The 144,179-nt window shown below is 38.2% G+C and overlaps 3 protein-coding genes across 5 annotated transcripts in view; 2 read left to right on the forward strand and 1 right to left on the reverse strand.

Moving 5' to 3' along the window:
* Positions 1 to 40,174: 40,174 nt before the first annotated feature.
* LOC115411050 (Nance-Horan syndrome protein-like) lies at positions 40,175 to 121,406 on the forward strand. 3 transcript variants are annotated; one of them, XM_030122998.1, is made up of 13 exons: positions 40,175 to 40,763; positions 105,723 to 105,875; positions 105,964 to 106,100; positions 106,314 to 106,361; positions 107,643 to 107,687; positions 107,806 to 107,841; positions 108,151 to 108,213; positions 109,002 to 109,194; positions 111,076 to 111,207; positions 113,076 to 113,228; positions 113,493 to 116,681; positions 116,913 to 117,054; positions 117,228 to 121,406. In XM_030122998.1, exons 1-13 carry the CDS (start codon positions 40,484 to 40,486, stop codon positions 117,859 to 117,861), a joined length of 5,205 nt encoding a protein of 1,734 aa, XP_029978858.1. In that variant the 5' UTR covers positions 40,175 to 40,483; the 3' UTR covers positions 117,862 to 121,406. The 3 variants fall into 3 exon arrangements, with proteins under 3 accessions (XP_029978858.1, XP_029978863.1, XP_029978868.1); XM_030123003.1 differs by having other exon boundaries at positions 116,931 to 117,054; XM_030123008.1 differs by lacking the exon at positions 108,151 to 108,213.
* Positions 121,407 to 125,028: 3,622 nt separating this feature from the next.
* The window catches only part of LOC115411135 (polycomb protein SCMH1-like), a 19,387-nt gene continuing 236 nt past the window's right edge, over positions 125,029 to 144,179 (reverse strand). Inside the window, exons 2-10 of the mRNA XM_030123094.1 lie at positions 138,440 to 138,759; positions 137,987 to 138,116; positions 137,658 to 137,864; positions 134,400 to 134,573; positions 131,346 to 131,564; positions 130,874 to 131,028; positions 126,597 to 128,177; positions 126,378 to 126,383; positions 125,029 to 126,077 (exon numbers count right to left, since the gene is read on the reverse strand). Of these exons, the coding sequence (XP_029978954.1) occupies positions 128,052 to 128,177; positions 130,874 to 131,028; positions 131,346 to 131,564; positions 134,400 to 134,573; positions 137,658 to 137,864; positions 137,987 to 138,116; positions 138,440 to 138,670 (1,242 nt within the window). The 5' untranslated portion in view covers positions 138,671 to 138,759 and the 3' untranslated portion in view covers positions 125,029 to 126,077; positions 126,378 to 126,383; positions 126,597 to 128,051. The remainder of the gene's footprint in view (positions 126,078 to 126,377; positions 126,384 to 126,596; positions 128,178 to 130,873; positions 131,029 to 131,345; positions 131,565 to 134,399; positions 134,574 to 137,657; positions 137,865 to 137,986; positions 138,117 to 138,439; positions 138,760 to 144,179) is intronic.
* The window catches only part of LOC115417202 (uncharacterized), an 18,272-nt gene continuing 12,761 nt past the window's right edge, over positions 138,669 to 144,179 (forward strand). The window contains exon 1 of the mRNA XM_030131210.1: positions 138,669 to 138,755. Coding sequence (XP_029987070.1) covers positions 138,669 to 138,755 — 87 coding nt within the window. The remainder of the gene's footprint in view (positions 138,756 to 144,179) is intronic.

The raw sequence follows: 144,179 nt of genomic DNA on the forward strand, positions 1-144,179 counted from the left end.
AAAACACGGAAACCACCATAGCGGCCAGCGGGAATGTCCGAGAGACATGAAACCAATGCCAAAACGTTCCTTACATCGAGCACTACAAATGTTCCAGTGGGCGCCGAGAGCTAACTCCAACAGGAAGTTGGCAAATTGCCTTTCAAAGTAAAACCCTCAACTTAAAACTAGTATGAGCCAGTTTGTCAAATTGGCTTCTAAATAGCACCAAAAGATAAAGTGAACCCTTCTCAAAAACTGTCTTCGCAAATTTCTAATTAATGGTTTAGTTATTTTTTTTTTATAAGCTCGGAAAAATGCGATGTCTGGGACTAATTTTTAAATTTTGACTTTTCCCCACGTTACATATCTACACGTTCAGAAAATTCACCCCAACTCTCCCGTGCAAAAATTTTTGAGATAGGATGTACAGTTATGTATTTATAAGAAATTGTTTGTTTTTATGCTTTTTTCATTTTAAACTGCCATTTGACCCCCTCAGCATGCTCAAAAACTCACCAAACTTGGCTCATATGTCATGTCTGGTGAATACTTTCATACAATATCAAAATTAACCCCTTAGGTTCTAAAATGGACTCTGTAGCGCCACCTACGCATACAAAATTGCCCCTAGTGGCCAGTAGGAATGTCGTACAGACATGAAACCAACGCCAAAATGTTGGTCTCATCGAGCCCGAAAAATCATACACTCACTCATGAGCTAAATCCAACAGGAAGTTGGCAATCTGCCTCTGACTGTATTCTCACAGCCCAAAATATGAGATGAATGCTCTTTCCATCATCACTGCTTATTCAGTTCAATCTCTTACTACACAATATGATATCTTAATCCACAGAGGAGACTTTCTGTTCTCCTGTAGTCCAAGAATTTTTGAGATACAGATGTACGGTTTAGAAATTAAACGCTGTTTGTTTCAAAGAATAGCTGTCTCCCTCTTTGAGAGTTTACAAGGTAAACGACCCTCCCAATTCTTCGCATTCCAATGCCTGAAAGCTGATTGGCTGAATCTTTTCCTGTGGAATGCTACAATGAAACCACCAGGTGGTGCTGTAGACCATGAACAGACAGTCAGATTCCTAGTGTGACTAAAAACATGACAAGTGTGACAACATGACAACTGTCCAAACTCTCCAATAAGAAAATTTGAACAATGCAGAAAAATATTGAAAATTACATGAGAAATATATGTATGTATGTAAAAAATTATATATGAATAAAACTAGAATAAAAAATGAAGACATGTAAAAATGTGAATGGTACACCACACACACACACACATACATAAACACACACACAACAGACACACACACAAACAGACAGACACACCACACACACACCCAATAAAGTTAGCCAGAAGGCAAGGCCCCTATTTTTTTTGTTTGTTTATTATTATTATTATTATGCTATTATTATTATTATTATTATTATTTTCCCCGACACACTTTGAACGGATTTTGACCTCCTAAACATGCTCCAAAACTCACCAATTTGGCACCTATGTCAGATCCGGCAAAAAATTGCTAAAATGCAAAAATTAACCCCTGTTGGTGCCAAAATGGGCTCTCTAGTGCCACTTTGTCAAAAAACATGGAAACCACCATAGCGGCCAGCAGGAATGTCAAGAGACATGAAACCAATGTCAAAATGTTCCATACATCAAGCACTACAAAAATATAGGAGGACGCAATGAGATATATATATATATACACACACACACATATATACGTGTGTGTGTGTATATATTATATTGTATATATGTGTTATATATATATATGTGTGTGTAACTATTATATATATATTATATATATATATATATATATGTATATATTATATATATTATATATGAAAAAATGAGGACATGATAAAAATGTGAACGGTACACCCACACACACACAATAAAGTTTTACAAAATCAAAGCCTTATTAAAAATGGTAAAGTATGAGTTTTATGCTCACCTGTTTGTACAATTTCAAGTCACTCAAACGGATTCGGTCTGTCACACACACACTTGCATACACACACAGTTGGCTTTTCAAAATAATAGCCTCATGAAAGGTGATGGTTTCAGCAGAGGGGCGCAGGTGTTCTGTAGGGATGAAAGGAGGACGGATGCAAAAGGGAGGGGGCTGGTGTTGGGACGGAGAGGTGTGAGTGGAACGTAGGTGTCGACGGCCACGGGAGGCGAACTCATGGGAGGTGGAACGTTTTGGGAGGCAGAACGTACGGGACGCAGAAGTAATGGGAGGCGAATGTATGGGAAGTGGAACACATGGGAGGTGGAACGTATGGGAGGCAGAACACATGGGCGGCAGAATGTACAGGAGGCAGAACTAACAAGGAGGCGGAAGTATGGGAAGTGGAACGCACGGGAAGTGGAACGCACGGGAAGTGGAACGCACGGGAGGTGGATCGCCCAGTGCAAGGTCCCACCCAGTGCTGCTTGCAGCTTTAATTTTTTTTTTTTTTTTTTTAATCTTATTCTCTTTTTTCAAAAGAGCAAGAGCAGAAGTCCAAGGATTTTTTTTTTCTCCTTTACTTTACTTTTTTTTTTTTTTTTTTTTAACTTTATTTAAATATTAATATACAAACTTTGTCAAACATTTAGCATATAACACCATACATACAATACAAGGGAATACAGATATAAAAACAAAATACAATCATAAAATCAATATATGCATGAAATACATTTTCAATAATTCATATACAAAAAATAAATAATAAATACATACATACATACATACATAATTTCTCATCTAAAATGTCATCAACTGTCAGAGGAAACATTAAATAACTTACCATAACTATCAAGGAATGTCTTTATTATTATTATTACCTCCGCCAAGGAGGTTATGTTTTTGCCAGGGTTTGTTTGTTTGTCTGTTTGTTTGTTTGTTTGTTTGTCTGTCCGTTAGTGTGCAACATAACTCAAAAAGTTATGGACAGATTTGGATGAAATTTTCAGGGTTTGTTGGAAATGGGATAAGGAAGAAATGATTAAATTTGGTGGTGATCGGGGGTGGGGGGCCACAGGGGCGCCACTGATCAGCCTTGGCGGAGGTCTGCGCTCTCCGAGTGCTTCTAGTTATATTAACAAGGGTTAATGATTTGTGAAGTGAATTAAATTCAATTAAAAAATGAGGAAAGGTTGGTTTGGAGGCTGAGAATTTTTGTTTATGAATAAAATATTTACCCAATAAAATAAAAAAAATTAACTAAATATTGGAGACATTTGTCCTTATTTTCATAATAACATATAACATCTTTCAGAGAAAAACAGTATGACATGTTAACTTGGGTGAAGATATGAGAACAAAGGTTAGACCAAAATTGCTTTGTGATATTACATTCCAAAAACAAATGGTTTAAAGTTTCATCAGTATGTCCACAAAAAACACAGGAGTTCTCCACATCCTTGAATTTTGAAATCATCATTTACTTTACGTCTTCATATGCGTGCGCATCCTACTGACGTCATTTGCACAGGTGACACTAATCAACCCCCTTTAAAAGGCGGAACCATTAGCACAGGAGAGCAGGTGAAGTCCACAGCTTGTCAACTTTTGTGCGCTTGTTTGTTGACTTTTACGAAGAGGAGACGCTTCAGAGAAGAGTTCGGTTTGTTTTTAAAAACGATACTCTGCCGGAAAGCACAAGAAGAAGCAGAAAAAGACGGAAACCTTAAAGGTTGGTTTATGCTTGCTACATGAACGTGATGTGCGGAAAATAGACACGGGGAGTCGGCATTAGAGTACGGCTACGACTAGAGTTACTGTGCGTTTAAACAAACAACGAAACAAACAAACAAACAAAATAAAGGTCCGAGTTTGACCGAACAAACCGAACTCCAACCTGCACGAGGAGCCACAGAGGAGGAGGCACGAGCCGCGGATAGAAAGGTAAGGAATTAAACACTTGTATATCGTTTTTTTTTTTACATTAATATGTGGATAAAGTGTCTTAAACGGACTCCATTTTGACAGGGAGACGACGTTGAACTCTTCGCGGTCAAAACGCAGCAGTCGTCGCAGAGTAAGGAGCTGGTTTGGACTGATTGAGGTGGTGGTTGGGGTGGTGGGCTCGCGCTCCGGGCCTCCACACTGGGCCCATGCGCATGCGTCGGCATAATGCTGGTTTTTCTGAGTCAGGAGTGTTTAAGTCGTTGTTGGTGTTGGAGTTTCAGCTCTAGTGATCTGAGGAGAGTTTTAGGATGTCCATGTTTCTTTTTTCCAGGTAAACAACGACGGGTAAGTGAAGCTTTTTTTTTTTTTTTTTCTTCCGCTGGTGTTTTGGCCGCCGTGCCATGACATGTACACATTCATACGTGAAGCTCAGTTTCTTAGATGAGTTGGTCTAGTATATTTACTGGGTTTCCATCATTTAGTCCGTATGACTGTGGTTTAATTCTTGGTTTGTCAGTTTTTGTTGAATCTGGTTGTATTGGTGCAGTTTACTGACTGCATTGGGTCAGATTTGTGGAGTTGCTCCTTGTATTGTTAAACTGAGCTTCATATTTAACTGCACACACACATTTACATGGACGCTTTGACAATTGTATTCGCTTTTATCGATGCTCTTTATTCATGTTCGATGCTTTTTTTTTTTTTTTTTTTTGGCCGCCATGCCATAACATCTACGCCTTCACATGTTCATTCATAAGATGCTTATGATGATCAGCTGTTTGTGCATATGGAGTTGGTCTAGTACACACAAACATTTACATGGCTGATTTTACATGTGCATTCGCTCTTATTCAATGCTCTTTAGTCATGTTTATTATGTCCTATGCTTTTTGGCCACTGCGCTATCACATCTACACATTCACATGTTCACATTCATAAGATGCTCAGATTGTCTGTGCATATGGAGTTAGTCTAGTACACACAAACACATTTACATGGCTGATTTTACATGTGTATTTGCTGTTAATTGATGCCCGTTTATTCTGCTGGTTTTATAATGCAGAGTTTGTTCTTAGATGAGGTGGTCTAGTATATTTACTGGGTTTCCATGTTTAATTCCATTTGATGTAGAAAGTCTAATTCTTGGTTTGTCAGTTTTGTTAGAATCAGATGGTACTGATGGAGTCTGTCTGTGATTGTGACTGGAAATTGGCTCCCAGTGTGATGGTGATATGGATGGTTTTGGTTGTCAATGGCAGGACGATTTGTTGCTGTGTTAAATTCTGTGTGGTGGCATTTCAACTCTTACACTGGTGGTGATTTTTCTATCTTTTGAAATGAGCAACACACACTCACACACAGCTCTTTTTTTCAGGTAAACAACAACAGGTATGTGCTGTTTACATTATTGCTTTTGCTGGTTTATTGGCCGCCATGCCATGACATCCACACATGTTCACATTCATAAGATGTTTATGAAGCTCAGATTGTTCTTGGATGAGTTGGTCTAGTATATTTACTGGGTTTCTATGTTTTAGCCCATTTGGTTGAAGTTTTTGGAGTTGCACCTTATACTTTGTGTTTAAATTGGCTCATATTCAGTCTTGTGTGTTAAAATGAGCTTCATATTCATCTGTGCACATACATTTACATATATACACTTGTTTACTTGCTTTTTTCATTTTCATTCTTTCCTCCTGCTGGTTTACTGGCCGCCGTGCCATGACATCTACACGTTCACATTTTTAACATGTTTATGAAGCTCAGTTTGTTCTTAGATGAGTTGGTCTAGTATATTTACTGGTTTCCATCATTTAGTCTATATGACTGGTTTAATTCTTGGTTTGTCAGTTTTTGTTGAATCTGGTTGTATTGGTGGAGTTTACTGACTGTACTGGTTCAGATTTGTGGAGTTGCACCTTGTATTGTTAAACTGAGCTTCATATTCAACTGCACACAAACACATTTACATGGATGTTTTGACATGTGTATTCGCTATTAATCGATGCCCTTTTATTCATGTTTATCATTTTCAATGCCTTTTTTTTTTTTTTTTTTTTGGCCACCATGCAATAACATCTCCGCCTTCGCATGTTCATCCATAAAATGCTTATGATGCTCTGATTGTTTGTGCATATGGAGTTGGTCAATATACGCAAACACATTTACATGGCTGTTTTTACATGTGTATTCGCTGTTATTCGATGCCCTTTATTCATGTTTATTATTTCCGATGCTGTTTTCTTTGGCCGCTGTGCCATCACATCTACACATTTACATGTGCACATTCATAAAATGGTTATGATGATCAGATTGTCAGTGCATATGGAGTTGGTCTTGTATATTTACTGGTTTTTCCAGCATTTAGTCCATATCACTGGTTTGGATGGGTTTGATTGGAGTTGAATTCTTGGTTTGCCAGTTTGTTGGATCCTAGTGGGACTTGATACTTGGGCTGTATATCATTCCTCAGTGTAACTTAACGAACCAAAATCATCAATCTTGTTGTCTCATGGACGGGAGGAGTTGCGTTAAGTTTTGTGTTGTGGCGTTTCAACTCTTTCATTGGTTGTGATTATAAGGTGATTCTGAGTTTTGAGTTGAGATTTGTACACGTTAAAAACTGTCCATTTCATGACACTAGTACACATTACAAACTGTCCATTTCCTAACAGTAGTACACAATAAAAATAAACAGAGCCCATTTTATCAGTCATACCAAGATATTTCTTTTTTTCAGGTGAACGACAACAGGTGGGTGTTTGTTTGTTTATTTATTTTTAATTTCTTCTGCTGGTTTGTTGGCCGCTGTGCCATGACATCTACACATGTTCACATTCATAAGACCACTAGGATGTTTGGATGGGTTTCACTGGAGTTGAATTCTTGGTTTGTCAGTTGTTTGTTCAATCAAAGTGGTGTGGCTTGAAGTCATTCCTTGGCATATTTGCATTGGTTTCTGTGATTGGGTCTGGATGTAGTTCCCTGTGCGACTCTAGCATTGATGGTTTTGGTCGTCGGTGACAGGACTGTTTGTCCTCCGTTGGGTGTGACTTTGCGAGTTACACCTTTTGTAGTTTAATAAATGACCTACCTTTTGTAGTTTGATAAAATGACCTTTGTATTTATCTACACACTCACACACATGCTTATTCTAGTTTGTAATATATCGACTCTTTGAACTGATAGACTTTCATAAATAACTTCGAACATGTAACTAAATAAATACTGAACTAAAAGTGAACGGGAAATACAAACTGAAACCTCAAACGTGAACAAATCCCAGGGTCACTATCACACTTTGAACATGAATTCATTCTATAAACTTTAAACATAATCTCATGTATCTTCAGATCTTTGTCTTTTTCCTTTTTTTTTTTTTTGTATTAAATTTAAATTGTATTTGTATTAAATCCATTAAACATATTTAAACCCTGACTGGTTTCCTTCTCTAATGTAAATATACTGTGATGTTCTGTACTTTTTTATATTTACTCCTGTTTTTATATAAATGTGCAATATCTCTCTCTCCCTTGTATTTTAGTCTATCATTTTGCTGCTTTTTGTTCTTCTGTATGACACTTCTTTTTTTTTTTTTTAAATTGTACAGCTGTTTTTCTGTCTTATTCTTGTAGTTTTTATAAACTGGTTTGTGCAAAGTAGCAGTGGGATTGAAACCAATCCAAGGTCATGGGAGGAGCCAATGGGCATCCATCTTGTTTTCCACCAGAGTGCCAGGTTACAGCATTAACACTTTGACTACCATGTCAGTTTCATTCTTACCCTTGCAGCTGTTCCTGCCTTTCAATGTTAATTCAAGTTTAGGCCTGAAAATATCAGTGAGGACAGGTCAGGTTAGGGTTAGGTTTAGGGTTAACTCTCAGTGACATTTTCAGGCTTAAACGAGTGAGTGTTGACATGGTGGCCAAAGTGTAACTGTTGTAACCTGGCAATTTTGAGGGAAAACAAGATGGATGCCCATTGGCCCTCCATGACCTTGGATTGGATTTAAATCCACCGCTACTTCATGCAAACCAGTTTTTAACTTGGATTGTGCAATTTGCCCCTGTTCACTCATACATGAAAACCTGGGTCTGTAAATTTGGACAAATATCCACCAGTCCCCTACCTACTGACATCCACAAAAGAAAAATCCAAAAATTATCAAATGTTTATTTCTCCCCCGTCTCTCTCTCTGTCTCTGTGGTTGTGTGTCTCTCTCTGTCGCTCGCTCTTTTTTTTTTTTTTTTTTTTTTTTTTTTTTTTTCCCCTCCTGACAGTTGGCTTGGGCTCTTCCTGCCCTACCTGGATTGAAACCCAGGAGCATGTTAGTTTTATTTTAATTTTTTTTATTTAATTTTGGTGTCGTTTTTTTATTTATTTAATTTTATTATTTTGTTCACTTATTTTAGTGTATTGATTTATATTATTGACTTAGTTTTTTTTTTTAAGTTTTTTATTTTTTATTTTTTTTTTTTTTTAATGAAACGTGTGTGTGTGCACTTTGGGTGTTTTGGGTCTGTCGCCACAGTGGTGGTGATGGCCGTGGTGATTTTGGTTGGGTGCTGTGGCGTGGCATTTTCATGTCATCACATCTCGCAGTGGTGCGTAGGTGGGTGTGTTTATGCGGGTGGGTGTGTGGATGGGTTATGGGTGTGGGTGATGGAGGTGGAGGGGTGTGGGGTTTGAGGGTGGGAGTTGAAACATCCATCACTTTCACTCCTCCATGCACACACTACACTACTGATAATACAAAGTACATACAGGATTTACTTCATTATTTGGTATTAACCTGATTCAAGCCCTATTAACTAATAGTCAATTTTTTTTTTTTTTTTTTTTTTTTTTTTTATGACATCCTTTATACCGAGGAGCGTGTTTGTTTTGTTTTTTGTTTTTTTTTAATTTACTTTTATTTAATTTGGTGTGTCTTTGATTTATTTAATTTTATTATTTTTGTGAACTTATTTTAGTGTATCCATTTATTTTTTTTGACTTTTTTTTTGTATGGAACTTGGTTGGAGTGGTGTGTGTGCACTTTGGGTGTTTTGGGTCTGTCTCCACAGATGCCACAGTGGTGGTGATGGCCATGGTGATTTTGGTTGTGGGTGCTGTAGCATGGAATTTCATGTCATCACATCTCGCAGGGGTGCATAGGTGGGTGTGTTTATGTGGGGGTGTGTGGATGGCTTATGGGTGTGGGTGATGGGAGGTGGAGGGGGTGTGGGGTTTGAGGGTGGAGTTGAAAACATCCATCACTTTCACTCATCCATGCACACACTACACAACTGATAATATTAAACTACATATAGTATTTACTTAATTATTTGGTATTAACCTGATTCAAGCACTATTAACTAATACATTTAATTTTTTTACAACATCCTCCCGTTTGTTTTTGTCAAGCTCTATGGGCCGATCTTGACAAAATGGGGGCTCTGTCCCAAGTGATTTATTTAGTTTGAATCGTGTTTTGTTTGTCACCATCGGAAGGTCAGTGAAATACTGTTCAGACTCACATTGTCTGAGTGTTCTCCAGTCAGGTTTAGAGACCTACCCCTTTGGGTTTGTCACCTTTTTTTTGTTTTGTGGTGTCGTGGGGAGCGGCTAGTGTTGGTTGCCGTGGTAACCATCTCGGGGGCAGTCCGTGGGGTCTGTGGAGTAGTTTGCTTTGCAAGGTGCTTCACGTCCCGCTGGTTTCCTGCTTAATCGACCCACCGCAGAACCACGTGAAGACTAGGGTTCAGTTCAGTTAGATTTTGGGTTGGGTAGTTGAGGGGGGACACTCAGGGGCTCTGTCTGCCTTAATGTGGGTCTGACAGCACTGTCTGACTGGTTCTGGGGGGGTTTGGTAAATATGGACAGTTTTGTTGAGTTTTTATGAAGTGCTCAGCACTTTATTTCTTTATTAGTCATCTTGCTTTTTTAAGTGTCTTTACGACACTTTGTTTGTACAGTTCGTCTTTTTAATCTATTGTATTAGTCTATCAGTGCTTTTTTTTTTTTTATTTCATTTTGTATGTCACTGTTTTTAATTATACAACTGTGTCTTTTTTAATCTACTCATGTATTTTAGTCTATCATTTTGCTTTTTTATTCTGTATGACGCTGTTTTTAATTGTACAGCTGTTTTTTAATTGTACAGCTATTTGTCTTTTTCTAATCTTTTTGTATTTTAGCTTATCATTTGCTTTTTTTTCTCGTACGACACCGTTCTTAAATTGTACAGCTGTTTTTCGGTCTTTAATTTCTTGTATTTTATTCTTTCATATTGTTTTTTCCCTTTTTAAGTCGCTTTGGAAAAATCGTCTGCCAAATGGATAAAATATAATGTAATTATATTAGCACCAGCTGTTAGTTTTTGAACAGTTCTACAGGGTGTATAAAAAACTATACATTTTGAAAAAATTACCCCCAGTTACACATTTGATGATTTTTGGAATTTCATTTCGTGGCCATCAGTAGGTAAGGGATTGGTGGATATTTGTCCAAATTTGCAGACCCAGGTTTTCATGCATAAGTGAACAGGGGCAAATTGTGCAATCAGAGTAGAAACTGGTTTGTGCAAAGTAGTGGTGGGATTTAAATCCAATCCAAGGTCATGGGAGGGGCCAATGGGCATCCATCTTGTTTTCCACCAGAGTGCCAGGTTACAGCATTAACACTTTGGCCACCATGTCAGTTTCATTTCTTTCCCCTTGGCAGCTGTTCCTGCCTTTGCAATGTTAATTCGAGTTGTTTAGGCCTGAAAATATCAGTGAGGACAGGACAGGTTAGGATTAGGGTTAGGTTTAGGGTTAACTCTCAGTGACATTTTCAGGCCTAAATGAGTTGAATTTTGACATGGTGGCCAAAGTGTTAATGTTGTAACCTGGCAATTTTGAGGAAAACAAGATGGATGCCCATTGGCCCCTCCCAAGACCTTAGATTGGGTTTAAATCTCACCGCTACTTCACGCAAACCAGTTTTAACTTGGATTGTGCTGTTTGCCCCTGTTCACTCATACATGAAAACCTGGGTCTGTAAATTTGGACAAATATCCACCAGTCCCCTACCTACTGGTTGTCCAGACAAGAAAATTCCAAAAATTATCAAATGTGGAACTGGGGGTAATTTTTCAAATGTATTTCTTTTTTTTTTTTTTTTTTTTTTTTTTTTCTGTCGCTCGTTCTCTCTTTTTGTCCTCCTGACAGGTGGCTTGGCTCTTCCCGCCCTACCTGGATTTAAACCGAGGAGCGTGTTTGGTTTGTTTTTGTTTTTTAATTTACTTTTATTTAATTTTGGTGTGTCTTTTTATTTATTTAATTTTATTATTTTGTGAACTTATTTTAGTGTATTCATTTATTTTTTTGACTTTTTTTTTTTTTTTTTTTTTTTTTTTTTTTTTTGTATGGAACTTGGTTGGAGGTGTGTGTGTATGTGTGTGTGCACTTTGGGTGTTTTGGGTCTGTCTCCACAGATGCCACAGTGGTGGTGATGGCCATGGTGATTTTGGTTGTGGGTGCTGTAGCATGGAATTTTCATGTCATCACATCTCGCAGGGGTGCATAGGTGGGTGTGTTTATGTGGGGGTGTGTGGATGGCTTTATGGGTGTGGGTGATGGGAGGTGGAGGGGGTGTGGGGTTTGAGGGTGGGAGTTGAAACATCCATCACTTTCACTCATCCATGCACACACTACACTACTGATACTACAAACTAATATAGTATTTACTTAATATTTGGTATTAACCTGATTCAAGCACTATTAACTAATACATTTAATTTTTTTTTATGACATCTTCCTGTTTGTTTTTGTCAAGGCTCTATGGGCCGGTCTTGATAAAATGGGGGCTCTGTCCCAAGTTGATTTATTTAGTTTGAATCGTGTTTTGTTTGTCACCATCGGAAGGTCAGCGAAATACTGTTCAGACTCACATTGTCTGAGTGTTCTCCAGTCAGGTTTAGAGACCTACCCCTTTGGGTTTGTCACCTTTTTTGTTTTGTGGTGTCGTGGGGAGCGGCTAGTGTTGGTTGCCGTGGTAACCATCTCGGGGGCAGTCCGTGGGGTCTGTGGAGTAGTTGCTTTGCAAGGTGCTTCACGTCCCGCTGGTTTCCTGCTTAATCGACCCACCGCAGAACCACGTGAAGACTAGGGTTCAGTTCAGTTAGATTTTGGGTTGGGTAGTTGAGGGGGGGACACTCAGGGGCTCTGTCTGCCTTAATGTGGGTCTGACAGCACTGTCTGACCTGGTTCTGGGGCGGGTTTGGTAAATATGGACAGTTTGTTGAGTTTTTATGAAGTGCTCAGCACTTTATTTCTTTATTAGTCATCTTGCTTTTTTTACATCATCCTTATGACACTGTTTTTGATTGTACAGTTCGTCTTTTTAATCTATTGTATTTAGTGTATCTCTGTGCTTTTTTTGTTTATTTTATTTTGTATGTTAGTGTTTTTAATTATACAACTGTTAGTCTATTTTAATCTATTCATGTATTTTAGCCTATCATTTTGCTTTTTTTCTCTCTTGTACGACACCGTTTATAAATTGTACAGCTGTTTTTCTGTCTTTTAATTCATTCTTGTATTTTATTCTTTCATATTGTTTTTTTTTTCTCTTGTAAGTCGCTTTGGAAAAATCGTCTGCCAGATGCATAAAATGTAAATGTAATTATATTAGCACCAGCAGTTAGTTTTGAACAGTTTTTACAGGGTGTATAAAAAAAACCCAAAAAACTATACATTTGAAAAATTACCCCCAGTTACACACTTGATAATTTTTGGAATTTTATTTCATGGACATCAGTAGGTAGGGGATTGGTGGATATTTGTCCAAATTTGCAGACCCAGGTTTTCATGCATGAGTGGACGGGGGCAAATTGCGCAATCCGAGTTGAGACTGGTTTGTGCGTAGTAGTGGTGGGATTTAAATCCAATCCAAGGACATGGGAGGGGCCAGTGGGCATCCATCTTGTTTTCCACCAAAGTGCCAGGTTACAGCATTAACACTTTGACCATCATGTCAGTTTCATTTCTTTCCCCTTGGCAGCTGTTCCTGCCTTTCAATGTTAATTCAACTTGTTTAGGCCTGAAAATATCAGTGAGGACAAGCCAGGTTAGGGCTAGGGTTAGGTTTAGGGTTAACTCTCAGTGACATTGTCAGGCCCTAAATGAGTGAAAGTTGACATGGTGGCCAAAGTGTTAATGTTGTAACCTGGCAATTTTGAGGAAAACAAGATGGATGCCATGGCCCCTCCCATGACCTTGGATTGGATTTAAATCCCACCGCTACTTCATGCAAACCAGTTTTAACTTGGATTGCGCAGTTTGCCCTGTTCACTCATACATGAAAACCTGGGTCTGTAAATTTGGACAAATATCCACCAGTCCCCTACCTACTGGTGTCCAGAAAAGAAAATTCCAAAATTATCAAATGTGGAACTGGGGGTAATTTTTCAAAATGTATAGGTTTTTTGTTTTTTATACTACACCCTGTAGTTCAGTTTGCTGCACATTGATGTCTCCCGTTATTTCTCCTCACTCCCCCAATGTCTTTTTTTTTTTTTTTTTTTTTTTTTTTCCCTGTGTCTCTCACTCGCTCTTTTGTCCTCCTGACAGGTGGCTTGGGCTCTTCTCGCCCTACCTTGATTTAAACCAGGAGCATGTTTGTTTTATTATTTAAATTCTGAAGTTTCTTTTTTTATTTATTTAATTTTATTATTTTAACTTATTTTAGTGTATTCATTTACTTTATTGACTTTTTTTTTTTTTTTTATGGAACTTGGTTGGAGTGGTGTGTGTGTGTGCGTGTGCATGTGCACTTTGGGTGTTTTGGGTCTGTCTTGGCGATGCCACAGTGGTGGTGATTTTTGTTGTGGGGGCTGTGGTGTGGAATTTTCATGTCATCACATCTCGCAGGTGTGCGTAGGTGGGTGTGTTTATGCGGGTGGGTGTGGGTGATTGGAGGTGGAGGGGTGTGGGGTTTGAGGGTGGGAGTTGAAACATCCATCACTTTCACTCATCCATGCACACACTGCGCTACTGATAATACTAACTACATATAAGATTTACTTCATTAGTTGGTATTAACCCGATTCAAGCACTATTAACTAATTCAATTTTTTTTTACGACACCCACCCCCCCATTTGTTTTTGTCAAGGCTCTATGGGCCGGTCTTGACAAATGGGGGCTCTGTCCCAAGTTGGTTTATTTAGTTTGAATCGTGTTTTGTTTGTCACCATTGGAAGGTCAGTGAATTACTGTTCAGACTCGCATTGTCTGGGTGTTCTCCAGTCAGGTTTAGAGACCTACCCCTTTGGGTTTGTCACCTTTTTTTTTTGTTTTGTGGTGTCGTGGGGAGCGGCTAGTGTTGGTTGCAGTGGTAACCATCTCGGGGGCAGTCCGTGGGGCCTGTGGAGCAGTTTGTTTTGCAAGGTGCTTCACGTCCCGCTGGTTTCCTGCTTAATCGACCCACCGCAGAACCACGTGAAGACTAGGGTTCAGTTCAGTTAGATTTTGGGTTGGGTAGTTGAGGGGGGACACTCAGGGGCTCGGTCTGCCTTAATGTGGGTCTAACAGCACTGTCTGACCTGGTTCTGGGGCGGGTTTGGTAAATATGGACAGTTTGTCGAGTTTTTTTGAAGCGCTCAGAACTTTATTTCTTTGTTAGTCAGCTTGCTTTTTTTGTTCTTCTGTACGACACTGTTTTTGACCGTACAGTTGTTTTTGTCTTTTTAATCTATTGTATTAGTCAATCATTGGCTTTTCTTTTATTTTGTATGACACTTTTTAATTGTACAACTGTTTTTATGTCTTTTTAATCTATCATTTTGTTTTGTTTTTTTTTATTCTTCTGTACGAACACTGTTTTTAATTGTACGGCTGTTTTTATGTATTAATATATTCATGTATTTTAGTCTATCATTTTGATTTTTTTTTTTTTATTCTGTATGACACTGTTTTTAATTGTACAGCTGTTATCTTTTTAATCAATTGTATTTTAGTCATTTTGCTTTTTTATTCTTCTGTATGACACTGTACAGCTGTTTTTAATGTCTTTAATCTATTGTATTTTAGTCTATTATTTTGCTTTTTTATTCTGTATGACACTGTTTTTTAAATTGTACAGCTGTTTTTCTGTCTAATTTATTCTTGTATTGTATTCTTTTATATTGTTTTTTCCCTTGTAAGTTGCTTTGGAAAAAAGCGTCTGCCAAATGCATAAAAAGTAATTATATTAGCACCAGCTGTTAGTTTTGAACAGTTCTACAGGGTGTATAAAAACTATACATTTTGAAAAATTACCCCAGTTAGTTTTTTTTTTTATTTATTTTTTAATTTATTTATTTTTTAATACACCCTGTTGTTCAGTTTGCTGCGCATCGATTTCTCCCCCCTCCCCCAATGTCTCTCTCGCGCTTTTTTCCCTCCTCCTGACAGGTGGCTTGGGCTCTTCCCACCCTACCTGGGTTTAAACCCAGGATCGTGTTTATTTTTTTAATTTAATTTTTTTTTTTTTTTTTTTTTTAATTTGGTTATTTTATTAACTTATTTTAGTGTCAATTTATTTCACCAACCTTTTTTTTTTTTGTATGGAACTTGGTTGTAGTGGTGTGTGCATGCACTTTGGGTGTTTTGGGTCTGTTTCGGTGCTGCCACAGTGGTGATGATGGCTGTGGTGATTTTGGATCTGTCTTGGCGGAGGTCTGCACTCGCTGTGCTTTCCTTGTTGCGATTCTTTTTGTTTACTTGGTATTTTTATTTCACTGTTTTTGGTTGTACAGCTGTTTTTGTCATTTTAATCTATTGTATTAGTCATTTTGCCTTATTATTCTGTATGACACTGTTTTTAATTGTACAGCTGTTTTTATGTCTTTTTAATCCATTGTTTTAGTCAATTTACTTTTTTGTTCTTCTGTACAACACTGTTTTTAATTGTACAGCTGTTTTTATGTCTTTTTAATCTATTGTATTTGTCATTTTGCTTTTTTATTCTTCTATATGACGCTGTTTTTAATTGTACAGCTGTTTTATGTCTTTTTAATCCATTGTGTTTTAGTCAATTTACTTTTTTATTCTTCTGTACAACACTGTTTTTAATTGTACAGCTGTTTTGATGTCTTTTTAATCTATTGTATTTGGCATTTTGCTTTTTTATTCTTCTATATGATGCTGTTCTTAATTGTACAGCTGTTTTTGTCTCGTTAATCTGTTGGTCTGTAAATTTGGACAAATATCCACCAATCCCCTACCTACCGACATCCATAAAAGAAAATTCCAAAAACTACCAAATGTGAAACTGGGGGTAATTTTTCAAAATGTATATTGTCTTTTTTTTTTTAATACACTCTGTAGTTCATTTTGCAGTGCATCAATGTCTCTCTCTCTCTCTGGCTATGTTCAGACTGCAGGTCTTACATCAATTCAGCTTCTTTGGTGAAATCTTTTTTTTTTTTTTTAATTGTCGTGTGCTCATTCATATTGCACATTAAATGTGACTTCTATCAGTTTTCAGTATGAACTGAATGCGACCCTGAAGTGACCCCCATATGCAAAAGAGGTCCTGACGTAATACGTGACCACGCAGGCACACACTATGTACAGAAAGAAATGTTTTTCCCATTTCTCCTCCTGGGATGTATCTCATCCCACTTTTCCCCAGTTATTTTCCTTTAAAGCATAAAGCTAGCATGTTCGTTTTTATATTAAACACTTAATCCACTACCACTACCACAGGATGTGCGTATCAGGTTTTGCGCTGCTGCTTCCTGGAATGAGTCATGTTGGCTGCTCCTTAGCTCTTCTTGGTTAGCCTTTGCTTTTTGTTTGACCAGGTGGGTCCGGATGTCATGTTTTCGGCTTTTTTCTTTGTTAGGATTTAGTTGCTTGTTGTGTTCTGTAGGGGTAGCGGTATGTGGTCAGCTCCTACGACCCTGTACAGGGTTGGCCTGGCCCACATACTGTCCTTTTGTTAAGTTGGCCGGCTCACCTTGGTCCTTTTCTTTGAATCTTTAGTTGTTTCTTTGTTTTTGGGGATGGGAGGGATTTAATTAAAGTAAAACCAACAACTAAAAATGAAGAAATCGAAATCCTTTTAGTGTCCTCTGGCAAATGTTAGAATCTTGGGCCATAACAACCATCACCACCTCTACCACCACGACCTATACCACTATGTCTACCGTGGTGTCCACTACCTGTAACCAGTGTATCCATTACATGTACCACTATGTCTACCACTACATGTACTACTTTGTCTGCCACTATGTGTATCACTGTTTACCACTACATGTACCACTTTGTCTAGCACTGTCTACCACTACATGTACCACTACGTGTACCACTTTGTCTACCACTACCTGTACCACTACGTGTACCACTTTGTCTACCACATACGTGTATCACTGTCTACCACATACGTGTATCACTGTCTACCACATACGTGTATCACTGTCTACCACATACGTGTATCACTGTCTACCACTACGTGTACCACTGTCTACCACTACGTGTACCACTGTCTACCACTACGTGTACCACTTTGTCTACCACTACCTGTACCACTTTGTCTACCACTACGTGTACCACTTTGTCTACCACTACCTGTACCACATACATGTACCACTGTCTACCACTACGTGTACCACTGTGTACCACTGTCTACCACTACGTGTACCACTTTGTCTACCACTACGTGTACCACTTTGTCTACCACTACGTGTACCACTTTGTGTACCACTTTGTCTACCACTACGTGTACCACTTTGTCTACCACTACGTGTACCACTTTGTCTACCACTACGTGTACCACTTTGTCTACCACTACGTGTACCACTTTGTCTACCACTACGTGTACCACTGTGTACCACTGTCTACCACTACGTGTACCACTTTGTCTACCACTACGTCTACCACTACGTGTATCACTGTCTACCACTAGGTCTACCACTTTGTCTAGCACTGTCTACCACATATCTGTATCCCTGTCTACCACTACGTGTACCACTTTGTCTACCACTACGTGTATCACTGTCTACCACTACGTGTACCACTTTGTCTAGCACTGTCTACCACATATCTGTATCCCTGTCTACCACTACGTGTACCACTTTGTCTACCACTACGTGTACCACTATGTCTATCACTACGTGTACCACTATGTCTATCACTACGTGTACCACTATGTCTATCACTACGTGTACCACTATGTCTATCACTACATGTACCACTGTCTACCACTATGTCTACCACGACGTGTACCACTACGTCTACCACTTTGTCTACCACTACATGTACTACTTTGTCTGCCACTGTGTATCACTGTTTACCACTACATGTACCACTTTGTCTAGCACTGTCTACCACTACGTGTACCACTTTGTCTAGCACTGTCTACCACTACGTGTACCACTTTGTCTAGCACTGTCTACCACATACCTGTATCCCTGTCTACCACTACGTCTACCACTACGTCTACCACTACGTCTACCACTACGTCTACCACTACGTGTATCCCTGTCTACCACTACGTGTATCCCTGTCTACCACTACGTGTATCCCTGTCTACCACTACATGTACCACTACGTGTACCACTTTGTCTACCACTACCTGTACCACATACGTGTACCACTTTGTCTACCACTACATGTACCACTGTCTACCACTACGTGTACCACTTTGTCTAGCACTGTCTACCACATACCTGTATCACTGTCTACCACATACCTGTATCACTGTCTACCACATACCTGTATCACTGTCTACCACGACGTGTACCACTCTGTCTACCACGACGTGTACCACTCTGTCTACCACGACGTGTACCACTCTGTCTACCACGACGTGTACCACTCTGTCTACCACGACGTGTACCACTCTGTCTACCACTTTGTCTACCACTACGTGTACCACTTTGTCTACCACTACGTGTACCACTTTGTCTACCACATACCTGTATCACTGTCTACCACATACCTGTATCACTGTCTACCACATACCTGTATCACTGTCTACCACATACCTGTATCACTGTCTACCACATACGTGTACCACTCTGTCTACCACATACGTGTATCACTGTCTATACTACGTGTATCACTTTGTCTACCACTATGTCTTCCACTGTCTACCACTATGTCTACCACTACATGTACCACTGTCTACCACTATGTCTACCACGACGTGTACCACTTTGTCTACCACGACGTGTACCACTTTGTCTACCACGACGTGTACCACTTTGTCTACCACGACGTGTATCACTTTGTCTACTACTATGTCTACCACTATGTCTACCACTACATGTACCAGTCTACCACTACGTGTACCACTGTGTACCACTGTGTACCACTGTCTACCACGACGTGTATCACTTTGTCTACCACTGTCTACCACTACGTGTACCAGTCTACCACTACGTGTACCAGTCTACCACTACGTGTACCAGTCTACCACTACGTGTACCACTGTGTACCACTGTCTACCACGACGTGTATCACTTTGTCTACCACTGTCTACCACTACATGTACCACTGTCTACCACTATGTCTACCACTACATGTACCACTGTCTAGCACTTTGTCTAGTACTACATGTACCACTTTGTCTACCACTACATGTACCACTGTCTACCACTACATGTACCACTGTCTACCACTACATGTACCACTATGTCTACCACTACACGTACCACTTTGTCTAGGACTTTGTCTACCACTTTGTCTAGCACTGTCTACCACTACATGTACCATTTTGTCTAGCACTGTCTGCCACTACATGTACCACTTTGTCTAGCACTACATGTACCACTTTGTCTAGCACTGTCTACATGTACCACTTTGTCTAGCACTGTCTACATGTACCACTTTGTCTAGCACTGTCTACATGTACCACTTTGTCTAGCACCGTCTACATGTACCACTTTGTCTAGCACTTTGTCTAGCACTACATGTACCACTTTGTCTACCACTACATGTACCACTTTGTCTACCACTTTGTCTAGCACTACATGTACCACTTTGTCTAGCACTGTCTACCACTACGTGTACCACTTTGTCTACCACTACGTGTACCACTCTACCACATAAGTGTATCACTGTCTACCACATACCTGTATCACTGTCTACCACATACCTGTATCACTGTCTACCACATACCTGTATCACTGTCTACCACATACCTGTATCACTGTCTACCACATACCTGTATCACTGTCTACCACTACGTGTACCACTCTGTCTACCACTACGTGTACCACTCTGTCTACCACATACGTGTACCACTCTGTCTACCACATACGTGTATCACTCTGTCTACCACATACGTGTATCACTGTCTATACTACGTGTATCACTTTGTCTACCACTATGTCTTCCACTACATGTACCACTGTCTACCACTATGTCTACCACTACATGTACCACTGTCTACCACTATGTCTACCACGACGTGTACCACTGTCTACCACTATGTCTACCACGACGTGTACCACTTTGTCTACCACGACGTGTACCACTTTGTCTACCACGACGTGTACCACTTTGTCTACCACGACGTCTACCACTATGTCTACTACTATGTCTACCACTATGTCTACCACTACATGTACCAGTCTACCACTACGTGTACCACTGTCTACCACGACGTGTATCACTTTGTCTACCACTGTCTACCACTACATGTACCAGTCTACCACTACATGTACCAGTCTACCACTACGTGTACCAGTCTACCACTACGTGTACCACTGTGTACCACTGTCTACCACGACGTGTATCACTTTGTCTACCACTGTCTACCACTACATGTACCACTGTCTACCACTATGTCTACCACTACATGTACCACTGTCTAGCACTTTGTCTAGTACTACATGTACCACTTTGTCTACCACTACATGTACCACTGTCTACCACTATGTCTACCACTATGTCTACCACTGTCTAGCACTTTGTCTAGTACTACATGTACCACTTTGTCTACCACTACACGTACCACTTTGTCTAGGACTTTGTCTACCACTTTGTCTAGCACTGTCTACCACTACATGTACCATTTTGTCTAGCACTGTCTGCCACTACATGTACCACTTTGTCTAGCACTGTCTACATGTACCACTTTGTCTAGCACTGTCTACATGTACCACTTTGTCTAGCACTTTGTCTAGCTCTACATGTACCACTTTGTCTAGCACTTTGTCTAGCACTACATGTACCACTTTGTCTACCACTACATGTACCACTTTGTCTACCACTTTGTCTAGCACTACATGTACCACTTTGTCTAGCACTGTCTACCACTACATGTACCACTTTGTCTACCACTATGTCTACCACTACATGTACCACTGTCTACCACTTTGTCTACCACTGTCTACCACTACATGTACCACTGTCTACCACTTTGTCTACCACTGTCTACCACTACATGTACCACTGTCTACCACTTTGTACCACTACATGTACCACTTTGTCTAGCACTATGTCTACCACTACATGTATCACTGTCTACCACTACATGCATCACTGTCTACCACTACATGTACCACTTTGTCTACCACTATGTCTAGCACTACATGTACCACTGTCTACCACTGTCTAGCACTACATGTACCACTGTCTACCACTTTGTACCACTATATGTACCACTTTGTCTAGCACTATGTCTACCACTACATGTACCACTGTCTACCACTGTCTACCACTACATGTATCACTGTCTACCACTACATGTATCACTGTCTACCACTACATGTATCACTGTCTACCACTACATGTACCACTTTGTCTACCACGACGTGTACCACTTTGTCTACCACGACGTGTACCACTTTGTCTACCACGACGTGTACCACTTTGTCTACCACTTTGTCTACCACTACATGTACCACTTTGTCTACCACTACATGTACCACTTTGTCTACCACTACATGTACCACTTTGTCTAGCACTGTCTACAACTACGTGTATCACTTTGTCTACCACGACGTGTATCACTTTGTCTACCACGACGTGTATCACTTTGTCTACCACGACGTGTACCACTTTGTCTACCACTTTGTCTACCACTACATGTACCACTTTGTCTACCACTACATGTACCACTTTGTCTACCACTTTGTCTAGCACTGTCTACCACTACGTGTATCACTGTCTACCACTATGTCTACCACTACATGTACCACTTTGTCTAGCACAGGGGTCGGCAACCCTGGTCCTAGAGAGCCACTATCCTGCATGTTTTAGATGCGTCCCTCTTCCAGCACACCTGGTCATTATCAGGCTTCTGCAGAGCTTGATGATAGGCTTATCATTTGTTTCAGGTGTGTTGGAAGAGGGATACATCTAAAACATGCAGGATAGTGGCTCTCAAGGACCAGGGTTGCCGACCCCTGGTCTAGCACTACATGTACCACTTTGTCTACCACTATGTCTATCACTACATGTACCACTTTGTCTACCACGACATGTATCACTGTCTACCACTACATGTACCACTGTCTACCACTTTGTCTAGCACTACATGTACCACTTTGTGTACCACTTTGTCTACCACTATGTCTAGCACTACATGTACCACTGTCTACCACTTTGTCTACCACTGTCTACCACTATATGTACCACTACGTGTACTACTTTGTCTACCACTACGTGTACCACTTTGTCTACCACTACGTCTATCACTACATGTACCACTGTCTACCACTACATGTACCACTTTGTCTAGCACTGTCTACCACTACATGTGCCACTGTGTCTACCACTAAATGTACCACTGTGTCTACCACTAAATGTACCACTTTGTCTAGCACTGTGTCTACCACTACATGTACCACCGTCTAGCACTACATGTACCACCGTCTAGCACTACATGTACCACTTTGTCTACCACTTTGTCTAGCACTACATGTACCACTTTGTCTAGCACTACATGTACCACTATGTCCACTACCTGTATGTCGGTTTTATACCACCATAAATTTCCTTCAGATCGGCATTCTATGTTTTTCTCTTTCGCTCCATCTGTCTTCCACCTCTAATGCTCTTTCCCAGTCTCTGTTTAGCCAGTTTCCTCCAAACTTCCACTGCTTCTCCTTTTATTGTCCCAAAATACAGTTTATGTGAATCTATATTCTCTTGTTTCCAGTTCTTCATATTACTTGTATCGGCTCTTGGCGGCCTTATTGGACCCACCAGTTGTGTACCTCTACTCCCTAACTGTTTGTTTCATCCCCAGTATGTTTTCTGGGTTTTGGTGTAACCTCCAGAAATTATGTGCAGCCTTGATATACCTGTTCAAGGCATGAAAGTTTTTGTTTTTTCAAAGTCCATTATTTCAGACATTTCCAATGCTCCTATTCAAACAGCAGCGTAGCTTCTACTCAATGGGTTGGGTGTTTTTTTTGCTTTTTTGTTATTTTTGCTTCTTTCAACAAGTTGAGTTGTGTAACCCTATGATGTTAAGGTCAGTAAAATGCAACCTGGCCATTCAGACTAAAGTCACACAGCAAAATATCTGATATTTATCAGATTTAGGACCACATATGAAAGTGGCCTGGGTCAGATTTTAAAAAATTGGATTAGTGCTGTTCAAACTGTCTTTAATGGATCGGATACAGGTCACATATGAACAAAATAAATCGGTCCACATTTGCCTGCATCTGAACATAGCCTCTTTCTCTTCCTTTAACCTTTTCTCTTTAACCCAAACTGGTCAAGGCAGACGACCATCCTCCAGGAGTCAGTCTATCGCCAAGTGTTTGCTCTTTTTTTTTTTTTTTCCCATCTCCTCTTCTGTCTCAATAGTGCTGTTGTTGCTGTCCCCCTCCTTCCTGCTGTTCTCCAGTTCCCTTAAATATGCTTCCCTTGGCACCAGGTTACGGAGGACTAGGAAATAGTTTGGGTAAGTGTCAGCGCATTTCACTGTACATAATGTGACAGATGTAATGTTGTTGTAGATTGTTTAGACTGGGGTTGGTGTACTTACTCGTATGGCAAACCCATCCGGTCTACCATCTTAAGAAGGTGGGTGTGACAACCCCAGTGTTGGGTTTACTCCTGGTTTTCTCTTACCTGTTCTCTCTCTCCACTTCCTCCTCCTTACAGGTGACCAATCAGGTGGCTTGGGCTCTTCCTGCCCTTCCTGGTTGTGGGTGTGGCCAAAGCATTTAAAACCCAGCAGTGGCAGAAGTCAGCGCTCTCGCTCACAGCCTCACTGTGCCAGCACCACCTGTTAGTTTGTTCACCTATTTCTTTAATTGCACATCCATCACTTTAACTCATCCATGCACAGACTACACTACTGACAATACTGACTACATATAAGATTTAACTTTTTTTGCATAAATTAAATAAATTGCAAAAAAAAAAAATGTAGGCAGAAGTCAACAAATTGTGTTTCTTCTTGAATTGGTGGGCCAGGCCATGGTCAGTCCAGACCCCTCACTGCTGACGGTGTTATCAGATGAGGATGTGGACGCAGCTATTGGTTTTGAGACATTCTGCTGATGAAGAGACCATCCGTTAGAAGATGAAAGCTACCTTCATTAATCATCATTCAATGGTCAAGGATGAAACGAATGCAGCAGATATCTTCTCAGTGTTCCCATGGTTTCTGGACACACAAGGACTGGTAAGACATCTTCATTTGTTAAATCACTGAAATCCTCCATGTGGCATGCAGTGTCACTCATCACTCCTTTCTATGTACTGTTTTTGAATTACAGATAGAACAAGACTTCAGACTTCTGTTTGGTGTGGTCACTGCCAACAAATTCTTGGAGAGGTAGCCCGCCAGTTTTTAAAACAAAAGTTGTGAAGGAAATCCACCACAGAGCTCTTGGAGTTAATGTACGATGCTGAGTCTGCAGCTGAAGTTGAGAATGGTATGACAGTTTTAATCCTCATTGTTGGTTATATTGGTAATGGTGCCAATTCAGTGTATTTATGGCATAATGTTAATCAGATGTGTTTGTCTGTAGGCTGGGACAGTGACATGTCTGCTATTTTGCTGCCACTACATTTGCTACCCCCCATCTGCACAAGGACGGAAGAGACCAGGAAAGATGTCTACATCTCAAGCTATCAATAACCTCATAAAATTCCTAAAGGTATGTTGGAGAGTTGTTTAAAATTTTCTTTCAATCACCTGCGTTTCAATGCACAGTGAAGTGATCTGATCTGTCGTCATAAGATGGTCACTAAATCCTGCTGTTGAATGTGTTCTTGTAGGCTGGAGCCAGTGTGCAGCAGCATCTAGACAACATCACCCGAAGCAGGCAGCCTTACTTTCTGGATCAGGGACCGACAAGAAGCATCATTCAAACCTTCTTCATTGTGACTGACAAGCATGCACTTCCATGTAAGGTGACAGGTTTGGTGGGAGCTATTTGACGAACTCTTTAAGGCCCATTATGTCTTTGGTACATCGTACAGTTCCTCCCTGACCAAGTTTTTCACTTTTCTGCAAACAACCATTTACAACATTTGGTTCAGCAGAAGGTGACTTTTCACCTTGTCAGTGTTCTTGGCAACAAGTAATGGTGCTGATGTTGATGTGGTGCCTGAAAATTAAGAGGCTGATTTGGTATTATCTTCAGCAGACTGTGTAAATAGTTGTGCAGATGTAATTTCTGACCTAATGGCAACAGGTGTAGGCCAAAGTGTAGTGAATTCAGCGGAGGAGATTGTTGAAGATATTCAGCAGCATGCTAAAGAAACTGTCATTAAGCATGTATTTAGTAATGAAAGAGAAACTGAAATGTGCAAGAAAGTTGAAGCATGATTTGTTGAGTTTGAGAATCCTTTTACAGTTCTTAATTCAGAATACAAATGATCAAAATTTAGGCTTACATAGCTTGTTTGGTCTGGAATCTTTCAGTGCAAGGTACTGCTGCAGGTTTTGTTTAGTTGAAAAAGATGACTTTCAAACAGAATTCTCCAAAGATTCTCCCAAAATAGTGTTGCACACTAAAGACACCCACAGTGCTCGCTGTCAAGAAATGGCTTGTAATCTATCTTATGTTTTTTTTTTTTGTGTGTGTGAAGAGTTCATGCTTATTAATTCACTGATATACAGGGTGTCCCAAAAAATTTTGAATTTCTTTCATCACCTTACAATTTTTTTTTTTTTACAATTTGTTTGCTCTTTTTGCTCAAAGTGTAATCATTTTTATTCTGCTTTCAGGAATAGACATGCCGTTTACTGCAACAGAAAAGGCGATCTGTGCACTGAAGTATGCCCAAACTCAGTCAAAAGTGAATCCGCAGCGTGAATCCCACCACTTCCCCCATGTGTCGAGGAGAATCACTGAGGCTCTGGAGAATGTTACACAGGACATGCTGCAGCGAGTGTGGCAGGAACTCCACTACAGACTTGACGTGTTCTGCGTCACAAGTGGCGCACACACACTGAACATTTGTAATAACTTTGGAACATTAGAAAATTACCATCCCCCAGAATTTTTTGTTTGAGATATGTAAAATAAAACATTTTGTCCAAAATATATCCTATTTAGTATCATTTCTCCTGACCATGTTGTCAGTCTAGTATGGACATCTCAAATGTCTTTTTTTTTTTTTTTTTTTTTTTTTTTTTTTTTGGGACATCCTATATTTTCACACAACTGTTAACTTCTCAGTTGTGAGGCATGATGTTTCGGAATGGGTGGCCCAGTACGAATTGAAGCTATTGTTTGCGTACTTTAAGGAACATGTTACATTGAAGGAGCTGAATTTAAGAACTCAGTTTTGATTATGGATTCATGGAGAGAAACGATGGGCCAGAGGCTGTGAATTTGGGTGGAGAGTCTAATGATCTGGGACTGAATGCAATTCACTCATGGTGTTTATTGAGGAACGTTCCCATCATGTTTGGAGTCTCATTCACTGTGCTGTATTCCCCCCCCCCCCCCCCCCCCCCCCATTCTACAGGCGGTGGGGGGTGAAGTGAGCATGCTCAGATGTCTATGGAAAGAACAAGGTCTACTCTATCAGCTCGTTTGGAAATTTTTAACTATTGAGCAAACGGTTGAATTATGAATATTTAAAATGAATCATACATTCAGGACAATCACCACAGACATGTCACAAGTTACAGCATTAAATAAAATGATTAAAAAGTGACCAAAGGCCAAATGAATAAGCTCAATATTTCACTGTGAAAATTTGGCAAAACAAATCCATGAAATATTTATAATTTTACTAAATGAATTTATGTATGTTAATTATAGAAGCAGGTAAATGACATGTTACTCATGTAACAGTTATCTGCAGTGATATAAACATGTTGGTGTTTGATGCATTTTTTTTTTTTAAAGAATGTGATGGTAATGGAAGGTTTTATTTACAGTTTGAACATGGTTTTGCTTTAGAATCCAACTGTACTGGCATTCTGCCATAGTAACGTCCAAAAATAAAGTGGAAAACTGTGATTGTGTGTTTTTGTTTTTTTTGTTGTATTGTTATATTTATAATGCATGAACATGATACTGGATGTTACCGCTGCAGCTTTAGAACAATATCAATCAGCCTTCAGTCACTGAGCATTTAAAGCAAAATTATCAATATGGAAACTGGTTGGAATTCAGGATCTGAATTTAGTTTGACAGTGGATTCATGGGTCGACGGGTGAAGTTGATCTACTTATATTTATATATGTATTTATCTCTCATTATATTACTGATATTTGTGCTTGAATCCATGCTTGAATGTGCCGCAGCCTCCTCTCTGATGGGAGAAATGTGAAAAGTCCATGTGCAGGATGGGTGGTATCGTCCATGATGCTTTGGGCTTTTTTCCTGCACATGATGATATAAAGGTCCTCGATGCAGGAAAGACAGCAGCCACAGACGTGCTCCACAGTGCTTTTTTTTTTCTCTGCCACTGTGTAGCTGTTGTACCACAAAGTCTACCTGTCTTTTTTTATCTGCAATTGTTTGTTGCTGCTGTTAACTGTGAAATTTCCCCACGGAGGGATAAATATGGTCTTATCTTATTTTGTCTTAAGTTTGGTGCTGATTGGATGAAAAAATGTTGAGTTGTAACAGTTTGTTTTTTCTTGCCGCCACACCCTGAACTACAGTGGCCCTGAAGGGCAAACCACAACAAGAATCACAAAGCAAACAAAAATAAGAAAGGCCAAAAGAGAGAAGGGGGAAAAAAAAAAACACAAGAAAAAGAAAATCACATAAACAAGAAAAAGGTCCTACTGGAAAAGTTGGGTACCTGCCATGACCAGGATCTGGATGCTGATTGGATTGTCTGACAGGTGGGAAAACCTTAAGTTTATATTTAAATATGGCTATCACTGGAGAAATAATCAGGAATTAATTTGATGCAGGTCATACTAATGCAGTAGGACCTTTTTCTTGTTTGTAATTTGTGGTTTGCCCTTCAGGGCCACTGTACTGAACTCATCAAGTGACAACCTCTCACCATGTCTATTTTTTTTTTTTTTTAATTCTATTTGTTGGACATTTTTTCATTTTGACGACATAGATACAATAATACAGCAGAACAGATTGACTAAAACATGGGTCCGTCTTGACAGTTCACCAGATTGAAATTATACAGCAAACAGCTGGAAAAAGGAATGTAAACATGCATTTACTATCAACTCTGATTCAGGAACCATTTCTAGTTTTTTCCAGTATTTCTCAAATTTTTTTTAAAAAGTCTCAAAGAAAGTGATATTCTCCATAATGTAGACTTCACGTATCACATCTGTCCATTTTGAAAGTGTCAGTGGTTCAGCAGGTTTAACCTTCTACCACCTACTGATCTGAAAGAACTCTTAGTTCCATCCAATCCATCTAGAGCAGTGGTCCCCAACTTATTTTGTACTACAGACCGGTTTCATGCATGAAAATTTTCCGCGGACCGGGTAGAGGTGCGGGGGTTCCAATAACAAAAACCATTGTCAGTTCGGAGCATGTGATCTGAAACACTTTCACTGTATATCAGGCAATTCCAATGATTCTACAGTAGAATATCAACTCACCCTATTGCAGAATCAGTCAGAACCCTGGACTTGTTTCCCTGCAACTAGACGGTCCTATGTGGAGCTGATGGAGACACACAGTCCAAGTATATTCAGTCTTCTCTGGATTCTTGTTTTGGTAACTGTCATCTCAGAAAACCCAGCCCCACAAAGATATGAGGTTGGAAACGGGAGAGGGACTTTCATAGCTTTTGTGGCGACATCTGCATATTCTGCTTTGACTTGAATCCAGAATGCACAGAGGTTTGAAGTTGTCTCAAACATGGATTGAGGTGCTTTTGTCACCTTTTGCAATGAACCTGTAACTTAGGCAGGAATCCTGATATTACCTTCTGAATGCAGCTTTCTGTTTGCAGGCAGTCACCCTTCTGCAACCCCATCGTTTCCTTGTTTCTTCCCGAAAAAGTTCTCCAGTGAATTTTGTTTTTGGCTCATTTCTTTAGCTTGTGTTACAACTGCTTCATGAAATGGCGCACCAGAGTCAAGAGCGGTTGTGAGGTGAGGGTGGAAACTGTCGTTTTCAAAATAAAATCTCCGCAAGACTAATGGAAAAAATTGCTTTATTATTAGCCCCTTTTTTTTTTTTTTTCCTTTGCGGCCTGATACCAAATGGGACTGGGGGTTGGGGACCCCTAATCTAGAGCACTACACTGTCAACATGCAGGTACACTGGGGGTTCCTAGGATCTCCAGAAGTAGGACAGGAGCTAGAGCCTTCAGCTATCAAGCTCCACTATTGTGGAACCACCTCCCTGCCTTGGTCTGGGAAGCAGACACCATCTCTATGCTTAAGAGTAGGTTAAAAATATTCCTTTTTGATGAATCCTATAGTTAGGGCAGCTCAGACTGCTCTTCGCTCTGCTGCTATAGGCTTAGACTGCTGGGAGACTCATCAGGATACACTGAGCTCTTCTCTGCTCCTCCTTTTCTCTCCTATTCTTTCTCTTGTATTTACGCCCCACAGTGTAAAAAAAGATACCCCCTATCTACTCAATAAAATTAAGGCAACACATTACAAGCAATATTATTAATGAAATTTCACTCTGTTTGGTATTGAATAAATGTTAATTAAATGAAGCCCTTAATAGTTATCCACTTAATGAGTAGATCCGAATGCTAAACAAAATGGAATTAATTAAAAACTAAACAAAAATATTGATTTGATACAAAAAAGATGAACTTCTTAATGTGTGAATAGTTCTAATAAAAATTTCTTTATTTTACATTTCAATGATGTATAATTGAGCAATAATCGTATACATTGATCAATGCATTAATTTGAATTCAAAGCAAGTAATTAGGTCTAAACATTCTTTTATCTTAGGATACCCACAGTGCAATGCAGCAAACATGCCATAATATGCCAATGGCTCACATCATGATGTTCTATGTAATGAAACTTACTCCCTTTTTTAAGTTGTTGTTGGAGATGAAGACTATTGAGTTAGAATGAGTAATAAAGTTCTTAAAACTGATGGGTATAAGTGGATATCTTAAATATAATTTGTTACTCAAATACTTATCTTTTTGTGAAATGAACGTAAATAATAGATGTAAATATAAGACAAAATTAACTGTTGGATTTTTAAGCATTTATTTTGGTGCGTCCAACTCAAATAAGAACTTAAGTGATTTTCACAGATTTTATTAAGATAGTATTGTGATATTTACTAAGGCCCTGAGTTATTTTTTAGAGTGTACTAGCCCAGTAAAAACAAAATGTTTCCTTTCTTTAGCCAACCACAAACTGCAAGATGAGCAATGGGGAAGAAGGTGGGCATTCTGGACTCTTTTCAAATGTCATGTGATGATAGCCTGCTTCATTAAAAAAAAGCAGTTTGGCAGGAAGGACTTTTGAGTTAAAAACTCCCTGATTACATTGATTTGATTTCACTGAGTATTCTGTTTGAAATTAAATAAACAGAATGCTGATGTTTTATTTAACTACAATGAGTAGATTTTATTTCAAACATTTTTATTCGAAATTTAATTAATTGCCACAAAACCAAAGACACAATTGTATTGAATATATTTTACCAGATACATTAATTAAAATCTAAATAACCACAGAATTATTTATTACAGTGCAGCAAATATGTTACTAACTTGACTTCTTCCCCGGAGTCTCTGTGCTTTATCGCCTCTCAGATTTTCCAAGAATCATCGCAGGTTTACCATGGACAAACTCTAGACCTGCTGCTGTGGTCCTGCCCCTCTCCTGCCTTCATCGTCATCACTCACTGATCCATATAGTTGTGATAGGGTTTATTATATAGTCCCATAGGTGACAGAGGCTGCTACTATTTACACTAACTGTTGTAGTAGTCATATATCCACTGTTAATACTTGTCCTAGCAGTAGTAGTATTATCAGTCATGGACATTTACTCTGGTTACTGGTAATTATACTAACACCAGCTTACCTACTTTTTGACAGTTTAAGTTCAGTTATCTGCGCATCAGTGGCATCCATGTGTCCCTCCCCTTTCTCTCCCTTTCTGTCTCTTTGTGCCTCCTTTACCCTCTATCTTTAACCCCAACTGGTCCTGACAGACGTCCATCCTCCAGGAGTCTGGGTCTGCTCCAGGTTTCTGCTGTTAAAGGAAGTTTTTCCTTCCACTGTCACCAGTCACAAAGGTTTGTTCCTGGAGGATTCTGTTGGTTTCTGTGAATTGGCTTAGAGTCTGGTTTCGACTGGCTCTATATGTAAAATGCCATGAGATAAATTTTGTTTACGATTTGGCGCTACCTAAATAAATTTGATATCTGAAAAGGACACTGAATCGCCAAAGCTGGAATACAAACACATTAAATATGGAGTTATAATGCAAAACAAATGACTGGAAATGATGTATCACACCTTACTTATTATTGTCAAACAGTATCTACAGATGCAGGTTCATGAAGAGCCACCCACTGTTCTTTGTTTATATGAATGAGATAAGGAACTGTCAAAACCAAACAAGCCTTGATTGTTTATGACAATCGGAATGTACTGATCTCTGATTAGACCTGACTTTTTTTTAGTTATTTTATTTTTTAATATATATAATGTTCTATACAAATATGCTGTAAATGCTCAGTATGGAAAACAGTATTTCTCTATGGAAATCTTGTGAATGTAATGCCAGAATTTGATTAATAAAGTTGGGAAAAAACAAAACAAAACCCTAGCAGTGAGTGCTAACAGCTCCGGCCATAGTGCTAACCTGCTGCCTCTGTTTCACTTCACCATTGCCAGTTTTGCACTCACTCACCCTCCCTCCCTCAACAGTTTTCCCCGTGCTGTTCTATCCAGTTGGACTGTGGAACACTTACTTCACTCTGCTGTTCGTCTCTCATCCTCCTGGTTGTTGGACTGCTGGCTGGGGCTATCTCCGGACTAATTGATGTTCAACTACTCCATCTCACAACTGCTCAAACTCAACACTCGTTCCATTCCATCATGTAAATCCACCAGAAAACAATACGGGCTCCTACGCAGACCTCCCTATATCCATAGAGGGTCAGGAAGAAACTTTGTTCACACAACCTGCAGGCTTCGACTCCATTACATCCCTATTATTTGGGACCGAGCCGAAAGGTAAGGCCCTCTCACACAGTGAGAGGCCTTGCCTGCAAGCAAGGCCCTATTGTTATTTGTTCGTTTTTATATTTTTATTATTATTATTATTATTATTATACTTCCGTGTCTTTGAACTGGATTTTGACCCCCTGAACATGCTCAAAAACTCACCAAATTTGGCACACGTCAGGCCTGGTGAAAAATTTGATAAAATGTAAAAATTAACCCCATAGGTGCCAAAATGGGCTCTCTAACGCCACCTATTTGGAAAAAAACGGAACAAGCGCTAGTGGCCAGTAGGAATGTCGTAGAGACATGGAACCAGTGCCAAGATGTTTGTTGGAAGATGTTCTACAAATCATCCACTGACACTTCTGACCTATCTGCAACAGGAAGTTCGCAATATGCCTTTCAAAATAAAATTTCTAAAACTAATTCCGATGACACCGTTTGTCGTATTGACTTGTAAATGGCACCAAAAGATAGAGGGAACCCTCCTCAACAAAGTGGTCTTGCACTTTTTCTATAACTGTCTTAGTTTTTTTTTTTTTTTACGGGCCCGCAAAGTTGCGATGTTTGGAACTCCTTTTTCACTTTGGAGTTTTTCCCCACATGTGACATATCTACACGTTCACGGGACTGAGCTCAACACTCACATCCAAAAATTTTTCAGATACGATGTACAGTTATTGATTTATGACAATTTGTTTTGTTACATACTTTTTCCAATTTAGACTGCCATTTGACCCCCTTAACATGCTCCAAAACTCACCAAATTTGCCATGTATGTCATGGCTGGTGAACACTTTGATTCAATATCAAAATTAACCCCTTGGGTGCCACAATGCACTCTGTAGCGCCACCTTTGTACTAAAAAACACACAAAATCTCCCCTAGCGGCCAGTAGGAATGTCACAGAAACATGAAACAAATGCCAAAATGTTGGTCTGATTGAGCCGACAAATCATACACTGACACTCATGAGCTAACTCCAACAGGAAGTTGGCAATCTGCCTTTGAAAGTTATTCTACGTTTCTGCAATTACTGCTTATTCATTTCAGACTTATGACACAAAACTTGTACCTCATTAAATTCCCACAAGTCTGCAGAATCCAAAAGTGAAAGAATTTTTCAGATACGACCTACGGTTATGGAATTATGGCGATTTTTTTGAAGACTGTTTAGTTTCACTTTTCATTATGACAACGTCCCTATAAAACTCTTCCTGGTGCACACTTGCAAGTGTCTGTCTATAGTGCAGTGGTTAATGTAGCTGCCTATTGAACAAGAGGACCCTGGTTCAAGTCCCAGGCAATCCAAATATGTATGTATGTATATATATATATATATATATATATATATTTATTTATTTATTTATTTATTTATTTATTTATTTATTTATTTATTTATTTATTTTTTAAAACAGGTTTTACTGCATTGTATTGTGGATATTGGAAATTTCGCACACATTCAAAAGTACACGGAGTACATTTTTTCAAAATAAAACCCCAATTAAGAATAATACAAAATGTCTATTACATAACTTCTTTTCATTTTTATGACCAAACGCTCAACTGTTTGTACAATGTTTCTTCATTCAAAAGTACTCTTTCTCACAGACACACATGCTCGCACAATAGGGTTTTTCCAAAATAATAGCCTTAAATGTGGTAAATCATCACTTTAATGCTCAATTATTCACACAATTTCAATTCATTTTTCAAACTGATTGTTTCTCTCATATACAAAACAAATGCACATACACAGTAGGGTTTCCAAAATAAAAGTCTCATTTAAAGGTGATGGTGTTTCAGCAGAGGGTCGCTGGTGTTCTGTAGAGTTGTAAGGAGGACAGACACTAAAGGGTGGGAACTGGTATGGGGACAGAGAGGTTTGAGTGGAGCTGAGGTGTCGACGGTCATGGGAGGCGGATCGCGGGGGAGGTGGAACACCCGGTGTGAGGTCCCGCCCAATGCTGCTTGCAGCTTTAATTTAATTTTATTTTATTTTATTTATTTTTGCAGTTTTTCCACAAATGTTTTGAAAATATACTAAATGTACATAGTTAAAGACATCTTGTACCTTAAGACAAGAGTTGATGACCTTCTTGAACTTACTGTCTTTTTCTGGACCACTTATTTTTTACAATCACACTCTCATTTTCAAAGTCTAAATATCTGAAAAACTAATGAATATATATAGCTACAATTTTGTATGGTGTTTACTGGGACAATGAACGTTTTTTTCTGCAAGTATGAAGCAAAGTAGAGATTGTCGGTCGGCTGGCCTCCTGGGAATTCACATGGACTGACCCTTCTGCAAGTTCATGCATGTACAGATGGTGTAACAGTGTCTATGGTGACAGCATATTGTATATAGTATACGTCTCTATACTGCTCACTTGTGATCAAATTATAATAAACTTATCTAAGACTCACAATGATGTTATGAGATTATTATTGAATAGATGTAGATGGTGTGGTCTAAGTGAAATGACTTCAAGAGTCAATACTTTTTATGCTGTTTAAATAAATGTATGTGGTTCATTCGTTCATTCATTCATTTTCTGAACCTGCTTTATCCTCATTAGGGTCACAGGGGTCGCAGTTACTTTATGGGCAAAGGCAGGGTACATTGTAGACATGTCTCCAGTTCATTGCAGGGCTGAACATATAGAGACAAATAATCACTCTCACATTCACACCTATGGGCAATTTAGATTAACCAATTAACCTATCAGTGCATGTGTTTGGATGGTGGGAGGAGCCAGAGTACCCAGAAAGAACCCACGCAGACACGGGGAGAACATGCAAACTCCACACAGAAAGGTCCCACCCCCATTGACTGGGGTTGGAATTGAACCCAGGACTTTCTTGCTGTGAGGCACGAGTGCTCTCCACTGCACTTATGTGGTTTAACCCTTTCATGCATAAGTCACTCCAGTGGACAGTTTTTCTCCAGCTGTTCTCTTGTATATTAATGGGTTTACTTGTTTTAGTTCCAGATCAGCCAACACAGTGGACACTTACGCATCATCTCATATCCTAACATTCATACCATCACTGTAACTTTGCTGTTCTTGATAAACCTGATCTGCACTAACATGTTTAAGTGTAAATCAATTGTCATTTGTTAGACAAGAAGGGTTTTTTTTGCACATTATGTCGATGAAGTGAGGAATTAATAGCATTAGAATATGTTAAAATGTGAGAAGACATCAGATTAGCAGCATTAAACGTGTTTTTATTTCATTGTTTTCATATCCCTCTCTGATATTGGGTTTTAAACACGTTTCTTTACATCAAAAATTAAATGCATGGATATTTTTGTAACTCCACAGGAAAAAAAAAACCTTGATCACATTGTTTTTTTCATGCGTAAGGAGGAATAAAAACACTGAAGAAAAAAATCTTGACTAAGGTTCTCACAATTAATGCATGAAAGGGTTAATGACTCTAAAAAGGAAAATACCATTTGTTCAACAAACATGGTCTGGTGCTACATGGTACTAGTCCCAGCTGTGGAAACGATACAGTTGTTTTCAATGTATTTTTTTTTAAATTATTGTGCCTCTGTATTTCTTATAGTGAATATCTATAGTAAATAGTGAATAGACTTTAAAACAACTCTGCTGGTCTAGAAGTCTGTCCATGGTCTAGCACCAAAGTACATCTGTGACATGTTGGTCTCATATGAACCATCTCGGACCCTGAGAACCTCAGGGACTGGTCTTCTCTGGTGCCCAGAGTCAGGACTAAACAGGGTGAAGCTGTGTTTCAGTTCTATGCAGCTAAACTCTGGAACAGTCTTCAGACAGACCTCTACTGTGACAGTGTTTCAGTCCAGGCTGAAAACGCCTCTGTTCAACTGTGCATAGAACAACTGAAAGGGTTCTATCTGCACTCTGACCTTTTATTTTGTTTTAATTGATTATTATTTATGTTTTATTGATTGCACTGGTCAACAACAAATTTATTGTTTAAGTTTTTTGAGCTGATTTAGGATAATTTGGTGTGCTGAATCCAAAAATGACATTAATTTTGCTCAATCAGGTCAACTTTCTGAACTATGCTACATATTGGCTTTTCAACATTTTTGCTTACATTTATGGGCATTTTCACATCATATGATACAAAATTCTTTCATATTTCTTGCAATAAATGAGTTCTGAAGATTTTACTTTTGCCAATTTATGATTAATGGTTTTTTTAATATTACAGGTGAATGAAATGGCTTTGACTAGAAGATCTTGCAAAAATAAGCCTGACGTATTCTGCTACATCTGCGGTGAATACACCATTGTACCTAACAGGAATCAAGTCACAAGTTTCATAAAGTGTGCTTACCAATCTTATTTTGGTATTAATTATAATATTTTGTGAGAAGATCAATTTTTTCCAAATCAAATTAGCAAAAAAACCTGACCTGATTGAGAAAAACAGATGTCATTTTTGGATTTAGCGGTGCAAAATGGTCCTAATTCAGTTGACAAAACCTAGACAACTTGCAAAAAACATTTTTTGTAACCCAGTGTTATGTTTTAATTGTAATTGTGTGTTTTTAACTTGTCTCTTTTCCATTTTTGTAAAGTACTATGAATTGCCCTGTTTATGAATTGTACTGTACAAATAAATCTGCCTTGCCTTGCCTATCTTGTCTTTCACAGGGACCCTGAGTCTGTAATAAAACTCTGTTTAACCATAACCCCAGTCTGAACCCCTGAAGCCAATGTCCAACCACCTATACAAAAAACTGCAAGAAACACACAATTAGTTTAATTCCATTGTCACCAATTATTCATAAACCACTACAGCACAGAGTCCACATGGACACACATGCATATAGATGGTGTACTGTACACGGTGGGTGCGTACTGTACGTTTGACAGTTTTCTTGGCAGCTCTGAGTGAGGCCCCTGATAGGTTACTGTCAATCTGTGGTGCCTCAGATTCGCTGTAACAGCAGGTTTACTGCAGACATGTCTATATACAGACTGAGCCTAGAGGCTATAGGCTAATCACCATGAATGAAACAGACAACAGCCAGGCTTAGCATCCAGAAACCTCACATTCAGCAAAAAAAATTGGTCCCCTGGATATTGTTCCGCTACAGTACAGACTCCTGCTGCAGGTGAACTTTACTGAGTATCTTAAAGTTTAGAGCAGTAACTCAGCCCAGGTTTGTGTTGTGTGGACGGTATGTGAAGCAAGGAGGAAACATCCAGTGCACTCAGGTCTCACATTATATTTTAGTTTAGTTGCACTTGTTTTGGATTCTTAGAGTCTCAAAAAATGGAGAGATGTGATTGAAACAGATAAATCAGCTGTAAGAAATATTGTACTAACTGTATTTTTTAAAATTGTGTTTCTGATGAACGCTTATTTCTTTAAAACACTTGTTCAGATGTTGACTTTTTAAGGAACACTGATATAATATTGCTCTTTCTCTTAGTTTGTATTTGATACTTTCTTTTAGGATATCTTAAGTGGAATAAAATTATAGACTTGGATGAAATATGGTTGTCAAAAAATAAACCTATTGTGTAGTTTAACTGCAAAATACTTGTTCAGCATTCAATTCTAAACCCAACCACTGTTTGAATTGTTGATTATGAATCCCAGGAGTGAGAAAGACCTGGGAAAGTGAGACATTTTGGTAGAGTAGCCGTACCATACCTCATACTTTACACCTATCAGTTTTACAGAACAGATGCTAATATTTGACTCATAGGACACATTTTCTCAAATCATGCAGCTAAATGAAGATGGAAAAGGATACTGTCTGGTTTATGTTTAGATTGAGTAGAACTGAACCTGCCTACAACAAAACTCAACTCACTCACTCACTCAGGGGTGTCACACATACGGCCCGTGAGCCAAAACCAGACCACCAAAGGGTCCAATACTACACTACAAACAAGAAGATAAGGATATATATATATATATATATATATATATATATATATATAGTTGTTTGTTTTTTTGTCTTTTTTAATTGTCATTTTTGCCATTTGTAAATAAAACTATGTCTGGTCATTAAAAAATGTGTTTCAATTCACACACAAAAAAGTAAATAGCGCTGTGCAAGAATCCCAAGTGAAAAAAACTGCCCAAACATTAAAAATGTCCTTAACTTTTTCTTTGTAGTGTATATTTTTCTGTATCAGATTTCTGTTACTACATGTTTTGTGTTTTTGTAGATCCACTCCAATCTGTAAGTTGTATTATTTAACAATTCACAAGTGTAAACAATAAGATGAGGCATAATATTGTTAAAATTATAGGTTGTTCAGGATATTAACATTGTTTGCGAAAGGACAGTTTGTAAATGTAAACTATTTTTTGCACTAAAATAAAGAGAAAAATAGAAGTTGTCATTATTTATAATAGAATAGAATGCTATTTAACTGTACCATTATAATTATTATTATTATTATTACTGTATGCAGCCCCTGATCTGAAATGTTTTGACAGCCCTGCATTAATGCATACCTCTCTACTGGCTCAATGAGCAGTTTTGTTGAAGTGGAAGGGTCGTGCTCCTCCTTCCCACTCCCAGTGGATTAGAGACATCATGTCCTGTGTGAATCTGGAGGAATGTGGAGCAGAAAGAACAGTTTTTAGGAAGTGTGATGCTCCATTCTGACTTTCTTTAAGAAGCTGTCATCAGTAATGAGCAGCTATGACTGATTACCTCCGCCAAGGAGGTCACGTTTTTGCCAGGGTTTGTTTGTCTGTTTGTTTGTCTGTCCGTTAGTGTGCAACATAACTCAAAAAGTTGTGGACAGATTTGGATGAAATTTTCGGGGTTTGTTGGAAATGGGATAAGGAAGAAATGATTACATTTTGGTGGTGATCGGGGGTGGGGGGGCCCACAGGGGGCGCCACTGATCAGCCTTGGCGGAGGTCTGCGCTCTCCGAGTGCTTCTAGTTTACTTATTCCTTTTTTTAATGTTATTTATTTCCCCATTTCTTTTATTTCATTGGAGTTTATTATTTCTTAATTAATTTGTCAACTCTGTTTTGTGGTATACTGCAGACATTTGTTCTGAATTATTGTTTAGAATTTCAATTTACCTGTATTATTTTCTGTCATCTGTGGATGTCTGAGTGAATGTGAATAATAATGATACGAAGAAGAAGAAGAGGAGGAAGAAGAAGAAGAAGAAGTTCCTTTATAACACATCGTGTACTTTGTTTCCTCCTGTGGAACACTCTCATATACTAACCCTTTTGGTCCAGACTCATGTTGGAATGTGTGAAATTCAGACCATCTCCTGTTAAACCGTCTGTTTCATCAGTAACTGTATTCTTCTTGTCATGATCATTTCCTGTCACAACACGGATCCACATCTCCGGGTTTTCCCTCAGTCTGCTGTCTTCTCCTGTCTGTCTGCACACTGTTCAGGCCAAGGAGCCACAATGCGTCAATTCAGCCCAGAAAGAACCGCAACAGGACCGGAAACTAGCACCATCTTCAACAAAATAAAAGCTTAAATATCTGCACTTGGGCTATTATTTCTGTTATTACATTTGACTTTAAAAACTAACATATACATTTTTCATGTGTTTTCTTTCATCTATAAGTATCGTGGTATGAGTTTTCTCCAGTTTGCAGACTCCTCCTGCTCATATGTGATGTATATGGACAACTGGGGCTCTTATTGTGAAAAATGTGCGCGGTGCTTCCTTTTGGTTCTGGCTGATTTAACCCTGCACGGAGGCAACCCATGATCGCAGACTCAACACGCATCCTCACACCACTGACCTGGGCTTAGCTGTGTCCTGCATGTGTGTGCATGTGTGTGCGAGTGTGAGAGGGAGTGTGTGTGACCCCCCAGAAACCAGCAGCAGGATGGAGGAGCTCAAGGAGACCCTGGGAACTTTGGATTGACGCCCGGGGGTATAACGCGCGGTCGGCCTGAACATCATCGGGTTTTCTCGTGGATTTATATATTTGGATGTTGTCTGTTTCCCCCTTTTCCCTTTTTCTAGGCAGTGGGAATTTACTCTTGGCTTACAACTATTATTTGTGGCGTGAAAAATGCCATTCGCCAAAAGGATTGTGGAGCCGCAGCTTCTGTGCAGGCACCAGATCCCCAACGATGAAGGTCTGCTTTTTGAGGACCTGTGTGCCATCAGTAACGTGGTTCTGTCCCGGACCTTGCGACAGCTGTCCGACCTGGCCCGGCACGCCTGCTCCTTATTTCAGGAGCTGGAAAACGACATCATTAACACCAACCAGCGGGTCTGGGTCCTCCAGAACAAAATAGGCCAGATACAGCAGACTGCCAGTGCCCTAGACCCCAAAAAAGAAGCAGTGCGTAAGTAGACCACAAGTGTATACACCCCACCACCCCTGTATACCCCTCTGAAAATACCACCTAATGATTTACCTGTGATCAATGTGATTTTAGTCATTCATATTCTCCATGTGTGGCGTTCATGCTTCGAAGGGCGCCCACCTCAAAATTATTTTTACCCTGCACGCACGCACGCACGGCGGAGACGCGGACGCGCTATCATCCCCCATTGAAATGTGTCACACGGTTGCATCTGCACATTGGACCAGTCAGTACCACGGTGTTGCTTATATGAAAATTAAAAAATAAATAAATAAATAAAAAAGCGCAGGATGTGCTGACTGACGGTCCAGACTCGGATGCGGAGGGGTACCGGGTCCGTGTCAGTGCGCTCATCGGCGGCCAGGCAGCGGAGCGGAGGGGCGTGTGTTGCCGCTGCATTGGCTCAGCATCGCAGTCTGGTTACTGCGGGTAGCGCACACCTGAAGCATGTGATGTCGGCGACTGCGAAAGGCCGCCTCGGTTATTCGTGGTGTGAATGCACGGGCTTCAGGGGCCAGGGTGTGTTCAGATGGGCTTTTTTTCACATGTGTGCGCACTGGTTTTCACAGGCGACTCCTCGTGCGCCAAACCCACCCTTTCCACATGCAGCGGCACCAACACAGCATCAATAATGAATCCAGATGTCCATGTTGCAGGAGAAATAGCAAATGATCATGCCTAGATGTTCCCGTCCATGCACAGGCTGTTGTTGGATGTTCAAACCACAGCCTGTAGACGGATCACATGAAAAATAAGCCTGTTTGGCATCAGTGGGAGACTATGCAATGAAATGTAACAGCGCCTTCTGTACAGCAGCTACATATTATTTATGTCCTCTGCAGTACCCTCAGTAAGGCTTTAGATTTTAGACTGCACTAGACTGATTTTACACCAGCTGTGTGCGCTGATATTCAGCACTTCTGATGGATTCATCAACTGGGACAATCAAAGAGCATTTTGGGGCCTAAAGCTACTGTAAGCACCAACTCCTCTAGATTTACCTCCCACCCCCAACTACACACACACACATACACACACACATACATATACTTGCAGAGCATATGTGTCAGTGAGGCGGGCCATGTCTTTATTACATAAAGAAGCCCCTGCCTCTCTTTGCTCATGTTAGCTGCAAATCTGGAAGAATGAAACTACAAGGAGCTGCTGCCTGAAGCTTCTGAAGACATACAGTACATGTAGGTAGGGATGTAACCATATGAAAATTTCATATCACGGTTATTGTGACCAAAATTATCACGGTTATCATTATTACCGCGATATTATTGAAATTGTGCTCAAAATGTTCAAAAAGTACTGATACACACACTGAAATAATTTAACCAAGTTGTATTTATAAAAAAAAAAACAGCAACAACAAAAAAACAAATAAGATAATTGGCACAATGCACTTTCTCTTGGCAGAATCATTAAAATATTAACCCTTAGTGGTCTGAGCCTATTTTGGCCATTTTTCAGTCCTTTAGATTTTGCCTTTATATACTATATAAACAAATGTTTACTATACCCATGTTTGGTATCTTTTTTTTCAGCGCAACTTCATCTATATTAACTGCCTATTATTTTTTCACTTTAACCTTCTATCAACATATAAGGCCAGAAAACACACACACACACAAAAATAAATAAATAAATGAATGAATATATACATTCATATATATATATGTGTATATATATATATATATATATATATATATATATATATATATATATATATATAAAATCCAATTTGAAAAATGTATATCATTAAAGATGCTTAACGAACCCTTTCAAAGACTTTAAAAGTGAATATTGGTTCCAAATATTAGGTATATAAAATCAAATTTGTGATAAATAAAAACTACACTCAAATATTTGACATAAAAGCAGATCTTTACGTAGGGTTTTTTTCCCCTAAAAGTGCAGTAATCAAACACAGTTATCATGATAATTACAATTTAAATGGTAATACTAACAGTCTGCAATTTTACCGCCGTTTATTATTATACCGGTAATCGTTACATCCCTGCATGTAGGATTAGTTTTTCAACAGTGCTGCTATTAGATATGATAGAGGTTTGTGAATTTCAAGTGCAGAAACGCTGTGGTGAATTATGGGTAATTAGGACTCCTTGGTGTCTGCTTTTTTAAGAGTTATTTAATCTTGACCAGTGGTTCCTGTCTTAAAGGTTGGGGCTCCCAGTGGGTCACCGACGTGTGGCCGAGTAGTAAATAAGACTAACTGCATTACACACAAAATGATGTTCTTTTTCTTTTTTTCTTTTTTTAATGTCTGCAAAATCCAAGCAGAATCGTTTAAGTTCAACTGTTTACTATGACACTATAATGTATGACAAAGTTTTGCAGGTAGATTTATACTAGAATATCAATTTCTGTGTATGTTGTTGTTGTTGTCAACGACGATCCTCTGTGAATCATACAGTGAGTAATGTCAGACAGTGGAACTATTGAAAGTGTAATACGCTGCTGGTGTGAAAATGATTTTATTTATGGAATATGTAATGCAGTAATATATGGTGCACTGAAAACCTTCATTTAAGAGGTGATGGGCACTCTGCATCAGGGTCAGTAAACTTAATTTTCAGAATGGTGCAAACAGAGGGACAACTGTCAGGCTGTTTGGTACTTGAACAGGGACTTGTCTGTAGTCCAGTGCTTCCACTTGGATGGCCACCAGAATTTTGCTATTTTTATTCAGTCTTCAAAAGAGCTGTTACTATCTTCCCTCTTGCCCTCAGACAGCAAGAAGCACTAACCCAGAGGAACTGAATATCTCTGTGTTTACACACAGAGAGATTCAGTGTCGGTGACAACAGAGTTTCCTCACTTCACCGTAGAGTGTATCAAGATTCAAGGCAGTCAATATGCTGCTTAGTTGGATTGCTCCTTATCGTGGTGGTGGGCAGCACTCAGATGGTATTCAGACTGTTTGTAGTTGTCACATTTGGGGAAAACAAAGTGTTGTGTTGGCATTTCTGGAAACTTGTTGAAGCAGTCTGTGGTCACGGCCATTTGTTAGAACTGTGGCAGAAAAAAGTGAGTATTCGCTGTCATATAACTTCAAAATTCTATGAATATGTTTGGCTTGTTTTATCCATGAGCGGAATGCCTTGGTGCTAAACAGACATTGTGTAACAAAATACTTTACATTTCATCACACTGTATTTGGTGCAGTCTTGAACATAAAGTGCGTATAATGATGGTGACGAGAAGGTTGGAAAATGAAAATTTAAGTTCACTTCAACTTTAATATTTCTTTCAAATGTCTATAGCAAAAAAAACAAACACACAAAACATCCCCGTACAGTATATATATGACAACACATTGGAGGATTAACCCTTTCATGCATGAATTATGAGAACCTTAATCAACATTTATTTCCTGAGTGTTTTTATTCCTCTTTAGGCATGAAAAAAAAACAATGCGACTAAAGATTGTCTTTTGAATCTCTTTTTCATGGAGTTCCAAAAATGTCCGCTTGACACCATGCGTTTAATTTTTGAAGCAAAAAAACATGGATTTACTGATATATCGTGTGAGAACTATGCAATAAAAACATTTTTAATGCTGCTAATCTGCTGTTTTCTCACATTTTAACAAACACAAATACTAGTCATTACTCACTTCATGGAAATAATATGCAAAAAAACTCCAACTTTTTTGTTAAAAAAACAAAACAAAACAGTTAATTGCAATTTAGTAACAATAACAAGCAAATGATTTTTTTTTTTTTTCTTAGTTTATTTCGAATATGCTACAAGACAAAGTAATCTTACTTAGTCTTTAGAAATAAAACAGGTAGTAAGAGGTCATGGACGAAAACAAAAAAACAAAAACAAAACATATACATGACTTCATTTGCACATTCGAAAAGGAGTGGGAGGAAGTCTAATTTATTCAATCCCACCCCTTCAATACTCAAACATGTTACTGCAGATCCGGTTTATCTAGAACAGCAAAGTTACATTAATGGTATGAATTACAGTGGATGGGATGATGCATAAGTGTCCACTGTGTCGGCTGATGTGGAACTAAAACAACAAAATCCATAAATATACAAGAGAAGAGCTTTGAATAGCTGTCCACTGTAGTGACCACTATGCATGAAAGGGTTAACAGCATTATCTAGTGAATGAATGAAGTGAATGAATGTTGATAAATCATTATTATATCATTATGTATTTTGCTTTAATTGAGTGAAATCCAGGCAACACTCACAGTGGGAGTGAACACACGACACAAAGCTGAAGTGGATTTATTGTCAAAATATATATTTGTGAAATACATTGTGCCACTCTGGTGAGGCTGGTTTCCTGGTTTACCAGCAAATTTGACTCTGAATGTGAATTTGAGAGAGTATGGCCTGTGGCGGCGGGGGGCTGCTTTATCTCACTAGTCTGCATAGTAACAGCAGAAAGAGGGATGCCTGCTTTAACCTTTTCAGCTGAGTCAATCTCTCTCTCCCTCTCTTTGTCTGGTGTTTCATTTGGAATCACTATTTCCTGTGGTGTGACATCAGTTTCAGACTCTGTGCAAATATGATGATGGTTTGATCAATGTTATTTTAGAAAAAATAAGAATCTTTAAGTAAATGTTTTTGTTTTTTTTTTTTAAATGCATCAACACAAAACCTTTACCAGAAGAAATAGAGATATTTACCAACGTGATATTCTGCTACTGGCCAAGACCTAATGTGTTTAGTGTGTGTGGTTTATGGATCTGATTTCAACCACAGGATGTGGGTTAGGGTACGCTCTGTCCAGACACATCTCAACTGTCTCACACCCAACCACATACACACCTCATAGAACAAGTCATAGGCTTTAATGTCGAAAACGTGTCATTATGAACTGTTGTGTCTTTGTCATGAGTGGTTTAATGTCCCTCTGACTCTGTCTCCGTCTGTGTTTCCCCTTCATCTTTACATTTTTTCTGTGTCCATCGTCCTCCTCTGCATCTATACCTCTTCCCTCACTGCCCTACTTTCCCCATCATCAGCAGCATGGAGAGACTTCTGCCTCTTGACAGCTTATTTAATGTTTAATGCACTTTGATTTCCACCCAGACACTTACAAGCAGGAGAGGAGAGGAGAGGAGAGGAGAGGAGAGGAGAGGAGAGGAGAGGAGAGGAGGAAACAAGAGGAGAGGAGAGGAGGAAACAAGAGGAGAGGAGAGGAGGAAATAAGAGGAGAGGAGAGGAGAGGAGAGGAGGAAACAAGAGGAGAGGAGAGGAGAGGAGGAAACAAGAGGAGAGGAGAGGGGAGGAGAGGAGGAAACGAGAGGAGAGGAGAGGAGAGGAGAGGAGGAAACAAGAGGAGAGGAGGAAACAAGAGGAGAGGAAAGGAGAGGAGAGGAGGAAATAAGAGGAGAGGAGAGGAGAGGAGAGGAGGAAACAAGAGGAGAGGAGAGGGGAGGAGAGGAGGAAACGAGAGGAGAGGAGAGGGGAGGAGAGGAGGAAACGAGAGGAGAGGAGAGGAGAGGAGGAAATAAGAGGAGAGGAGAGGAGGAAACAAGAGGAGAGGAGGAAATAAGAGGAGAGGAGAGGAGAGGGGGAAACAAGAGGAGAGGAGAGGAGGAAACAAGAGGAGAGGAGGAAACAAGAGGAGAGGAGAGGAGAGGAGGGGAGGAGAGGGAGAGAAGAGGAGGGGAGGAAACAAGAGGAGAGGAGAGGAAACAAGAGGAGAGGAGAGGAAACGAGAGGAGGGGAGAGGAGGAAACAAAAGAAGAGAGGAGGAGAGGAAGAGAAGAGGAGAGGAGGGGAGGAGAGGAGAGGAGAGGAGAGGAGGAAACAAAAGGAGAGGAGAGGAGAGGAGAGGAAACAAGAGGAGAGGAGAGGAGGAAACAAAAGAAGAGGAGAGGGTTTAATAACAGAGCCAAAGGTTGAGCTCTGTTTCTCCTTAAAATACAAAGTTTAAACCAAAACTAAAAACCATTGTCAAATCCAAAATACTTCCATGTTCTCTATTATCCTTTTACTTTCATTTTCACACTGGAAACTTTTAATAACTCAGCTGGTTTTTCTCAGCAGTCCATGAAATGTACATTTGATTCTTGCTTTTTGTCATCCCTAAAGGTGACAATCACAGAGTATTACGCTGTAAAGATGATAACAACTGTGCACAGTAATCTGTACTAAAATATTCCTAAAAGTTTTTAGATAAAATTGTGTGAAATCAGAGACTCAAAAACTAAAGGAACCAACATCTTTTCTGTGTGGAGCCATTACAATGAAATTGATTTTTTTTTTTTTTTTTTTGTTAATTCCACAAAAAAAGAAAAACTATGTATAAGAGAGAAAAACATACTGACTAGAAACATTATATTCAACTGTATTTGATCGTTGGTCAGAGCTGACGTTATGCATTAACAAAATCAAATTAGGACCAACTCAATACTCCTGGCCTCACCTTCTACTAGAGTGGCAGCTAGAATGTATGTTAGTTTGTTTTGTCCATTCTGGGCTTTTTATTTAAAGGAATATTAACTCTGGTCCACATTCAAACATAAGTGATGATTATGCTTCTAAACTCTTAAATAAAACATACATCATAGTAGGGATGTAACGATTACCGGTATAATGATAAACCGCGGTAAAATTCCAGACGGTTAGTATTACCGTTTAAATTCTAATTATCATGATAACCGTGTTTGATTACCGCAGAAAACGCCTCTGGAAAGATCTGCTTTTATGTCAAATATTTGAGAATAGTTTTAATTTATTACAATTTTAATTTTATATGCCTGATATTTGGAACCAATATGCACTTTTAAAGTCTTTGAAAAGGTTCGTTAAGCATCTGTGTGTTATTTATGCAATAAATTATATACATTTTTCAAATTGGATTTTATATATTTTGTGTGTTTTTTGTCCTTATGTGTTGATATAGTAGGTTAAAGTGAAAAAATAATAGGCAGTTGATGTAAATGAAGATCCCAAACATGGGTACAGTAAACATTTGTTTATATAGTACATAAAGGCAAAATCAAAAGGACTGAAAAACAGCCAAAATAGGCTCAGACCACTAAGGGTTAATATTTGAATGTTTCTGCCAAGAAAAAGTGCATTGTGCCAATTATTTTATTTATTTACTTTTTTAAAAATACAACGTGGTTAAATTATTTCAGAGTGTGTATCAGTACTTTTTGAACATTTTGAGCACAATTTCAACAATACCGCGATAATAATGATAACTGTGATAATTTTGGTCACAATAACCGTGATATGAAATTTTCATATCATTACATCCCTACATCACAGTATCTTTGTAGATATAAACAGCTCATCAATTATTGTTATTTTCAGGTCATTACACACTAATAAAACCAAAGTTATGACTATTATATTCTGTTTGTTATCCCAAATATTGAAGCCAAAAGTGCTGAATTAAGACGCATTCTGTGTTCTGTCTTCCTCGTCCATTGTTGTCTATCTGTGTTTCAGTCTGTGTGTGGCAGAGTAACCCACATGCACATGAACTGCACATCTAAATCAAAGCATATGGTCAGCAAATGTCCACTTATGTTACCACAGAAACATGTGGCTATGACATGTGGTCAGGTCACAGGAGAGGGATGTGAAGGCATCGCGTGAGGGAAGTAAATGTACACTGTGACACACTTTGTTATATGAACACAAGAATCACCCAGATGCAGCTGACTTACAAACCGAGTTTATTTTACTCAGCTCTCTTATGTCATAGAGAGCAAAAATCATCACTGCACATTTTCTCTTCTCATGGCCCAATTATCTCTATGCTTATTTTGGCTACTCTGATTCCTCATATACAGTAACACACACTCACACGTACACACACTTGACATGCTTTCAGATCAGCTTTCCCATATCAGCAGGTAAACACTCACACAAGGATAAACACACACACACACACACACTCCAACACACAACCGACAACCCGCTGAACTCTGCAAGCCTCTTCTTTTTGACTCTCGTGTTATCATCTGAAATTCCGCTTTAAGTGCCCCCATCGCTGTTGCAGTTGCAGCGTGCAATTAAACATGTATGTCGAACTTCTTGGTTTGTACATGGCAGCGCTGGGCTGGCGGGATGGCTGGAACGCCTGCTTTTTTTCTGGAGATGATTTCTCATCTGTGCAAGCCGGCCTCTGGCTTTTTTCTGTCGTTGTACTTCTGCTAAAGCTGTATAGTCAGGCCAAAAATAAATAAAACAACCCCAAATTGGTGCTTTTGTTCATCAGTGAGAGTATAAAGCAGAAACCTAATCATACTACTGTCAGGATTGTTTTGAGAAAATGGTTGCTCGCAGCTGTGTGTGGTCAAGTATATGGTTACAAAAAAACAAAAGCAAGAAAATCAGAAGCATGTGACAAACATTATGAGATGATGTTAAGATGAAGAGCTGTACATGTTTATGATTTTGACATTAGAGACCGGACTGCAAACATTTATACCCGACCCACGATGCATATTAGCTAAAGTAAAGTTTACGGAGAGAGTTCTTCCAAATGTGCACATTCTTCAAAACAGTTATGCTCAAAAGAGTTTGAGGTAAATTTGTGTATTCTGTAATATATGACATATTATACTTAAGGTTTTCTGCAGCTTTGTTTTTGTTCAGATATGATCCCTTGTAGGAGCGCATCTTGGATAAACTGAACTCTCTTTCTTTGATATATAACTACAGCTTCAATAGGACTGTGTTTTATGATTAAAGTATCAGATGAATCAAATAACAAACAGAAAACTCCCATTTAGTGGAGCATGAGGTAATCATTTTTATATACAACAGACTCATAGAATGAAAGCAGTAAATAACCTTACTGCATTAAGATGTTGGTTTTCTAGTGGATCTTGCTCTGGTGACTCAGAATGCTTTTCTCTGTTTTGTGTGTCTATCCAATATGTCTATCCATGCAGAAATGCCTTTGTGCTGTTTGTGTGTGCACATTTGTGTGTCAGCCTCCTGTGACATGCTAAACTAAACTGTCCTGAACTGCTGTCATCTCTGTCTGGAGACCCCATCATCATCACCATTCCCCCCAAACATTTGACAGACGGCTGGGGACCAAAAAAATACATAAAGTCAGCGATCTGTTTGGGTCACTGTCTATATGTGTGTGTTTGTGTGTGTGGACTTCCAGTTACTGTACAATTCAGCTTTATGAACAGGAGCATAAGCTTCGAGCAGGCTTAGGAAAAGTCCTACACAGAATTACCTGTGGTGTGCAGAAAGTCATGTGGAAAGAAAACACATATAGTTAACTCATATTTAGTTCACTCAAATAGTAAATTTGCCCCATTTTGGATAAAATGTCTTCACATGAGGATGACAATATGCCATTTGGAAACTTAGGTCAAAAGGATTTTTTAATATTTATCAAAATTCAAATAAATTTAAGGGCAGGTAACGATGTGTCAGAATGAGATAAAAGCAAATCAGCTCAAATGACACTAAATGCAGCTAAAGCAAACTGAATTATAATTATGAAAAACTGTTGCATTATGGGTGATGTAGGTAATATCGAAAATGGCATCGAAAAGCACAAATGACATCTGTTGTCATGGTGCATCAGTTTTGCTCCTTTTTATTTTTTATTTTTTTTAAAAATATATTTATTAACACTTTTTTTATATATATATATGTATATATATATATATATATATATATATATATATATATATACACACATACACTTGTAGATATAAACACATGTAGACCTGTACCTTACAAACAAAGGCACCTGCAACATTACAAGTGTTACAAGTAAACACACACATACACACACACAAAAAAAAAGCACAAATAAACAGTACACATACACATCACAAACTTCTCAGTCATAAACATTTGTACATAATTTAATGCCCTGTTACAATTACAGGTATTTGAACTCATTAACCCTGTTGTAAGGTTTACACAACTGAATATTTATTCCTCCTCATTGTCATTTGCTAAATCAACATTTTTAACAAATATCTTAAAAGGTTCCCATATTTTTTCAAACATATCCTGCCTTCCTTTTTGCATGTACGTCAGTCTGTCCAAAGGAAAAGTTGTCAACATTTGCTTCACCCAGTACACAATACTTGGCCTGCTGGTCTTTTTCCCAAACATTGCAATGGATCTTTTGGCATGTAAAAGACACATATCTATTAATATTTGTTCACTTTTGTTGTATTTATGACCTTTTGGGTTTTAGTCCTAAAACAAAAAGTGTCGGATCCATTGGAACGATTTTCGAAATCATTTTTTCTATTGCCATTTTAACCTCCTCCCAAAAAGATTTGATCTTACTGCATTGCCACACGCAATGGAATAATGTTCCCTTCACCTCCATGCATTTTGTACATATATCCGGGATGTTCCGATTATATTTATTTAATTTAACTGGCGTGATATAAGTTCTCATTAGCCATTTATACTGCAATAATCTAAAATTGGTATTGATTGATTGGGTGTGGACCTTAGTACAGTTTTGCTACTTGTATAAAGTTATGTGTTTATTATATTAAGTCCTACAATATTATGAATTCAATGATAAATTTCTTCTGTTCTCTTTAAATACGTTAGTTTACGGCTTATTGTTGATTTAGTCATTTGGTATAAAATATTACAAATATAACACTGAACAACAAAACAAACATGTATTTTAATCAACTTAATTTCACATTCACTTGCAAATAAAAATGTTATTTCATTCATTCCAGTTCAATCCACTCAATGTGAGTGAGAAAAGTTCCACAAAACATCCTTTGCCTCTGCAGAGGGACAAATGTATACTTCATACTTCATATATAACATTTGGCCAAAAAAAGTCACATAATTATTTTTTAGACCACATTTAGGGATTTATGGGATGCATTTTTCGTGGTATAAATAATGCAAAGAAAATAATGCAAGATCTTGTATTAATGATGTCAGAGTCAGACCACTGTGTAAAGTCTTCTCCCTCACATCCCAAAAGTACTCAATGGGGTTCAGGTCTGGACTCTGTGGTGGCCGGTCTATGTCTGAAAATGATGTCTCATGTTCCCTGAACCACTTTTTCAACAATCATGATCTGATGAATCCTGGTATTATCATCGTGGAATATGTCAGTGTCATCAGGGAATAAGAACATCCACAGATGTTCAGACCTGGTCGTTATATTCAGGGTCATTTGACCTTATGGACATATAACGTTAATGAAGCTAGACCTGACCAGCTGAACCAACCCCACATCATAACACTGCCCCCACAGGCTTGTACTGTAGGCACAAGGCATGATGGGTAATGACTACATCTGGCTCTCTTCTCCCCCTTAAGTACCCATCACTCTGGACCAGGGTCAGTCTGGACTCATCAGACCATGTGACCTTCTCCTTTGAAACACAGTCCAATCTTCATGCTCTGTATCAAACTGATAGGGAACTGAAATGAGATTCTATTCACTGCATCAGTTAAAGAATTGGAGCTCAGACATATTTATCAGTGCAGTAATTATCCAATGGAAGGATCTAAACTATTTGCAGAGTTAAATCCAGCTGGGCAGTGAATTATGTGCAGCAGAGGAATATTGACTACAGTTTTTAAATTATTATTTTGAAACATTTCTAAAACATTATTGCTCATATGGCTTTTATTATGGAAACCTGTTTTTGTCGTCGTTCGGTAGATTTATTTATTGAGATTTGACAACACATTTTCAGGCTTTGCTTAATAATGATAAATCCTAAACACTCACTTCTGCAGTGCACCGCAACAGTAACTTCTGTGTGACTGTCATTAAACCAAGCTGCATAAAGCAGAGAAGATGCTATAAATTTGCCCAATTTACTTAAATAATTAACATAGAGCTCACACTGCATTATTCTGCAGTTATTTGTAATTTTCTTTTTTTTTTTTGACATTATTAAGGACAGAAACATATTTTGTTTATAAATAGATCCAGGCACTTTGTTCTGTATTCCTTTTCCCTCGCTCACACAGTGATTTCCTCTCAGCATCACAAGAAAGTCCCACGCAGAGACTCTCACAAACGGGTGTTTTTGTAGTTCGCAGGGGTGCTATCGGCAAAGAGTACTCATGTTACAACAGACAGATAAAAAAAAAAAAAAGAGATGCAGACAGGAGAGAGAAGAAGACGTGGAATAATGGAACTAATGATGAGTGAGAGGAAGCCTGAAAGACAGATTTGTTTAGTTCATGTATCGTAAGCCAACAATTTCACAATTTGAAGTGAGTCTGTGTTAAACATGCAGGTTTCAGAGGTGTGTGTTTTTCTTTCGGCTCAGCTGGGAGGTTAATTCCCAAGCCAGAACGACTAGACCCGTCAGATGTTGCAGCGCCGGTATTAGCCGATGAGGAAAATAGGATAGGAAGCCAATTATATCAATAATGTTGCGACCATGTGCTTGAGCGGGGTTCAGAATATGGACAGCAGAGATTATGAGTATCAGCTGGGGATTTAGGGGCAGAGCATGAGCAGCTGAGATGATTTTCAGCACAAGAGCCACAGGATGGACTTAGCAAACCTATGGGCGGAAGATGGAAACAGATGGAGTCAGATAACGCTCTGGAGAGGTTTTCTGCTGCTTGTTTTAAGGACTGAGCTGTTCTTAAGGAATCCCTCAGTAACAGATTGTCTTTGTAAGAACCTTAGCATGTCGCAAAGAAGAGTCACCCTAATTGGACTACTAGTAACCCCTGCTTTGATGACACGTCGATACGCTCACCATGCCAGATGCACGTTTGAGGGAACAAAAAGCCATGTTAGCGCACACATTACAGATCTAACACGTTTTCAACATGCTTATTTCCAAAGTAGCAACAAATCTGTGCTCATTAAATACTCTTGCTGATGGTTGAATTTTGTAGCCGGTGTAGTGTATTACAGCGAGCTAAATTAATCCAATTTCATAGCAGCCTGGTGAGAGGTGAGGACAGCCCAGCCAAGGCTGCACTAATTAGCCATATATCTGTCACTATTGATTGTATCAGAAAGCCTACCAAAGCCTACTACTTACATCTGCATCAAACAAACACATGCAAATATGTACATGCAGACAAACGCACGTATGCTCAAAAGAATAGCTGATCTTCGTTTTGGGGAACGTCTGATACATAAATATAGGGTTTAAGGAGATATAATTGTGCAAGTGTTGTCCTGCTTGATGTACTAATGGGTGACAGCGAGAGATGCGTTAGCTAAATACTACAAGAGATGAGGATTATGTAAAATGGGAATGTATCTAAAAAAAAAAAATAAAAAAAAAATGAATAGAATAAATGAACTGTACTGTAAAAAATATTGTTTATATCATATTTTACAGTGTGATGGTAATACACTAGATAAAATATCCATAAAAATAATTACAGTACCCTGACAGATTCTGCTCCCATTCTATGATCTAGTAATTATCACCACACAGTTGAATAATTACAGTAGCAAGAAATTACAATTAACCGATTGTGTAACTTAGTGGGGACTTCCCAGGCCCACGCTGTGTGTGTGTGTGTGTATGTGTGTGTGTGTTAGAGCCTTACCCAGCAGATTACTCCTCTGAGGCCAAGTCCCTGCAGATGACATGTGATAGCAGATTAATAGCTGAACATATTGAAGTCACAATCCCTATTATTTCCCCTTGTATCAGTGTCTAATCAGTTAATATCTAACAGCTGAGGATTTCATCTTTACCACTTCGGCTGCGGTACCACCTTCAGTGCGATCTAAAATTAATCACAGGAAATTGGCTTATGGTTTAGTTGTTTTCCATTTTTCAGCCACAATTACCAGTTGTGTTACAATTTGCTGAAATGAGAGGGAAGGTTATTGTTACCATACCATACCATACCAACTTTATTTGTAAAGCACTTTAAGAACTTTACAGCAGGCCAAAGTGCCGTACACCAAACATAAAACAAGGGATTAAATAAGTAAATAAAACTAGTGATAACACAGGGTGCTAAGTGGGCTAAGAACAACAAAATACAACCATCATAAAAACAAACACAAATTAAAATCTGTTAAGAACAGCATTAAAAAAAAAAAAAAAAAAATATATATATATATATATATATATATATATATATATATAAAAATAAAAAAAATAAAAAAAAACAAAACAGACATGTTAATTAAAGCTAATGAGAAAAAGTGTGTTTTTAGTTGTGATTTAAAGACAGGTACAGACTGAGCCTGTCTAACAACTAAGGGCAACTGGTTCCACAACTTTGGGGTGACAACAGAAAAGGTGCCACCTTTAAAAAAAAAAAAAAAAAATGTCCTTCAAACTCAAGTTTTTCAAGATTTTTACAGAGCTTAATTTACTGAAAATACATGATCTTGTTGACCTTAAAACAGTGGTAGTGATGTACCAGGCACACAATAATCTTCTCCCTCCTTCCATCCAGGAGAGGTTTGAATGAAGGAAAAGTCAGTATAGCCTCAGAGGAACCGGCATTTAAAAAAAAAAAAAAAGAAAAGCTAAGGCGAGAACAAATAAAAAAAGCAGATGTATTTCTGTTAGAGGGTTAATCTTTGGAATGGCCTGGAAAATCAACGAAAACAGTCTAAAACAATCACAACTTCTAAAAAGATGTACAAATTAACTATTATTCAGAAATGCAGAGCTCAGGATTGACTAAAGAAAATACTTGTTAAATAGACTAGGGTCAATATTGGTAGATGAGATAAGGACATGATTTACCTGAATTAAATTAAATATTCTGTATTGTCTTCTGTTGTATATTTAGCAATGATTACACTGAAATTTTTTGGTTTGTTTGTTTGTTTGTTTTCATGTGGAAACATTGTGTTAATTGTAAATAGGGTTAGGCAAAATAAGTCTGAACTTCAGCTAAAACCCTTTCAGTTGCATTGTATATGGAACAATGGATATGTTGTTTTTGTTTGTTGTTTAAAGTAATTAATGACCAAATAAACTACTACTACTACTACTACTACTACTACTACTACTACTACTACTACTACTACTACAAGTGAGGCATCAGTCGTGTCAGCCAAGGTTATAATAGTTTTGGATTTTCATTATAGTTTAGTTTTAGTTAGTTTAGACTTATTTTCTCTAATTCCGTTAGTTTTAATTCATTTTTAGAGCAGGATTGCTAGTTTTTATTAGTTTTCGTTTTCTTCTAAATGCTTAGTTTTAGTTTAGTTTTAGTATTAGTTTAGTTTCGTCATATCTTTTCTCTTCCTCACCGTCGTATTTAAATAAATCTCAGACAGGACTCTGCTCCTTTCTCCCAACTTTAGTCTCCATGTTTCCAGGTAGAGTGGGGACGAGTAGACGACCCTAAACGACATGTGACGAGAAGTGACAGACCGTGAAGTGTCATATGGTGCTGCTAGCTAAAATTGCTCAAGTGAAATAAATCGATTTCATATCAATCCAACACTGACAAAGATGAAAACAAAGGGAATTTTAGCCATAATTTTTATCCGTTTTAGTTAGTTTTGTAAGCACACAATACAGTTTCAGTTAGTTATCGTTTTTTCTTTTAATCATAGTTTTTATTTATTTCAGTTTACGAAAATGTTTTTTCAGTTCTAGTTTTCATCATTTCGTTAGTTTTCGTTAACGATAATAACCTTGGTGTCAGCAAATACTAAAGTGAACAAAAGGATTAAAGCCTCAAAGGTAACAACAGGAGGGAAAAGAATGACAGTCGTAACAGTTGTATACCTCTGTGATATCCGCCCTTTTTGTGATGGAGAGACATTCACTGTCCTCTACTCAACTAAACTATAAAACTAAATAATCTACACTTTACTTAAAACAACAAGAACTGAAATTGGGGGGAAACCACCACCCTCCCACCTGCTCACAGTCCAGACCAAAAGACTAAATATAAATAAAAGGGACCTTTTATGGAAAAGTGAAGATACCCTTCCATATTTCTGTAGAGCAGTCATGTCACGCTGCAAAAATCAAAATCTTACGAAGTGCATTTTTCTCATTTCTAGTCAAAATATCTCATCACACTTAAAATACGACATAATCACCCAAAGAGTAACTTTTCAGTGAGATATAATAACTTACTTTTAGACAATAGATCTTGAAAATCTTACTTCAAAAAATCATATCAAGATAGTTTTCACTTGTTCCATTGGCAGATTTTTTGCTTAAATTAAGCAAAAAAAAAAAAAAAAATCTGCCAAAAGAACAAGTGAAAATTATGTTGGTAAGATTTCTTGAAATAAGATTTTCAAGATCTATTGTCTAAAAATAAGTTCTTATATCTCACTGAAAAGTTACTCTTTGGGCGATTATCTTTTATTGTAGGCGATTATGTCTTATTTTAAGTGTGATGCGATATTTTGACTAGAAATGAGAAAAATACACTTGGTAAGATTTAGATTTTTTCCAGTGCATGGTTGGGTCTGGCAGAATCTGATCAGTGATTGGTTATTACAGCTCAATCACATATGTAACCCCTGACCTGAAAATGTCTGAAAATGTAAAATCAGGGCATCTTGTGGTAGATTTTCTCCAGCTCAAAAACATGCAGGCCAGGGGTGTATACACAGAAGCCCCATGTCATCTAAGACCACCTGAATACAATGTGTATTATCAGATCAAACAGATGTTCCCTTCTGAAAGGCAGTTATAAATGTATATAGAATAGAATAGAATAGAATAGAATAGAATAGAATAGAATAGAATAGAATAGAATGCCCTTTAGTGCCATTGTACTAAATCTACAACAAGATTGGAGAGCTTCTCCTTTTTCAGTACAAACAGATCATTCCAGATAAAATATAAGGTGCAAAATACAAGATAAAGTCCTACAAGACAGTGCAGTTAGCTCTATATACAAATATGAACTTACATGAATAAAAATTGAGAATATACAAAATGTAAAAATGTATTGCACAGGATGGTACGAATACACATACGTACAGTTGCGGAAAAAAATTATTAGACCATCAAAAGTAATCTAAAAACAGTGGTTATGCAATCAAGTACTAACTCCTGTGTGTGTCATGTGACTAAAACAGAAGAAAAGAAAACATGGAATGTCTAAAATCACTGTTTTTGTCAGTACAATGCCATAGATATTGATGTAAGAACTGAAGTGATTTTGGTTATTGTCAAGAAAAACATGGAAATGGATAAATATCAGCTCTGAAATTAAACTCTTATGAGCTATTGTTGTTGTTATCATTATATTTGTCCAAACGAATGTACCTTTATTTGTACCAGGCATTAAAATGAACAAGAAATTGAAGAAAACAAGGGGTGGTCTAATTACACTGGTCAACAACAAATTTATTGTTTGTTTTTTGAGCTGATTTAGGATAATTTTGGTGTGCTGAATCCAAAAATCACATTCATTTTGCTCCATCAGGTCAGCTTTCTGAACTATGCTACGTATTGGCTTTTTAACATTTTTGCTTACATTTATGGGCATTTTCACATCATATGATACAAAATTCTTTCATATTTCTTACAATAAATGAGTTCTGAAGATTTTACTTTTGCCAATTTATGATTAATGGTTTTTTTAATATTACAGGTGAATGAAATGGCTTCGACTAGAAGATCTTGCAAAAATAAGCCTGACGTATTCTGCTACATCTGCAGTGAATACACCATTGTACCTAACAGGAATCAAGTCACAAGTTTCATGAAGTGTGCTTACCAATCTTATTTTGGTATTAATTATTATATTTTGTGAGAAGATCAAATTTTTCCAAATCAAATTAGCAAAAAAACCTGACCTGATTGAGAAAAACAGATGTCATTTTTGGATTTAGCGGTGAAAAATGGTCCGAATTCAGTTGAAAAAACCTAGACAACTTGCAAAAAACATTTTTTTGTAACCCAGTGTTATTTTTTCTGACTGTATGTTTATATGTGTGGCCTATGTATGTAAATGTTTGTATTTGGCTGGACTTACTAGTTTGCAGAGTCAGGGCAAAAATACTGTGTTGATGTTTGCCGAGTATAATACGGTGTCATGGTGGTCTGCATTTTAGCATTCGGTAATTTTATCAGTACAGCTCAACAGCGTTGCAGGGAGTACTTTTCTCAAAAAGATGATTTTCTGTTAAAAAATTCATGGCCGTTGGTCTCGTAGCAGTAGGAGAAGTTGCCCATCCACAGAGTCATGACTGAAAAAAAAAAATTGTCTCGCCTCAGAGAGAAATGAATATATTCTAAACGGAAGGTCAGTTGTCATATTAATAAAAACAGAGCTGCATGTTCAGCAGCACTGACAGATTTAAGCAGAGTCTGTGTCTATCTGCAGCCAGGCAGACTAGACCTTTAATCCATGCGTGTTAAAGTGAAGCAGAGCCATATGGTTTGCAGTGGATGAGAAGCAGTGATCCTGAGGATGATACGGCCCCAGCTGAACCTTTGTACAGCACATTTACACCATCTGATGTTTATCGCAGCACTTCGGTCACAGTCCTGATAGCACTGATCTCACACAATCACATCTCTCATTATCGCATATGGTAAATGGCTTATGTGTGTTAACGCAGCTTTGGAAGTTTTGCTTCTTGTCTTACGCGTTTATGATCGCATCTTGATCTACATCTGCTAGTTTATTTACCTTTTTCATGTATGAAATCTCATGTTTCACCAGTTACATCTCAAAAACACACATAAACGCTTTGTCATCAATACTAAGATGCACAACGCCTTTTTTGCAAACAGTCGAGCACAAATATGTGTGAGGACACATGAACGGCACACAGCTGTACATGACCAACACTTGGATGTCCCAAAGAAACTGGCCCTCTTCTTATCTTCATGATAAAAGGCGAGATAATGCATTATACATTTCCTCTCCTCTTTGGCAGCTCATTATAGTACAGTTAGAGACTGTCTGAAAACAGGTCATTTCTAATGAGGCAATGCCTGCTTTATAACCCCACCTTTTTCATTCTTGTATGATCCTGCAGCTTTATTTTATCCTGCAAAGGTTCAAATAAAGCCAGGTATGATTCACAGTAGTTTTTTTTCTGGATTCTGAAATTTAAAGCAAATATTTATGATTGCAATGAACAGTGCACTCATTATTCATACCCTGACAGAGTTGTTTCGAGGACGTCAGGATCAGTTACTCTTTCCATGAAATGCACGACAAGGTGATCTGAGGTAAGAGTCAGTAACATTCACTGATGTATTACAGCAAATCTATAACCACCACTACTGCAGATAAGAAGTTGATGAAATTAGGCACGGATTTATGAACTCTAATGATTTATAAAAATTACTTTACACAACAACTGTGATAGTATGTATATAAGGATTTGCTTAGTGAGTTTTGTCTTTGCCATGTATCTCTAATGTGATATGTCTTGGCCTCATGTTACTCCCTGGACGTCACATAATCTTGTACCACTTCCTGAATGTCGCATGATAACATGAAAATGTGACCTGAGCCTACCTGGGCAGCTGGACCCTCTCCTCTGTCCTGGTGTATGGTTAACTCCACCAACCAGGTTACTGTCATCACTGAGACTAGGCTTGGGCCCCAACCTGTTTTTGGTGATAAGTGACACAGAATCTGTCATATCAGTCTCATTTGTCGACATAACCATCATACATATTAGCATCTTCCTCCTGCATGGTGCCACGGTGAAGTCCCTTTTCTTCTCATGTGCCGATGGGACCTTGTTTTGCAAAAAGTATGAATGGTGGACAAAGGCTGTTTGACAAACATATGCTTGTCTACTTAAACTATAACAAGACAAGAAAGTCACAGTTAGTGTTAAGATAACAGTAATATCTAGTTTTTATGGAAAATATATTTAGTGGACTTCATTTTCTGTCTCATTTTGATTTACATCAAAATGTCCAGTGCTTTGATATATTTCACCTCATTCTCCAGTACTGAAGTAAAACAAAAAAGAACTAAACATCAGCCTGGTTATGAAGCTGCAGAGATGTCTTCAGTGACTCTGAACAAGTCAATCGATTTTTTTTTATAGCACAGCTTTGTTATTTATTGTACATAGTAGGTTTATATATATATATATAAAACAACCAATCAGTCTTACATTCACATCTATGATCATTCCTTTTACTCTATTTTCTTATATTTCTTTATATAAATGTGTCATGTAATCATGCTGCTCAAACACACCTTTAACCCCCCCCTCAGCGGACAAATAAAGGTTTTTGAATTGAATTAAATTGTCTCTTGCCACTCCCTTTAACACAACTTATTTGTTCTAAAATATGGTCCCATGAGACACAAACAGAATGGGTGGGACTTCACCTCGACTTCCTGAATGCTGAATTAACCACACCTACTGTCCACCTTTAACAAGCCCATTACATAACAAAACATGACATATAGTTATAGTGGCCCATCTGCATCTTACACCACATTCTCAAAAGTTTCCTTAGTTGACATTAAAACTACACTGCTTGATAGATTTTTGGCATCACTGAGCAGAAATTCCAGAGTAAATGTTCTGATTTGACTGGTCAGACCCAGAAACAATAAAACAGTCAACCCCATAGACATGTGCATTTTTAAACCAACTATCAACATTTGTAAATATGTGTATACAGATGGAATTGTAGACTTTTTAACAATGTTTCCCAGAAATGACACTCCCGTGTAAGCATTTATCAGTTTTTTATGGTTAGCTAAGATACCAAGGCTTGGTTTAATATATATTTAAAAATCACCCTAATTGTGTTTCGTAATATTTAAACCACAGTCTTAAGGCTGTTTTATGGGAATAGATGATGAGAACCGGTTTCTGATGGAAGTCCTGGATTTTTCTCTCCATTTTCCATCTCCACCATCTCCTACTAGTGGATCCTTGATGACATGGAACAGTGAGATTACAGTGATCTGTGGTCTGCCATTGAACAGATTTAGACAGTAAATACCTTGCTTAGCTCTATCGTAAACGGATCAGATCGGATAGGACTGACACTGATCTTGTTATGTTGTGTCCTCTTAGAGGAGAAGCAGGATTGAGTTTAGAGCTTGTTAGTTGAGTTACTTGATATTCTCTTGTCCCAGTTAGAGCCAAATTCTTCCATTTTCTTAACTTTCCTTTACTTCTGAAGTTGCTGTTTAATATTTGGCATTCTTAATAGTTTGAAAAACATGTGGTTAATTTCTTTCTTTCTTTGTTTGTTGTTTTTATCACTGAGATCTCATTTTTACAGTGCAGACCTTTAGAATATTATTTGTATGCCAGGACGTTTTTGTTGGCTGTTATTTAGTGATTATTGCATGTTTTCTGTCATACTTAAGGCTATGTCTGCACTAATCTAAACCACATACTTCTGCTCAGTTTACACCTACACTACTATCCACCAATGACCTGAGGTGAGGTTCATGGGGTGAGGCACTGATTCTTTCAGAGTCAGATCTACAAGTGTATGAACCCAAAAGAGTATCGTATTTACCATTTGATCGGCAACAGTAAACAGGTGATGTTTCACATCATATCAGCATTCTTTACACATACATATGTGATATACATTTCATTTAAGATCAAAATTTTATATACACTTAAATTATGTTGGTTATGTAATCTTCCATCAAGAATAGAATAGAATAGTCTTTATTGTCATTGTAACATGAAACATGTACAACAAAATTAAAAAGTGTTCAGTGAAGGCAGCGCGAGAAGAAAAAATAAGAGAATTGGAGCACTTGACTTGTAGCTTGTGCAGTAGCAAGAAGAACCTGTGTGCTCATGAGTGCCTCACCCAGTGCCTTTTTATGTGGTTTTATGACTGATCTGTTAGACTGAACAAGTAACACACATACATTTTATACATTACCCAAACTATGGAAAGTCAGGGCATATAATCAAAGTGTTTGAAACCATTTTATAGGCGATATATAGACATCAACATACTTTAATTGCATGGAATGAGGCACAGTTTGTGAGGGATTACTCATCCAAGGTGAGGCTCAGCTCACTGCTGCTGCATTGAGTCTCTTCTCTGTATTTGAACAGGAAACGCGAAAATTCTGCAATTTTGAATTGAAAAATAATCTAAATTATTGGAACCATATAAAAAATAAGTTTATAGTACAGATCAGTGGACAAATATCAACATTATTTTATTTGATGATTATTAGTTTTTTTTCTTTTCATGATGACAGGTGAGGCTCTCCCTCCTCTGACCACACATCACTACTATCCACACAACTCCAGCATCTTAGAATCCATAAAACCAAATCCTTTGGAAATGCTGTTTAGCCTGTTTAGTTTAGGTGAGTGGACAAAAACAGAGACTTTTGGAAACAATGACACAAACATCCACACTGACAACTGACTATATTCACAATAGGGTGGCTGTTATTAAAACAATGTGTGACATTTTCTGTATCCAGCTGACTTTTTTCAGCCTTCTGCTCATGTGATATGGTCATTTTAGAGTGTATTGAATATTACCTCCCATATCTGGATGAAAATGTTATTAGTCTGTTTGTGGCCTAAGATATTATACTTTCAGTTGAGAGGATCTGAATGAATCAAGGCTCAAATCAGAATGACGTACATTACAAAGTACAAGTAAATTATTCATAAAAGATAGTCTGTGTTTGAAACCAAAGAAGGTGATAACTTTTCTAGTCCTATTTTTATACTTTCTTTTTATACTTAATTTCATTAACTTTAGACTGATATAATTAATAACAGCATATCGTTACATTATCATCACATTTATTTTACATGGCAGGTATTTTTCCATTTGACACTAACAAAAAAGATCTTCATAACTTTCGTCCACAGTCTGCCATCTTGTCCCAGAGTTAGATTGTTCTCTTTAATCCCATCAGTCAGTCTCTGTAAACCACCAAACAGGACCTTCATCTTCTTCATTGTCTCATAGTTTTATTTGGACAAGTTTGAGATCTTTTACCTGTCTCAGTCCGCAGAGCAACAGTAATGTTTCATTTTTACCCTCCATAGCATTACAAACATATTTACCAAAAGAATATGGACATTCTAGTTAAAAATCTACAAAACACAATGTTTGATTTGAAACTTCTTTTCTGAGTGTATGAACCCCGGCAACTGTAAGATATTTTTCTTGGATTATCATGTTCCTGACGCTCTGGGTTTTAGTATTATTCACTTACACTCTACTGAGGTGACAGAGTTCTCATAGTGTCTGAAAAACTGGCCTGTATTTACCACCAAAGGGAAGAAAATAAGACAAGTTACTCGCCTGATGTTTTGCTCATGTTGGGATTCTCTGGGATTTCATTCCAAAGTGTTTACATTTTGTTTACAAGTCTCTTAGAGTTGACCTAAGTGATCAGCAACATTGAACAACCCCACCTCAACCTCCAGTTTGAAGAACCTTTGTTGCATGTTGTTCCACCTCTCTCTCTTTTAGTTTCTCGTTATCTTTCCATTTCCTTTGTAATAAATGAAAGAGCATCTGTATGATGCTGTGTGTTGATACTTCTTAGACCTGTAGGGAAACTCCTATACTCCCTCATATTCACTCAGAGTTCAGTACAGTCTACCTACCACTTTCATTCACTCATTCATCTTTTGAACTGCTTTGTCCTCGAGAGGGTTGTGGGGGAGCTGTATTCTATCCCAGCTACTTATGGGTGAAGGTGGGGTTCACCCTGGATGTATCTCCAGTTCAGGGCTGACGTATAGAGAAGAACAACCGATCAGTCTTACATTCGCACCTGTGGGCAATTTAGGTTAACCAGTTAAACTATGTTACCACTTTCATTTAGAGCTGAAATCCAGGTAAAAATGCCAGAAAACTAAAGTATACACGTTTCCTCTGCAGTTCTCTCCTCTCAGTCCAAATCCAAATTCTACATAAAAGTAAATAAATATAAATGACCTGACATAATTTCTCACCACTTTTCCAAGTTTTGATGTTAAACTGTGAAGCAGAGCAGTTGGCTGATGCCATGACCACACTAATGTACAGTTAGATATTACACATACTTCTGTTAAAATGTCCATACAACCTTTATTTTATCATTTTACCTGCTCTTCATAAGTTTGGTCCAATGGGGATTCAGCTCTCTATAGTCCCTTTTACACAGCACTTCTGTTACGGGAATATTTAAACTTTATTACAGAATGACGTCTGTGTAAACAAAATGGTGGGATCATTTGGTCCCACCTCTGGAGGTAATAACAGAGGCGTGCTAAAGGTGGACTCATGATTCTGGAACGCTATGTAAAAGGAACACCTCTCGTTCCATAACCAAGGTGTCGTTTTGATGACGTATTGTGTGTGTGGCTCCAGCGACGGGGGGATTTAAAAATAGGACCAATGGTCCTGTAGCTTACCGGCCAAATTAAAGCTTTGGGAAATGTATCCAGATGCCATTTATTCTCACCCAGTTCTGTGTATTTATTCTATTACAGAAATAGCCCATGTTTTGCTCATATTCCAATCAGATCTGTAAAAAAATTCAAATTCCAACTGATATCATTGATACTGATTTATTGGATCAATCCACTTCCTATCTGTTATAATGGGAAAATTTGTCAAAGTCGCACCAAATCCAGAATCAGATCTGGATCGAAATAATTTCAATACCTTGTGTTGACATCATCATACAGAAGCTGTATACCAAGTTTGAAGTCAATCACAACTGGAGTTTGGGAGAAAAAGACGATTGAAATTTTTTCCCCATAAGAGCCCATGTTAAATTTTGCGTCAGTTCCAGATCCAGAAGAAGATCCTGATCAGCATGTGGACATTATGTTTTGGTCATCTCCCCATCAGGGCTGGACTGTAGAAATTTACACTGGATATCATTTATATTTACTGAGTTATTGCATCCATCCACTTCCTATCTCTTATAATGGGGACATTTTTCAAAGTGGCACCAAATCCAGAATCAGATCCAGATCCAAATAATTTCACTAACTTTTGTTGACATCATCATAAAGAAGCTGTATACCAACTTTGAAGCCAATCGGAATTGTAGTTTCGGAGAAGAAGACGATTGAAATTTTTGTAACAGACGACAACAACACTGATGGACGCTGCATGACGACAATAGCTTACAGCCTGTCGACCGGTAAGCTAAAAATGAGCGTGGGCCATGTACAGTAAACAAACATATCAATACAAACAGAAAGAGGTCGAACCAGGGAGATGCCGAGGTGTTGTCACTTTGGGCGGAGGACTCTATCCACGCTAACATTTGTGGAACAGTGAAAGACAGGCCGACTCAGGAGAGGTTAGCAACACCGCTTTGCTCAGGGTATTTCCGATGCACAAGTTATACGTCACACTATACGCTGCGCTGGTTCTCCACCCCTTTCATTCAGGACAGCAGGTCCACTGTGTAAAAGTCCAGCCGGTCTCACCTCTGGTACTCCTTTGGCTTGGCTGTGGAAATTGGTCAATGGTGGAAAAAAGGTGGGATCACCATCTCACCTTTCTTCTGGGATCTCTGTGTAAAAGTGGCTCATGACAAGTTAAGTCACAATCTTACTAGTAAGATAATTTATGTGTTGGTTTGGGTTTTTGGGGTGTGTTGTTCATATTAGAAAGATTAACTGTAATGACTGTGATCTTCTGCCACTAATTCCCTGACTTAAACACCTGTATGACTAATATTGGCTATTTCAGGTGTCATCAAACAAATTAGGCATCCACAAAAAAGGATTTGATGCCATCGTTTTCTCATTTCCTCTTTTTCCACATCCACACTGATGAACACATTTAAACATATTTACATTGTGTACATATGAACAGTTGGTCCAAGCAAATTATGTGCGTTAGCGTGGATAGAAAATCTGATCATTCATTCATTTTCTGAACCCCCTTTATCCTCACTAGGGTCTAGGGCTGAAAGATATATCGTTATCGTATCAATATCTAGATATGAACATTCAAGATATTACGATCGAAAAAGCAACGATATAAATGATATAGATTTCTGCAGTAAAAAAAAACATTTTCTGCAGTGAAATGTTTGATTTGTAATTTATTTATTCGTACTTTATGTTAATGTTGATGACTGGCAGTGAGCTCTTATAAATAAAACTGCACTTTCCACATTCTTTTGTATTATGATGTTTGTATTTTTCTGATAAATGCTTGGTTTTCACCGAACCTGTAGTCATATCGTTTCGTATTGATATATCTGGCATGAATATAGAGATATGAAATTTTGTCCATATCGTTCAGCCCTACTAGGGTCGCAGGGGTACTAGAGCTTATTCCAGCGACCTATTAGCGAAGGCGGGGTACAGATGAGTCACCAGTTCATTGCAGGGCTAACATATAGAGACCAATAACCAATCACTCTTACATTCACACCTACGGGCAATTTTAGGTCGACCAATAAACCTATCAGCGGAGTAACTTGAGAGAACCCAAGCAAACACGGGGAGAACATGCAAACTGAACACAGAAAGGTCCCTGGTTGGACTCAAACCCAGGACCTTCTTGCTGTGAGGTGACAGTGCTAACCACCGCACCACCGTGTCGCCCAGAATCTGATCAATGCTCAGTAAGTATAACTGTAAGTCACTGGATTTAACTCACCTACCTGCCTGACAACCAAGGTTATTATCGTTAACAAAAACTAACGAACTGACGAAAACTAGAATTGAAAAAACATTTTTGTTAACTGAAATAAACAAAAACTATAATTAAAAGAAAAATCGATAACTAACTGAAACTGTATTGGGTGCTTACAAAACTAACTAAAACGTATAAAAATTAAGGATAAAATTCCCTTTGTTTTTGTCTTTGTCAGTGTCAGGTTGATGCGAAATCAATTTATTTCACTTGAGCAATTTTAGCTAACGGCACCATACGACACTTCATGGTCCGTCACTTCTCGTCACATGTCATTTAGAGTCATCTTCTCGTCCCCACTCTACCTGGAAACATGGAGACTAAAGTTGGGAGAAAGCAGCAGAGTCCTGTCTGAGATTTATTTGAATATGATGGTGAGGAAGAGAAAAGATATTACTAAACTAAAACTAATATTAAAACAGAACTAAAACTAAGCATTTAGAAGAAAACGAAAACTAGTAAAAACTAGCAAACCTGCTCTAAAAACGAAATAAAACCAACTGAATTAGAGAAAAAAGAAGTCAAAACTAAACTATAATGAAAAATCCCAAACTATTATAACCTTGTTGACAACAGCTGTGATTCACCAGTATCTGCATTATGGGGTACATTTTCCGGAGGCCACAGATATGGGTTGAATTCTTGTTTCCTCTCCCAACTTTAACCCTTTCATGCATAGTGGTCACTACAGTGGACAGCTATTCCAAGCTCTTCTCTTGTATATTTATGGATTTTGTTGTTTTAATTCCACATCAGCCGACACAGTGGACACTTATGCATCATCCCATCCACTGTAATTCAGACCATTAGTGTAACTTTGCTGTTCTAGATAAACCGGATCTGCAGTAACATGTTTGAGTGTTGAAGGGGTGGGATTAAATAAATTAGACTTCCTCCCACTCCTTTTCGGATGTGCAAATGAAGTCATGTATATGTATAAGTTTTGTTTTTGTTTTTTTGTTTTCTTCCATGACCTCTTACTACCTGTTTTATTTCTAAAGACTAACTAAGATTACTTTGTCTTGCTGCATATTCAAAATAAACTGAACAAAAAAAATAATAAAATAAAATCAATTGCTTGTTATTGTTAATAAACTGCAATTAACTGTTTTTTTAACAAAAAAGTTGGAGTTTTTTTTGCATATTTCCATGAAGCGAGTAATGACTAGTATTTGAGTTTGTTAAAATGTGAGAAAACAGCAGATTAGCAGCATTAGAAATGTTTTTATTTCATAGTTTTCACATGATATATCAGTAAATCCATCTTTTTTTGTTTCAAAAATTAAACGTATGGTGTCAAGCGGACATTTTTGGAACTCCATGAAAAAAAGGTTCAAAAGAAAATTTTCAGTTGCATTGTTTCTTTCATGCCTAAAGGGGAATAAAAACACACAGGAAATAAATGTTGATTAAGGTTCTCATAATTCATGCATGAAAGGGTTAATTACAGTACACTGAAAAGTAATAATTAATTTTTTTTTTCAAATAATAGCAAATAACTGTCAAACATTGGAGCTTAAAGTAACTCATTAGCCTTTACGTGACAGAAAACTTAGTGGAGACACAGAATTGACTCCACACCAACTGTATATCACATGACTAAAGCTGTGTTACATGATAACACCTGAGTTGATGGAAAAAGCTGTGAGATACAGATGAATTTAGAGTGATTCATCACATGAGCATTGTCAACACTCCCCTCAGGCTGTTTCCGTATGAAACAGATTTTGACATTTTAGATGCTGATTGGCTAATAAACATAGGTGCATCTGGTCAGCCGAGGACACGGAGCGGAGACAATGTGATCATTACAGTCGGTTTGGCCTCTGGGCCGGGTAATGAAGTGTAGAGAAAGGAAGAAGAGGGGGAGAATGAATGAAAAAACGAGTGGTGAAGGGAGCAAGAGATAAAAGGACGATGCGGGTAAGATGATGACAGGAGGCGATAGAAAGGAAGGAGACTGTAACCGTTGTACAGTGCAGACAGAGATGTTATGTGTGTGTGTGTGTGGGGGGGGGGTGTTTGGGGGGGCGGTGATGGGGGGAGGCAGTGTGTAAAAGAAGAGCAATAAGGCCAGGGTTTTTCAAGGAGACTCACTTTCACTGTCACATTGATCAGACTACTGCATCACACACCCAACACCCCTGCTCTTCCTGCACTCTCATTAAAGCCGCTGTGGAAAAAGATAACACTGAAGTGTAGCCATGAGGTTATTTTTAATTTCAAGGGTTGTTTCTGCTTTGATTGACACAGACTGTTTAACATCGTATGAAATATGTTTATGTGTTGTCTTGCTGAGAGTTAATGGTGCACTGTGTAGGACTGAGGGGGATCCATTTGTAGGAAAGGAATGTAATATTCATAATTACGTTTTCATTAGTGTATAATCACCTAAAATAATAATCACTGTGTTTTTGTTTCATTGGAATAGGTTGTATTATATGTACAGAATGAATGGGTTTTCTGTACAGTGTAGTGTTGCACTATCATGTTTCAGAACAGAGAAACCAAACACTGACTCTAGTAACAGTTTCAGTGGCCTTACTTTCCTCTTTGAAATTGGAAAACCACAGTATTTTTCACTGAACTTTACTTATACAGCCTAGTATCACAAATGAAGAGATTCACCTCAAACACCCTCTGACCTTTGACCCTCAGTTCAAGTGAAGAAAAACTCCCTGGAAAACTTTAACAGGAAAAAGAATGTGGTAGAAACATTAGGAGGAGCCACAGAGGAGGGATTCCCCCTCTAGGACGCATAAACAGGACAGTGTTTGTACAGAAATTTGGATGCAAATGTAAACATTTATGTTCTGCAAGATTAATAAGGAGGTATTCAGTCAGTTGTAATCAACAACATATCAGCCTTTAAAACAGACTATTAAACTGTGTTCAGTGATGAGGTTAAAAATTTTGTCAAAGTAAAAAAAATAATAATCATACTGGTCAATAATGATAATATTTGTTTGAGTGTAAAAGCAGATTTTTGGTCCTGAGTAAAAGTTGAAGAATGCAAACGCTTATTTGTAGTTTTCAGTCATTTTTAAAAGACTTAAAAAGGTGTAACAAGACAAAATCACACCTGAAGTTGCAGATTTTAAGAGTTATTTCTTATTTTGTTCATTTTGTTTACTTAAATTTAATGTTGGGAAAGCCAGTATACACATTAGTCAGTAAAATATAATAAGTGAAACCTGAATGCTCATTCAATGAACTGAAAACAACACAAAAATTTGTTTATTTGAGCATATTAAAATCAACAGTGTTGGGAGTAGTGCATTACAAAAGTAACGCATTACAGTAACAGATTACTTTATGCTGTAATGCAGGAGCATAAGGCATTACTAATCAATTTTCAGAAATATTTTACTCGGTACATCTTCAATAGCACTTGCGTTACAACACACTTTTCGCCCATAATTTAATTACTCAAATGAAAAAAAAAAAAAGACAACAAAAGACAGCAAAAGAAAGACTGTGAGACCTTAAGGAATAAAAAATGTGGAAAGTTCTAATTCCTGTTGTTGTTGTTCATCCAATGGGTGAAGATGACAGAAGACAGTCCATTGTCCACATGGACGTATGTTCATTACTAACCCTAACCCTGCTTTACAGAAGCTAGTTAGTATGATACCTGTGATCAGCAATGACAAGGTCAGCTAACGTTTCTATGACTAGTAAGAATTCATTATCAATTGTGTCCTCGGCGCCGCGTATGGAAGTAAATCTGTCTCATCAGATTTTGAATTATAAAAGCCATTGAATTTCTAGCGCTGAATTTTTTCAGTGGCCTTTTTTGAACATGTAAATTGTCCAAAAAAAATCCAAGCGTTCCTGCTGGGATTTGAACACTGTAGACAGTAGTGTTACTTACTGAGCTATCCGTCCACATGTACTTTGGGCGCAAATTTATGCGTCCCAAGGCTCTACTATGTCTAGTATGATGAGAGTCATACAGGTCAGACAGGTGTCATGTAACGCATTACAATTCCGAGACAGTAATATTGTAAAGTAAGGAATTACTTGTAAATAACAGTAACAAGTAATCTGTAATGTATTACAATTCGGAAGCAACTTGCACAACACTGTTTATCAAAGTGCTGTACATGGAAATAAATCGGCGTAATCTATATCTGCTTCACATATACAAAGACCGTACAACCATAAAAACCAAAAACCATAAAAAGAATTTTAAAACACACTTTATAAACAATTATAATGATGAAATATGTTTTCAATGTCAAAATATAACCGAGTAACTGAGAGTATAAACTAAATGAATGCTATAGACTTCAAATATACATCAAAATAATGAGAATTCTTACAACACAAAATTATGAGATGACAAGCAGTGGTCTCTGTGATGTAATGTAAAATTAGATTTCAATCTGATGGAAAATTATGTAATATTTGCACCCAGTCCTAAAATCAAGACAGTTCTCTTACTTATATGAAAAATCTGAGGCAAGCACAAGCTTGAATTTAGTATAGAAGATGAAACAGGTAGCCTCTGCCCCAAGGTAACAAGACCTCACTAAATATTGTATCATTTTACTGTTTATTTGTAAATTAAATAAGGATGGGATTTTTGGGGGTTTATATGCTAGACTAGTTCTTGCCATCCAGGATGTGTGAATTTCTGCATCTCCGTTAGTTTCCCTTGGATGTTTACTGCAAGAAGTCACAACATCTGGAAAAATACAACCCTCCTAAAACCACAAGTTGACTCTTTTTATTGATGAATGTTTCTGTAATGAATGTCCGTTTCTGAACTGACTCCTCCTGATTCCAGTTCATATGCCAGACTAAGGAAACCAGCAGACACACAAAAAACACGACAGCAGCACTGATCTGTGTGCTTTTCTGTTAACACTAGTTTGTTTGTTAACCTTATTTCTCTGACTAATAATCCAAAAATTGTCGACCGAGGCTTGTAACTCTTAAAAATAGCCCAAATGCAATAATCACAGCATCTAATTTAAAGACTCACACAGGTACAGAGGCTTGTGCATAAGCTGAGGTGTTATTTATAATGCAGTGACAATATGGGTACAGAATATATTAGAGTTGTTGTCTTTGTTCTGCATCGGCTCCTGGGAGGGGATTTAAAAAGGGGGCAGGGCAGATGTAAAATAAAGGAGCTTGGAAATTTTAGTTAAAAGGAAATATCGTCATGCGCACGAAATATATAAATAACCACAAACAGAACACACATTGGCATTAGCGCACGCACACACACACACACACACACACACACACACACACACACACACACATAGGGCTACAGGGTGTGCCCAGCATCAGCCAGACTGTGCCTGCTCCTCTTCCTCCCGGTGCCCTTATTGGTTCCTGCCCAATCTGGCCGTCCAATCGCATCGAGCAGAGCGAGTCTGTGCATAGACTTGCAAATAATCTGTGGTTTTACAATAGCACCCTAAAACCACCACTATGTCTGCTCCTCGCTCTGTTCGTTTCTAGATTCTCCAAAAAAGTAATGAGTGTCATGGGGTGAAAATAAATGTCCTGTCAACTTACTCATCCATCTACTATCGCTGCACGTTCCCTCTTTGTTTACTGTAAGAAATGCCGCCTTACATAGAGCACATTAGGATTTACATCCACGCATTGTTGTGTTTATCTGTTTCTATGTTTTTGTGAAATACATCTGTAAAATACGTTGCGGTTTTCCCAAGTCTTGTCGTTTAGTGGAGTAGAGGTCTATAAAGCTGTAGTGAATTATTAAGCAGGGTGAATTATGGGGCTGGAGTGAGAGAGAGAGAGAGAGAGAGAGACAGAGGGAGAGAGAGAGAGAGAGAGAGAGAGAGAGAGAGAGAGAGAGAGAGAGAGAGAGAGAGAGAGAGGTCTGGACAAAAATAGGTCAACCTAACACTGGCAACCCAGGGAAGTAGAAATGATTCTCTCTCTGAGGAGGAGCTTTGTGTGTGTGTGTGTGTGTGTGTGTGTGTGTGTGTGTGTGTGTGTAGGTGTGTGTGTGTGTTTGATTGTGTAATTGTCAACAACTCATCGTGCTAATTTATATCCTAAAACAATTTAAGAGCAAAGATTCCCCCCTGAAGCCATGAAAGGCAGCTAAATGTCAATACACAGGTTCATCTAATTTGCCTCAAAATGTGGAAACACCAGCAGCCACAAATAATTTAGGTCTAGACAAAAAAACAAACAAAAAAAAACCCATGCACGTATACAGGTTTTTGATTTACTTCTAAGTTCAGTAATGATAATGAAGCTTAAATCAGGGGTGTCAAACTCATTTAAGTTCAGGGGCCAAATACAGCCCAATATGATCTGAAGTGGGCTGGACCAGTAAAATAATAACATAATAAACAATACAGGGTGTCCCATAAGTCTCCATACATAGGAAAAATAAACGTTTCTTGACATAAACCATTTTTATTTATATAATATTCTCTATATGACTGCCATTTTGTCGGGAACACATTTCAATGTGTGTCCTCCACTGCTGAAGAACTATAAAGAAGAAATATGAAGAAATACATGTTAGAACCATGGACTGTATTATGTCTCCTATGTATGGAGACTTATGGGACACCCTGTATATACTATACACATATATACAACATATAAATAATATCAACTGCAAACTTTTGTCATTGTTTAGAGTGAAAAAAAAGTAAAATTACTTAAAGATAATGTTTACATCTACAGTCTGTCCTTTGGTTGTAACAGTGTGATTATGCTTCAGTTTATCATTTACACATGTGCATTACAACTAACAGATCCCAGTGGATCTACAAATACACAGAACATTTAGTAACAGGCAGAATATTGGTAAAATTACATTTCATTCTCATAAGACATTTAAAGTTGTTCATATTTGGTCAAGTTATTCACATTTTTTGTGAAAGGATAGATTGTAAATATAGACATTTTCATGTAATTTTACTTTTTTACACTAAACAAAGACAAAAATTTGGAGGTGTCACTATTTATATGTTATTATGAGAGTATTTTACTGGTCTGATCCACTTCAGATTGAATTGGTCTGTATGTGGCCGCTGATTTAAAATAATTTTGACACCTTTGTTTTTTATATTTGACAATATTCATCCCACAGGCCGGATTGGACCATTTGGGGGGCCGGTTTTGGCCCGTGAACCATGTGTTTGACACCCCTGTCTTAAATACTGAGGATGACTCATTTTTTCACCAAATAACCTTGGTTTTCTTTCTGTGAACCAAAGCCTTCCTGGTGTTCAGATCTTCTCCTTTTAAAGTACAGGACTCAAATAGAGATGCTAAGCCTTTCATACTTTTATTCTTCATTATCTTCTGAACCGCCTTAACCTTTACAGCAGATTTAGAGCTTGTATTAACGTCAGTCCTGAGATATCTGATCTCAGGTGGTCAGCTCAGTCCACACCTGACGTTAAATGTGCCCCCAAACATTTCTCGAGACCAAGGTTATTATGGTTAAACGAAAACTAACGAAAAGACGAAAACTAGAATTGTAAAAACATTTTTAACTGAAATAAATAAAAAACTAGAACTAAAAGAAAAAAAGTGATAACTGAAACTGTATTGTGTGCTTACAAAACTAACTAAAACGTATAAAAATTATAGATAAAATTCCCCTCGTTTTCGTCTTTGTCAACGTCGGATTGCTATGAAATCAATTTATTTCCCTCAAACAATTTTAGCTGCCGGCACCATATGATATTTAACAGTCCGTCACTTCTCGTCACTGGTCGTTTAGAGTCAGCTTTCGTCCCCACTCTACCTGGAAACATGGAGACTAAAGTAGGGAGAAAGCAGCAGAGTCCTGTCTGGGATTTATTTGAATTCGATGGCGAAGAGGATAGAAGATATAAAAAAACTAAAATAAACTAAAACTAAGCATTTAGAAAATAACGAAAACTAATAAAAACCAGCAAACTTGCTCTAAAAACTAATTAAAACTAACTGAATTAGAGAAAAAAAGTCAAAACTAAATAAAACTAAACTATAATGAAAAATCCAAAACTATTAGAACCTCTCTCGAGACACTGTTTTCTGCACAATATGAAAATAAATAAGCTCATCCTCAGCCTAGAATGTAGGAGAAGAATTCATTTCAGGTTGAAGCTGGTTTTCCTGTTCTCTCAGGAACCACTGGTAATATTTTCTGGCGGGCTTCTTGAAATGTTCAGACGTCTTTAAACGCTTTAATATGACAGCGTCGGGGTCTTGAGTTTCATTTACACATGCAATATAAGCTGAGTAGAGTCTGTCTAGCACTCCCAGGATGTACTCTAGTTCTAGATTACCAGAGCATCCTGAAAGCATCTCCAGTGCATCCCTAAGTGGTGTTTACATCTGCCCTTAGAACTGTCTGCATGTTTCAGGTCCTCTCAGGTCTAAGGCTCCTTAAACACAACGTGGTGCTGAAATCATTCGTCACATGCTCTCATATGCTGGACTCACACTGTTGGGACGGATCTGTGGACCTTCATGATGTGAATCTCCAGTTCCAACACATTGCAACTGAGTGAGATCTGGTGATTGTGAGATTCCGAGATCATGACCGTTGTGTTGTAGCATGTTATAACTAGTGAAAGTAGCCAGAAGAAGATGGATATACTGTGGCATGGATAAATATTGTTTATATTAGATCAGGGGTGTCAAACATACGGCCCACGAGCCAGAACCAACCTGCCACAGGGTCCAATCTGGCCTGTGGGATGAATTTATGAAATGCAAAAATTACACTGAAGATATTCACAGTCAAGAGTGTGAAAAATCATTTTAGTTCAAATAATGACAACAAACTTTTCTCTTTGATACAGTGTTAAAATGTAAAATGACATGAGACTGTTAACATGTATAAAGTATCCTTTCACAAAAAAATGGGAATAACTTAAACAAATAGGAACAACTTGAAACATCTTAAGAGATCTAAATGTAATTTTACCAATATTCTGCCTGTTATTAACTGGTTTCTGTTTTTGTAGATCCACTGTGGTCTGCAAGTTATAATGCACATATGATAAGCTGAGACAAAATATTGTTAAAATTGCACCTTATTTTCTCATGAAATTTCAGGTTGTTTATGTAATTCCACATTTTTTAAAGGGTATTTTGAAGATGTAAACGTTTTCATAATGCAGTTTTACTTTTTTTCACTCTAAAACATAGAGAAAAGTTTGGAGCTGACATGATTTATAGGTTATTTTGTTATTATTTTATTGGTCTGATCCACTTGAGATCATATTGGGCTGAATGTGGCCCCTGAACTCAAATGAGTTTGATGCCCCTGTATTAGATAAACATATTAATAAATAATAAATATAATAAATAAACATTGCTTGGTTTGTAGTAAGGAGCCCAAAGTGTGTTAAGAAACTGATGTAAGTCGTGTGAAAGCTGCAGCAGAAACCAACACTCAACAGAACAGGTAGGCTAATATTATTCAGTCTTATACAGTTCACTTTTTCTGCGTCCACTCTACTTTCTGTTTCTAAGCTAACAGTTGCTGCTGTACCCATCAACCTCAAGGTTTGATGTGGTGTACATTTAGAGAAGCTCCTCTGCACGCCTTGACTGTAATGTGGTCATACCCCCCCCCCCCAAAAAAAAAAAAAAAAAGGGGAGGCAAGGGGTAATGGTTTTGGTTTGTTTGTTTGTTTGTTAACACTTTAGCAGTAAACTATTGGTTGAATTCCTACCAAACTGGGTTTATAGATTGCCAGTGACCCAGAATAGATGTGATTACATTTTGGGAAAAGTAGGTCCAAGTAAAAAATTTTATGAATTTTTCAAATCTTTTTTTTTTCCATTTATTTATAATAGCTTAAATTTGTCTATGCTGTCTATATCTATGATGACGTCAGCACACGCACAGACATGACGACATCAGCTGGATCAGTGTCAAAATAAGCTACAATATGTATGAGGGGCGGGGTTTGTTGTGTCTGGCACCACTTATGTCGATGGTTTCTATACATTCCTATCAGCTCTGGGCATTCTCAGACCTCTGCCTCAAAGTATTTTGGTTAAAGAAACTCAACCCCCCAGACTTTTTTTTTTTTTTCATATAAATCTCAGATTTCTGAAACTAAAACCAACACATTCAAAGTAACACTTCGTTGGTTGGTTAGAATTTCAGCAGATTTCGACCACATCTATATGTTGAAAAAACACACTGCTGCTGCCACATGATTGGTTACAGAGATATTTGCAGCCAATAGATGCACCTCATGAAGTCGCCTGGAGTTTCCTCTATTGTAACTCATAAGACAGGGTATTAAAATATAGACTTCACAGCCAATACATGTTGACAACAGGATTATTACCTCCGCCAAGGAGGTTATGTTTTTGCCAGGGTTTGTTTGTTTGTTTGTCTGTCTGTTTGTTTGTTTATTTGTTTGTTTGTCTGTCTGTTTGTTTGTTTGTCTGTCCGTTAGTGTGCAACATAACTCAAAAGTTATGGACAGATTTGGATGAAATTTTCAGGGTTGTTAGAAATGGGATAAGGAAGAAATGATTACATTTTGGTGGTGATCGGGGGGTGGGGGGGCCCACGGGGGGGTGGGGCCACTGATCAGCCTTGGCGGAGGTCTGCGCTCTCCGAGTGCTTCTAGTTGGACCAGTGTGACACTAAGGATGAAGCCCTGTTCATCTATACACATTCGCCTCTGATGTTGTGTGAATAATGACCCCATGGTACTTAGAGCCTTTTAGTTTAGATCTTCCCCTTTGTTATGAAGCACAAATAATAGTATAATAATAATAATAATAAGAAACACCAAGAAATTTCTAAAAGTCAAAGGCAACGGAGTTTAAACACTTTAAAATTCCCATAAATGAATTCGAAGCATCACTGAAGTCAGCCATAAATACAAAATGTAACCTCAAAACAAAAACACACAAATGTGGACACATCTCTTATCATGTTAAGACAATTTGAGGTTAAGTAAACTATCTGTTAAAACATCTGAAACTCTTTAGTCTATTAAAATGCTCAGCCTGATTCAACATGTCAGTTTACTACTACATAAAAAAAAAAAAAAAAAGTCTGTAATATCACATATTAAGTGCATTATTTCGTAAATCCTGTCAGACTGCTCAGGGCGGGTTTCTGCCATTTTACCTTCTATATATAATCTGCTGGTTTCTTATGGCTGCTGTTCACATCCTAATCCTGCTCGTGCTGTACTGCAGCACAGACAGGAGCAGTTCAGCAAGAGTTCAGGAGAACGCAGGAACTAGTTTTCCTTTTGGACTTTTTTTTGTTTTTGTTTTTATTGTGGAATTTTAGTCAGAACATAATATTTTTTTTCATCAGTGATGCAGTGAGGAATGTAAACTCTTATGAGCTGTCCCACGGGGGGGGGTGGGGAGGTGGGGGGGTGGGTGTGCGTTCACTGTTTTTCTACCAAAAGCATCATACAACGCAGTGTTCACCTATCCTAAGAGGGACTGAGTGTGTTGTGGGTTAAAATGCGTATTTGTGAACTTTTTAGGCGTGTACAGATGTGATGAAAGGTATATAGCCCCTTATCTGTTTTTCTGGTATGCGTGCAACTGTGGAGGGGTAAGGAGGTTTATGTGTGTTGTCTGTAAAACGTGAGACGACAGAGAAAGAGAGAGAGGGAGAGGGAGAGAGAGAGAGAGAGGAGAAGCAGACCCTACATTTGGCAAAGCTCATCGTTATGAGCATGACACTTGCCTAACATCACCCAGAGCTCTCAGCACAGAGCCACGCGATTGGCAGCTTTCAGCTCCAGCCTGACAACAGCACCTGGCATCACCCAGGGGGAGGGGGGAGGGGGAGGGGAGAGCCGAAGAGGAGAAAGAGAGGGAGAGAGAGGAAGACATGAGGAAGGAGGCACATACATTAAAACCAAATTACATCCAAAAGAGGAGAAGATGCAAAGAGATGATTGGATGGAGAAGGAAAAGACACAGTGAGAGTGTGAGGAGAAGGTTCCAATAATTACAGACACACGTGTGTGTGTGCGGTCGTGGATTTAGTTAATTTTCAGGGATAAAAATCTGTCACATTTTGCAACCAAAGTTACTCCTGAAAAGAAACAGCAGTAGTAAGGCTTATTATTTGGTGTAGAGGCTGGAGTAAAAGCTGAGCAGCCAGTGGCGTGGATAGGACAGGTCTGGAAAGTAGAAATGTGAAGTCAACGCCGTGTCCTTCTAAATGACAAAAACGAGTTGTAAGTGTGTGCAGGGATGCTGAGTTTGGTGTCCTCGGTCATGTGAGTTGTCACAATAGAGCGAGGATTTGTAGCATGGCACCTCTAGAGCTGACAAGCGCACACTCTGGTATACTCACACACACACACACACACACACACACACACACACACACACTTCCACTACTGCCTCTGTGTCCCACTATGTCTGTCTCTCCCTTTCTGTTTCTCTTTCTTTCCCTGAGATCCCCAGGCACAAGGCATTATGGGAATCACTCTGGCACGGCTCACGCTTTTCACAGCTTTAATCTTTAAGTTGTTTCCATAGAAACGACTACATTCATGTCAGTTGATAACTGTCAGATGGCTCTTAAAGCGAGACGTAAAGAAGAATGCGGTCCACTCCTTCCCCGACTCATCAGCGGAGGAACATCTGAGTCACTGCAGACTTATTGATCCATTGATTCTAAATAATGAACAGTCACTATAATGAAGCCAGTCTGAAGGAAACTGGGATGTCTTTTATTTATTTTTATTTTTTTTCCTGTCCTTAACTACAGGTGCTCCAAACTGCTGCTTGGAGTTGTTAAGTGATGTATTCTTAGCTCAGGTGTGATATTTGAGGGTTTATCTGAGCTCATGTGAGGGACGCAGCAGGTGATATTGGTACGTGATGCGAGGTTACTTAAGGTTGAGAGAACAGTAGTAGAACCCCCCCACCACCACGCTTTTCATGAGGTATGGCACGTTGGGTTGGTGTTTCCTAGTTTTCTTGAAAAGCCCTTTCATCCCTTTCTTCCCCTCCTTTCTGTCTTTACTATTTTGTTGCACTCTCACACCGTGTCACATGACAAAGTTAAGAAAATGAAAACATCTACTCCATTGGTTGAAAAAATAAAAAAGGGTGGGGGTGGGGGGGCATCAACAGCAACATCCCCTCAGTGACTCCCAGTTTGGGTGATCTTTGTTGCATACGATTCCCCTTCATCCCCCTCTGTCCTTGTTTCCTCTCTCCTCCCCTACTGTCCGCTATCCAATTAAGGCAACATGCAAACGTCCCGCTCTTTTGTAAAGTAAACATGATATTTAAGGCGGAAGTCTGGATTAACAAATTTAGCACCCGACAAAAAATTACCAAGAGACTAAAACGTGCCGGCATGTTTGCACCTGTAACACACACAACCAGTCACAAACGCACACACCCATTCACACTATGACCAGCGGTAGGAGTCTTCCTCAACACACGCACAGCAGGAGATCACCCCCTCCCTGCATATGTGCTGGTTTCCATGGAGACACGCAGTTAAAAATAACATGGGCGATGGCTTGTCTTGTGCCATTCCACCAACATGGCTGAAGCATCCACAAATGCATACCACACACACACACACACACACAAGAGAGGCACAGTAATGCTGGCTAAAGTCTCGTTGACAATCTCACACAGAGAAAATCTGAAAACACACACAGACACACACACACAGACACCGTCATTACTTGGCATTACTGACAGTGGCAGTTATTCCCACCCTCCTACTGGTCCTGAGCAGAGGTGGAATCAGATGTTATGTTCAGAAGGAAACAAAGCTATTGTAGCGCCATTAAAAATAATTATAACACAACACAGTACTTATTTATTTAGTTACTTCTTTGAAAATGTATTAGCTAAATTCATATGTTTACACATGATTTAGAGAAAACTGTTTAACCCTTTCATGCATACGTTGGTCACGACAGTGGACAGCTATTCTACAGCTGTTCTATTGTTTATTTCATGGGTTTTGTTGTTTTAGTTCCATATCAGCCAACACAGGTGACGCTTATGCACTCAATCCCAAACACTGCAATTCATAAACTTATTGTAATTTGCTGCTCTTGATAAATTTGATCTGGGCAGTAAACATGTTTAGTGTAAATCAATTGCTAATTGTTAATAGACTTAAACAGTTTTCTGGAGCAAAAAGGTTTTTTTTTTTTTGCATATCCTCCTGAAACCCAGCAATGCATTTTGACCTCTATAGGGGACAAAAGTTTGACAATTTAACTTAAATGCTGTCCATTGCAAAGGACATTCCATTAAAAAATCAATCAATAAATAAAAATTATTTAAAAAACATATCTGAAAAAACTGTTGCATTATGCAGTTTCCAAACAAGACTATTTTTTAGTGTAAAAAAGCTAAAATTGTCAATTTCCTGCGTCTCAGGAGGATATTATCTTCATGAAATAAGTAATAACTGGTATTAGAGTATCATAAAATGTGAGAAAACATCAGATTAGCGGCATTAAAAATGTTTTTATTTCATTGTTTTCACACAGTATATCACTTTCTGATGATGAGTTTTAAATACATGTTTCTTTGCTTCAAAAATCATACTTATGGTGTCCAGCTGAGTGGACATTTTTGTGACTCCACAAAAATAGGGTAAAAAAAAAATTCAATTGCATTGTTTTTTTTAACGCCTAAAGAGGAATAAAAACACTCAAGAAAAAAAAATATTGACTAAGGTTCTCATAATTCATGCATGAAAGGGTTAATTTCCATATAGGAATATAATACACGACATCCTGTTCCTAAATTATGTTGATGATGTTGCACTATATCCCACAGAGGATAAAATAGTTTTCCTTTTCACCTGAAATGATTGTGACTGTGATTTATTCTTGGTAGATAAAGCGTAAATGGGACTCCGTATGTAATCATTGCACCTGCTCAAAGGTGATTACTGATGTGTAGAAATAGGAATAAAAAGAGGAATGTGACTGAAAACAAAATAATTCCAACTTTATGGACAACAGTGTATTTGAAGATATAACTATATGTATGTATATATAGTTAAAATGGAGAATGGTTTGCACTGCTCAGACAGACTTATCAGAGGTTGTAGAGCCCATGTCATGGACAACATGTGTTATAAGATATGTATAAAAACAGAAATTAAATAAATTTGAAAAAAAAATTAAATGGCTTTTATGAGTCTGAGGAGCAAAACCAGAGTATAAAACTATCCAACAAAAACCTGCAATATAATCCAAGCAGACAAATGGAGAATCCCTCAGGTCTAACAGTAATACTATTTAATCCAAGCCAAAAACCCCCATGACTTGTTTTGTACCTTAGTTACTGAGTTTGTTATTTCATTCAGATGTTGCTGCAGTAGTGATGCTGACTGGGAAACAGCTGAGGTGAGGAGACCTGATACAATATGACACAAACCTTTAAGATAACAGTTGTGTGTGAGCTTTATTTTCCCACAGCCAGAGACTGGTTATTTTCACTTTTAAATTGTATTCTGCCTGTCCTATTTTTTTTTTTTTTTACTTTAGGCTTTGATTCATCTCTGTCTGTTTAAAAAATCTGAAATTGATCTACATTACTTTTTTTTTTTTTTTGTCTTTTTAAATTATTTTTGTTGTTAAAGATTTTTTGGGACATCTTCCAGATTCAGAGTTTAAGGATTAAAAGCTTCAAATTATAAAGTTAAGACAATTGTAATAATAGGATAGAAAAAACATTTACTTAACTTAAAGGAATATAATAATGCATGATGCACGTTCATTTTCCTTCACTGAGATACTGAACAGGCAGAATAAACACGGAGGCGTGTTGGACTAATCAAGCTTTTAATATGTTTGTGCATGACGTGTATGTGAATTATTATTTTGTGTTCTTTTTTTTTCCCCAGAACGTCAAAGTTTAGCTTGAACGTGTTGTTTTGCTCCACAATGCAGTGATTACTTGCCTCCATTAAGCTGTTTACAACCGTGCCAATGCTTCTGCTGATTTGTTTTTGACTTGGATCATCCCTTTAGTAATTCTCAACATACAAAGACCATATAATAATCATATAACCACACTCACAAATCTACTCTTCACTCAGATGTGGCTTTTACTACGCATGTCCAGGCACTATTGCTCTGTGTAGTGTTCATGTTCCACCACTAAGGGGCAGTGCAGGAGCATTTTCATTGGAGTAATAGTGGGTAAACAGTGAGTGCAGAGTGACAAAATAATCCCCTGAACCTTTAATCTGCTGTTATGTTGTTGATTTTCTGGCTCGTCCGGCTCACAGTGACGTGTGATGCTATAAATAAAACTTTTGGCTACATTTTTGGTCGCTGTGACTAACCTCTGCTCGCCACCACAGAGACGCCTTAAACCATCAAAACACTAGTACGCAGAAAACTACACACAGTCACAGACACACTTGTTCTAACATGAATGCAGTGTAGGTCAGAGGGGCAGAACCGAGAGGCGGGTGAACAATAGTGCAGGTGTGCAGCTGCAGGATGAGGGATGGGGCAAAGGAATGGGGGTAGCATGATTTATCATTGGGAGGAAGGAGCAGAGAGACAGAATATATAGAGACAAAGCAGACACGAAGGAAGCAGGCAGCACACAGGACAGGACAGGCAACCGCACATGATACTGTCAACTAGGGATGCAGCGATTACCGGTAACGATAACCGCTGTAAAATTGCAGACGGTTGTATTATCGTTTAAATTCTAATTATCAGGATAACCGTGTTGATTACTGCACTTTTCTGGAAAAAAACGCCCATGTAAAGATCTGCTTTTATGTCAAATATTTGAGCATATTTTAATTTATTACAATTTTGATTTTATATACCTAATATTTGGAACCAATGTTCACTTTTAAAGTCTTTGAAAGGTTTGTTAAGCATCTGTGTGTTATTTATGCAAAAATTATATACATTTTTCAAATTGGATTTTTTTTTTGTGTGTGTTTCTGGCCTTTATGTTTTTATAGTAGGTTAAAGTGAAAAAAATAATAGACAAATGATATAGATGAAGTTGTGCTGAAAAAACAGATCCCAAACCTGGGTATAGTAAACATGTGTTATATAGTATATAAAGGCAAAATCAAAAGGACTGAAAAATGGACAAAACAGGCTCAGACCCTAAGGGTTAATATTTGAAAGTTTCTGCAACAGAAGGTACACTGTACCAATTATTTTATCTGGTTTTGTTGGTTAAATTATTTCAGTGTGTGTATCAGTACTTTCTGAACATTTTGAGCACAATTTCAACAATACCGCGATAATAATGATAACCCCGATATTTTGGTCACAATAACCGTGATATGAAATTTTCATGTGGTTGCATCCCTACTGTCAACACATTATTTTAAAATGTAACAGGCGTAACTACATAATTCGCCAAATCCATCCCTTATATTTGATTCCTTTTGTAACTGGGCAAAGAAGCTGAAAAATGTTAAAATATAAACTGAATCCAAGCTGTGCAAACCTTGGATTATCAGATGGCATTTTACAATTTCAGTGTAAAATAGGCTACTCTTTCACACTGAAATTGTAAAATGTCATCTGAAAAGATGATCGGAGACTCGCTGTACTATGTGTTGGTTATCCAATTCCATTGATTCCTGATGTTCTCTATATTTGTAACTTTCAGACCCCATTCTTAATTTTGGTGACAATACTCTTATAGCTCAAAAAAAAAAAACTATAGAAGGAACTGAGGGAAGGCACCCATTCAAGACCAGTGATTATCCACAACTGAAGAAATATTTCTAATGGAAAAATTAACACACAGACTGAGACTGCAAGAACCACAACTGGATAAAAATTGGATAAATGGACTATTACGTACACCAATCTATAGACTGACTGTTGCTACCCGGGCACAATGTTTTTCTTTTGTATTTTGTGCACTCGTTTGTTCTTTTTTAATTGTTCTTTTTTTTTTTCTCTCATTTGTTGGATTTCTTTTGTTTGTCTTTGTTCTTTCTTTTGGGATACTGTTACAATTCTATATAAAACTCAATAAGGATTTAAGTTACAAAAAAAAAAAAAGGATTGAAAGAAATAGGCTACTGTTGAACATGCAGCACTGGAAGGCACAGTAGTCTGAGGACATGACCACCAGCCTTAGGTACAACAGACTCAGTTGTCTGGAGTATTAAAGCGTTGATTCGCCTACGAGTTAAAAACAACACACATTACCTGCTACTTGAATACAGTGTGTCTAAACAGAGACAGAGCTTGTAAGAGATCAGTGTGCACTCAACCTTTTATTTTTAGTTCTTTTACCTTTATTTAACCAGGTGAGTTAATTGAAAACTGATTCTCATTTTCAATAATCTGTACTATAGAGACAAACAACAAATCACTGACATTCACCCCATGGGCAATTTAGATTAACCAGTTAACCTATCAGTGCATGTCTTTGGATGGTAGAGGAAGCTGTAGTACCTGGAGAACCCACAAACTCCACACAGAAAGTTCCTGGTGTCAGAATCGAACTCAGGACCTTCTTGCTGTGAGGTGACGGTGCTAACCACTGCACCAACTTTGACCTGTGGTTTTGAAAATCCACCAAAAGAAAGTAAAAAACAAAGTACCGCAATGAACATCTAATTTTTTTTTACCCTTAAAGGATATATACAGATGTAATCGTTTGTAATTATTCTAATAAATCACAGGAACATTTGTTTTATATTAACTGCTTAAGTTGAAACACATTATCTGCTCCACAGTCCTGTCACACTGCACCAGTTTTTGCTTATGAAGCTTAAAAAAACACAAGTAGATAGACAGACAGACAGACAGACAGACAGACAGACAGACAGACAGAGAGAGAGAGAAGAGAGAGAGAGAGAGAGAGAGAGAGAGAGAGAGAGAGAGAGGAGAGAGAGAAGAGAGAGAGAGAGAGCAGATAGTAGATAGATAGATAGATAGATAGATAGATAGATAGATAGATAGATAGATAGATAGATAGATAGATAGATAGATAGATAGATAGATAGATAGATAGATAGATAGATAGATAGATAAACTTTTATTTAATCCTGGAAGGCTTCATTTGCAATATAACTGAGAGAACAGGAAAATAGTGTAACGGCAAACATGTAGCTTAGAATTAAAAAGTTATTTAGTTTAGTTTATTTTTAGTTTAGTTTATTTTGAATACACAACAAAACAAAATAATCCTACTTGGTCCTTATAAATGAAACAGATTATAAGAAAACAAAACAAACAAAAACCTATACATGTAAACAAAGACTTAATTTGCATATTCGAAAAGGAGTAGGGGGAAACATAATTTATTCAGCTCAGAACATGAGTGATCTAGTGATCTAGCTCAACCACAAAAAAATGGATTACTATTTTACTTTTTTTTTCTAAAACTACGGTACAATTAAAAATGGGAATTGCTCTACGGATACAAATGATGCAATCCGAAGCTTTTTCTGCCATTGTCCCATGATGTAGCTGAACAATAAGCCAAATAGCTTTTCCAACATCAATGAAAACAAGTGGTACTTATTAAAATCATTTGAACAGGTTTAGATTTGAATGATCTGTACGTAAAAACAAGTTGGAGTGGTGTGTTTTAAGTGGCTTAAAAGATGATAGTGATTAAGAGATTCAGTTTGATCTGCCTCAAGCAGCAAAAGCCATTAAGAGCCTGTCCAAGACGCTCAGGTTACCATCGAGTTCACGCACAGCTGAAAGGTATGTGATCCAGCTCTGATGGATCATAGATCGCTCAATAGCACCACTGACAAATAACCTCAGGGACAAGCTATTAAATATCTCCCAGCAGTCCTTTTTAGGTAAACTGCTGTAAATAAATGAGACGAGCCAAGAGGATGTCTGCGGTTTCATAATCGGGTCTGTGTTTTGGTCTGTTGTGCGGATGTTGACCACTGTGGGGACGGCTGTGCGCAGACACGTGGGGGTTCACATGTGGGCAGATATTTTCGGTGCGTGTTTGTGTCGTTCCTGACCACGGAGGGAGGCGAAAGCTCCTTGAGCAGAGTGCCAGCACCAGCGGCTCTACTCCAAAGTCAGTGAACTGCCAGAGCTGCAGATTACAGCAGATTACCAGGCAGGGTGCTCATACACTCTCTCTATGGCTCTGTGTCTGTTTGCATGTGCTTCGTGCTGTTTATTTTACAACCTCAGGGGATGGAAAGTCCTGTAATCAGTGCAGACAAAGCAAAAGCTTCTTTGACAAAATTTGTTGGGGGGAAATTTAATAATATATGATAATTAAACTGGAAAATCATTAAGCATTGACCATCTTGACATCAAGTAACAGTGACATAGAAGACAAGTAAAAATATGTTGTTTATATTTATATTTTATTCTATTTTATTCAGTTTTTTTTAGGGCTGGTCGATTATAGAAAAAAAAAAAATCACGATTATTTTAGCAATAATTGAAATCACGATTATTAAAAACGATTATTTGTTAACCTTAAAGTTGTTTATTTTTTCTTGCAAAACAATGTAAAATATACTCTTTAAACATAAATAAGCTTTTAACCACTAAAGCAAAGTATGTTCACTTTGTACGCAACAAAAAAATCTTTGAATGCAAATAAGTGTACTGTAAATTCAAGTATGTTTCCTTTTGTAAACAAATAGTGCACTGCAATTAAACTGCTATAGACTTGCCATAGAACTGTAGCAATAAAAAAAAAAACAACTCACGTAAAGTGCAAATTATAAATTCAAGTATGTTCAATGTAGTATGAAACATAGTAAATTCAGTGGCGTGCCGTAAGGTTTCAGTTCAGGCCTTCTGTATACATCAGCCATCTAGAATACGTACGTTAGGGTTATACGGGTTAGATTAATACGGGAGTTGCAGTGTAAAGAGATTCGGAAACTGAAGACTGCATTGCGGACGAAGTTGTTTTAATGTGTTTTAGTTTTTCATAAGATTACGATAAAAGGGGGCGGTGGTTTAAACTTTAGATGGTTAAAAAGGTTTGTTGTGTTAGCGGTCGGTGCGGACACAACTACGAAACAGTTTTGTACGTGATGTGTTTTTGCTCTTCGTCTTCTTCATCAAACCCAAAGTGATTCCATACAATTGAATTTGACTTGCCTTTTTGTTTACCAAGCACTTCTGCTGTGATTCTCCTGCCGTTTTTTCCAGACCGCTAGGTACAACTTTCCTCTTGGGGTGGACCTGCCGGCTAGCAGGCAGCTGTAGCTTAGAGGGGGGCGGGGCAGAGCAGCTCATGGTAGCTTGCGTGCGCGTGAATTAAAACAACTCAAAATTAATAATCGTTTTTTCTCGATTACATAATTTTTGTAATCGTTGCGTCTAATAATCGAAATCGTAACTGAATTTCGATTAATTGCACAGCCCTAGTTTTTTTCTCATTTTTTTCCCCTACTATGTTCATTTTGTACCATGGGGCCTTGGAGTTTTATCATTTCAGACTTCTGCATACATTGTACATATGGAAAAACTGACAATAAAGCTGACTTTGACTTGACTTTGACTAAAAGATACAGAGTAAAAATACATTACAATTAAATTAACAAACATCCACCTGCAACCAAAACCATCTGCTGATCAAAAATGTTTGATACCTGTTGATCCACTAATCCTATCAGTTCATGTAAATAATTCATGTAAAATGCAGTTTGTCATCTTTTCATGGTCGTCAGATATGACACATCTGGACGTTCAGAGGCTCTGTAGTGAACGTGGAAACACTGTCATCTTCTACAACATTGATTCACCGTGGAGTTGGATCAATGACAGTGGATGGAGACACTTGTTTTACATTGAGTTATTGATATCTTTCTTGAAAAAGTCCCTTTTTTCTTCAGTTTTCTCCATTTTGATATAAATTTAATGAACATTTAAATTTAATATAGGAAACTGAATATAGGAAAATACAGAGGAAAATATTGTAAGAAATAGTGATAAAATGCTTAAGAAAGGTTAAATATAGAGAATAATTGATTTGGTAACTGCCACAAAAGTAAAACTTGGTCTTTATGGGTTAATGCAGGTACAGAAAAAAACAGTTAAAACAGATAAAGGAGAAAACAGCAGTCATGTAAAGCACACGCAGACAGTGGAAGAGCGAATGGGACCAGAGAGTTCAGGTGTAGGCTGTTCTGTAAAAACGTTCCATAAAAACTAAAAGCAGATTTTCAAAGGTGGGTAAAAACATGTACTTGTTGTGAAGACATGAAGAGAGGTGATCGACACGCACATCCAGAAAATGAAAGGTGTGCAGGATCCCAAAAAACTGGATGAAAAAATGAAGTAAGGTCCACACAACCTGTGAGCTCCCACAGAATTATTTCCACAGGTGACGTTTCGGGCTGACACCCTTCATCAGACTTGTTTGTGAAACCAGTCATCGGACTGAGTTTCCTGAAGGCCTCTGTAACAGGAATGTGATATTAGACTGTAGTTTCCCGGGACGAGCTTTATTAATGAGGTGTAAAGTACACTCAAGGGATTAAAAAATTTTTCCAGAACCAGTTTAAGATGTAATAAAAAAACAAGACACAGGTGGTGACGCATGGTGATGAACATTCAGAGTCCGGGTGACCTGTCTGGTGGTTCGTCCTGCCTGAGCTCGGTCGTGTTGTGTCATTTTAACCCTTTCATGCACGAATTATGAGAACCTTAATCAAGATTTTTTTTTCCTGAATGTTTTTATTCCTCTTTAGGCATGAAAAAAACAATGCGATTGAAAATTTTCTTATGAAAAATAGATACATTTTTAAAAAGTTAAAAAAAAAAAAAAAAACATTTAAAAAAATAGTAATAATAATTAAAAAAAATTCTTAGGAACCTATTTTTCATGAAGTTGCAAAAATGTCCACTCAGCTGGACACCATGCATTTAATTTTTGAAGCGAAGAAAAATGCATTTACTGATAATTGCGTGAAAACTATAACTATTACATTCAGGGGAGATTTACACAATGTTACCAATCCATGTCAGAAACGATATGTAATGTCTTAAAACTTTAATAAAGATATGTGTAAAAAAATAAATAAATAAATAAAACAACAAAATCCATGAATATACAAGAGAACAGCTGTAGAATAAGTGTCCACTGTAGTGACCAGTATACATGAAAGGGTTAACCAAGTTTTCATGTCTTTTTGTAGAGGTGGGTCAGTTTGGTACAGCAGTAGTCACTTGAACTCACTTGGATTACAGTAATCTGATTACTTGTCCACAGTGTTTGTTTTTATACTCAAGACTCAAAAACCAGTGAAGTGTGGCCGAACTTCTGGTGTTGAAAATCTGCACTCTTTACTAAAGTGGTAGTACTGAAAAGTTGGTTACAAAAAAATTCTTATCTTGTTTGAAGTTCAAAAGGGACCACTGTCCCACTGACACAGATAAATTTAACACAGCCCAATTTAATTTTTTTCAGGAAACAGTATTCATAAACTCAGAAAATCAGAGCAATTTTTTTTTTTTTTTTTCCAGAAAACAGTATCTCATAAACTCAGAAAAGCCGAGCAAAAAATTCTTTTTCAGGAAACAGTATCTCGTAAATTCAGAAAAACAGTGCCGATTTTTTTTAAACTTATTTTTTCTCGTAATTACGAGATAATTATCTCATTAATTCAGAAAAACAGAGCCGAATTTAATTTTTTGTGTGAATGCAATACGCTTCCGTACAAAATTGAGTGGTGTGTTTTTAAATCCCTTGAGTGTACACATGCGTACTAGACAGACCAGTAGAGGTTTTCATGTAAAGTGAAAGGATAGGTACTATACACATCATCAGTGAAAAGCTGCATAAAACAGCTCCAAAGTTTTCTGAATGTTAAGTTTTGGCCTGAAATGATGTAATCCTGTCGCCTTGTTTTAACATTCCAGGATTGTTTTACTGGAAAAGCTTTTCCGGCGACACAAAGTCAGGTGTTCATTCTCACACACACTTAGGTCATCACTCTATGGTGGCAGCAATAGAGGGACTGAGCACGTGATACATATTCCCAGCATGCGGTGGATTAATACATTAATACTCTGTGGCCAAACCCCCCTCCCTTCACATATTACTGCATCATAAAGAGATTACGGTCAGGGACAGGCCATGCCCAGACGGGATCCTACCATCTAACGGCGGCTGAAGGGGGTGATTCAGAGGGACGTGGGATATGACACAGACACACGCTTGAGTATGTGATGAAATGTAGGTGTATCATTTCTTGCAGTTGTGATTTGGCTCTGAGCAAAACTACACATAAAGTGCCAAATAAGTTCTTGGGTACTGAGGAAACGTTCCTTTTTGGTGATGCACTGGGCCGGCTGAGGGGAGGAGAGAGCGGGGACAGCAGGTGGGTGGGTGAGGAGGTGGAGGGGGAGGGTCTGGGTCTGCAGATGTTGCTAGCCTGGATGATGGACTTGCACAGGAATGTTTTAGAAAGGGGTCTGCACATGTAAATAAGGTGAAGAACAAGCACCCTGAAGGATAAAGGAAGGAGCAATAGGGAAGCAGAAAAAGAGGAGGAGAAGATAGTGGACGACTGCAGACCATGGCTTGGCTTGTCTGGGTCTGGGCTGTACTCCTGTGAGAGCCAAGGTACCATCTTTGATATAAGAGTGTCGCAAAAAGCCTTTGATTCTGTGTGTAGTGTTTTAGAATTCATTCATACTGATTAAATTAGACAGTTATGTGATCGTGGTGTCAGTGTGAGAGTATGACGGGGTTGTAAAATCACATGATATTCATCTAACTATGGAGAAAAACATATAATTTGTGTGTATTACATCATGCCATGTATTTTCAGTATAATGCAGATATGGCAGGTTGATTTGGTTAGAGGTGATTCATCAATGTGAAGTAGCATCAGAAGCTTCATAAACAACCTGTGGTAAAAAAGTAGAGTGCAAAAGCATGAAAAAAAAAAAAAAAATGCAATTAACAATGAAACATGAATTAAAAAGAAAAAAAAAAAGAAAGGTAAATTAAGGTCTATTTTTGTTCTCCCCCCAGTGAGTATGTGGTACAAGAATAAAAGGATTTTGCACAATAACTGACCTTTTCTTAACAACTCGTTTTGTAAATGATATTTTACCACTTGTGTTCTTCCATCATGCCTTTTCTTTAACCCTTAAATACTTTGAACTAATTCTGTGGCACTTGTAAATATTTTTTCCTCCACATTAACATTAATCACCATTATTTTTCAGTGAAAATCAGGTATTTTCCTATATTTAAATTACTGGCTTTGCACAAGATCATAAAAGCTCAGAATAATTATTGTAGGCTTGTTGTATCAGAACATAGAAAACTGAAGAAAAGTGACTATTTCGATAAATTCATTAACTGAACATGAAAACAAAAACTAGCGTACACAATGGCTATCAGATGTCAAACTACATGAGTTTTACTGGTGAAGCAGTGTTGCAGGAGATGACTGTGTTTTCCATGTTCACTCTGGAGCCTCTAAAAAACTATCATATCTGATGCCACTGAAAGGCTGAGGACCTGCATTTTTCCTAAATTATTCAAATACATGAATAGGATTAGTGGTTCAAAGATATAAAACGTTTTAGATCAGCCGGTGGTTTGTTCACAAGTGGGTGTTTAGGTGTTTAAGGGTTAAATCAGGGCTTTCCTCATAATAATGTGAAATCAGTAAAGTGGCAAAAACTACTACATTCCAAGAAATAGCACTTGTGAAATGACCTAAACCTAAACTGAAATCACAAACTAAACTGAAAGACTAACTAAAAAGTGCAGACAAAAAGTGCACAGTTTCTCTTCTCCGACACTAGCTACTGTTTCTTCTAACAGCTGTCTACTATGACAAGATTGTGCAGCTAGTGCCATAGGGAGTGTGCTGCATGACCCAGATACACCCTAATACATTCTCCACTAATGACTTACATTCACTCACATCTGGACCAGAAAGAGAGGAAGGCGGGAGAGAGATGGGAAACCATATAGCTACAGCAAAAGAGAAAGAGAGAGAGAGAGAGAGAGAGAGAGAGAGAGAGAGCTTGAAGACAATGGCACGTGGAGACTCAGTTTTGTAAATGTCATGGATGATCACGCCGAGTTGTGATGTCTTAATGTAGTACTGCAGCGCTCCTTTGAGCTGTAAACAAGTGTGGGTTTGTACAAGAGTTGGCGTTTCCGCTGCTAACTGTGGTTTTGGATGTCGATAACAAACAGTTCATCAGCTGTCTTTGAGATGTAAACATAAAATGATTCTTATTCCATTGTTCTGGAGCACAGGTGTCAAACATGCGGCCTGGGGGCCAAATCCAGCCCGCCAAAGGGTTCAATCCGGCCCCTGGGATGAATTTGTGGAATATAAAAATTACACTGAAAATATTAACAATCAAGGATGTTAAAATAATTTTAGGTCAATTAATTCTAAGTGGATCAGAACAGGAAATACTATCATAATAACTATAAATAATGAAACTGGAAATTTGTCTCTTTGTTTAGTGTAAAAAATGTAAAATTACTCAAAAATGTTCACATTTACAGACTAGTCGTTTACAAAATAAATGTGAATATCTGAAATGTCTTAAGAGAAGTATGTGGAAAATTTATTAATATTCTCCCTGTTATTTAATATTTTGTGTATTTGTAGATTCAGTGTGATCTCTAAGTTGTGATTCACGTGTATAAATGACAAACTAAGGTGTAATATTGTTAACATTGCACTTATTTTACTAAAGAATTTTCAGGTTGTTCATATTTGTTCATGTTATGTTCAAGTACAATTCGTAGATGTAAACTTTTTAATTACGGAATTTAAGTGTATTTTTGCGTGTATTGTAGGATATTTAAGCATATTTAAGTGTATTTTTTATTTTACGGAATTTACTTTTTTCACTCAAAAGTTCTTATCCTATTGTTTATATTACTTTACTGGCCCGGCCCACTTTACATCATATTAGGCTGGATGTGGCCCCTGAGCTAAAATGAGTTTGACACCCCTGCTCTGGAGGTTTAAAATGTGTTTACCTTAAATCTTTAGCTCCAGTTCTTTGTTGTCTTACAGTCAAACTCACCATTAAAATACTGTCCTAGTTTTCCTCTACATAGGGGACAGACGCTAAGTCTGCATCTTGAGTACTTAGAAAAGCGCTAGATAAAACCGATGTATTATTATTATTATTATTATTATTAAGTGCACATACATTACTTACATTACTCTAAAGCAGGGTGTCAAACATGCAGCCCACGGGCCAAAACCGGCCCACCAAAGGTTCAAATCCAGCCAATCTGGGATGAATCTGCAAAGTGCAACAATTACACTGAAGATATTAAGAGTCAAGGGATGAACTTGTTTTAGTTCAGGTTCCACATACAGACTAATGTGATCTACAGTAAAATAATAGTATAATAACTTATAAAAAAATTATTCTAAATGTTCCTCTTGGTTTAATGTTTAAAAAAATATTACATTGTGTCTGTAAATATTGAAAACTCCAAATTTTTCTCTTTCTTTGAGCGCAAAAAAACCCCCCATTAAGTTATGAAAATATTTACATTAACAAACTATCCTTTAACAATGAAATGTGAATACCTGAAATGTCTTAAGTGCAATTTTAACAATATTCCCTTGTTATTAAATGTTTTGGGTCTTTTTTTTTTTTTTTTTTTTAATCTGATCCATCATGCACATGTATAAATAATAAGTTTAGGGATAACATTGTTAAAATTGTACTTTAAAAAAAAAAAAAGAAATACCATAATTATATTTTGGGGTCATTTTTGTTTGGGTAGTTTGCAAATGTAAATATTTTCAGATTTGATGGGGGTTTTTTGCACTAAAATAAAGAGACAAATTTGGAGTTGTCATTATTTATAGGTTATTATGCTGTTACTTTACTTGAGATCAAATTGGACTGAATGTGACCCTGAAAGAAAATGAGTTTGACATTCCTGCACTAAAGTAACATACATTAGGTAGTACCTTGTTAAACCGTATAATAAATACAGTCTGCATCATATGACCTTAATGTAGTCTATTTTATGTAGTGGTATTGTAAACAGGTCTGTGTGCCCCTGTAACTCCTAAATGCAGGTCTGTATCGTCCTCTGGTCCTCTTAGATGGATTCTAGGTTACTTTTCATGATACTGGGAGATTTTTGTGATTTTCTGAGAAGCGACACCATTGTTGTAAAAACAAATACACATTCTACATGAGAATATCTGTCAACATGATCCATATCTTGCTGATGTGGAAACAGAACCAAAACTGAGGGCGTCGCCCATATTTGATGGGTGTTTCTGTCCTCAGTTTTGAACATATGATGTAATGTGGGACTGAGTCTCATTGTTCATTCCTTTTTCATATAAGACCTGTTCATCCTCAGTCTGATAGTGATACTGATGGTGCTGACAGTGAAATTGAATCCACTCCACCCCACGTTACAACATAACAGACGGCGGAAACTCCTGGGACTATGTTTTAGATTTATATTATGTTTTTTCTAAATTTACAAGATAGTGGACTTAATCTATATGACAGAAAAGCAAAGCAAGGGTCTTTAATCTCTGACTGTCTTGTCAATATCAGTCTGTATTTTAGTTCCTTTTTGACTAAATGTTAAAATGTTTTTGGTTTTAAAGGATAGTGACAAGTGTACAGTCCAGTGTAGCCGCTTTTTAAGGATCATCTGCATCAGCATTATGACCACTCTGTAGACCAGGGGGGTCAAACTTAGTTTAGTTCAGGGGTCACATACACAATATGATCTGAAGTGAGCCGGACCAATACAATAATTACTATGAAAAGTCTATTTACATTGTGAAATATTTACATCTACAAAGCTTCCTTAAAAATGTGAACCTGAAATGTCTTAATTTAAAAAATTACCTTTTTTTTTTTTCTTTTACACTATTTTGCCTCAGCTTCTCATTTAGACATGTAGGCTATATTACAACTTACAGATCACAGTGGATCTACAAATACACAAAACATTTAACACCAGGCTGATTATTGTTTATAATTGCCACTTACTTTTTAAAAAACATTTCAGGTTGGTTGTTTTTGTTTAGGTATTCACATTTTTTGGGAGAGGATAGTTTTAGTCCTGTAATTTTACTTTTTTTTACAATAAAACAAGAGAAAAGTTTGAAGTTTTTATTATTTATAGGTTATTATGATAGTATTTTACTGGCCCGACCCACTTTAGATCATATTGGTCTGAACTAAAATGATTGTTAAAATCTCCTGTGTAATTTTACATTTCACAAATTCATCCCATAGGCCGGATTGGACCCTTTGGTGGGCTGGTTTTGGCCCACAGGCCGTATGTTTGCCACCCGTGCTCTAGACCACATACTGTTTCCATATGAACCTAACTTTGATGAAAATATGAATGGTGGTCAATGGAGAAAGACAATTGCGTCACTATTCACAAATATGTTGTTAATCAGTTTAAAAAAAGATAATTTTCCAGGTCATGAATGTTGTGGTTTGTGACAAAGATAGTAAAGATAGTTTTCACACAAAACCAGATGTTAATTTTGTGTGAAATGGCCCAAATGTGGACAGAATCCAACACTAAAAGAGCAGCTACCATGGTCAATTTTACCTCATTCTCTGAGAGTGAGCTGAACTACACTACAGTCTGATTATAATGAAGCTACAGAAACATTTTCAACAATTCTGAGCAGATCATAGGAGACTGAAGAAAACATTTATGATTATGTAACTTCTGTAACTTTCAGGTATAGGCTTAGATGTTTTCATAGTTTGATATTTCAACAGTTTTACAACAAACTGACTTTTTCAACATGTAAAATTAGCTTTTAAATTGTTAATTATGTGTAAATGAACATCTGGGTCCAGTCAAGCGGTAACACATGGATACATTTTGTGTTCAAGTTTGTTTAGGTGAAAAATGTGAAATTACTGCTCAGTAACATGTGGACTTGAAACAGACAGTTATTTAAGCTTTATGCAAAAATTCAAAACATATGGTTCTAGACAGAAATTGATATCAAGTAGGACAAAACCTTTTAGATATTATGTTCAACTATGCTGAAATTAAATTTTGGAGTAAAATATTGAAAAGTCTCATACGTAGACAGGCTGCCATAGTAACACGTAGATGAGTCTTTACCATTGTATGCATCGCCCAAAATGATAAAAGATCATTACTTTCTGAAAGTTTAAATATCTATCTTATAACATGAAAATTTAAATTTGGTATTTTTGTGGCAACACGTCGACAGAGCCTTTTAAGCAGCTCACAAATGTTCAAACTCATAAATATCAATAACATTCACAAAATAATGAAAATCTAATACTTGAAACTTAACAGTCATCTGTATAACTGACAGATTTAATCAATTTTCAAATTTTTTAGATATAATTTTTAGCGTCAAATTGCAGCTATGGCCATGGTGTAAAAAGTACAATCAATTAAATTGGTTCTAACTTTTTTTCTACAAGTGGTACTTTTAAAAGGATAACAGTTTCATAAAATAGAGATCTTTAGCTAAAAAAAATGAGCCCACTTGATAAATGATGTGTACAAATTTAGTTCATCATGTTGATGTTCACTTTCGCTAGAGCGAACCCATATGTCAAACAGGGAAAAAAAATTTGTCCCTCATCATTGACTGTAATAGAATTTTTCCCAAATAAGGTTCCACGGTGACAATTAAATGGGGCAGGACTTTGGCTAATTACACTATATTTCTAATAACTTTGTTGCACTCCTTTGTACCCCCTCTCCTCTCCTCAGCATGTAAGTCAAGCTGCATCTGCAGATTTTAAGATGAAAAAAAAAACAGTATATAGTCAGAAGGACAACAATACAGACACACTCTATACGTCTATGCTGTTACATGATAGTAATGGGTGGCTGCCAGACGAGGTTTCATTAGTCAGTTACACAAAAGGAAGAAGAGGTGCAAGGCGGCGAGGACAAAGCACCAAGTGGTCAAATGAAAAAGACCAGATTACCTCTGTGGGTGATTTTATTTGTGTGTATTTTGTAGAAGTATATCTGCGGTCTGACAGTGGATGGTAGACTTATCACATGGGGCCTGGTTTACATCTAGTTTGTTTGGGTGATGTTAACCTCCTCAGACCCAGCTATGGGTTTTCTGTCCACATTTGTGGACAAGAGTTTCACAACTTTATACAAAAAAAAAAAAAAAAAAAAGAAAAAAGAAAACTGTCCACCACAAAGGACATTCCATAAAAATTTTAAAAACTGCATCTGAAAAAACTATTGCTGTAATGGTGCTAGTACAAACACAGAATCCAAATGCAGAACTCAAACGCCAAAAATATAATTCAAAAGGTTTATTTATCACACACAGGTGAAAAATAATGAACAGTGACAGAATCTTGAGGATAATGGTTGGTGATATCCTTCTCTGATTCGTTCTCTGGATCGGGGGCGACAGCCCGTCTCCCCGTACGGTTTTTGGGGTGTTTCTCCCGACTAGGGAGAAGCAAAGGGAGGTCAGGGACGGAAACAGGTCATACACAGGTAGGCAAATACTCGGGCGACAGGACATAAGGACAAGACAAAACTCACGTACCGGTAGTCAGGGCGAGAAGGTCAAAACCAGGAATCAGGAGAGGCAGACAAAACCAGACAGGGAGCAGGCAGAAGACGAAAAACCGAGGGATCCAAAAACAGGCAGGCAAACAAACAAACGAGGTCAAGAACGCTGGTCTGAACTGCTAGAGTTACAAACTGGCGACTGACAAAAGGAAGAGACAGGGTTTAAATACACAAAAGGGAGGGAAGACAACTAGACACAGGTGGAGCAAATCAGGGCGGAGACAGGTAATCAGGTCAGAGGTCAGGATGAACGGGGAACAGGAAGTAAAGACGACAGACAAGACACATGAGGGAAGACTTAACAAAATAAAACAGGAAGTGACAAACAAAAACACAAAGAACAGACAAAACCACACTAGCGTTTGGCAGCAGGTGTGACAATTGCATCATGATGTGTCCAATATAGGCACTTATTTAATAAAAAAACAAAAAAAAAGCTTGCTGATATTTCCTGGGTCTCAGGAGGTTAAAGGGTAGGAGATGTTTTCCTGGAGTATTTTTTACTTTATTGCTTAAAATCTCCTTCACACCCCGATTGCAACCAATTAATTAAAGGCTCTAACACAAAAATTAAAAAAAATGTAGTCACCTGTGGAACAGACAGGGCTGAAAAAACACCGTCCAATCATTTTAACCGGCCCATCGAAACGATTGAATGGTGATATGTCTATCAAAGTCAACTGCCATTTGTCCCTCCCCCCTCTGCGAGTGCAATCAATACAATGGAGGTGTGGCTTCAGGGGGGGTCTGAAGAAAGGGGTTTGGACTTTTGAATTGTGTATTTTCAAAATGTAGCTGCTCAACCCATTTTTTCCTGGATCTCCTACCCTACCTTTAAGAAACAAAAGAACCACAATGTGTTTTACATTCAGTTCACGTCTAACCTCCATTTAAGCCAGTGTGGTTTCCCTCAGTTGCAATGATGTCGACAAAGACATTTCTCACCAAATTAAGCAAAGTTCAAATCCAAATATTTAGTGGAATCAGGTGCACACTGAGGTGAAATCAATGTCTTGAAATGTTCAATGTGAAACCTGAGATTTTGTCAAAGATTAATGGAAGAAAAAGAACAAAGCGTTACAAAACATGCCCTGGATACTTCAATAGTAATTGGACACTTGACTTTACATGATTATGATGTGAAAGCATGTTTGTAGCAGGAAGAGGAAGAGAAGAGAATGGAAAAGGAAGAGAATGAAGGAACGACAAGAAGAAAGAGGAGATGAGAGAAACAAGTGTGCTGACAGGAAGTGGAGCCACAGAAACAAATCTACTAATTTAACTGTCACAACAAGTAGGTCAGCACCATAGAAAGACTGTTTTCAAAGAAACTCCCCTGATCCTGGTTTCACTGTTTTACTACTACTACGCTCTTTTCTCTGTTTTAATTCAGACGATAAGGAAATATGCATCAAAAAGGGTAAATTAAAGTGTCAGGTTTTTGTTGTTTTGTTAATTTAATGAGCAAAAAAACCTACTTGAGAATATCCAACAATTCTCCTCAGAAATCCCATAGTTTGGATTCCTTTAAAGTAAAATAAAAAATGTCATTACTTTTTATCTCAAAAAACTGTGCAAAAGTTATTTCATGAAATCATTTGACTACAACGCAAATGATCTCTATACTTTTTGTGTGCTGTACTGTACTGTTATAAAACTGCATTTCCTACTTAGTGATTTCATGAATGTCAAGGGTTAGGATGTGATATGATATGCAAAATGAGAAAAAAACATTGCAGTGATTCACTATGTAACACTCTTGAAAACACTGTGTAATTGTTTATTTAGCATGAATAAAATAGTCGTCTGTGCTTCCTTAACCTGGGACTTTACCTCAGCCTAATGCTGTCGGTGCTGATTTGATTGCAGGCAAATACGAGCCTTGATGAGCAATGAAAGGTTGCCTGGCTACTGATGTACAGTGTAGCATTCAAGGACACAAGTGTGTTTTGAATTATGACTTAAAAGAGAGAAACAGGATTTGTCATAAAAGCTAAAGGGGCTCCGAGAGCGGATAAAAGAGATGGATAATCACAGGGCTTCTTTCCCCCTCCTCATCTGTAAATCAACTACTCTGATCTCTGGATATAAAAGTTAGACCATCTCAGATGTGTATACATCATTCATGATGGAGGAGATTTGTGATTTGTGTCGACTCTATTAAGAGCAGAAATGAACGTGGTTTGCAGTTGTGTGAGGTTGCAGAGGTGAGGTGGCTTTAAGTGCCACCTGCTGGTTTGTCATGGCCAAATGCTTTCATGTGCAACACAGACGCTGTAATATTCTGCACATGCATCTGTCGACTGGACTTTTACTCTTTTTCATGAGTTTTGTTTCATTTTTTAGACTGTGTTGACATAATGTGGTGCATTTTCCTGTTGGTTGATTATTGTAAAAGCTGGTCTGGGTCTGTGAAGATCTTCCATTACTGTCTCCTCTCTGGTTCATTACATTGGGTTACAAAAAAAATGTTTTTTGCAAGTTGTCTAGGTTTTTTCAACTGAATTAGGACCATTTTGCACCGCTAAATCCAAAAATGACATCTGTGTTTCTCAATCAGGTCAGGTTTTTTTGCTAATTTGATTTGGAAAAATTTGATCTTCTCACAAAATTGATTACATTTTTGTGACTTTATCAGTTGATTTTTTTATATAGTTCTCACCCAAAATAGGTTTTAAGAGAAAAAAAATCATTTGATCACTTGATTCCTGTTAGGTACAATGGTGTATTCACTGCAGATGTAGCAGAATACGTCAGGCTTATTTTTGCAAGATCTTCTAGTCAAAGCCATTTCATTCACCTGTAATATTAAAAAAAACAATCATAAATTGGCAAAAGTAAAATCTTCAGAACTTGTTTATTGCAAGAAATATGAAAGAATTTTGTATCATATGATGTGAAAATGCCCATAAATGTAAGCAAAAATGTTCAAAAGCCAATATGTAGCATAGTTCAGAAAGTTGACCTGATTGAGCAAAATGAATGTGATTTTTGGATTCAGCACCAAAATTATCCTAAATCAGCTCAAAAAACTTAAACAATAAATTTGTTGTTGACCAGTGTTATGGATCAGGTCGTGTGAGCCATGGCTTTTAGATGACAAAGCGATTCTCTGCTTAATGAACCAAGTCTCAAAACCATGTTTTGGCACTTTCTGTTTAGAACAGAATAATGCAGTGCAGTATACTCTGTTATATATCTGTTATTTAATAATGTACGGTGAACTGAGATTGTTTTCAGAAGCTTTGAAATTTCTGCTTTTGCTGTTTTATAGAAGTTCCTTTTTAAACTCCAGTTTAATAGTTTCTATCCGGAAAAAGCTGATAGTTGAGTAATTAACCACAAGAAACCTATGTGATTATTAAAGTATCTTTGTCAGTATATTTTACATCCAAAACACACTGATGTTGACTCTGCACAAACCCATCACTAGCTGAACATGCAGAATCACACCACATACTTCAGACTGGAAGCAGTGGGCTGCCAGAGGAGCAAGATGTGCCTTGCTCAAGGGCATATTAGCCAACAATTTTCCTGCTAGTCCTTTGAATGAAACTGGCAGCCCTTCCAGGGAATCAAACTGGCAACCCTTTGGGCATAAGCTTCTTCCCCAACCTTCTAGGCCAAGGCTGCCCCCTGTGTTATAGATATAGGAGAAGTGAGACTTAAATGTTTTAAGCACTTATCTGGCACCAAGGTCAGCCATTCCAGGTGACGCTTAGTATAATGTATTAGTCCAGGGCTGTCAAACTCATTTCAGTTCAGTTCCACATTCAGCCCAGTTTGATCTGCAGTGGGCTGGACCAGTAAAATAATAACTGAAAAAAGTAAAATTATACTATGATCAGGTTTACATCTACAAAGTTTCCTTAAAAATGTGAATAACAAGAACAACTTGAATTCTCTTAAGAAAAACAAGTGCAATTTTAACAATATTAGGCCTCAGTTTATTAGACACATGTGCATTACAATCACACAAAACATTTAGTAACAGGCAGAATATTGGTAAAATTGCATTTACTTTTCTTAAGACATTTCCATTTGTTCGTATTTGTTCATGTATTACTGATTTTTGTAAAATTATAGTTTGGTAATGTAAACATTTTCATGTAATTTTACATTTTTACACCAAAAAAACAAAGAGAACATTTGGGGTTGTCATTATTTATAGGTTATTATAATAATATTTTACTGGACTGACCCACTTGAAATCTAATTGGTCTGTATGTGTCTGTATGTGGAACCTGAATTAAAATGATTTTGACACCACTGATAGTTAATATCTTCTGTGTAATTTTTGCATTTCACAAATTCATCTTGCGGGCCATATGTTTAACACCTGTGTGTTAGTCCAATTATCCTTCATACTCAGTGAATCAATGGATGGACTGAAATATCCATTCATTATCGATATATTTAGAGCAGGGGTGTCAAACTCATTTTAGTTCAGGGGTCACATTCAGCCTAATATGATATAAAGTGGGCCAGACCAGTAAAATAATACAAATATTAGGATAGGAACTTATAAATAATGTCAACTCCAAAGTTTTCTCTATGTTTTTGAGTGAAAAAAGTAAAATTCCATTATGACAATGTTTACATCTACGAACTGTACTCGAGCATAACATTAACAACTAGAAGCACTCGGAGAGCGCAGACCTCCGCCAAGGCTGATCAGTGCCCCCCCCCCGTGGGCCCCCCCACCCCCGATCACACCAAAATTTAATCATTTCTTCCTTATCCCATTTCCAACAAACCCAGAAAATTTCATCAAAATCTGTCCATAACTTTTGGAGTTATGTTGCACACTAACGGACAGACAAACAAACAAACAAACCCTGGCAAAAACATAACCTCCTTGGCGGAGGTAAATATGAACAACCTGAAAATTCTAACAAAAAAATAAGTGCAATGTTAACAATATTATGCCTTAATTTATCATTTATACACGTGCATCACAACTTACAGATCACAGTGGATCTACAAATACACAAAACATTTAGTAACAGGCAGAATATTGTTAAAATTCCACATTTCAGACATTTTTTGTAAAAGCCCAGTCTTTAAATGTAACCATTTTTGTGTAATTTTCCTTTTTTTACACTAAAACAAAGAGGAATATTTGCAGTTTTTATTATTTATAGGTTATTATGATAGTATTTCACTGGTCTGATCCACTTTAGATTGAACTGACCTAAAATGATTTTAACACCATTGATTGCTTATATCTTCAGTGTAAATTTTGCATTTTACAAATTCATCCCATGGGCCGGATTTGGCCCCCGGGCCGCATGTTTGACACCTGTGATTTAGAGCCTTCACTTGGTTATTTTCCTTTCGGCTGTAGTGGCAGTGCTGGTCGTCTTGGGAATGATCCTACACACCCTTATTTTCAAAGTTTCGAATGTTCTTCTTGGCAGAATAATTCAAGCTCAACAAGGTCCAATGGGAAGTGTTGGTGCCTGTGCTTTATTGGGTTCAGGTTTGGTAACTTCCCCAGTGGTATACTTGGGCTTAAAGTTTTGTTGCTATGCAAACCTTTGCACCAACAGTCTGAAAGGTTTTCACTGAGGATTGCTCTATTTCTTTCTGCACCCATCTTCCCTTCAGTCCTGGTTACCCTCTCAGTTCCTGTTGCAGGAAAACATCTCCACAGTATAATGTTGCCACCACATGACTGTAGGGATGATATTAATGAGGTGCTGCTCAGTGCCTGGTTTCTTCCACATACTACTGGGAATTGTGGTCAGATCAATCCTCACTTCATCAGACTACACAATCTTTTAGCTGCAAGACTGGATAGTCTACGGACAATCTTCCCTCAAACTGATAGGTTGGAATTCACTCTGACATAAAACATCAATTGCAGGACCTTCTGAGTAAGATGCACCAGATCTTTATTCTGAATGCTGTGACAAAGGCTTTGAATACACATACATGGGATATTTTACCACCAAAGGAGCTTTAATCAGTGTTTCTGAGTATGTACCTAAATTGTACAGAATAATTCAGTTTCATTTTTCATAAAGTAACAAAACATGTATCTGCTTTTTACAGAGTATCTAGTCATAGATTCATAGCTGAAAGTAATCATAGGATGATTCTCAAACCTATGAAAAAAAAAAAAGCTCTGAGAACCTCCCAAATGTTCTGTATGTTATAAAGCCTTAAACATCAAGATAACCAACTGCAAAACAGGCATCTAGCCAAGATGCAGTGGCCCTCAGATCATCAGGTTAAGGATTTTCTATCACTGCCTAAACCTGAAACCTTGTCTTAAAAGACCTGTACGAAGAGGAAAAGAACAGGGGTTCACCCACAGCATCTACAAGGTTGAAAAATGAGTGTTGTAGTAGTCGACACTGATTCGTGAGTACTGGTGAGACCAGTCTTGAAAACACTTTTATGGTGTTGGTCTTGTCTCAGTCTCAGCCACATTTTTACTTGGCCTTTGCTCAGTCTCTGGATTTTATATCAAGGCCAGTAAACACCTCATCTACAGAGAATTGCCTGTGCAGTGTTTTACTTGTTAATATCATTTTTTGCTGACTCTTGATTATACACTGGAAACCTAAAAGAAAAAATGCACATCAACCTTCAGTCTCCATCATGACTTGGCCTTGGTTTACCTGGTAGTGACTACAACACTACAAAAAACACAGCATGTTCTTATGTTTTTTTTTAACAAATTACACAAAGATGGTTAACTGGTATCAAGTCTGGACCAAACAGAACCATACTTTTTTTTTTTTTTTTTTTTTTTTACCAGCAGTGTTTCTCAGACAAGAAGAAAACCAGAATTTGTAGAGACACGGACAAAATTCTGTATTAGATTAGAAAAACACTGCTTTTAAAATATATGATGCCTTCAACTGTGTAAAACCACTTTCATTAACTAATGTTTCATGTCTTTCTGTTAGCGGTGTCAAACCTGGACATAGAGAGCAAGTTGTCGGTCCACTATCAGGCTCCATGGCACCAGCAACACAACGTATTTCATCCCTGTACCCGGCCACCATGTTTGGAGGAGCTGCACAGAAATGCTCAGCTCAGTCTCAGAGCCTTGCACCGAGGTGAGAGACGTCAGTGCTCAATACACAGTTGAACAGTTATGATCATATGCATGTGGTCATGCTTGGTTTGTTTTGTTTGTTTAAATAGACGAACAACAGCATCAGAGGTCGACAAGTCGGGAGAGGAACAGGGTGACCATCTCCATCTCGGTGGCACCCCCCATGCCGACCTTCCCTTCACCTCACACCATCCGCAGGCAGCAGAGAAGTCGCCTCGCAAGAGCAGTAAGTACAATGAACCAATCAGGAAGTGGCCTTTTAAGGACCTTCACTTCAACTACATTATAAACTACATCACTACTATAAGAAGTTAAACATGATGATGATATTGGTGCTCATTTTTCACCATTTATCCAATTTGTTTTGCATGTTTTTTCTCTAGAATTAACAAATATTTCTCAGTAATCTGACACGGTATCTTATTCTGTTGTCATACAGCAAGAGAGAGCAGAGAGGGAGCAAGAGTTAGACTATCAACCCAGAAAGGTAAGGCCAAAGTATTTATACTGTATCTGTAGGTGTCTGGTGTCCAGAGGCCTGGATCAGATAGCTGCATTGAGGGTTTAGGAAGGTAACTTATGCTTCAGCTCAGGATAAGGTGGTTAACTTCTAAATCTCCATGGTAACTTACCCTGCAAACATGACCTGCTCCAGATAGTGGCTCTAAAATCATCTAAAAGTACCTTCTACTGACTACAACTGACCAACTGATTCTCTGAGAAGATCCCGTTGAACTCTGTGTGCAGATTAAAAAAAGGGAAAACTGTGAGGACAGAGCTTTACAGACCATCCAAGACCCTGGACTGTGTTTTGATATAACATAATATGAGCTAAAACAGAGAGATGAGTCTTACACACTGCAAAAATCAAAATCTTACCAAGTGTGTTTTTGTCATTTCTAGTCAAAATATCTCATCACACTTAAAATAAAACATAATCACCGAAAGAGTAACTTGTAAGTGAGATATAAGAACTTATTTTTAGACAACAGATCTTGAAAATCTTAATTCAAGAAATCTTAGCAAGATAATTTTCACTTGTTCCATTGGCAGATTTTTTTTTTTTTGCTTGAATTAAGCAAGAAAATATCAAATTAAACAAAAAAAAATCTGCAAATGGAGCAAGTCACAAGTGTTTGCTCCTGGAGGATTCTGTTGGGTTTCTGTAAATTTGATTTGATTTTGATTTGATAAAGCATTTTGTGACTCTGTCTGTGAAAAGTGCTCTATAAATAAAATTTACTTACTTACTAAGTGAAAATGATCTTGGTAAGCTTTCTTGAAATAAGATTTTCAAGATCTATTGTCTAAAAATAAGTTCTTATATCTCACTTACAAGTTACTCTTTAGGTGATTATGTCTTATTTTAATTGTGATGAGATATTTTGACTAGCAATGACAAAAATACACTTGGTAAGATTTTGTTTTTGCAGTGCATACTATTAAATTACATCTGAGGAGCACATTCATATAGCAGAAGAAACAACTGTTTTAGTTAAATGGACTTGTGCCTTAATAATGTAGCCTTGAGTATAATATCAACTCACACATTTTCAGTTTTTTGTATCTGGTTATAGTTTGCTCTTCTTGTGAGAAATGTGCTGCTGATCTGCCAAATGTTTTGTATTGTCGGGCCAGGTAACAGACAGAGATCTTGGCTGTGTTTAACATGCTTTGCGATACAGGTCCCAGGTATAAACCGTCACGTTACATTCTGCTCATCTTGTTTGTCGCACTAACTTAATATTTTTCTACAAACTTCCTAAAGGAGAGGACAGTAAAAGAAACGGAGATCCAGACTATACAGAGAAAAGTAAGAAAACTTACTACAAAAAATATACAAATCATCAATAACTGTACTGCTAAAAGATGTCCCAAACTTAACATGTTTGTACACTCAGTAATAATTCTTCATGTTTCTGCTGTCCTAGGAGAGATCAGGAAGAGAAGCAGAAGTTCAAAGAAAGGTAAGAAAGAATAAAGCACAATCCTTTATAGCAGACACATACAGAAAAGGTTTTGTATACCATGTGGTAGCTCTGAAAAATAGATACCTAGGATATGTTTTTTGTAGTATCAAGACTTGAATATTTGAGGACATTCAAGGAGGTGTCGTGTAAAACCAGTCAAACATATGATTGAACTGAACTGAGAAAAGAGCCAAACACTGTTCAGTATATATCATTCATATTCATTATAATCTGTTGGCTCACTCATTTATCATAATACCATTGCTCTGTTGTTTTGTATTTCTTTTCCGTACTTTGTGTTCATAGTTTGCGTGCTTTTACTCACTTCACCCAATTGATGGTTGCAACTTCATTCCATGGAATAGAAAGGTATCAAGCATATATTTAATTTTTACTTCATGTATTGACGTATTTTGTTCTGTCTTTCTCTGTTTTCTTGTTCTTCTGTTTTTCACTCATCTACTTTGATATTGTTTTTGCACTTAAATACATATATTAACCCTTTCATGCATGAATTATGAGAACCTTAAGCAACATTTTTTTTTTCCTCAGTGATTTTTTTCCTCTTTAGACATGAAAAAAAAAAAAAATAGTGTGATTTAATTTTTTATGAACCTAACCCAAAAATGTCCACTCAGCTGGACACCATGTGTTTAATTTTTTGAAGTAAAGAAACATGCATTTATTGACAAACTGCGTGAAAACTATGAAATAAAAACATTTTTAAATGCTGCTAATCTGATGTTTTCTCACATTTTAACATACTATATTACCTTCACTCGGATAATATGCAAAAAACTCCCCAACTTTTTGTTAAAAAAAAAAACAAAAAAAACTTAATTACAGTCTAGTAACAATTAACAATTGATTTACACTCAAATATGTTACTGCAGTTCAGGTTTATCAAGAACAGGAAAGTTACAGTAATGGTATGAATTGCAGTGTATGAAATGATGCATAAGTGTCCACTGTGTCGGCTGATATGGAACTAAAACAACAAAACCCATGAATATACAAGAGAACAGCTGGAGAAGAACTGTCCACTGGAGTGACCAGTATGCATGAAAGGGTTAATTCATATGTCTGTGTTTGTACTAAGACACTTAGTCTATCCAAGTAGGCTGCTGTCCAAGTAAGCACCTATATGTCTCTGCCAGGCTACCTCGACAGGAGACAGTGATGGAGGTGAGGTTTTGGGAGGCCACAAGGCCAAAGCTTCAGCCACCAATGCCCCCGCAACACAGGACAAACAGACTAACTGGTCCAAGGAGAATCAGCCTGCAGGGGATCAGAAGTCGACTGGCGACCCTAACTCCATCTCCTCCTGCATTATTCCCATTAATGTCACAGGTAAGGTGACACTTAAATGGTGTCTTTGTAAGGATCAGAACATCCTGACCTTAAAGGGGTTATATGTCATACCATTCCAGTCTCAACAGCAGGGTCAAGTCAATTACACTGGGTTACAAAAAAATGTTTTTTGCCAGTTGTCCAGGTTTTTTCAACTGAATTAGGACCATTTTGCACCGCTAAATCCAAAAATGACATCTGTTTTTCTCAATCAGGTCAGGTTTTTTTGCTAATTTGATTTGGAAAAATTTGATCTTCTCACAAAATATAATAATTAATACCAAAATAAGATTGGTAAGCACACTTTATGAAACTTGTGACTTGATTCCTGTTAGGTACAATGGTGTATTCACCGCAGATGTAGCAGAATACGTCAGGCTTATTTTTGCAAGATCTTCTAGTCGAAGCCATTTCATTCACCTGTAATATTAAAAAAACATTAATCATAAATTGGCAAAAGTAAAATCTTCAGAACTCGTTTATTGCAAGAAATATGAAAGAATTTTGTATCATATGATGTGAAAATGCCCATAAATGTAAGCAAAAATGTTCAAAAGCCAATATGTAGCATAGTTCAGAAAGTTGACCTGATTGAGCAAAATGAATGTGATTTTTGGATTCAGCACACCAAAATTATCCGAAATCAGCTCAAAAAACTGAAACAATAAATTTGTTGTTGACCAGTGTAATCAGAGCACATTTACGACTACCAAAACCTCCATTTGTATCCACAGACGGTATCACTCACTGAATAAAATACAAAGCTCATTGTTTATATACATCTGTAATATGGTATCAACATTTCTTCTCCAAATTAGAACTCATAGCCAGTTATTTTGATAGTTGTCGTCTTATAACCTTCAAGAGCTGCAGTAGCTGATAGTAGACATCTGTTAGCTTAGCTCTGTTTTAGATAGAAAGCAGCCACAGTAAAACCACACATCACCTCAGCTGTCTGTAGCTGCACTAATGACTGTTTGGAATTGTCTAAACAAGGTCAGAACTGTCAGTTTAGTCTGAAATGTGGATCAACAAGAAGAAATGCTGAAATTCCAGCATCAAACTCCATTCTTTTCCTTTACTGCTGTGTCCAGTGGTGAAAACAATAACAGTGCTTCTAGCTTTTATCGCTTTCTTTGACCCTAAAAGTTGTTGCTTTGCGGTACTTATCCCACCTTGTCACTTTCTGATGCTTTGGTTAAAGGCCACATTACCGTCTTTGGCATAACTTCAGAATTCTTTATTCTAAACACAGGTTATTTTTTGATATTGAAAGTATAAATATGACACATACACATAGCCCCGTTACCTCTCACCTGTGAACTAAATTAGCTGCAGACACACCTTACACAAACCTCTCACTGTATTTTTGAACATGAATGAATGTAATATACTGTTAAATAAACTAAGACAGAAAAGAACACTAAGAAGTGTTTCCACTCTGCTTTCATTTAAACAGAAATTCTCACAAAAAGACACTCATAAGGTAGAAGGGTATACCATTACTACTTGAATTTCTCTTGTTATTATTGAAGTATCTATCTATCTATCTATCTATCTATCTATCTATCTATCTATCATTATAAACCTTGATTCTAGTCTTTCGTTTATATGATTAATTGACATGACATCAGCTTTATATGGCATACGAGGGAAAGTCAAAAAGTTCTCAGACAAATTTAATAAAAAGTTTATTTATCAAAATAACAAAAATATTTTCCTACATAAGCATCCATTAGAGTCTAAACACTTTGCGATCTGTGTTTCCATCGGTAGATTCCTTCTTTGTAGAACTGCTGGGGCTGTCTGAGTCTTTGTCTTTGACATTTGTATGAAAACTTTTTGACTCTCCCTCATATGTCTTTTGTGTTTTTACTGCAGGAGTCGGTTTTGACAGGGAAGCGAGTGCTCGTTGCTCTCTTGTCCATTCCCAATCAGTTCTTCAGAGGAGGAGGAAGCTGAGGAGGAGGAAGACTATCACCGGAATACCCAAAAGAGTACAACAAGATATGGGTATGTTATAGAGTATGCCCACATTTTAATGGAACATGTTTTACCTTAGGGAAAAAGGTTGTGCGATGATTTCATTTGGTTTCATAAAGAATTTTGTGACTAAGTTAGCTGCAGATAAATGAGTGAACTGCTAGTCTCAAAATCATGTATAAACAATACATGTCTACGCTGCTTATTTGGCCTCACTAACACTGTTCCTGTAGTTTACAGAATGCTGTTTCAGTGGGAACTTTGACTGCAGTGTGCAGTTTCAGCATGATATCATGACTTGCGTAAATATACATGCTAGGGACGGGAAGATTATCCGATACATACCAATACGCCGACACACGCATGCACGATCCGAGTACAACGGGAGAGAAGCTGCAAGTGAATGAAAAGTTTGGAATGATATCGTGATGCATCAGTTTTTGAATGTTTGTATCAATAAAATTCGATCCGCTCAATAGAATATATTTTTACTCTCATTTAAAAGTGTTACTCTTTATTTGAGTAAAGTTTTTCTTTTCTTCAGACCCACGTTAACGTGCGCCGTGGACACTGTGGCTCGAGCACCGCAGATGAATACTGTAAAGTCTGTATCTGAATCTAGATCAGCTGTATTGAATACTGCCGTACAAACCGGAGATACTTCCTTAAACTGTCACATACATATCTAACAGCACATCCCAGAATACCTTGTACAGGTGTCTCAGTGACAGAACCTTTTTCTGTTTTATCTACATTACAAATACATTACATTACAAATTGATTCGGTGAGGGAGCAAGAAGTTGAGTGTTAGAAACATACAGAGAAACAACTTTGGAAACACAGTCCTAACTTTAGGGTTAGGGTTATGTGAACCGGAGATCTTGGCGTAAATTGACACTTGATCAAATGGCATTGAATAACATGTGAAAGGTCAAAAATGCATACGTATAGCACACCAAATACCATAAGAACTGGTATGACAAACAATGCAATTTCACGAGATCAGTCTTGCACTTTTACAATACAGTAGGTCACAATATAATGACAAAAATAAATGGGACAAAGGGTGCATTTTTTTATACCATTGTTTACAAAGCTTTCTGACTTATGACCCTTTCAGACACAGCACAAGTTGCACTGCAGTTTCTGTTGGGTTCAACAACATATCTTCAAATTAATAAGCAGACAAATTATGACAAGTTTTCTGTAAGGGTCTAATAATCTGCATGAAATTTCTTCATTACCTCAGTGGAGAAACTTGGTAGATTTGTCTGTAGACTCAAAACAAACCTAAGATGAGTTAATATTTTTCCTTACCTACAGTAACCTACCTTACCGGTAACTCATTCCTGACATACATACATGGATGGAGACTTGTTTCCAAGATGGGGTTTTCTTTCCAAGGTCTCGTGTTATGTAATTTCGGGAACTCAGGAACACAAATTATCGGCTTTTCTCCATTTTGCTTTCCATGCCTGGCTGGATGCCTCATTCAACTCTTTGACTGTTTTGACAGAGTGCTGCATGCACACAAGCTTGCATTTCAGTGTATAGTGATTCTGCTGTCGCATTGTGTCTGAAAACTCATTTACTCTCCTCAACACATCAATCAAAGTGTCTTAAAACACATTTGGGAAATTCCCATTTATATGTTTGTAGACAGTCCTTCTGATATGGAGTGCATTCATTGGTTCTGTTGTTTTATCTGTTCCTGCCATTTTCACTGAACTGAATTCTACTTCATCGTGTTTCCTTATTTTACTGTTACAGAGATATGATTCTAAACACTCATTGCTGTTAATAATTTCCTCTCAAGGAGCACTTCTACTTCATATTACAAAAACTTGAGAATGGGAAAATCATTTCTACTCACCATCCTTTTTGTCTTTGCATTCAGATTCAGATGAATCACCTGTTGCAAGAGAACGCACCGTGATTGTTCATGCCAACCCACACCAACTGTCTCTGTGTCAAGAAGATCTCTCAATCAGTGGTCGTCTTTCCCACACGCGTGACTCCGGCTGCCAGACAGATGATTTCCTTATAGCATGTAAGATTCTTAAAATGGACAAATATGTTTGCTTCTTTGAGGATTACTGTGTGTGGATTCATACTAAGCACAAAAACAGAGATTTGCTAAAAGTCAGTCAAATTAAAAGTAAATAACTAAATGTGATTATTTGTGGGATAATTTTAATGCCTTCTATTGCTCAAAATACTAAGCACTCGGACTGAAATGGCATAACAATTATTTTCTTATGATCTGGTCAATAGCAATGTGAATAAAAAAACGCATCTGTCTTTCCCTTTACAGGTACAGCTGCTCCCTCGAGACGGCGCATCAGAGCTCAGCGTGGCCATCAGGGAATCCCTGCATCTCTGTCCCATTCAACAGGCAACATTTCCTCCCTGGGTGACCAGTCAGAGTCCACGTACACCACTGCTGCAGCTCACGGTGGGCGCCTGAGGTCTCGTAGCCTTCCACGAGAGGGTGGGCGTTTGATGGACAGCGATGAAGATGACGATGACAATTATGATGATGATGACGAAGATGAGGAGTTATCACCCTATGAAGCTGAGGACTTTATTCCACCTGGTCCTAGTCCAAGGATGAAGATGATGATGATGAAGGATGAAGAGGAGAGCACAGATGACCAGGCAGCTCCTGAGCCTCTGCAGCTTGGAAGCTTAAAAAGGTTACAACGATCTGGGGATAGAGACAGAGGAGGTGGAGGAGGGGGAAGCCCAGAGCATAGCTGGATGGAGAGGGGCCGTTCTCGCCTGCCTCGTAAGGCTGACATGGGCAGCTGTGAGATCTCATCAAGTTCAGATACATTCAGCAGCCCTATTCATTCAGTGTCCACAACAGGAGTCCTGGGCAGCCATGTAGACCATAAGGAGGACCACCAGTCATCAAGCGGGAACTGGAGTGGCTCCAGCTCCACCTGTCCTTCCCAGACTTCTGAAACCATTCCTCCTCCCTCTTCCCCACCGTTGACAGGCTCATCTCACTGCGACTCAGAGCTGTCACTCAACACTGTGCCCAATGCCATTGATGAGGGATTCTCCTTGGACCCCTCGTACCACTCCGACCTCAGACCCCAGGGCCAGGGTCACAGGTCCAGCTCATTTACGTCCTCAGCCACAGACCAGCTGGATGATGCAGGAGTCAGCACAGCCAGTGAAGGGGAGTGGACATACCCTCCAGACCAAGACCAGACAGATCCAGACCAAGATCCTGACCAGACCCAGAACATGAGCCAGAGCCATGATTTATCCCAGGAGTATAGCCCCAAACAAGGTCTACAAGATCAATCCTGTTTCACTGACAAGACCAGCAACACTGAAAAAGACCCTGTCTCTCATTATCCATCTGACACAGAAGGTTTTTACTTCTCATCTGTGCATTCTGGAGAGTGTAATCAGAGTTACAGAAACTACATGTATAACTATGCAGACCAGGGGCCTGAATTTGGCCAAAACAACACTGTGGCAGCACCACTACCGCATGGAGTTTACCCCCAGCCCTCAGCTGGTTTTAGAGCGGGCACTATGACCCTAGGGAGGCCCTGCCGTCCACTGAGGAAACCAAAAGTCAAGCCTCCACCACCCAAGAGGACTTCCTCACTGAAGGAGTCCAGTAGTAGTGTCGATGTTGGAACAGACACACAGGCAGATCATGACCAACCAAAGATGGTTAGTGAACAAGAACTTTCTATGTCTTCCACAGATATGAAGCTGGAGCTGGAGTTAGAACTTGAAGGTGGTCCAGAACAATTACAGACATCGTGTCTTGTGGCAGAGCCTTTGGGAACCTGGGGAATGGGCCTGAGAGAAACAGTGGATATAGTAGAACCCATGTCATTCAGCTCTGCTGATACACACTCATTTAAAGATGAAGGCGCTGTGCAATCTGACTATGCAGATCTGTGGCTTCACAACAATGAAATGAAGTCCAACAATGGTGAGTACACGTCCATGTCCAACTCAAGCACAGCCACAGGCACTACTGTCATGGAGTGCATCAAGTCACCGGAGAGCTCTTCGTCCTCCACAGAGACCCAAACCCAGTCCCTTGGCCAGGCATCAGAGAACAGGCCAGCAAGTCCCCCCCTCCCACCTGGGGACTTCAAACTTGGGTCACCTGAGAAGCTGGCTGGTCTGGCCTCACCATCAAGTGGCTATTCCAGTCAATCAGAGACTCCAACATCAACCTTGCCCTCATCTTCGGCAGCGTTCTTCCCAGGACCTTTGTCTCCTTCAACTGGCAAGAGAAAGCCCAAAGTGCCAGAGAGGAAGTCCTCTCTCTCTTCCCTGCAGCACTTTCCCAGAGATGGAGCCTCCATTTCCTCTGGCTATAAAAGAGATCCAGACTTCCCACCTCCACCTTCTCAACTTGATCTCAGTATTTTACATGGCGGGCATGCCAGACACACATTATCCCACCGGACTCATCACATGCACACACTCCACTACAGCAAACACAGAGTTGCAAATGTTTTAAACACTGGTTCAAAGTTACTGGCCCCTGAAGTTTCAAGTATCAACCCTCCACCAAGTTCAGTCTCTGCTCCTTCCATTCCCAGCTCCAATCTGTTGGTAGCAACTCCCTCTACGATACGTGCAGTGCAGCTTCATTCCATCAGTCAATCTACAGATAGCGCTACAGCCACGGAGCAGGAAACAGCAGTTATAGCAGAGACTGCTACCAGACCCAAATGTCCTCCAAGTGGTTCCACTCTTGCACCACCTCCTTTCAACACCAGGCCTCTCCCTCCTCGAAGACCACCACCCAGACCTCCTGCTCAGGAGCACACTTCCTCTCCTGAACACTCACAGCCACCTCCCCCTGGACGTCACCCTGATGGGCCTCCATCCTATGAAAGCCTGTTACTAAGACAGGACCGCTATGGACCTGGAACTTTCTGGGCTATGACAGCCTTCAGAACCCGTATGGATCCATCATCTGAGGAGGACAGCTCCCCCTTGCATCGGCCTGTGCCACGTGCACCCCACCCATCACCTGTGGATTTACACACACATATTCACTCTCACACAGAATTCAGAGGGCTCACACATTCAGGTCATGCACACCCTGAGTTCAGGGTACTGGGGGAGCGTTCATTCTCTCAGGATGATGATGACGACGAAGATGATGAGGAAGAAGAAGAGGAGCAGGTGAAAGAGCCACCAGGTTTGCCTGTAAGGGCTGCATGTTCCAGAGTAAGCATGCGACCAGACCACCCTCCACCCCCAGCATATGAGTTTGCCGGGGGATACCATTCAGACTCAGGGCCCTGGGCTAGTCCAGTCAAAGTGCCTGGTACCATAGTAGAGACATCGCAACCTTACCTAATCAGCGATGCACGAAGAGGAATACAAGAAGAGCAAGGTGAGGAGGAGGAAGTGACATCAGGTGCTACCAGAAGTGCCCATCAGCAGCAGTCCCAAGAAAGCAAAGATGACTCAACCACTCCTGACACAGAGGATTACTTCAGTAAAGGTAAGCTTCTAAATTTAATTCAACTAAGGACAAGCTAAATTGTGATAAAGTTATGCGTTATAAGAATGTATTTATTAAAAAAAAAAACAAAACAAAAAAAACTCAATAGCACAATTTTTGGTTTACTTTGTGAGTGAATAATGCTAATAGGAGACAGAAAGAGTGGTTTAAAAGATGGATATTTCACAGACTGTATACTGAATGATCAGACAACCAGATGATATGTGATAGGGATGTTGTGTGCTGCAGATTCCACGCCCAGTGACAATTCACTCTCCCCTCTGACTGATGACACCAAAGTGGATGATGACATTATTATTACATCACCCAACAAGACACGTACAACTGAGGATCTGTTTGCCATGATACACAGGTCAGGAAATTTTTCTTTAAAAGTATGTCTACTTGTTGGGTTGTTAGTACTGATCAAGTACCAGAGGGTCTTTTCACTGTTTTCAAGCTTATTGACTTAACCTTCAATCATATATCTATCCATCCACTATCTGTCTAAAACTCACTTGTGTCAATGTTCCCATTCTTATTCAGATCCAAGAGAAAGGTCTTGGGTCGAAAGGATTCTGGAGACTTGAACGCGAAATCTCGCCTTTGCCCTCCAGCACCAGTGACAACCGGCAGCGTCCCTGCCATCGCTATTCCTCCTGCCCCTCCTCTCAACATCCCAGCCACCTTGGCCTCTGCTGCTGGGTCACAACGAGCCCCTGTGCCCATCTACCGCAGTGCCAAGAAATCCAACACATCTAATGAGGAATTTAAACTCCTGTTGCTGAAGAAAGGCAGTAGGTCAGACTCCAGCTACCGCATGTCAGCTACAGAGATTCTAAAGAGCCCTATCACCCCCAAGACTCCGGGGGATTCCCTTCATGAAGGACCCATTAGACCAACTGATGAAATACCCTCTACCCTCCAGGAATCTCCTCTTTCTGGCTTGGAACCAATCCAGATACCTGGTCTTTTTCCCAGGGCTAACTCTGAGAGTTTCACTCCCAAAACCCTGCCTATGTCAGCTGCATCCCGACAAGGCCGTTCTCGGATCCCCCCTGTAGCCAACAGCAGCCGCTATAGTACACGCAGCCGCCTCTATACAGCCCCCATGCAAGCCATCTCCGAAGGGGAGACAGAGAACTCAGATGGGAGTCCCCATGATGACAGATCCTCCTAATACCACCTGATGAGAGATGTCCTCTATTCTTAGATGTGCCCTACATTTGAAATGGCTACTTCTACTTTTATAGTCTTGAACAGATGTGTCACTGGGGCCAATATTATAAACCTTGTGACACAAAAATGTGACTGTTGCTAAAATGCACCCACTGTTTGTATTCTTTCTCTTATTCTTATTCTCTTATTCTATTTAAGGGTATTAGAGTGTTGCAAGACACTGAATCATGAAAGGATGAGTATGAAAATTTTGAGGATGTAACAAAATACTGCATAATCAAAATAATAGCTCCCTATCAGTAAAAGAGAAAGACTTATGACCTATTTTGACTGAACTGTCTTTTTCAAAAAAATTACAAAAAAAAGTCCCAAATATTTGGTAAATTATAAAAAGAAAAGATTTTTTGTGGAGTATGGACATTGTGTATGTGCATGTATGAGCACATGCAACATCCACAGATATTTTTACTTCTTGTGTTTTGAATGGTGTGGGTGGGTGTGTCAGTGCGGAACTGATTTCTTATTAAAAAATAATAAAAAGTCCAATGAAATTTAATACTCTTTCAACTTTTTGTGCCCAAAGCAGTGGCCAAAATTCCCATACTAAATATTCCTGCCAGTTATTTTGTTGTTACTAACAACATTAGCTCAAACAACGTATCTACTGTAATCCATCTACAGACTTGGCATAGATAGTGTCACAGAGCCAATCATATATTTCTTCATAGAGATTATATTAAAAAAGATAACATGATGCATGTATTTTTGTAAAACTGCGCCTCAGAACATGATGAAGTTTCACCATGTTGCATGACCCTATATAGAAACATCCCCTGGATCCTGGTTTCTGTCAACATTTTTGTGGCTCCATTGTTTTATTAGAGTATTTAATCTTTCACTGTGAAAGGTTCTTAGTGACATTTGTATCACATTGCCAGTGATCTAAATTGATTTATCATGAATTTGAGTGTCTCTCAAGAAGGAGCAAGGGCTTGTGCCTAGATGGGGATTGTTTGTCAAAGATACAGGTGAATTTTGGACAATCGCACAATGGCCTTTCTGTACTAGAGGTGGTTATTAGCAGGGCAGTTTGAAGTCCCTGCACATTGGCCTGGGCCACATCCCACCAGAATCACATACTGAAACCCAACACCGAATTCTAGTATACTTAGCCTGAGCAAAGCTTTTCCAGCAGCTGGCCAGTTGCGTTGTGCTGACTTGAAATGGAAAAGGTGCATTTCAAAGATACCATTGAGCGCAGACGGTGACAATGCTTTAGAAGGTCCTCAATCGGTTTGACTAGAGGTTAATTTGGACAGGTTTCCAAGAGCCAACCTCGCTTTTGCACTTCATGATTCTTCAAGAATATTCCTTGAAAAGAAAATATATCTTATAATGAAATTGCATAATGTATATTTGTACTGAATATAAAGTCATATCTATATAAAACAGCAAGCAGAAATTTTATAAGGAACGAAACTGAGTGTAGCAAAGAAGAACAGGTCTCACTGACAACATTACACATGAATCTTAACAGTGTAAACTGTTCTCCTTTCCTTGTTGCCTCTCCATTATTTGCACTGACCCAGTAGCATCAGGCAGGTGAAAGCTCAATCCAGTGGCTAGTGTAAGTCTATCTTACCTTCCAAACCTCATATCACAAAATCTGCAAGAGAGGGTACAGGATATTACCAGTGTTTAAATGTCAGCCGTGCATCCATTGCTGCAGCCTTTTCTAACCACAGGTTCAGCTGGTGGAGTAAAACCTCTCTGTTGTTACAGACATAGAATATCTGGTGTGCTACTATCATCAGTGATACGTTTGAACATTCACCTGCCTAATACAGCAAACACAACACATATACTTCTTACATTCAGAGACCGTACTTCAATAGAAACCATTCACTGTATTCTGTGAATACCTCAGCAAGCATATTACTGTTTTATTGTAAATGCATAGATAGATAGATAGATAGATAGATAGATAGATAGATAGATAGATAGATAGATAGATAGATAGATAGATAGATTACAAAACCACAACTGTTTAATACTCAGCGAATCTGAACTGCAGAACTGACACTGTGCAAGATGGAGAGAGTAAAAAGCTGTGAACTGATTATTAGAATTTTACATTCATCATATTGCTGAAGCGCACTTGTTCCTGTTCATTGTTTGATTTGTTGTGTTTTCAAAAGCATGCAATAAGTAAAGAAAAAAAAGAACAAGGACACCATATCATTATTTTTATCTGAGGGATGTCTCCATACCACGAGAAAAGATTTTGTATTTTCCGTTTGTCAAGTTCAATAGTGTGTTCTATAGATGTACAAACTGTCTGGCTAATTCTGTTCTGTATAGTCGTGATCACCAACAGGGGTTTATCTTGTACTGTATATCTACTCACTGGACAATCATATGTTTAAGAGACTGTAAAGAAAATGATATAGAATCTTTCGGGAGGAAGAATCTGAACACTTTTGGTGCTGGGTCCTAGTCTTGCTGGAGCTGTGAAAGTTGGAAACTACTGATTCACTTAAAGTGCATATTTGGACAACCACTCTGGATGAAATTGGAAAATATCAAGTTGGGAACAATATCTGTTCACCGACCCCAAAATCATGTTTGATCTGATTATAAAGTTGCTGTATTTACTTTCCACAGACTTTTCTAATTCCTGCAACACATTATCACCGAAATGGATTAAATGATTACATGAAAATGTAACATAATTCTGTGAAATGTCATTCTAAAATATTGACTACAAAAAACTGAAAGTATTGACAATTTGTTTAGTGTCATTTTTCCGTACAGTAGCAAGTGCAGATGCAGTGGGGGACTGTTTCCTTTTATTTAAGGAGTAGACAGATGATTCATTGACACAAATTCATTACAAAGATCAACTGTGGAGTGGCCATGCAGACTCTAGTGCTCATTTAGCACTCTGAAACAGCAGTCCTCAAAATTGGCCATACAAAAAATAATAAATTTGACAAATTCTGGCCCCAAACTGTTTGAAAATGTCTGCACACAATTTTGTCAAATGTGGAAAAGATGACTTGTCTTTTTTCAAAGGTGCACGGTATGGAATAACACTAAACAGACTATAAAACCTGGAATGGAAAGGAGAAAAATACAGATGTTGAAAACGCAGTGTAACTGTCAATTTAAAATAAGCTCCATGTTTAAAAATAGCTAGGACTTATCAGATTTGAATCACTTTTGTATTTTTGTATAAACTTGTAAATATGTTTTTAAAGAAAAAAAATGTTGCAGAAGCTTTCTTTTGTAAAATAAATCAATAAATGACTAAAAACAAAACAGGTTTTTTTTTTTATGTTTACATGATTATTTTCAAAATCTTTTTCTATTTTGGAGCTGTGCAACACCTTCAGTCTTGTATTTATTTTTTGGGAGAGGGGAGGGAAGGTTACGACATTGTGAAAACTCCATTATTCTATACCTAATTCATTTTAACAGCTCATCAGGCTGCTTAGTAACTGTGCATAGAAAAAAGCCAATAAATGTGACTGCATTAAAACGGAAGGCCTTCTGTGTGAGACTTCATTTACTTTGTCAGGTGTATTGAAAGACTGTCTCCACTAGATGGCAGTGTTTGGATGTTTTACTCTAGTTAGGCAGTCTCCCTTAATTTATTTATTTAATTCAATTCAATTCAATTCAACTTTATTTGTATAGCCCAATATCACAACAAGGTTATCTCAAAGGGCTTTACAGAGTCAGTTAGAGTAAACAACAGTCAAATGAACAGCAAGAAAATGAGTAGTGTCCAGGGCATCCCCCGTCCTTAGACCCTCCTTCTCAGCAAGGAAAAACTCAAAACCCAGTGGGAAAAGGGAGAAACCTCGGGGAGAACCACAGTGAAGGAGAGATCCACTCCCATGGACGGACAGGCTATAGATGCACCAGGACTGATGGACGTCCATTTGCAGATGGAGTTCTAGTCTACAAGGATGCAGTAGGGTGGACACATGGGGGGTCCATCCCGCTGGATGAGACAGGCAGGGGCGAGGAGGCCCATCCACAGTGGTGAGGCCGAGGACGTCCATCCAGACAGGTGGGGGAGGGGGTCAGGACACAGGACAGGGCAGGACACAGATGGGTCAGCGCAGATCCTGCCATCATTGGCTCCCAAGTGGTTACAACTGAAAAAGTAGCCACTCCCCCGGAGGGGAGTGGGGAAAGGGGACATCGGGTGAATAGCACTGCACAAACTAAGTTGGCTAAATATTAAAAATATAAGTGCAGACCAGAATGGTACGTAGAACCAGAAACAGGAGATAGGACTCAGTGCCTGTACTTCCCCCAGCATTCTTGCTCCTAGGGCAGCTTAGACTGAACTGTGGGTTTAGTCTGGTTTGAACTAGCCTGACCATAAGCTTTTTCAAATAGGAATGTTTTAGGCTCTAGTATACATGTAAAATTATTCACAAGTGGGTTGTTGCAGTTATCCGACTAGCATTAACATTTTGAATTTACAGCTGTTGGAAAAAAAATATTGTGGGTGAGTTCAGGAGCTCAAAGAATAATAATTATGAAGAATTATATGGCAAAACAGACAGAAGTAGCTTCAAACTATTATTAATATTCCATTAAATTATTAACACTAATATTCTAGCAACCTGGAAGAAAGATGATGATGAGCCTTCTTCAGATAAACAGAACTATTTCATGTATTATTATTATTATTATTATTATTATTACTATTTTATTATTATTATTTTTGTTAGACAACTGCATTTGATTAAATATCCTAATGGAGTGGAGCTTTATGTGTGATGTGCAAAAAACTGTTTAAAAAAAAAAAAAAAGGTAGAAATGAGAACTGAAGCTTATTTCTTCCTGAAAATGGTGGCCCGGGCATTGTAGTCTTTTTCTTTTTTAGATTAATAAAAAGAACATTTGCTCCCCACGTGCAATTAACTAATTTGTAGATAATTATTATTAGCCTATATTATTAGCATTAGTGTAGATCTAACACTGATAATGAGGCTTATTTACCTTGAAGTGCAGGTCCGGTTCCTGTTGTGTTGACACTTCCATGTTGTGATGTACATGTAGGTGTAACATTCACATTATCTCCAAAGTAGAAATGGCCAATTATTCCACATGCAGTTCAGACAGAGGCGTCATGTGACCACATCGTTGGAGTTCAGTCCCAGGTACTTTATCCTCCTGCTTTTGTATTTTCTCGGTTCAATTATGAGACATTTATTTCTCAGTGTAAGCACCAACTTCAGCTCAAAATACACTACACAAAAAGTAACTAAACTGCTTGTTCGACGGTGCGAGGTCACCGCCTCACCTGTCTCACATGAGGAAGAAGACCATAGGAATGACATAAAATAATTTTACACAAACATGAATATTTAAATAAACGAGCAATACATGATACAGCCAGTAAGTACTGTGTATAGAGGGTATGCACGTGACGTCACCACTAGTGGAAGTCACCGTGGTTCCGCCCACTGAGTGGCAGAAAGAGAGAGATGAGTAGCGGCTTTGGTTTGAATACTGCGAAAACTTTAGAACAATCTAAAAAATGGGGCAGAGCTGTTGTGCCATTGATCGCACAAATAGGTTTAAAAAGCACTTGGAGCTATGGTTTTAGTGGCGACCTAAAGCCAAAGACAGAAGAAGCAGATGGATCACTGCAATTCAGAGAAAGAACTGGAATCCAGACAACCAAACCTGGATTTGTGTCAGCTAACGTTCATTCATGCTGTGTTCTTGTGTAAAATCATCCCTTAAATTCCATCTGGTTTTGGCTAACGTTCCTTCTTAGTAAAGCTCTTAATGTTAGCATCTGTCATTTAGTTCTAGATTTCAGAACTGAATCGTTTGTGTCTTCAGTTGTGTGATTGTGAACCTTGTGCTCTACATGATTTGTAAACTAGCTTAAACTGAGGCTAACCTAGTTTTCCAGATCAGGGGCTACTGTAGCACACAGCTGTTGGATCTGTGTTGGATCCAGTATTTGATGTGAACTCTCCTTAAATCTCCACAGTACCAGTAGATCATCCACTCACTTGGGTCAGTACTAAGGGTTCAACTCCAGTAAATCAGTAGTGAACTGTGAGCACTACTGCTGGGCCTTTACCGCCCAAATCACCGCCAACAAAATCCGTCTGCACTGACACAAAACCTCCAAAACAATAGTATGTTGAATGAAAGCACTCACCAGCTGGAATCCTCTAATGAACCAGGACCAGGATGGACACAACTCTGGGTCTGTTGGATGCTTTCAGCCTTTGCATTGGGGATTTTCCCGGCGTTGAACTCAGGTTCATGTAAATGTCAGGATAGGTGATTTCTGTCACAGATCAGTGTTGGTAGAACAGCTGTTGTTTGGTAGCTTGTATGGATCCATGTCCAGTCCAGTTGTCTTTAATTTCATCTTCTATTCCACAGTTTTCCTGCTCTGGCTGGAGTTACTGCTATGCTCTGCCATGTTGAGCCAGTTTGTTTTTGCCGCTCAGTCTGACTGAGAGGGGTGTGGCCTGGGGGGAAGTGATGTATGTGCATTCCCTCTCTAGAGGGAGCCAATGAGTTATTGACCTCCTGGTCCTGGTTCATTAGAGGATTCCAGCTGGTGAGTGCTTTCATTCAGCATACTATTGTTTTGGAGGTTTTGTGTCAGTGCAGACGCATTTTGTTGGCGGTGATTTGGGCGGTAAAGGCCCAGCAGTAGTGCTCACAGTTCACTACTGATTTACTGGAGTTGAACCCTTAGTACTGACCCAAGTGAGTGGATGATCTACTGGTACTGTGGAGATTTAAGGAGAGTTCACATCAAATACTGGATCCAACACAGATCCAACAGCTTTGTGCTAGAGTAGCCCCTTACTTGGAAAACTAGGTTTTGCGCCGTCTTTACTCTGTTTCCCTCAAAAAAGCAAGGAGCAAACACCTCTGGGTTAGAAATTATTGTATATGAAGCTAAGTCCACCATGCTGGGTTGTTTACATCTAACTACAACAATTCCTTGCGTTCAGGCAGTTTGGTGTGACTTACCTGGAACGTTACAAAGTTGTGAGTCGTGGTTTGAAGTTGTGTCTTACGGGCTCAAAAACCTGCCTGGAACGCAGCATTATCACAGGTATAGTAGAATGTTATTTTAAAAAACTGCCAGTCACCAACACCATAATGATGTAAACAAATGTTTAATTGTGTCAATGCATATCAAACATATTTAACAAACATCTTTTTTGAACTTCCAGTAAAAAGTTGTATATATACACACATGAAATGTCGTGGATCAGTCAATGACAAGGCATAAAAATATACGTAGTTGGTTATTGTGCAGTCTGTCTATGTGGTAATAAGAACACAATATGCTAATGATGAAAACGATTTCTAAAAAAGGAAAAAAAAAAATCCTACTAAAACCTGAGTTTCACATTAAAGCAATACGGTTTCAAGTATCAACTTATTACCACTACAGGGGAGCAACGGGGTGAAATGCAGCTACAACAGACATGATTTGGTTCGTAAATGATTCTGAAATGTTCAGAAAATGAGATTTTCTGCCATGGAAAACAGATAAATACTTTGAGAAGATGTGAATAATTACTCTGACAAAACATTATCCTGTAGGTAGTTATATGATGGTGCACACAAAAACAATTTCAGGCAGAAAAAAAGTTTGATTACACTTACGCTTGATACGGGTTGATACACTTTGTTACAGTACAAAATGATATCAAAAACCAACCTTTTGGCTTGTCTTTATACAGTTTCTCTGTCATTTGCTCTTTTAGGAGCACTTTAACTTCCTGTACAGCACTCAAAGTCAACAATGAAACACCTTGTATTTCACTGTCAACACTTACAGTATTCCAGTCATTGTATGCATTTGTGTTTGTGTGTATGTGTGAGTGTTGGATAGTGTGACTTTCAAAGCATTATACAATCATAACACAGTCAGTGCTCAAGCTGAACCTGCTTAAAGGGGTTATATGTAGCAATTTTACCTTCAAAAATGCCCTAAAATCATCATTAGTGTTTCAACTAAAGAGCTCTGACTTGCAGCCAAAGGCACCAGTGTACTGGGTTGTAGAGATATCCACTGAGTATATCCACACAAACAGACTGGGGGATTTATGTGACCACTAGAGGGAGTAGTGAGACACTCTGCCAGTCTCCCAGGTGAGAAAAACTAACACCACAGGACCTTTAACAAGAGTGTCAGAAATGCTGCGTTTCCACCACGTGGAACCAGCTCGACTTGGCTCGGCACGGCTCAGCTCAGCTCAACTCGGTATTCCTGGAGACCGTTTCCATTACAAGATACTACCGACTTTACCGTACCTGTACGTCATAGCGATTCGGCGCATTATTTCCGTGTCGTCTGCTCAGAGAGTCGCTGATAAACTCGCTCTTTGCATGTTGTCTCGTCTGAATTTTTACGTCAGCCACCAAAGACTGAATCTCCTGGACCAACCACGGTGTAGTTTTGGGCTGTTATCATGTGGATTAATGTACCGCTATATTTACTGTCCACTTCCGCATTTGTTTTTGGTAAAACGGCGGGTCACAGAGACAACTGTCTGGTCTAGTATCTGGTCTCCAGTCCTGGAACCTCGGCGGAGGTGATACCAAAAAAGTAGTACCGGGTACCAGGTTCCAGGTCCTTTCATAATGGAAACGCAAAAAAAGCCGAGTCGAGTCGAGTCGAGTCGAGCCGATACCACGCAGTGGAAACGGGGCAGACACAATGAGATGAGAACCACGAAGGCACCACTTTTAGAGTCAAAGAAAGTGACTCAGTGATAAAAGCTAGAAGCACTGTTGTTGTTTTCACCACTGGACACAGACAGAAATGAAAAGAATGGAGTTTGATGCAGTGTTTCCACTACAACTGTGAGTGAGAGTGTGAGGATTATGAAGGTATGAGTTATTATGTGATGTTATTGTCTTTGCTAAGCTTCCTGATTTTTGTTTGTTCACAGTTTAGACTAAACTGTGAGAGTTCTGACCTTCTTTGGATGATTCCAAACAGATCTTTAGTGCAGCTACTGACAGCACAAACTGTACAGAAAACAGAGGTGATTAGTGGTTTTACTGTGACTGTTTTCAGTCTAAAGACAGAGCTAAGCTAACAGAGCTATAATGTAAACTATCAGCTGGAGCAGCACATGAAGACTATAAGACAGTGTTATTCTGACTGTTAAAATAACGGGCTAGGACTTATTGTTTGAAGATGAAATCTCAATGATACCATAATGTAAATGTGTATAAACAATAAGCTTTATACTTTATTCAGAGTGTTTTTTGTTGGTGGTTTTGGTAGTCGCAAATATGTCTGGGGCAAGACTTCCCACTTTTTACTGAGAATATCAATACTACATATAACCCCTTCATACGAATATCAACATTAGATATAATCTTCCAGCACATGAAACAAATGCAGATATGAGCATAGAATATAAATTGCTTCAGTAACTGAGTCTCCACATTTTCAACCAGCGCTATTGAACTACAACAGAGGAAAGGGTTTCTTCCAAATAAAATATAAATTATTTTAATGCAAAGTGGTGCCTACACTGCCGAAGTTAAAATATATTTGTCATTAAAAGTCGGAGTCAGAAACCATCATGTACTGACTCACTCCTTCAGAAACATTTTGGAATAAAACCCTTCAACACTTGTCATTCACTGGTACACTCCAGTGGATCATACCTGTTAGCAATAACTTCCATGACTTCATACATTCACTGGCTTGCATACACTAAACTGACCTTTATTGCAATGTTAGATAAGATGCAGTAAATCATTCACTGCCAGTACCTGAACTAACTTTCCAAATCTCACGTGAAGAGTCCATCCTGAAATTCTGACAAAGCAGTTATAACATACGTCACAAAAAAACCCTTAGCAGCTGAACAATTGAACAGATGGAGCTGCAAAACCTTCAACAACTATGAATGTCTGTGTATGTGTAAAATGCAAATTAAAATGTGAATATGTAATAGCCTCTAGGTTTATATAATAAGGCAAAAAAGTCTGTTGTGGAGTAAATTACGTCTAAACTCAGATATGTGACTAATTAGACAGAGGCAAATAATGAATTTTGTGTCTGCTCACAATAATATGGTAAATGAATAAAAACAAAAAAAAAACGGTGTACTGTTTGTTTACATGTGTATTTGCCAGTGAGAGAAGAGTCCTCTATTGTTTCGTATGTTTCAGCTTCTCGATGTGATGGCAGAGTTTGAGTGCCGGGCCCAGCTTCAGCCCCATGTACTTCATAATGACGTCACTTCGCAGCAGCATCAGGGCTTTGCCGTCAATCTCCTGTGGGGAGAGGGGGGAGCTGTCAGCAGGGGGCGCATTATAAACATGTTGTCACTGTGAAGAACAGCTTGATTAAAGTGATGATGGCTTGATTGAGACATCGAATGCAGGGAATTCCTGAATGGTTCTGCCTCAAACATGGTTTATTTAATCAGGCAACTGCATTATACAACACAGGAAGAGAAAATATAAACCTGTGAATTACAGGTCTGGCTTCTGACATTTTTCTACAAGTAGTGATTACTGCCAGTGCTTTAGGAATTAGAATGTTAGCTTCAGTTAAAGTTGCAAAATTAAATCGTCTATGCCAGTGGTTCCCAACCCTTTTTGGCTTGTGACCCCATTTTAACATCACAAACTTCTCAAAACGGAGACTTTTTTTTGTGTGCTAAAATTAATTTGTTTTTGATCATGCAATAGTTTGCTATACTGTTGCAAATAAACATTAATTTTAGATGACATTTAGTCTATATAATATATATTATTATGGACGGAGGCAGAAAATCCAGGTGTAGATTACTGCACAAAGTGAGAATTTGATTTTCCTTGGTCAGGATCTGTCCAGTCAGTCCAGCTGTGATTTACAAGGAGGACAATTAATACTGAACAAACAAGAACTGAAACTATGAATTATGAAAGAGCTGCAGCATCTGAAACTGACCACAATGAACATCTGACAGATAAACAGAACCCCAGTGCTGCAGTTTTAGCTTCACAGTTTGTCATGTCTTTTATGGATTGGGATTGTCTCTATCAACTCACCATATGTTTTTGATTAGTAAGTTTGTTTTTAAATTTTTTTTATCAATTACGAGAAATTCCAGGCGACCCCACATGGGGTCCCAACCCCAAGGTTGAAAAACACTGCTCTACACACAAATAAAATTTGTGGGTTTTCCTTCCTCTGATTCCCTCACATCTACCTCCCCTCTTATAAATTTAAAACACTGTAAGTCCTTGAGTATTTCTGCTCTAAGCAATTTTATACGTCTGTTCTATACAATCTCAGAGGGATATAATATACTTTTTATTCCACCACATTTGTCTGACAGCCTTAGTTACTTTACGGATTACAATACCCTCCTGTCCAGCAAAAACTACAAATGTCCACATGTACTGGGAGTTTGATTGTGATGAATTAAAGGATTCTTTTACTTTAGCTAAATCGACTCTTTAAACAGCCTTATGGATTAAATGGGAAAAAGTGCAGTCATAAAGCTAAAAACAGCTGTTTTACTAAGCTCATGAAAAGCTGACTTCATAGGGGATTACAGAGCCGTGTAATTTTTTGATCCCATTTTAATTACAACCCATTTACACATATGCTTAATTTATAAGATAATTTTTCAAGAAAGTCACAGTTTGTTGGAAAACTGTTGGAACTGTCACATGTAAAGATTATGCACCCAAAAGTCACAGAGGTGACGGTATCCTAACTGTCTCAACAGTCTGTCCAGAGTTGCTGAAGACGTCTCTGTTTTACTATTATGACGTTTTTTTAGCTGGACTTGAACTATGACTACTTTTACTGTCCATACCCTTGAGTACATTTACTGGCAATACTTAAATGCTTTTTACTTAAAGGAGTGATATTTTGCTTTTTTAAATGAAATTATGCATTTTAAAACATTTCCCTGTGGTCTGCATAAACTGTAAATGCTCTGCTTGGGTCTGAATTCTTCATTAATTCAACTCCACAGGTCCATCTTCAGCCCTATTTCTGAGAAATGACACGAAAAAGGTTGTTTTGAGCGCTGGCCCTTTAAATGCAAATAAGCCACTTCACGCCCCACCCCCTCCAGGTTGTTGACCGTGCTTTCTGTCCCATTTAGCCACTTGTGTTCGTTAATACAACCAACAACTGAACATTTTAGGTAATCGGCTCAAAGTTTGGACATATTTTCAGTTTTTACTACAACTGCTGCTGCTGACAAACAACTATGTCGTACTCGGAGAAGTGTTCATGGGATGGGACTTTATATGTGCAAATATCATGACATAACTAGTTATAGATTAAGCATGGAATTAAAATTAAGCAGGAATTAACATGGGTTGTAGAAATCCACTTGATTTTTGCCAAAATGAATATAAAGATAGTTTTGCAGCACCTGGAGGGTTTGAATTCAAACTTTATGAACTATTACAGTCCAAATACACAAATAAAAGAACCAAAGACTAATAAAAGTGGGTTTAGCAAAATATGACTCCTTTAAGTATGGTTTGGAAAGTAGAATTCACTTGTAGTTTACAGGAATACAGAATACTTTTTCCATCACTAGTTAAAGTCAGTATTAGTTACAAAACCAAAGATAATCATTACCCAGCAGTTTCTAATTTCTCATCATCTTCCAGCTGATGACCTACAACACTGCTCTTTTGATTAATTCTCAAAAGTTCTCTTCAGGTTTGTTTCCTGATACAGCAGACGGCTGCTTTCAGTGACAGGTTCTGATAGACCACCTTTACATGTGGAGGAGCAGCTTAAGAGGAAGGAATAACAACCAGAGTGAAAAAATAATAAAAGTGAAGGAATAGTGGAGTTAAACATGGAAGGTAAACAGAAACAGGGATGAACTCATACTGTTCACTCACCGTATTAACTACTCACCACTGGACTTATGTTTTGTGCTGCCCCCTGGTGTCTATAAACCTGTAAACAAGACAAACTTCACAACACTGGCAGCAGAAATACTCACATGCTTCCTGAACAGTTCGACGTGCGGGCCGAGCGTGTGTGGGTCGGCCTCCTGGACAAACCGGATGACCTCCTCTACTGACCAGGAAGAAGCGTCGTTCCCTGAACCCTCTTTGTCCTGCGTTACATGGTCTGGGCCTGTTGTTGAACTAGCTGCTGTAGATGTGCAAGAATTAATAAGAGCACAAGAAACACAACAGTCTTAATAGTAATAGTTTTGTTCATCAGTGTTATATATTAACAAAAGTTTAGGTAATAAATGATCATGATGACACATTAAAAGAATAAAAGGGGGAATATTACATTTTAAATACTGGGTGACAAAAAGGGTCATTATTTTCCATTTTAAATTAAAAAAAAATATAAGGATTAAAATAAAGAAAACCTTGTGATGTAAACTTTCTTTATTATAGTCTCTTAATATTTCTGTTATTTTGCCCCAGTGAACTGAGTGATGGTGCCTTTGGACCTACGTTCCACTCTTCTGTTTGTGTGGACGGTGTTAAGTTCAGCCGGGTTGGAGATGACACGTCGTACAGGTGGCGGTGTGTGTTTATGTCCGGAATAAAACGACGGCCTTTCCTTCTTTGTCGCTCGGTACTCGGGTGCAGTGTGAAGAGATCGAGCGCTGGGTGCAGGATCCTTTGTGGATTTGTCATTAGATAGACCGTTTTCTGTATGGGATAAAGGCTCTGAAAGGGAAAAAAAAAAAAAGAAATATCTGTGAATAAAAACACAAAACAGCTGCTCTGCACAGTCATAAAGGCACTGGCAGATTCTGAAATATGAGATGTTCTCAAAGGGAAATAAGAATGGTGGTGATAGAAAATGCACATGCCTTCAGAATCCAGAGGTAAGGAATGAGTTTGTTTAAATAAAGAGAAATGCAGAGTAACGACTGTGGCTGAATGATGTCAGATCAAAACGAAGTCCACATAACATTAGAGATGCACCAACAGCAGAATTCTGTGCTGATGCAGATATTTAAAATGACAATTTAACTGAAAGATAAAACCAATAGGTTTTTTTTTTGTTTGTTTTTTGTTTTTTGTATTTATCCCCACTTTCGTTCAGGGGAATTCATTATTTTATTTATAAATGGGCTAACATAACAGTTTAAAAAAATCTTTCAGTCAGAATGAGCACAAATTCAATCACGCAAATTAAAAAAAAAAAAAAAAAAAAAAAAACAGTGGTGAAATGACATCCTATCAGGCTGTTAAATCCGACATCATGGTGCCATAAAACTAATTTTCAGGTTCACTTGTGTATAACAGCAGAGCCTGTATACTTGTGTCCTGCTCCTTCTATCGTGTGTTAGGGTTCAGAAGGGATTCAATTAAAATGTTTGAATCAAATACAGCGATTGGTGCAATTTTCCATAGATGGTGTTTTACCTGCAGTGGATCATGATTATTATTGTCTTAAATACTGTATCTGTGTAAAATACTGTATGTACTGTATTTTATTAACCTTCCCCTGAACTGGACAACACTGCTAAAGAGCTGACAAACTAAATACAAAGTATGAAGATGTGGAGCACCTCATTCTATATTTGCATTACATTATATCTACATTTGGACAATCTGAAGTCTTTTATCACCAACTGGAATCAAATTCATTACACAGCCTGATTACATTCAAGGTGTACAAGTATATTTGCATCAGTTATTAATCAGTATTGCAAAAAGATCCCCCCAAAACCATTCCCAAAAGGTTTCTTTGGCCATCTTATTACTAGATCTTGCAATCCTCCAATTTTGAAGAAAATCGGATAAAAACTGATAAAATGGCGACCCAATGAGAGTGAAAACGTGCACAATTTTATTGTTATGAGAGAGCAAAATTATTGGACATAATGTTTTGTAACACAATAAAAAATTACTACTCAACTCCTTTGTCTTTTTTATTACAAAATGCACACATCGCTTTTCATTTATTTATCATTTGTGTTGAACATCTGTTTGATTATCAATTCTTATTTTCACTATTAACACAATCCACCATTTTGTTCTGAAAACCCTTCTTTTACAGCCCTTTAATTGTAATAATAGAATGGGAACCTGTTCTTTCAGTATTATTAGGACTAAATATGCACAACTAAACAGATTTTGCTCTGCTCCCTGGCTGCAGAAACTTTGGGAACAATGTGTCAAATGGATGTTTTCAATCGCGCGTTTTTCACCAAACTTCATGTAGTGTCCAAACACCAGTATACTTCCATCAATAATATGGACTATATGCCTTATAGATATATTGTTATAACTTGTTCACAAATGTTTATTTCCTCCTGTACCAGAAAGACTTAATTAAAGATGGGTGGTAGAGCGGGTCGTCCAATAACCGAAGGGTTGGCGGTTTGAATCCCGCTCTGTCCTAGTCAGTCCGTTGTGTCCTTGGGCAAGACACTTCACCCTCCTTGCCTCCAGTGCCACCCACACTGGTGTATGAATGTTTGGTGGTGGTCAGAGGGGCCGTAGGCGCAAATTGGCAGCCACGCTTCTGTCAGTCTGCCCCAGGACAGCTGTGGATACAGATGTAGTTTACCACCACCAGAGAGAGAATGTGAGAGCGAATGAATAATGGGTCAATAATGTAAAGCGCTTTGGGTGTCTAGAAAAGCACTATATAAATCCAATCCATTATTATTATTATTAATATTTAAGATCTAACACAGATGCGACCATGTGATAAGCCAGATTTCCATTCCAATCTTGTCGAGTCCGTACACCAGTAGTGTCCGTACACCAGATTCTAAATATGTGGGTCTAATTTGATTGTTTCTGTCAATATATGGAATTTTTCAGCACACATGCTTTGGACACCACATCTACGCAATAAACAATGCATGATTCTCCTGAGTGCTGAAACATTTGTATATCTGTGTAGGTATTAAACATGGAGGCTGTTAGGCTGGAGTGTCCGTACACAGAATAATTTCTGATTTGACAGAGGTACAAGCCTGTCAAATTTTTAGTAGACACCAGAATACAAAAATAATTTGGACTTTAAAAGAGAAATATCAGACAAATAAAATGGCCTGTCTGATTTTTTGATAGAGCATTATTATTTTTCATCTATATGTGCACCCTTTCTGGTTCCCTTGATTGCGATCAGGCCGTACAGATATAAAATAACTACACTATATCTCAGTTGTAGCCATGTTAGCTAATAATATGCATTTCATTGTACTCTATAACTCTAACCTGGTTTCATGTATTTAAACTGCACATTATTATCATGTATGTATATAACTGAAGAAAAGGATTGAACATAACCTACAAATAGCTGGAATGTCTTTTTTATTTGCGTAGTAATTAGAATATCTGCATTATTTTTACTGAATTAAAAAAAAATCATACTCAACTTTCCATTTTTAGTTTTGAGATTAATCCAAAACATCTTTATCAGTTTGACTCTCAGGTTAGTCATGTTGTTTGGACTATCTGCTCTTGTAAATTAAACCCAAATCCCTAAATAACCCTAAATATCAACCTTACCCGTCAGCGACCACATCCCACACCCACCTGACTTGGTTCTGTCGTAGAAGCGTGCGTTATTGCTGTACGGGCTGAACGGCTGGGAGCTGAACAGACTGTCACTCTCAAGATGCTGGCACATGTTCTCCAAGAACCGCAGTACAGAGGAAGCGCTGGAGGCCGAGGGCAGCTTCACGTAGCGGATTCCATGCTCTGACCGCACTGAAGGGCGCAAAACAAACTGCTATTAGTCTTTGTGTTGTATGTACACACACCCGCACACTGCACCCGTTCACAGCTACAGGAAAACAGCAGATGGTTCAGAGCTTAGCACCCTCCCTCATACCCACAACCCACCCAGCACAACACCCTCCCACCCAAGCCAAGCCTCCACAAATTAAACCACTCCTCCCCTCCCCTCCCCCCCCCTCCCAACCCAGCCTCACCCACAGCATTCCCAATCCAGTCCCCAAGGGAGACCCATTCCCAGCATCCCAACCAGGTTAGACGCACATGTCAATTCTGATTATAGACACAGTGCTCACATCAACTGCTGCCACTGGCGCCCCTTTATTCCCCTAGTCTTTCTCCTCAGAACACTCACATATACACAAATGTCCCCTGAGTGTGTGCTCAAACCAGTTTCACCTGGTTGATCGCTGAATCTGATCTATTTACAGTGGCTCGTATTGTTAAAAGTAAGAAATTCACCACTATTGTATTTTATCAAACAACGTCTGAGGCAGTCAACACACACTACATCAACAATTTTACCATTGAAATACCCCCTGTATTTGGGTTTTAATCCAGAAATTTGATAGTTTGATTGTTCAATTTAGAAACTAGAAAAGCACTCGGAGACTGCAGACCTCCGCCAAGGCAGATCAGTCCCCCCCCCCCCATCACTACCAAAATTCAATCATTTGTTCCTTGTGCCAGTATCAACATTTCCTGAAAATTTCATCCAAATCCGTCCATAACTTTTTGAGTTATCTTGCTAACAGACAAACAGACAGACAGACAAACCCCGATGATAACATTACCTCCGCCGTTACACTTGGCGGAGGTAATAAATGTAAACAAATGCAACACATACTTCCTACCACTAGGGGACTTTCAATCAAACCAATAGAGAGCTGAAGTCCTGTCTGTTCCTGGTCTCATTTGACCGTCTTTCAGAAAATAACGCATTAGTCAATGGTAAGAGACAAGCTATTTTTTGATCCTGTCTAAATTGTGTTTTCTTTTATACATCTGCTGTTTGTCAGTTTGGGCGACACAGTGGTGCAGTGGTTAACACTCCTGCCTCACAGCAAGAAGGTCCTGGGTTCAATTCCAGCACCAGTCGATGGGGGTGGGACCTTTCTGTGTGGAGTTTGCATGTTCTCCATTTGTTTGCGTGGGTTCTCTCCAGGTTTCTCCGACTTCCTCCCACCATCCAAAGACATGCACCGTTAGGTTAATCAGTTAATCTAAATTAGGACGGCTGTGGCTCAGTCGGTAGAATGGGTCATCCTTTGACCGAAGGGTTGGTGGTTTGAATCCTGGCTCCGACTGTCTACATATCAAAGTGTCCTTGGGCAAGACACTGAACCTTAAACCCTGCATGGCAGCAGCCGCCTACTGTGTATGTGTGTGTGATTGGGTCAATGTGAGGAATTGTAAAGCGCTTCGGGCACCATTAAGGTATAGAAAATGTGCTATATATATTACCATTTAAATTGCCCATAGGTGTGAATGTGAGTGATTGTTTGTCTCTATAACGTCAGCCTTGCAATAAACTGGCGACATGACCAGGGTGTACCCCACCTTCACCCATAAGTAGCTGGGATAGGCTCCAGTGACCCCAGTGAAGATAAAGCGGGTTCAGAAATGAATAAATATTATGTCAATTTTAAAGATAATTTTACAAGTAAGAAAAGTTGCAGTTAGTGGTAAAACTTAACTATCAGACTGTGAAATGACATAAATATAGGACTACGCACCCAAAAATCACCATCATCATAACTCTCACTGTAGATGTCGCAGCAGCTTTAACATGAATAGACCTGCAGTGATTATCACCTCTTTTAATACTTAACCTCCCTCTCAGAGATTGAGGTAAGACAGCTGTGCTGGTGATGTGTTCGACATACGACAAGACATGCAGTCCTCTGAGCTGTTTAACACATAACTCCATGCTTCTTTACCATCTTTGGAACAAACTGCAACTTTGTTAGCTCATAAAATTATCTTTCAAGTTGACAAACATATGTGTAAGTGGTGACATAATTCAAAGAGGATCAGTAATGTTTTTTCTCTTGCCATTGACCGTTGTCCCTATTCTATCAAAGTCAGGTATGATGGAGTGCATTAGAAGGGACAGGACTCCAGCTCTACGGCTCAAAGTAGTTTGATGACATTGTGAAGGTACATGGACTCGTGGGAGCTGTAGTTTTCAGCATCACTGAAGATGTAACTGATCGGACCCAGACCAAGTAAATGTTCTGTTCCTGTACAGTTTGTGGCCTAGATTCACATTATGTCATTTCATTCAATTAAAACAACCACATTATTAATGCTAACATTATAACAATGTTGTTGCTGTACATTAGCTTTGGTGGTTTGAAGTCATTGGTTGCACATCATAAAAAGCTACAGGTCTCCACTGAAATACAGGGTGTCCCAAAAAAACTGACATCATTTGAGATGTCCATATCAGAGTGACTACATGGTCAGGAGAAATGATACTTAATAGGATTTATTTTGGAAATAAAATGTTTTATTCTACAAATTTCAAACAAAAAATTCTGAAAGATGGTGATTTTATAATGTTCCAAGTTATTAGAAATGTTCGATGTGTGCACTGCTTGTGACGCGGCACATATCAGGTCGGTAGACGAGTTCCTGCCACACTCGCTACAGCATGTCGTGTACATTCTCCAGAGCCTCAGTGATTCTCCTCTAATTCTCACACACATTGAACATTGTAATAACTTTGGAACATTATAAATTACCATCCCCCAGAATTTTTCATTTGAAATTTGTAGAATAAAACATTTTATGTCCAAATAAATCTTATGAAGTATAATTTCTCCTGACCATGTAGTCACTCTGATATGGACATGTGTTTTTGGGACACCCTGTAGTGAGTGAAATTGCTAAATTAGACATAGTCATGTTTAGAAATGTATATTATATTTTCAGCATTGGGCTGTTTTTTCATATCTCAAAAAGGAGTATTAGTAGATTGTAATTTAAAAAGCATTTTAAGTGAATTAATTTGCATTTTGCACCATATGTTTGTGTGGGTTTTCTGGTGGTTACCTCTGATGACCTCTCCTCCCGTGTGCGACTGACTCTGCAGAAACGACAGCAGCACTGAGGGCTGGTAGGTACAGTCCACACAGGCCTGAACAGCCTGTTGTAGCACTGCGTTTACTGGAGCTGGACCAAAGTGGTCTGGGAGCTGCTGCACTAGTTTTCGGTCAAGATGTGGTCCGTAGTTACCGTGTTTGTTCACATACACACACACTGGGGAACGGAACAGGAAAACATGAGCAAAGATGAACACACCTGCATGTATACATTCACTTGGGGTAACTGTGGCGTCCAAAACTGTCTTTTGACTAAAGTGTAGATGTTTTCTAAATTACCTGTGCAGACTACATTTGAGCTGTTCTTATGGTTGCTGTCCGCTGAGACGTGGCTGGAGCTCAGTCTGGTCTCTGGAGGCGGAGCTGTAACTGATGAAGCCCCCAGGGATGGCACCACCCGAGGCTTCCTCTGAAGCACAAAACAAACAAACCCTCTCTCATTAACTGTCTATAATCTACAAAGGCTGTTTGTTAATGATTATTAAAGGTGTGTTTTAACTTTCACTGCTGCATTGTGAACCTCCCCACCGTCCACAGAGCAGCTCCCAAAGCAGACTGTTTTCCTCTTCACAGTCACATACATAAACATACCCCCAGATTATTCCCCCTCGCAAACTGTCCATCTGTGACCTCCGTCTTTATCAGAATCATATTAGCCTTAATGCATAAAACATAAAATGACAGGATCAGTGGAGCACAGCATGACAGACTCTAACTCTTGTGACATCCTACCTTGCTCCCAGGCTTGGGTCCTCTCTTCCTGTGTGGTCTGGGGGCCAGTTGAGCTGCAGAGCTAGGTCTGGGAGGGCTCTGTGATGCTCCATTTACCGCTGCTGCTGCTGCTGCTGCTTCGGCTGCTGCTTTCAACAAAGCAATAGTCTGGGATTTGGGACGTCGACCTCGGACACCCTTGCGTACAGGGAGGGGTGGCAAGGGGTTAGGCAGTCGGTACGAGGTCTGCATGGAGGAGGAGGAGTTAGAAGAGGAGCGACGTGTTGCGAGTGAGTTTGAGGATGAAGAAACAGGAGCGAGGAGTGCACCAGGGAGGGTAACTGCAAAATTCAGACATGAAGAAGAAAGAACAGCATGCCATTTAATTGGACACAAAAATGTGCGCATATATTAAAGTACATAAAGTAGTTTAATTATATAATTGTAATTACATTTGCCCTCAATTCATGCACAGTGGCTTCAAACAAAGACATGAAGAATTAACTTTGCTGTGGGTCCTTCTCTTACTATTAAATGTAAGTAATGGGTGTATATATATAATATATATATATATATATATATATATATATGTATGTATGTAGTAATTATATCGAAATATGACATTTCAGCAAATCCCAGGGACTGAAGAAAGACAAAAAGTCAAAAGACTACACAGACAATGCAGAGCTTAGAGCTTGTGCAGGATTGTTTGATTATCTGGTCCTCTGTTATAGGAAGGAGCTTCGTATTAACCCCCTCTGCACACTGGAGGCTTTATCTGAGCATACAGCAACACAACAACAACGCTGCTAGAATGAATACGTTAACAACCTGACCACTGTTTAGTTTTTAGGGTCAATGCAAATACCAGAATTTTACATTTTTTAAATAATTCAGCAACATTTAATTAATGCATATTTCATGACAATCCTTTAAATTTTGCTATTAATGAGTTACCATGATTATAGAGTCATCCAGTAAAGATGTAATTTAAAGTGTATAATAACTATAATAACTTTATACCAATATAAATATAATGAAACATTAGAGCATAAAAACTGAGGAAACAAAACAAAGGCTTGAATATCTTTAAAACTGTAAATATGTTAACTGTACATGATTTGTGTGCAGAAGCAATACTTGTGTTCAGCACTAAACAACAAAGGTTTAATATGTTGGATTCAGAACTGCTTCTGAGCTTGTGTGGAGTTGTGATAGAGTTTGTTTTGAGCTGGGATGTGCTGGCAGGAGCCGACTCTATTTCTAAACTACAGGCTGCTTATGTAGCTAGTTGAACTCTCAGGCAGTTATTGGATTTTTGCAGAAAAAAAAAAAAAAACACCCAAATGCTCAGCTTTCTAATCAGTGTGCAGGCTGTTCTCATGTGGACAACCAACATAAGTCTTCAGCTTTAACTAATGTCAAAAAAACAACCAGCTCCATATGCAAAAAAGACAACAAAAACTTTCATTTAAACACAAAGTATGAACGCATCTTTGTATAACTGCCCTGAAATGGAGAATAAATAATGAAATAAAATAAATCATTAATGACAAATCTATCTGTTTGTATTATTATTTTGATTATTTTCCCTTTTTTCTGAAACAACAGCTACAGAACAGGTTTCATCATTTTTATACTGAAATTTCCTTATCAGTACATCTTTGCACTGTCCTGTCATTTCTTGTTGCTTATTACTGTTCTATAAACTGATAGTAATACATGTTGAATTTGCACATCAGCCAAACTCATCATCACTGTGAATACTTTTGCAGCCAGGTGATTCATGGTGGCCTAGAGGTGAACCAGGTTTCAATCTGAATGCAGACCTTTGCTAAATACCACACATCCCTTTAGTCCACTCATTTGTTACCATTTCTGTACTGTCCAATATCCAATTACTGAAACAATGCCATTTTAAAAATGATCTTAAAAAAGGCATCACCCACTCTGGGTCACCCATTGATTACATGTACCCGCTGACTAAATAAAAGCCTGACTTCACCCAGAAATGAAATATAAATCCACCCCACCGCCAAACAATGAATCTATTAACATAAAGAAAAGTGAAAAAGACCATTGTTAGGAAGAAAAAAAAATCACACAAAGCAATGGCAACCGCCGCCCCTTTCTGTCTTCATTAGCGTGAGCGTGACTCTGTGATATGATCACATAATCATCATAGTGGATGTGTGTGTGTGAGAAAAGGGGGCAAATGTGAGAATTAAAGAATGAAAGAAAGAGAGGAAGAGAGAGAGTGATGATAAGCTCTCCTATTTCAATACAAAGCCACTCTGCTTGGTGAGAACAGAGGCCACAGAGTGCATGTCGAGGCTCTCGAGGGGCCGAGGCTTTCATTAGAGCCTCCTTGACTAAGGCCGTATGGAGCGACTATGGAGGGTTTACAGTATTCACTAAGGGGCCACACAGGGCACCCTGAAAGCCGCTTAATTGGCAAATGAGTGAAAGTGGGTGTAGAAAAGAGCAGTGTTTTGTTTCAGAGGGCAAGAACTCACTTACTCACCAGGAATGGTCACAAAAAAAGGAAAAAAGAAAAAAAAAAGAAAAAAGCAATACTAGCCCGTACATACGCACTGTGGCACGCTTATTCTCACGGAGCTAAAAGCCATAAGCCCTACAAGGCAGATCAGAGTTGTGTTTGCAGGGTACCAGTCAGTATCAGCAGGTTTTAATTCACCAATTTAAATGTGAGTCGGAGAACTTCTCTGATCTTTACTTATGTCGTAGCTCTAATCCAGTCACATTATATGACAGGTATCAGGACGACGTGAACACCTCGACACAGGTTTCATGCACTGTATGTTACTTTATTACCAGATTATTCAGAGGAAATCCCTTCATGCATGTTCCTGCTCTTTGATGGCTTATTCTGACAACATGGAAAAATTTCTTTAATGTACATTTCCCCTGAAAATACAGCTGAACATACTGAGCACCTCCATTTATCTGACAAGAATTTTACAGAAAACAGTTTGTATTTATTATTTATCATATTTGTATTTCACAATGCCCATATCATGACTTTGTGATTAATGATACATTAGAGGACGGTGGTTAGTTTGAACACGACAAACTCAAACCAAATTAAAATCTACAAATCTACAGTTTTGGTCCCAAAGCTCTGGAATGACGTGCCTGAGGAAATCCTGTTGTCTGAGTCAGTGTCTATTTTTAAGTCTGTTTTCAAGATGTACTTTTATTGGTTTTATCTGAGCTGCTTGTTTACTTCAATATTTATTTGACTTTAAAACCTGTTATTCACATCCTTTGTATGTTATATCACATCATGCACTTTTTGTCATTGTTATAAAACAGTAATGTATAAAGCTAAAGGAGACCACGTTTTAAGCCTTTTGTCTTCATCTTAAATGCAAAGGATATAGTTTCTCCTGCTATGGGACTCCGGATTAAAACACAAACAATAGACATCATTTGCCATCTTGAGGTACTGTGGAATCATGGGATTTGTTTTCACAACCACTGGCAATGAAAATGTATCTGATATAATTCAGCCAAACATTGTGTATTATGATATATTCACCTACTGGCAATATCAGCTAATGTAATATTAATACAAATTTAACTTTACTCCTCTGTAGCTTATGATGCCCTTGACACAAGGCCAAATAGAATGGACAATAACACGGAATAAATTGTAATATTTTTAGAAATATTTCCACAATAAAATATATGTTTGACATTTTAACCTCCTAGTTCTGTTCATTTGATTACACTAATAAGGCCAGCAGAAGACCTAAGAAATACAAATAAATATAAAAAACATGACCCATAGTATAGCAGGAGGGTTGATACGGGACTAAACAATCTGAACATATTATACCCTTATAGAAGTTAATATGCTACAGTTTTACAGCTCTACACGCTATGCCATTCTACTGGGTTTTTTTCCTCAGTTTCAGGACAATCACTGATTTCTATTCATTCATATACAGTATGGAAAAAAATAACTAATGACTTAAATGTCAAAGGAAATTCAACAAAATTCTGTGATCCAGCTGCTTGGTTTGCATTATTCAAAAATATAGAGCTCAGGATTGACTACAGAAAATACTTGTTTAATAGACTAGGATCAATATTGATAGTTGAGATAAGGTCATGATTTACCAGAATTAAAGTAAATATATATTCTCTTCTGTTGTATATTTAGCAATAATTACACTGAACATTTTTTGTTTGTTTGTTTGTTTTCATGTGGAAACACTGTGTTAATTGTAAATAGGGTTTACGCAAAATAAGTCTTAGCTTCAGCCTAAATCCTTTCGGTGGTATTGTATATGGAACAATGGATATGTTGTTTTTGGTTTGTTGTTTAAAGTAACTAACAACCGAATAAACTACCACTACTACTACTACTATAAACAGTAAGACATAATGTAAAGTACATATAATGTGTAGGTAAAACAGGGAGTAAAATCCAGAAAAATCACTTAAATATCTACTTCATACCATATGAATCTTAATGTACTAAAGTGGTCACTTCTATTAAAAAACCTAAATTCAGACAATTCATTAAAAGCTTACAAAATAAACAAAAATAAAGCAGGCCTGGCACAAAAAAACACAGCCATATGGTACTGATCATGACTATAGAATTCTAACTCGACCCACTGACCTGTTTAGCCACCGCCAGAGGAAACGTATGTGCACGACACGAATGTTCAGTGTGTGTATGTACATGCATGAGAACAGTGTTTATGAGAAGTGTGTCGGCTGTCTGAGGGGTGGGGGTGGGGGTTCTTCGGAGCTGCCGCTCATCTAATTACACCCCCCTTTACCATGGCCCACCCTGCATGCTGAGTACTAACATAGCCAGAGGTCTGTCCAGCCTCTCTCTCACACACACACAACACACACACACACACACACAGAGGGAGGACGTTGTGCTTTTGCGTGTATTTAAAGTAGATTCAGTGGACCATGTACATAGGTGGGTTTATGTTCTGACAGGAGTTGAAGTAACAGTAAAATAGTACAGTATAAATTTGGACTTTTCAGAGTGTCATACTGGACAGACAATCACATGTTTTACTGAGTTTTGCATTAATTCAACTGCACTAATAACATCCAAGTACCACAGATGCTGCATAACCCCAGAATTCTGAAAACCCTCAACCACAGCCTTTCCCTGACGTTTGTGACATAAAACCTGATGCTCTACAAAAAAAAAACAAAAAAAAAACACTTTTTAATCCTCAAACTTCAGACTTATTCTCTGTTAAAGTGGCTACAAAAAATAAACTGCATAAAACTGAGCCAGCATGTTAAACAAAGACAACAGTGTGATCGTTTACACCTGATAGAGATGCAGCAACATCTGTGAGACTGACTACAACTTCCATGTTCTACTTCCCTTTTCTTAATGGATCAACAGCACAATAAACTAAACTCTACTTTGACTCTAGTTTATGCACCAAAAAAAAAAAAAAAAAATCATCAATCTAAACACCAAACACAATCGTAGATCCTTACATGAGCTGACATTATGTAAAGTACTATTAGGAACCGTGCAATGTTTTTATTAAAACCACAGATTCTTCACTAGACAAGTTCAAGGGAAAGTGAAATTAACCTCACAGCTACAATAAGACAATAAGATGCTTCACATATACGGTATATGTGTCTATACTTGCCTCTATAATGATATAATTTAAGCATCCTTCAAAACACATTTACTTACATTAATACAGAGTGAGGCATATAGTCAGTTTCTTTTTATGTG

The sequence above is a fragment of the Sphaeramia orbicularis genome, chromosome 3 (genome assembly GCF_902148855.1).
Source record: "Sphaeramia orbicularis chromosome 3, fSphaOr1.1, whole genome shotgun sequence".
NCBI classification, from domain to species: domain Eukaryota; kingdom Metazoa; phylum Chordata; class Actinopteri; order Kurtiformes; family Apogonidae; genus Sphaeramia; species Sphaeramia orbicularis.

What these genes read in the sequence shown, in the direction of transcription:
- LOC115411050 (XM_030122998.1), top strand. Translation starts at nt 40,484, where the DNA reads ATGCCATTCGCCAAAAGGATTGTGGAGCCGCAGCTTCTGTGCAGGCAC. An exon ending in CCCCAAAAAAGAAGCAGTGC is followed by an intron (nt 40,764 to 105,722) that starts GTAAGTAGACCA and finishes TCTTTCTGTTAG; the next exon opens with CGGTGTCAAACCTGGACATA. An exon ending in AGATGATTTCCTTATAGCAT is followed by an intron (nt 113,229 to 113,492) that starts GTAAGATTCTTA and finishes TTCCCTTTACAG; the next exon opens with GTACAGCTGCTCCCTCGAGA.